Consider the following 111,333-nt stretch of genomic DNA (forward strand, 5'->3'; position numbering starts at 1 on the left):
AAATAATGATTCAATGGATGTACTCAAAATCTTTAAGGTAACTAATTGCAAACAATTTATATGTGCTGAATTTAAACAAACAAGTTAAGTTGAACATTACTCAATTTTTTGTTTATATTCAGCCCATATAAAATAGTTTGCAACCACTTACCCTAAAAACAAATGTAGTAAATCCAATGGATCATTTTTTTTCAGTGTTACAGAAATAACATTTAACACCAACATTCATTTAAGCTACACTTTTTGCTCTGCGTTTGCCATCACAGCTTGTTCTATTTTATAAATTGCTTTCCGAGTACGTCAGGCAAAAATGCCCACCGCTGACAATAAGCTCAGCCTGTCGCTCAATAAGCTTTAAAGGCAATGTGGTCATATCAATTACTTTTGATGATCAAAGATGAGTGCATTAGCGCAAAGCAAGGAAGCACTTCATTTCCAGATCAAATATGTTCCTCATTTCAGGCAGGGTCACATCTCCTTTTCAAGAGAAGCTGGACGCCACTTTCATCATCTCAAGCTTGAAAGAGAGATCCTCCTCGGCGGCTGCTCACTCCGGGTTAAACGTGGACGTCTTTTCACAAGATCAAAGAGCAGGAGAAGGAGAAGTGCATCTCCTTGATTAAGCCACATCTTCTCTCTTCTCTCTCAAAGTACAACAAAAAAAAAACAACAACTTGCCATTAATGCATCCATGAGAACGAAGACGAAGATTCCCCTCCTCTCATCATGAAAAATCTGCCTCGTGCGCATGAATATTGCATTACCTGCCATTTCTCGTCTCTTCTCATCCTACCCCACTTTTCTGTGCCACAAAATTGGGCCACGCTTTCATGTTTTGACACCTTCTGCACATTTCAGCCCTTTTGTTGTGTAATCAAAGCCAAAATGAGAAGTGATGAGCCCAAATCAAGCGCTGTATAATAAATCAACCCAAGAGCATTCTCGGTTCCAGCAAGGGCCCGAAAATTCCTTTCCCACCAGCAAACCATCGAGCGGTGTATTCTGAATAATCCAGGAGCGAAATGAGGAAGCGGGTCCTATTTTAAGACAATCTGAAACAAAGCGTTCCCTGATTGTGCGCGTGTGAGAGGTCAGTCTTGGGTTCAGCGGCGCTGCTTCTGCTTTCATCCTCTGTGACCCGTCCTGAGAAAGTCACGCTCACACACAACTCATCCACAGCTTTTGCAGATTCATCGCAACCGTCACATGATGGAATTATTAGAGCTGTTTGATAGGACAAGTAAGTGTTACATATAATAAATGTGACGTTATATACAGCACTTCTGAAAGCTACAAACTTAAAAAAACATTATCCAACCCCATTGGATAGCAGGAAAGAGCCAAGATATATTTTAAAACTATGCAAACTGTGTTCGTCTGACAGAAGTCATATTTTCACAGAGGATACATCACTATTTGTACTATTACTATTTGCGCAGACTCAATACGTGCCTCAGGCAAAAATTCTGCGAAACGTAAAACACATTGCTCCGGGTATGTTTGGTCACAAGCTTCAGAAAACAAATACACTAGAGGGCGCTGTCTACATTTTTGTGAAACTGAAATACGTAGTGTAAGTTTTGGGCGAGGCAGTGGCGCAGTAGGTAGTGCTGTCGCCTTAGAGCAAGAAGGTCGCTGGTTCGAACCTCGGCTCAGTTGATGTTTCTGTGTGGAGTTTGCATGTTCTCCCTGCCTCTGCGTGGGTTTCCTCCGGGTGCTCCGGTTTCCCCCACAGTCCAAAGACATGTGGTACAGGTGAATTGGGTAGGATAAATTGTCCGTAGTGTATGAGTATATGTGTGTGTGGATGTTTCCCAGAGATGGGTTGAGGCTGGAAGGGCATCTGCTGCGTAAAAAACTTGCTGGATAAGTCGGCGGTTCATTCCACTGTGGCGACCCCGGATAAATAAAGGGACTAAGCTGACAAGAAAATGAATGAATAGTGTACGTTTCTTATACGTTTCAGATGAGGAATCCACTAAATTGTGCAGTCTACATTTTTGCGAAACTGAAATGCGTTTAGTGTTTGTTTCTTATATGTTCCACTTGATGAATCCACTAGATGGCACAGTCCACATTTTTCCGAAACTGAAGCAAGTTACTTATTGTACTTTCGTTATGTGTTTTAGATGACAAATCCACCAGAGGGCGCTGTCTATTTTTTTGCAAAACTGAAATTCGTTACTTAGTGTGTGTTTCTTATACGTTTTAGATGACGAATCCACTAGATGGCGATGTCTACATTTTTGTTAAACTGAAATACGTTACTTAGTGTATGTTTCTTATGTATTTTAGATGCCAAATCCAATGGAGGGTACAGTTTACATTTTTGCAAACTGAAATTCGTTACTTAGTGTGTGTTTCTTATACGTTTCAGATGACGAATCCACTAGACAGCGATGTCCACATTTTTGCTAAACTGAATTTCGTTATTTAGTGTAAGTTTCTTATGTTTCAAATGATGAATTCACTAGATGCACACTGTCTACTTTTTTGCGAAACTGAAATATGTTACTTAGTGTACGTTTCTTATACGTTTCAGATGACGATTCCACTAAATTGTGCAGTCTACATTTTTGCGAAACTGAAATGCAATTATTGTTTGTTTGTTATATGTTCCACATCATGAATGCACTAGATGGCACAGTCCACATTTTTCCAAAAACTGAGACAAGTTACTTATTGTACCTTCGTTATGTGTTTTAGATGACAAATCCACCAGAGGGCGCTGTCTATTTTTTTGCAAAACTAAAATACGTTACTTAGTGTGTGTTTCTTATGTATTTTAGATGCCAAATCCAATGGAGGGTGCAGTTTATATTTTTGCAAACTGAAATACATTATTTAGTGTACGTTTCTTATACATTTCAGATGGCGAATCCACTAGACGGCGATGTCTACATTTTTGCTGAACTGAATTTTGTTATTTAGTGTACGTTTCTTATATGTTTCAAATGATGAATTCACTAGATGCCACTGTCTACTTTTTTGCGAAACTGTAATATGTTACTTAGTGTACGTTTCTTATACGTTTCAAATGACGATTCCACTAAATTGTGCAGTCTACATTTTTGCGAAACTGAAATGCGTTTAGTGTTTGTTTCTCATGTTCCACGTGATGAATCCACTAGATGGCACAGTATACATTTTTCCAAAAACTGAAGCAAGTTACTTATTGTACCTTCGTTATGTGTTTTAGATGACAAATTCACAAGAGGGCGCTGTCTACTTTGTTGCGAAACTGAAATACATTATGTATGTTTCTTATACGCTTCAGATGACGAATCTACTAGACGGCAATGTCTACATTTTTCCTAAACTGAAATACGTAACTTAGTGTACGTTTCTTATTCGTTTCAGATGATGAATCCACTAGATGGCACTGTCTACATTTTTGCAAAACTAAAATACATAACTTAGTGTACGCTTCTTATGTTTCAGATGACAAATCCACTAAATTGTGCACTGCAACTACATAGTTTTACCTTTATTTTACATTACTTTCACCTCTTTTGTGAAACCATGAAAGCGTTATGTTGTTTTCCCGTTGATAATGTGTATCATTATTGTGAAAAGGAACAAAAGTGGTTGCCGTCATACTGCCCCCTAGTGTTCATTCCACCCAGAAACTGCAGTCCACCTGTGCTTAAGTATGTTTTTAGCTTCACAAAATTGTAAGCTGAAGCAGGTACTTCCAATGAGTCAAGTGATGGATTTCTGATGTGGAAATGAGAGATTCAGCAGTTCAGCCCGTAACGCCGTGTACCCATTAAACAGCCATCAGTGGCTGCAGTGTGATGAGTTTGTCCCGCCTCAGACGTGTCTCGTCCCGCGCTGCTGTAAGAGAAGAAATACGAAAGCGTTTGCACACGTGTTGAACCTCCCTTTTGCCATAATTAGCTGCGCTCTCTCTAAGCAGGCCTCCAGACCCGCGCCAATGTATAATTAACACAATAAAACTTTCAGCAGCACGTGGGAACAGGCACATTTTTATACCAGCCATAAATAATGGAGCGCAGTTTCACCTGGACAGGATGTAAAAGTCGAAGCTGTTAAAACACACAAAAACCATGAGGATGCAAAAGGGAATTATATTCATACCATCTGTTTGCAATATTTTATGCTTTGTAGAGAAGATGTGGGCGATCATCGAGTATTTAGGCATTTAACCCTTTTTTTAGACGGTCTTAGATAGCTACAAAAAGGCTAAATGGAATGAGATATAATATTACGAATAGTGAACGTGTGTATTTTAGCTATCTGCCAAAGACATACTTATTGTTAATAAGTGAAATTGAAATAATAATCCAAATGTTAGAACTATAAAAAATAAATAAAAGTGACAAAAACGCAACAAAAAGACTTGAATTAATTTAAAATGAAATGTTTAAATACTTTTTAAATTAAAAAAATTATAATAAGACTAGCAAATTGATCATTAAGCAGGAATAATGATAAAACAATAAGCAAATGAACTGCAAAAACCCAAAACAACCACTCTGGACACATAACAACACTCTAGAAGAAGAGGAAGACGAGGAGGAAAAGACAAGGGTGAAGAAGAATAGGAGAAACAGATGGAATAGATGAAAAATAGAGGGAGAGCAGAGTAATGAAAAGGAAGAGGAAGAATAGAAATAGGAAGTAAAGGAGGACAGTGAAGAGAAAATGAAGAGGAACATGAATAGGAAAAAGACGGAGAAGTGGAAGACAAAGAAGAAGAGGAAGAACCAAATGAATAAGAAGAGGAAGAAAAAGATGATGATGATGAAGAGAAAGAAGAAAAGGATGAAGTGGGAAAAGCATAGGAAGAGGAAGAAAAAGAAGACAAAAAGAGAAGGAATTTGAGGAAGACGAAAAGGAAGATGAAGAGGAGGAAGAAGAAGAAGACGAGATGAGGAGATGAGAAAGGGAGATGATTAACAAGTGGAAGAAAAAAGGAAGAAGAGGAAGAACAAGAGGGAGAAGATTAGGAAGAAGAAGAAAATGAAGACCAAGAAAAAGGAAAGAAGAGGAAAAGGAAGAAGAGGAGGAAGAACTAGAGGAAGAAGAAACAGTAGAAGAGCAAAAGAAAGATGAAGAGGAGGAGGAAGAGGATTATGGATGAAGAGAAATGAAGAAATGGAAGAAGAATAGGACGAACCAGAGGAAGAAAAAGAAGAGGAAGAAGAAGAGGCGGAAGTAGAGGAAGAACCAGAAGAAGAAGAAAAGGAAGAAGAGGAGAAAGAGCTAGACGTAGAAGAAACAGTAGAAGAGAAAAAAGAAGATGAAGAGGAGGAGGAAGAAGAAGATGGATGAAGAGAAAGAAGAAAAGGAAGAAATGGAATAAGAATAGGATGAACCAGAGGAAAAAGAAAAGGAAGAAGAGGAAAATGAACACAGAAAAAAGAAGAGGCGGAAGCAGAGGAAGAAGAAAAAGAAGAAAGGGAAAAGATCAAGAGGAGGAAGAAGAAGAACAAGGGGAAGAGGATTAGGAAGACGAGGAAGAAGAAGAAAATGAAGAAGAGGAAGAAGAGGAGGAAGAACTATAGGAAGAAGAAACAAGAGGAAAAGTCAAGGATGTTTGACTGTAGAGTTTCTCAGACTCCACTGGAGAAAGCTGAGAGTGAAGCTGTGTTTGACTGATGGATTAAAGCTGATTCTGCTCTGCTTCAGTTCTCATGTGTTCTGCTCACGACTCGACTGGATTAAACTGTTGAAGGAATGCTGAGCCCGATTAAAACAATTAGCCATCATATTAGACTGCTCAACACTTCAGTGCTGTAGATAATCTCCTGTACCACGCAGTGCCTCTTTCACTGTCTGTGGGTGATTTTGAACCACCAATTACTCCAGCATATGTTTTACACAGCGGATGCCTGTCCAGCCGCAACCCAGTACAGGGAAACACCCACACACACTCATTCACACACACACTCTCATACACTACAGCCAATTTAGTTCATCAATTCCCCTATAGCGCATGTGTTTGGACTGTGGGGGAAACTGGAGCACTCGGAAGAAACCCACGTCAACACGGGGAGAACATGCAAACTCCACACAGAAATGCCAACTGACTCAGCCGGGACTCGAACCAGTAAGCTGTGAGGCCACAGGGGGAACCACTGAGCCACCGTGCCCCCCTTTAATTTTGAAGTCAAGTTAAATTGATTTTACTTTTAAAAAACGAGGTGATCTTCACGGTGAAGGGACTGCTTGAGTTTACTCACATTACTTGAGGCATCATGTGAACTTCAGTTTCAGCAGATGAGGTGTTTTACAGTGCGCTCGGCCAAAGTCTTGCAGGTTAAATTCCTCAAACTGTTCGTCATCTGGTAAACTGCACTGTAATGGCTTTGGTTCACCTTAATCTGCTTGTCTGAAGTGGGTAAAGTCCAAAGCGATTGCTCCAAGTAGATTATAACCTGTCCTTTTAGAGGAACTAGCTTAGGATAGGCTGGTTCCTTTATTTTTCCACATGATTTAATGTAAACTAAAAGTTCTACAATAAACTGTAATGATACTTGCTTGTAAAATAATCACATGTAGTCATAAATATAGCATGTCTAACCTAATATGTGTGCATTTACAGTCATTTTTACAATTACAATTTATATATTCATTCATTAATTTTACTTCAGCTTTCCTTCAGCTTCCTTTTCTCTTAGTCTCTTATTCATCAGGATTCGCCACAGTGGAATGAACCACCAACTTATCCAGCATATGTTTTACACAACGGATGCCCTTCCAGCCACAACCTAGTATTGGGAAACACCCATAAACATTTACACACACACACACACACACACACACACACACACACACACACACACACACACACACACACACACACACACACACACACACACACTCACACTACAGCCAATTTAGTTAATCAAGTCCAATATAGCGCATGTGTTTGGACTGTGGGGCAAACTGGAACACCCGGCGGAAACTCACACCAACACGGGGAGAACATGCAAACTCCATACAGAAATGCCAACTGACCCAGCCGGGACTCGAACCGGCAACCTTCTTGCTGTGAGGTGACAGTGCTAACCACTGAGTCACGGTGTCGCCTAATTTATTTATTAATTGTATTCAAAATTTGTTAACATACAAATCCAATAAATAATGATTTCAGCCAATTATATTACATCATATAAACTACTTGCGTAAATAGAAAATAAACATCATTTATATGATTTTCAGTTAATTACAATTAAATGTTCACATTTTAAAAATATTTTAAATTAATATAAAATATATTCGTTTTTTAACAAATGATTCAACTTAAAAAAATAATTATAATACCAAATATTAATAAAATATATAATAATTAATACTTATTACTATTATTATTATGAATAATTGTGCTATTTGTTAATATTTAACATTTAAAATATATAGATATAGCAGTATTTAACATTTTATATATATTATAATATAATAAAGGCAGCTTACAGACGCCTCTCATATGTTGGATTAAGTCACATGCATTGCTCAGGTGTGATTTTCTCACAGACTTCAACAGAGTGTCATAATCTTGATGTTTCTGTGTGTCTCGTCTATCAAATCTGAGCTTTATTATGTATTCTCTATTGGATTCGAGTCAGGTGATTGGCTGGGCCATTCTACAGCTTGATTTTTTTCTCTGAGAGCCTCTAAGAGTCTCCTTGGTTGTGTTTTGGATCATTGTCTTGCTGAAATGTCCATCCTGGTTTCATCTTCATCCTCCTGCTAATGTAGATGTTGGACTGAAGCAGCTGATGTTCATTTACACTGAGGAAGGGCTGAGAGTTGCTGAAGAACTACTGAAAGATTTCAGCTGCTGTCTGGGCTTTCACTGCCGAACTACACCTTCCTTTCTGCATGTGTTTAATGCTTTCTTCCTGTGTCATTTCATTTTATTACACAGAACTTCATTTGTGAAATATTTTTTAGTTTTCTTTGCATATATGGATTTCTTTGGTTGCTATCAACATCCGAGGAAAAAATTTGAGTCAACGTCACCTTTAGAAACATGTTTAGTGTGAAAAAGGGTGACGTGTACTTATTTTTCCCAGTGTTTGTGTGTGTGTATATATATATATATAAACAGAGCAAGGACATTTTCACAGTATGTCTGATAATGTTTTTTCTTCTGGAGAAAGTCTTATTTGTTTTATTTTGTTATAAATAAATAAATAAATAAATAAATAAATAAATAAATAAATAAATAAATAAATAAATAAATATATGAATGGTGAGGCAGTGGCGCAGTAGGTAGTGCTGTTGCCTCACAGCAAGAAGGTCGTTGGGTCGCTGGTTCGAACCTCGGCTCAGTTGGTGTTTCTGTGTGGAGTTTGCATGTTCTCCCTGCCTTCATGTGGGTTTCCTCCGGGTGCTCCGGTTTCCCCCACAGTCCAAAGACATACAGTACAGGTGAATTGGGTAGGCTAAATTGTCCGTAGTGTATGAGTGGGTGTGTGTGGATGTTTCCCAGAGATGGGTTGCGGCTGGAAGGGCATCCGCTGCGTAAAAACTTGCTAGATAAGTTGGCGGTTCATTCCGCTGTGGCGACCCTGGATTAATAAAGGCACTAAGCCGACAAGAAAATTAATGAACATATATGAATTATTTTGTTATATACATCACTTGATAATTTGTTGAATTTGAGCATTTTTACAATTTTTCTAAAAATGAAATTAATATTTTAAACTGCATACAGTTGTATGTGTGTTTAATTAAATTTGAATGTTAATTGTATATGTATGTATTTTAAAAAAAACATTGTATTAAAAACAATTTAACATATAATAAAACATTACATTGAGTTTACACATACAGTACATCCCCTCTTCCTTCAGTCTGCTTGTTGTTTTGTGATTGGCTGCTGTTTTTCCTCCCACACATTGTGCAGTAATGATACGGCAGTGATTCAGGAACACCTCAGCTTTAGTTCACACACTGGGCTCTCACTGACACACGGTTGTGTTTTGCAGCAGAAGAGCAGCTGCTGGAAACTCGAAGCCACACTCACTTTATCAGCTCTGGCATCTGCAGGGCTTCCTCTCGTATGCAGGCGAAGAATTCAGCCTTTGTCCTCGGTGATGTATGTGGGCCTCAATCAGGTCCTGTGCATCCTCATCACAGGCCTGAGACGGGCTGGAGTTTGCTCATCTGAGGTGTCCGATACGCAGATGTGTTTGCCTGAATAATCCAGAGTAAATCACAGCTTCACACATTATTGTTCACTACTGCATGACTTACAGTGGGTCGAAATGAAACGCCCTCCTGTCAATTGTTTTTTTCTTTTTTAATTATTTCCCAAATGATGTTTAACAGATTCAGGGATTTTTCACAGTATTTCCTTTAATATTTCTTCTTCTTGAGAAAGTTTTGTTTGTTTTATATTGGCTTGAAATGTATTAAAACCATGTGAAGGTCAATACATCTACATTTACATTTAGTCATTTAGCAGACGCTTTTATCCAAAGCGACTAACAAATGAGGACAAGGAAGCAATTTACACAACTATAAGAGCAACAATGAATAAGTGCTGTAGGCAAGTTTCAGGTCTGTAAAGTCTAAGAAGGAAAGTATTAGTAATTTTTTTTTTTTGGGTACAGTTAGTGTGATATCCAGAGAGGGAATTGCAGATTAGGAAGTGAAGTGGAGACTAAATAGTTGAGTTTTTAGTCGTTTCTTGAAGACAGCGAGTGACTCTGCCGTTCTGATGCAGTTAGGGAGTTCATTCCACCAACTGGGCAGATTGAACGCGAGAGTTCAGGAAAGTGATTTCTTCCCTCTTTGGGATGGAACCACGAGGCGACGTTCATTCACAGAACGCAAGTTTCTGAAGGACACATAGATCTGCAGAAGTGAGAGCAGATAAGAAGGAGCAAAGCCAGAAGTCGCTTTGTAGGCAAACATCAGAGCTTTGAATTTGATGCGAGCAGCAACTGGCAGCCAGTGCAAACGGATGAGCAGCGGAGTGACATGTGCTCTTTTAGGTTCATTGAAGACCACTCGTGCTGCTGCGTTCTGAAGCAGCTGAAGAGGCTTGACAGAGTTAGCTGGAAGCCCGGCTAGTAGAGAGTTGCAGTAATCCAGTTTGGAGAGAACAAGAGCTTGAACAAGTAGTTGAGCTGCATGTTCAGATAAGAAGGGTCTAATATTATTAGCACTATTGAGCAATAATTTTTCCGCTTGTCTACAGAACAAACAACGACATGTTATTTTATGTATTTCATATTTACATTTATATTTGTGTGTTAACTCACACTTTCTCGTTTGGTAAATTGAACTAGTGTGTGGTTTTATGGTGTTTGTGTATGGGCATACACTCACCGGCCATTTTATTAGGTACACCTGTCCAACTGCTCGTTAACACAAATTATACCACTGCCAACATTCGGATCATAAAATCTGGGAGATCTTCACCGTGGATGAAAGGGGAACTGAAGAGCGGGGAGCGGGTATAAAGATGGTTGCGCATAGAGACTGAACCAAAAAGCTAGCCGGGCTGTATCAAAAGTCTGAGGGCCGGGGGGGGGGGGGGATTCCAGGAAACAGAACAATACGGGAGATGGGTGGGAGATGGGTCTGAAATACGGGAGTATTGGCAGGTATAAAATCTGCCAATCAAATGGCAGCAGCTTAATGCATTTAGGCATGTAGACATGGTCAAGATGATCTGCTGCAGTTCAATCCGAGCATCAAAATGGGGAAGAAAGGGGATTTAAGTGACTTTGAAAGTGGCATGGTTGATGGCGCCAGTCAGGCTAGTCTGACTATTTCAGAAACTGCTGATCTACTGGGATTTTCACGCACAACCATCTCTAGGGTTTACAGAGAATGGTCTGAAAAATAGAAAATATCCAATCAGCGGCAGTTCTTTGGGCGCAAATGCCTTGTCGATGCCAGAGGTCAGAGGAGAATGGCCAGACTGGTTCCAGCTGATAGAAAGGCAACAGTAACTCATATAAGCACTCGTTACAACCGAGCTCTGCAGAAGAGCATCTCTGAACACACAACATGTCCAACCTTGAGGCGGATGGGCTACAGCAGCAGAAGAGCACACTGGATGCCGCTCCTGTCAGCTAAGAACAGGTAATTGAGGCTACAATTCACACAGGCTCACCAAAACTGGACAATAGAAGATTGGAGAAACGTTGCCTGCTCAGATGAGTCTCCATTTCTGCTGCTCGATTTCGATTTCTGGTCAGAATTGGGCTTCAACAACATGAAAGCATGAATACATCCTGCTTGTATCAATGGTTCAGGGATTCAAGGAATAAGGCAGTTCTGAAGGCAAAAGGGGGACCAACCTGGTACTAGTAAGGTGTACCTAATAAAGTGGCCAGAGAGTGTATCTATATTATTTATATTTTATTTACAGAGTTATTATTTTCTGTCAACAAACAAAACAAACAATTAAATAAAAACTGACTGCTATACATGAAAAAATTGCCTGTATTTTTCTCTTTTCTTCAAACATTTGTAATTTCAGCTTGGATTGATTAAAGGTTAAAGGCTTTATAAATGTGTATTTTGTTTTTAAAAGTTATTAAAGAGCTAAGAATAAAATACCATAACAATCCACTTTAACCATCAGGTCTGTGGGTGTGGAGGAGACATGGACATTATTTCAGTGTTCTGCACTGACTCTAGTAAAACTCTAATGAGGCGAGGAGAAACACTCAACATGACTTCAGACTTGGGTTTTATTTTTAGCTGTTAAACATCAGGGGCATTGAGCAGATTAAAACACTACATACATCTGACAAATGAATAATAAAGTTTGTCAAGATTGGGTTGAGAAAGCATTACCTTCCTAGTGCAACAGAGATATATGCAGATATGGAGATATGAATGGATGGATGGAGATATGAATGGATGGAAATATGGATAGATGGATGGAGATATGAATGGATGGATAGAAATATGGATAGATGGATGGAGATATGAATGGGTTTATAGATAAAGATATGGATGGATGGGTATATGGATGGATGGATGGATGGAGAGATGGATGGATAAGATATGGATGGATGGAGATATGGAAGTATGGATGGATGGATTTATAGGTGAATATATGGATGGATGGATGGAGATATGAATGGATTTATAGATGAAGATATGGATGAAAGGAGATATGGATGGATGGATAGGTATATGGATGGATGGATGGATGGATGGATGAAGATATGGATGAATGGATGAAAATATGGGTGGGTGGATGGATGGAGATATGAATGGATGGATGGATGGGATTTAAATGAATGGATGGAGATATGGATGGATGGATGGAGATATTAATGGATTTATAGATGAAGATATGGATGAAAGGAGATATGGATGGATGGATAGGTATATGGATGGATGGATGGATGAAGATATGGATGAATGGATGAAAATATGGGTGGGTGGATGGATGGATGGAAATATGGATAGATGGATGAATGAGATATGAATGAATGGATGGAGATATGGATGGGTGGATGGAGATATGGATGGATTTATAGATGGATATATGGATGGGTAGATATATGGATGGAGATGTGGAAGGATCGATAAATTGTTGTAAAAATGGATGGATGGCGATATGGATGGATTTATAGAAGAAGATTGAATGGATGGAGATATGTTATGATGGATAAATGGATGAATATATGGATGGATGGATGGATGGATAGAGATATGGATGGATTTATAGATGGAGATATGGATGGATGGAGATATAAATGGATGGATAGATGGATGGATGGGTATGTAGATGGATGGATGGAGATATGGAAGGATTTATAGATGGAGATATAGATGGATGTAGATATGGATGGAGATGTGGAAGGATGGATAAATGGTTGGAGATATTCATGGATGGATGGAGATTCGAATGGATTTATAGATTGAGATATGGATGGATGGAAATGTGGAAGGATGGATAAATGGGTGGATAAATGGATGGATGGATATATGGATGTATTTATAGATGTAGATATGGACGGATGGAGATTTGGATGGAGATGTGGAAGGATGGATGAATGGTTGGAGATATGGATGGATGGATGGATGGATGGATGGAGATTTGGATGGATTTATGGATGGAGATATGGATGAATGGAGATGGATGGAAGATGGATGGAAGAAGTTATAGATGGATAGATGAATCGTTATTTGGATGGGTGGATGGAGATAGGGATGAATGAAGATATGGATGGATGAATGGAGATATAGATGGATGGATGGAGATATAGATGGATGGATGGATCGTTATTTGGATGAGTGGATGGAGATATGGATGGATGGATGGATGGATGGAGATATAGATGGATGGATGGAGAAATAGATGGATGGATGGATTGTTATTTACATGGGTGGATGGAGATATGGATGAATGGAGATATGGATGGATGGATAGAGATATAGATGGATGGATGGATCGTTATTTGGATAGGTGGATGGAGATATGGATGGATGGATGGAGATATAGATGGATGGATGGATCGTTATTTGGATGGGTGGATGGAGATATGGATGAATGGAGATATGGATGGATGGATGGATGGATGGATGGATGTAGAGAGATAATAGGAGGTTGCATAGGTAATGTGGGTGGTTAGGCAGTTGCTACATGGTTGCTGATTGTTGCTATGTGTTAAGTCTGATTTCTATGAGGTTGGAATCAAACTGGTGGAGTAATTCCACTGTAAACATTTTATATTGTGAAAAGAACTGATTCATAGGAGTCATTTGTTCAGGAATCAGACTACACTAATTGTGCTCTATGTAGTTTTGATTCTGAATCTTCAACGTTTTGATTCAGTAAAAAGAACTGATTCATAAGAGTCATTTGTTCAGGAATCAGACTACACTAATTGTGCTTTGTGCAGTTTTGATTCTGAATCTTCAGAGTTTTGATTCAGTAAAAAAAACTGATTCATAGGAGTCGTTTGTTCAGGAATCAGACTACACTAATTGTGCTTTGTGCAGTTTTGATTCTGAATCTTCAGAATTTTGATTCAGTAAAAAGAACTGATTCATAGGAGTCGTTTGTTCAGGAATCAGACTACACTAATTGTGCTTTGTGCAGTTTTGATTCTGAATCTTCAGAGTTTTGATTCAGTAAAAAGAACTGAGTCATAGGAGTCATTATTCATGAATCTATCTACACTGGTTGTGCTGTATGTGTTTAGATCAGGAAAAAGAAACAGTTTGTTCAGGAATCAAACTAATTGTGCTGCATATATTTCAGAAGAAGACTCATGAGTTTCATAAGAGCAACCTCTGAGCAATAAAACACCACAGTGGAATGTTTATGCCTATACAGCCATGCATAATGTATGAAGACAACAATGTGTGATTTATTATCTTAAGTACTCAAGAATTTGCAACATATTCCTTGATATAAATTGTCCTGCAGCTCCTAACTGTTCATCAGATTACAACATATGACATTTTGCAATGCCTAGAGCTCATTAATGCATGCGCTACAGTCCTCCAGATCTGATTGGTTAACAAAGCATGTGCCCTACTGGGAAAAAGATGTTCTCCAGAAAGAGACGCTTCTCTAGACAGATTGGCACCACGCAACCGACACTTGACATTCAAGTAATGCTCTTCAGGCATATTCACGCTGCCACAACATTACATAAATATTGCAAAAGCGCCGCATGTGGAGTCCTTATGTGTGACAATTACACAGCATTGATCTTAATAAAGCTGCTAACAGATCATTCAGCGAAGTGCATCAATCAGGCCCTTGAGTAAAAGTACAGATGCTCTAATAAAATATATTACTCCAGTAGAGGAATAAAGTCATCTGCTTCTATATTATTTTTCGTTTACTTGAGTAATTAAAGTACTTACAATTGGGTGTTTATTTAAAAAAAAGTGAATAACCAAAACATTTTATAGTCTGATAACCACATTGATAATTCAAGTAAAAATCTACAGATTTATTGAAGATTCACTCTGAACGGACCATTTAAATCAATGAGTTGATTACAAAAGACTCACTCTGAATGAATAATTTGAATCAGAGAGTTGTTAAATGGAGACTCACTATGAACTAATAATTTAATGAGTTGCTTACTGGAGACTCACTTTGAACGAATCATTTGAATCAGTAAGTTGTTTACTGGACACACACACAAAATTGATTATTTGAATAAGTGAATAATTTACTGAAGACTCACTCTGAATGGATCATTGTAATTAGTGAGTTGTTAAATGTAGACTCACTCTGAACGACGGATCATTTGAATCAGTAATTTGTTTACTGGAAACACAAAATGATTTATTTGAATCAGTGAATCATTTACTGGAGACTCACTCTGAATGGATAATTTGAATCAGTAAGTTGTTTACTGGACACACAAAATGAATTATTTGAATTAGTGAATCATTTACTGAAGACTCACTCTAAACAAATCATTTGAATCAGTAAGTTGTTTACTGGACACACAAAATGAATTATTTGAAACAGTGAATCATTTACCGAAGACTCACTCTGAACAAATCATTTGAATCAGTAAGTTGTTTACTGGACACACAAAATGAATTATTTGAATTAGTGAATCATTTACTGGAGACTCACTCTGAATGGATCATTTGAATCAGTGAATCATTTACAAGAGACTCACTCTGAACGGATCATTTGAATCAGTAAGTTGTTTACTGGATACACAAAATTAGTTATTTGAATCAGTGAATCGTTTACTGGAGACTCACTCTGAATAGATCATTTGAATCAGTGAGTTGTTAAATGGAGACTCACTTTGAACGAATCATTTTAATCAGTGAGTCATTTACTGGAGACTCACTCTGAACGGATCATTTGAATCAGTAAGTTATTTACTGGACACACATTCCAGTAGAGGAATAAAGTCATCTGCTTCAATACTGTTATTCATTTACTTAAGTAATTAAAGTACTTACTGTTGGGTGGTTATTTTATAAAAAGGTAAATAACCAAAACATTTCATACTCTGATTACCACATTGATAATTCAAGTAAAAACTACATTCACACACCGAGCCCCATTCAGATCAGTTTGTGAAACAAGTGAATCATTTAGTGGACACTTACTCTGCATGGATTGTTTGAGTCAGTGCAAGGTTTATTGGAGAATTACTCTGAACAGACCATTTAAATCAATGAGTTGTTTACAAGAGACTCTGTCCGAATGAATCTTTTGAATCAGTGAGTTGTTTACAGGATACTCACTCTGAATTGATCTTTTGAATCAGTGAGGTGGTAAACGGAGACTCACTCTAAATGAATAATTTGAATCAGTGAGTTGTTAATGGTGACTCACTATGAATTAATCATTTGAATCAGTGAGTTATTTACTGGACACTTACTCTGAACGCACCATTTGAATCAGTAAGTTGTTAAATGGAGAGTCACTATGAACTAATAATTTGAATCAGTATCGGTGAGTTGTTAAATAGAGACTCACTCTAAATGGATCATTTGAATCAGTGAGTTGTAAAATGGAGACTCCCTCTGAATGGATCATTTGAATTAGTTGTTTACTGGACACTCACTCTAAATGGATCATTTGAATCAGTGAGTCATTTGCTGGACACTTACTCTGAATGAATCATTTGAATCTGTGAAGCATTTACTGGAGACTCACTCTAAATGGATCATTTGAATCAGTAAGTTGTTTACTGGACACAAAATTGATTATTTCAATCAGTGAATCATTTACTAGAGACTCACTCTGAACAGATTATTTGAATTAGTGATTTGTTAAATTGAGACTCACTCTGAATGGATAATTTGAATCATTGAATCATTTGCTGGAGTCTCACTCTGGACGGATCATTTGAATCGGTAAGTTGTTTACTAGACACACAAAATTGATTATTTGAATCAGTGAATCATTTACTGGAGACTCACTCTGAATGGATCATTTGAATCAGTGAGTTGTTAAATGGAGACTCACTCTGAATGGATTATTTGAATCACTGAATCATTTGCTGGAGCCTCACTCTGAACGGATCATTTGAATCAGTAAGTTGTTTACTGGGCACACAAAATTGATTATTTGAATCAGCGAATCATTTACTGGAGACTCACTCTGAATGGATCATTTAAATCAGTGAGTTGTTAAATGGAGACTCACTCTGAATGGATCACTTGAATCACTGAATCATTTGCTGGAGACTCACTATGAATGGATCATCTGAATCAGTGAGTTGTTAAATGGAGACTCACTCTAAACAAATCATTTGAATCAGTGAATCATTTACTAGAGATTCAATCTGAACAGATCATTTGAATCAGTGAGTTGTTAAAAAGAGACTCAGTCTGAATGGATCATTTGAATCAGTGAATCATTTACTAGAGATTAACTCTGAACAGATCATTTTAATAAGTGAGTTGTAAAAAAAGACTCAGTCTGAATGGATTATTTGAATCAGTGAGTTATTTACTGGAGAGTAACTTTAAACAGGGTTTTGAATCAATTGGTTGTTTACCTAAGACTCACTCTGAATGAATTATTTGAATGAGTGATTTGTTTGCTGGACACTCATTCTGAACAGATCATTTGAATCAGTAAGTTGTTAAATGGAGACTCACTCTGAGTGGATCATTTGAATCTGTGAATCATTTATTGGAGACTCATTCTGAATGGATCATTTGAATCAGTGAGTTGTTTGCTGGACACTCACTATGAATGACTCGTTTGAATCAGTGAATTATTTACTGGACACTCACTCTGAACTAATAATTTGAATCAGTGAGTTGTTAAATGGAGACTCACACTGAACAGATTTAAATTGATGAGGAGTCTCACTCTAAACAGATCATTTGAACTGGTGAATCATTAACTGAGACTTGCTCTGAATGGATCATTTGAATCAGTGAATCATTTACTGGAGACTCACTCTGAATGGATCATTTGAATCAGTGAATCATTTACTGGATACTCGCTCTCAATGGATAATTTGAATCATTGAATCATTTACTGGAGACTCGCTCTGAATGGATCAGTGCAGTTTGTGAACTGATTTAACAGGTTAACTAAAAAAATTCAGCTTGTTCTCAAATTTAAGCCACTATCTCGTCAATTTCTCCAGTTAACATATGCAATAAATAAAAGTGCAATGTTTTGTTTTGGAATGTAGTGAAGTATAAGTGAAAGGTTGTGCTAATAAACAAATAAAGTACAAATACTTAAAATATTTACTTAAGTACATTAGTGAAGCAAAAAATACTTAGTTACTGTCCACCAGTGGATCAGAGAATCATTTACTACACCAGATCAAGTGTGTTTGCGGACACAGACACGCTTTTCCTGTTCAGCAGACAACAGTGCTGATAGCAGTTCATATCTGATAGCTTATCACACACTGAGACGAGTAACACTGAATCAAAAGTATGGATCTGGGTTTTGAGGAGCCATTAAAGAATGTGAACGGTCTGCTTCGTGTTATTGTGGATATTTTAGTTGGTGCACGGCGAATGCAGCTGCAGCTCGGCTCTTTAACACAAACCCACAGCTGCTCAGAAACACTGTGAGAAGGGAATGTTAATCCTGCTGGGGATTTCTTTTTTTCTGCACACGATCTATCTGCACCCAACCAGAAGATGGAACATGTGGCCGTTAATTCGTACAGCATCATATAATGTTGGTTTTCTAGCTTAGGTCAGGAGATTTTCATATTTCAGCTTGTTTTGCATCGTCTCTGAGACAGGAATAACATGTGTGATAGTAGTGATACGCTTTGTGTAAATAGCCTGGTTTTCAGCCTAACTTGAAGTGAATCATTTCCAAAGTTGGGGAGTAACTAGTTACATGTAACGGCGTTACGTTATTTATTTACAAAATTCATTACAGGTTCTGAGAAAAATGTGTAATTAAATTACAGTTACTTATAAAATGTTAAAGACTACAAGTGGGGTTACATTTAAATATGTTGAATGATATTAATCTGTTTTTGATATGCACGATGCCTTCTGCTAAGGTTTTCCGGTTTGAATTTGGGGTGCATTTCCTCTTCGCCGATGAAAGCATTAGGCTATTAAGACCAGTCTGAGAGCTGCCACGATGGCGAGTGATAAAAATGCATTTCATTGCTGGAAATAAAAATCACTTTACCCTGAAATCTGAGAAGAGCACAAACACAAATATGTCACATGTTTACTCCTTCATTGTGTTTCCAGATCAGGAAGATCAAGACTAAAGGCCATATATACTTACAGCAAACCTTTTTTTGAGAAAATCTTGAGAGAAATTTTCTTTTTGAGAATTTTTTATTAATATCTAGACCAAAGGTGTCAAACTCAGTTCCAAAAGGGCCGCAGCTCTGCACAGTTTAGTTCCAACCCTAATTAAACACACCTGATCAAACTAATTGAGTCCTTCAGGCTTGTTTGAAACCTACAGGTAAGTGTGTTGGAGCAGGGTTGGAACTAAACTGTGCAGGGCTTCGGCCCTCCAGGAATTGAGTTTGACACCCCTGATGTCAAACACACATTTTCTGATCTGGAGAAGTTTACACACATTTCCTTGGTATTTTTTAGCTTTGCTTTTAAACTGTATAACTTTGGTCAAATGTTTTGGGTCTCCTTCCACAAGCTTCTCACAATAGTTTGAAGGTCTGAAGGTTTGAAGTTTTGTCCCATTCCTCCTGACAGAATTGGTGTAACTGAGTCAGATTTGTAGGCTGTCTTGCTCACACAAGTTTTTTCAATTCTGTCCACATATTTTCTATAGGATTGAGATCAGGGCTTTGTGATGGCCACTCCAAAACATTCACTCTGTTGTCCTTAAAGCACATTTGAACTCATTTGGCAGTATGCTCAGGGTCATGGTGTGTTTGGAAGACCCTGTTGTGGCCAAGTTTTAATTTCCTGGCTGATGTCTTGAGATGTTGCTTCAGTATTTCTCCATAATGTTCTTTCCTCATGATGGCATCTATGCTGTGAAGTGGACCAGTCCCTCCTGCAGCAAAACTGCCCCACAACATGATGCTGCCGCCCACATACTTCACAGTTGGGATGGTGTTCCCAGGCTTGTAAGCTTTCCCCTTTGTCCTCCACTGGTCATTATGGCCAAACAGTTCAATCTTAGCTCCATCAGAGCACAGGACATGTCTCCTAAAATGAGTCTTTTTCCCAGTGTAATTCAGCAAATTGTAATCAGGCTTTTGTGTTGATTCTGGCTTGTTGATTCTCCATGTTGTCACACAAGGAAGCAGTGTGTTTGAGGTTTTTCTAAATACTATTCTACAGTTGTGCCTCCAATTAACTCAGATGTTGTCAATTAGCCAATCAGAAACTTCTAAAACCTCGACATCATCATCTGAGCTTTTAAATCTGAGGCAGAATAATCGTATTGTATGTAAACTTGGCTTTCAAGAAAAGTTATAACAATTTCTCAAAAAATATCATATTAAGCAGAACAGAAACTAATATGATAATCCTAACTTACCTAAAAGAGAAAAAAATTTAGTCACATTAACATCTGACTTTTTTTTTAATGGTTATGTGCGTTTTAATAAAGTGTATGTAAACTTCTGGTTACAACTGTATATGCATAGTAGACTTGTGAAGGGTCGCAATAGGCACATTTGATTTCTGTCTGCATGATAGAAACCCTTACCACTGCTTTTCTTTACAGCAGTTTTAATGACCGGTCTGCGTAGGCTGATCTTAAAATAAGAGCATTCCGGTTTTATTAGTCAATGAACACACTCATTAGTCAAGATCAGCTGCGTACAGCCTGCATAAAATGGCTAATTTTAGTTTAATAGTCATGTATATTAAATCTATTGAAAACTGGACTAACTGTTCAAGTTAATTGTAGCCATGTCATGTCAACAAACAATCCTGTCTTTGCTCTACACCCTTGCTTAATCAGATTTAGAGATTGCCCCTTCCATAATACCCCCTTTTCGATGATCACATAAACACAAGAAGTCTTACTTTAGTTTTAAGGAAGCTCACTCTTTTGTTTTTTTGTCCAAGTAGGCTCTTCCTTCTGCTTTTAGTCATCTACGAGTGAAACCACAACGATTTTAATAGCTTCAAAATGCTCCATCAATCTCTGTCTTGAGCAGTTGGCTTGGAGTCTAGGTTAATGTCACTGCGTGTTTCGGTATGTGGTTATCCTCCCTGTTTGGATGCGCTTTTCTTGACAGCGAGCGAATTACTCAATGTAACATTCCAGATGTGAGCTTTGTCAAAATTTCCATACGCCTGTACGCTCTCAGTGTCTAAAACTCACTCGAATTTGACATTTCGTCTCTCAAGATGTACGACCGCCGAGAAATTAGCACAACAGACGCCGCTGAAAACAATTAATCACCACTGCCAAACTCCACGATGCCTGTAAGACAAGTGAACGGCGTAAATGTGCAAAGATTTAGCATTGATTTTAGGTTTTTGAGTCGTCACTGTGGAGAGGGGTTTGGTGTTGTACATTTTATCTGACGTGTAAATGTTTACTGCTGCTCTTTAAGTGCAGAACGTTATGGTGAAATATGCAAATGAGTTAAAAGGGAAATAAAGCACTCAGTCAGGTTTCCCTTATTTTGTGCATTGGATTCCACTTTAATGAAAATTTATGAAACTAATTCGATTAATGTAAGCATTTAGCAGAAAACGGCATGTTTTACTATAGATTTTAGACCTAGGGCGCAGCCATCTTGGAATGTCGCTGTGTCTGACGTCACAGGGTTGGTTGAGGTCCCTTCGCTGAACAGAAACAATGGAAGTAAAGGAGACTGTAAAGCCTATTTAAACCCAATGCGTGAAGTTGTGGACGTGGAGCCGCTGCAAATACAAGCATCAGATGTGTGTCTAATATAAAGGTATAGATATTTATTCTATTTTTATTTTTTCCCCTTTTAAAGGGCCATGACACCCCCCACTTTCGGTTAAAGTCTACTTCAGAATTTTTTCAAAAGATGCATGATTAATGGGCGTGGAGCCCCGCGAGCATAGGGCAGGAGTGGGCGTGGCCAGCAGGGGAGAAGGGGAGCGAATATCTGTTGTTGTCAGTTAGCTCACAAATTGAGACAAACCGTGAGGAGACGCATGAGTTTATAGTTTACAAAGTCAGAATGCAAAGAAATAAACAGTAATTTAATGCCCTGCTACATTTATTATTCGTAATTTCATATACAGACAACCACAATTTATATCATTATAAAGATAATCGTGTTCATATAAACACTATAAATGAGGATTCTCCCTCAATACCCGGGTCTGAATGATAGATCTAATGCAGACTCAGTGCAGCAGGTCTCCTGACCTGTCTATTTTAACCATTAGTCCTGCTGGTAATCTGGAGGATTTAGGCAAACACAGCAGCACGGCGATGTGTCTGAATGCGAATGAACTCCTGATACAAGACAACATCCGCCATTCTCCAATTCTCGTGCTGCTCTCCCGACAAAAATGCTTACATGGCACACACAGCTTTGCTGTATGATCGGCCCTGACAGGATCGCGGGGAAAAACATGCAACAAACCCCGTGGATCATGGAAACATACACATACGAGCCTTCATGAACGGCTACTGCGTGCCCGTGGGTCCGTGTCTCACAGCTTGAGCTTGGCACTGGTCTGGCAGGTCCACGTGCAAAAAGCACGTGCTGTCATGCTCTCATGAATAATTAAGCAGCCGGCTCTTCTCATAGGATAAGGAAACTCCGCTTTGAATAATAATGAGAAACCGACGCGTCATCATTGCACTTGCAGTACTGCGCTACGTCGCCGATTTTAATCCCGCCCCAAAAATCATTTTAAACCCGGAAGCTGAAATTAGGCAAGGCAAGGCAAGGCAAGTTTATTTATATAGCACATTTCATACACAGTGGCAATTCAAAGTGCTTTACATAAACAGGAATAAAAAAGACAAGTTTAGGAAAATAAAATGCAGACAATAAAAATTAATAAAAACAGATAAAAACAAATTAAAATGAGTTAAAATAGGTTAAATTAGCTGACAAAAGCTCAAAATTATCCAGTTTTCCCCACAATTAAAGCTGAGAGGTGCTAACATTGTCTTAACTGATGCTAAACACACACAAATTTGTTAATATATAAAAAAAAAAAGTTCTCCAGGGTGTCCTGAACCTTATATTACAGATCATTTGATGCGCTTTGATTCAGTCTCTGTATTACGCTGCCTGACTGCCTGTCTGGGTTTCACCCATGATTGTAACGGACTGAACACAGAGACTGGACAGCCTAATTTATGATGATCCTCATAAATAAACCTTCAACAGATTACTTTTATCTTTGCCATGATGACAGCACATAATATTTGACTATATATTTTCAAAGATACTAGTATTCAGCTTAAAGTGACATTTAAAAGCTTAACTAGGTTAATTAGGTTAAAGTTAGGGTAATTAGGCAAGTCATTGTATAACAGTGGTTTGTTCTGTAGACAATCCAAAACAAATATTGCTTAAGGAGGCTGATAATAATCACCTTAAAATGGGTATTTAAAAAATTTTTTTATTCAAGCCGGAATAAACAAATAAGACTTTCTCAAGAAGAAAAATATTATAGGTCATACACTACCTGACAAAAGTCTTGTCGTTGATCCCAGTTGTAAGAGCAACACATAATAACCTGACTTCTAGTTGATCATTTGGAGAAATGGCAGAAGGTGGATTTTTCTGATGAATCATCTGTTGATCTGCATCCCGATCATTACAAATACTGCAGAAGAACTACAGGTACCCGCATGGAGCCAAGATTCTCACTGTAATCAGTCAAGTTTGGTAAGGGAGAAATCGTGGTTTGGGGTTATATTCAGTATGGGGGCGTGCAAGAGATCTGCAACAGCCTGAGGTATCAAGACATTTGTGCTGCCCATTACATTACAAACCACAGGAGAGGGCAGATTCTCCAGCAGGATAGCGCTCCTTCTCATACTGCAGCCTCCACATCAAAGCTCCTGAAAGCAAAGAAGGTCAAGCTGCTCCAGGATTGGCCAGCCCAGACACCAGACATGAATATTATTGAGCATGTTTGGAGTAAGATGAAGGAAGAGGCCTTGAAGATGAACTCAAAGAGTCTTGATGAACTCTGGGAGTCCTGCAGGAACACTTTCTTTGCCGTTCCAGATGACTTTATTAATCAGTGATTTGAGTCATGTCAGAGATGTATGGATGCAGTCCTCCAAGCTCATGATGGAGTCAGACACAATATTCATTCTGTCTCCACTGCAGCAGGACTTTATATTCTAGACTGGACATTATTTCTGTTCAGTGATGAGACTTCTGTCTAAGCAGAGTCAGACCGCACTGTCCTAATGAAATCATTCAAAGTCAAGGCATGATCATATATTATTGTGGTCAAATAAGTGTAATCTAGAGGCATTTGCCTTTCATATTAGCCACTTCTGATACCAAATGATCAACTAGAAGTCACGTTATTATTTGTTGTTCATAAAACTTGGATAGGCGACAAGACTTTTGTTAGGTAGTGCACTGTGAAAAATGTCTTGCTCTGTTAAACATCATTTGGGAAATATTACCAATATATACTGTCATAAAGCACAGCCCTACTGTGTGATGATGATGATGATGATGATGATACAAACAAGAACACACACACACAGATAAACACATCTTCAAGCAGGAATTAGACCCATTTCTAACTTTCTAATCTGATATTAGTGAAACTTTGGCCCTGCTTGTCTTCATTTCCCCCAATGTGACCTCTCACCCCTGCTCTATGCGTGTAACTCCAAGAGGCTATTAACCTTTAACCCCACACCGTGGTGAAAGCTCTCCGTCCCAGCGTGCAACGGCTGTTGAGTGCCCATTGTATATAAATACAAACCCTCTGTTTCCCCGTTCATCCCAGCGGAGGTCATATTCATATCCCTTCCTCTCCATTTGCTGACCTTTACGTTCCAGCGGGCTAAACTCATGCCACTCGCGGAGCGATGACTCAAACTAACCACACTGCTGTGTTTCGCTTACAATCATATATTTTGATTAAAAAGTGTAAACAAGTGAAACATGCAAATGCAAGTTTAGTATCTGCCACAAACACATGCAAACTGATCATCTGCTGCAGCTGATGTGAAGGAAGTTCATCGCCAGGCATTTCTGAACACTGTTAGAAATATCTGTTCATGAAGTTTTGTTATTTTGTGATTCATTTGATGTTTATTTACGGTTGTGAATTGCATTATGGGATGTTAAAAAACAAATTTTCAATTTAACAAAGTGGCTTCTTTGTTTTCTTTTTGCAGTTATTTTTTCAGGGTTTTCATTTTTATAGGAAAGTAGAGAGATTTGACAGAAAAGCATGGGGAGCAGAAGGATCGGCATAGGACCGCAAGGCGGAATCGAACTCGGGTCGTCGTGAGTATTGAGTTACATGTGTTGACGCACTTACCACTACACCACTGGTGCCAACACAAAGTGACTTTTATTGACATTTTAGTCGTTTGAAATAATAAAGCAATGTATACAGGGCTCAACAATAAGGACTGCCCGATGGTCCAGGCTCAGAGTGCGAGATGCTCGGTACAGTATTCCCAAATCTGTTGTTCCAACGAACATGCATCGCAAACTTGTGCTTGCAACTATACCTCTGGAGCTGTAGTTAGAAACATAGTTCCCGGCTGTGTTCTATTCCCAGTTATCCCCCACCTGTTACAAACCCCTGATGTTAATCTAGGGGATAGTGGGGTTTGACATTTATTTAATTAAAATATATTTACATAAACAGTGAATGAGTGGAAAGACAACCAAAGTAATGCCAAAAAAATGTGTGCTTTTATTTACAATCCCAAAGTGAACAACAGCAAATTAATCAAAAATAAAGAAAAAGTAAGTAAGGGAAAAATATACTATTTACAATATGTACAACACTGAGACAAATAAAGACGGGAAAAAACAAGAGAGCTGGCAGAAGGGACGCGGGCGGCGCTAAAGAAATGAAAAGAACAAAACCCAACCTAAATCTAACGCCCCAGAAGCATCTAGCTAACTAACTATGTGAAAAACAGTATAATTAACACGCGAAGATCTTCCGAGTCCTAACTATCTACTCTATCTATCCAAAAAGTACAAGGAGTGGCGCTCGGCCCTAACCTAGTGTACTAGACAGCAGAGTAGTCCTATGTGTTGCAATATGTATGTCACGTGACCTTCTTACCTGTCCGCTTCGTAAACAACGATAAACCAAGAACGATGTACGAATAACAGATGGATAACGTGAACACAGAAACGGGCAACAACAAAACACAGTTAGACGGGTTATTTCTAAACGCACGCGATAAATACAAACAAACGACAAAGCAGCGAAAAGAAAAAAATGCAAGGAAGGGAAGGCGAGTGGTCTGGCGGGCGCTTTTAACACGGGGGGTCTTTGCTTATTGGATGTGATACAAGAGTGACGTAACCGGGGAGGATTGACTGACAGCTGAATGGACCAATGAACGGAACCTGAGAATACATGAAAGCAGATACGGGAGAACAGAGCGAGATCGAGAGCGAGAGAGAGAGAGAGAGAGAGAGAGAGAGAAAAAAACACAGAGAAACAGAACAGAAAACACACAAATACATAACACCCCCCTTGCCCTATTAATTTAGAACATTCTAACATTTAATCTTGGAAAAGGGTATATGCGGAAGAATGCGGAAGGACTATTATTTTGCCAGTAACCTGGGTTAAGCGTTTCCGGTGAACTGTACACCATTACAAAATCAGCACGTTTAAGGTCTGTTTTCTTTTAAAATAAGCGATCTCCACTGGCTGAGTGATATCTGATATATAGTGGGTCTAAGATTTTACAAGAAGCACTGCATTAAATTACATTTTACCTGACATTTAAAACATGACCATTTATTTTACCCCAGTATATTCAGTGAAGATTCTGCTCTAGCCTGACGATTCTGACGAGCGCATGCAAGTAAACGGATTATTGTCTCGGTTTACGCTTGGGCAACTAAATGAATGGCAAAGTCTATTTAACTGATTGTATTTTAATTACATTACAACATCAATGCTGTAAAATGAACCATATAAAATGGAAAAAAGTCACATTAACCGTTCACCAGAAGTTTATCAGTATGGGAAGAAACACTAAGGGCTCTATTTTAATGATCCAAGTGCAAAGTCCAAAGCACAGGGCGCAAAAGCATTAAGGACGTGTCAGAATCCTCTTTTGCTATTTTAAGGACAGAAAAATCCGCTCTGCGCTGTGGCGCATGGTCTAACAGGGTTGAGCTTATTCTTTTCATGAGTTATGGGTGTGTTTTGAGAATAAACCAATCAGAGTGTCATCTCCTCTTCCTTTTAAGAGTCAGTTGTGTAGCGCCAAGGTGCATTTGCTATTTACATGGTGGACTTTGTAATTGGAAAAACTGAACACTTCACAAGCGAGAAAACAGTTAAACAGAGCATCTGCAGCGCTACAATGAGAGAATGAGCCTCCACATTCTTTACTTTCACTCTCTTCCTTGGATGAGGAAACGTGTTGTACGCACAGACATCAATTAGCCTCTACATAATTAATTTTGTTTGTTTACCGCAAATATTTGTTCTAAATTCAGTTCAAATCTCCAGCAAACGAACAGATGAACAATAATAATGAAGTGTGGTCAAACAACAGAGTTATATCCAAATACACATGCTGTGCCCTAAAATCTGGTCTAAAACCTGAAAGGTGGACAAATCTAAGCTTGTTTTTAATAAATCCTTAGCGTTGAGGTCTGGTATAAGAAATAGTATATAGAGGAATAAGTCTCTAAAATAACAGAAAATGTACAAGTAGTTTATTACGTTTCTGTAGCATAATATACAACACCAACCCAGACAATATAACACTGCAGACTATTATAATTACAAATTATAATATAATTAATATGAATTTGAATTTATAAAACTGACTTTTTTTAACTTTTCAAGGTTAAAAGTCAATGAAAAAAAGATCAAGATCCCATAACGCAACTCAAAAGCAAAAATAAATGAGGGAAAATAAAAATGTGAATCACAAAATATTCGTTCATTAGTCCCTTTATTAATCAAGGGTCACCACAGCGGAATGAATTGCTATCTTATCCAGCAAATGTTTTATACATAAGATTCCCTTCCAGCTGTAAACCAGAATTGTGAAACACCCATACACACTCATTAACACTCACAAACATACTATACTACTACTATTACATACTACTTTAGCGCATGTGTTTACTACCAACACGGTTAGAAGAGGTGTTCCTGAGCGCGGTTCAATTGGGCTTTGGCCCAAAGCCAGAAACTGAAAGCAAGACGTGACTTTTAAGAGACTGTTTCATATGGATTAATTAATCATTCTTACTAATCAGTGAACACAAAATTCATTCATTCATTTTCTTGTTGGCTTAGTCCCTTTATTAATTAGGGGTCTCCACAGCGGAATGAACCACCAACTTATCCAGCAAGCTTTTACGCAGCGGATGCCCTTCCAGCATGCACACATTCACACACACTCATACACTATGGACAATTTAGCCAACCCAATTCACCTGTACTGCATGTGTTTGGACTGTGGGGGAAACCGGAGCACCCGGAGGAAACCCACGCGAAGGCAGGGAGAACATGCAAACTTCACACAGAAACGCCAACTGAGCCGAGGTTCGAACCAGCAACCCAGCAACCTGCTTGCTGTGAGGCGACAGCACTACCTACTGCGCCACTGCCTCGCCATGAACACAAAATATCGTAGATTATTAAAGACACAAACTCCACACTGCACGACAGCTGCGCACATTCAGCAAATCTCCTGCGTGTAACCACATCTCAAAGAACTTAACCAATAAAACTAAAGAAATCTCCTCTGTGCTGAGCGAGAGCGCTCACTGAACAGCCAACACAATCTCACGGCAATTCGTAACTTTTTCATTCAGTGGCTAATTCGTACGATCTAATTCATACAATTTAGTACGATTTGCTTATCCCCCAATGACGGTTGGGGTTAGGGGTGGGGTTAGGTGCCACGCCTCCTTTTTAAAATCGTACCATTTCGTATGACTGAATTCGTACGAATTAGCCACTAAACTGGCAAAACGTAAAATACTAACGTTTTCTCGTGAGATCAGGCTGGAACAGCGCAGCGTCGATGATGTAAGCGTGCCCAGGCCCGAATGTAATGTGAGTGCAGGCCGTCGGGGGAGACAGGAGGGGGGACAAGTGTGCTTTGGCCCGGTTAAGGGCAACTGTACATAGTATGAGTACGGCCTTAGTAAATGCATAGGAAAGCACTGAGACCACTCAACCTTAGCAACACAAGAGAAATACTTGCAATTAATCACTAGAGCAGCCTTCCTAGACACACAAGCAGACAAACTTTGTCAGTTTAAATGGGTTTTAATAAGTGATAGTAAATATATACGGTATCCGTCTAGAAAAATATTAACAGCCTGTTCCCTGGTCAATATTTATGAGCATGTTAGCGTAAAAGTCAGTGTCTCTGCAATGATCAGCCACCCCTAGCAGACAGGAAGTAGACTGGATTTATATGGGCTGGAGCAGTTGTTTTGTTTATGTCGCTGTGTGCACATTTGAACTCTTTCATTGTGTTTCCGGATCAGGAAGAGCAACACTAAAGGCCAAATATACTTACAGCTTTTTTTTGTTCTTCATATTGTAAAATAATATCAGTGAATGAACAGTTTTCCATATTTTTTTTTAAAATTTTCAATATTTTGATTTGAATTTTTTTTAGATAATATACAAACTTATTAATGTACAGTTGAAACCAGAAGTTTAAATACATGTCTGATGGTAAATCATGCTAAACGTTTGCTTTTTTAGGTCTGTTAGGATTACCTAAATGATTTACATTTGCTAAATGCCAATATAATGAGAACTTTTTTTTTTTGAGAGAATTTTTTATTCATTTCTAAACAGTCAAAAGTTTACACACATTTCCTTGGTATTTTTTAGCTTTGCTTTTAAACTGTAACTTTGGTCAAATGTTTTGGGTCTCCCTCCACAAGCTTCTCACATTAGTTTGCAGAAATTTTGTCCCATTCCTCTTGACAGAATTGGTGTAACTGCATCAGATTTGTTGGCTGTCTTGCTCGCACAAGCTTTTTCAACTCTGCCCACAAATTTTCTATAGGATTGAGATCAGGGCTTTGTGATTGCCACTCCAAGCATTCACTGTGTTGTCCTTAAAACACATTTGAACTAACTTGGTAGTATGCTGCCGTCCACATACTTCACAGTTGGGATGGTGTTCCTAGGCTTGTAAGCTTTCCCCCTTGTCCTCCATTGGTCATTATGGCTAAACAGTTCAATCTTAGCTCCATCAGACCACAGGACATGTCTCCAAAAATGAGTCTTTTCCCCAGTGTAATTTAGCAGATTGTAATCAGGCTATTGTGTTGATTCTGGCTTGTTGATTCTCCATGTTGTCACACAAGGAAGCAGTGTGTTTGAGGTTTTCCTTAAATACTATTCTACAGTTGTGCCTCCAGTAAACTCAGATGTTGTCAATTAGCCAATCAGAAACTTCCAAAACCTCAACATCATCATCTGAGCTTTTTCAGAGGCAAAATAATCTGATTGTGTGTAAACTGGGCTTTCAAGAAAAGTTATAACAATTTCTTTTTAAAAAAATCTCATTATTCTGCTATTAGGCAGAACAGAAACATGTGATAATCCTAACTTACCTAAAAGAGAAAAAGTTTAGTCACATTAACATCTGACTTCTGGTTTCAACTGTATATGAAAAATAGAAGTCCTATCAGCAAAGAGATGACATGAAATATATAAGAACAAAAACAAGGAAACTGCAGAACTCTTCAATCAAACTTACACTTTTCTGCCGCCTTCTAAGCACCATCCCTCCCATCTCCTACCCCTCCCTATTTCCTGAGGCCTTTAATAAGTACACAAAGATGAATCAAGACATAGATAAACAAATAATTAACCAAAATAAATAAATAAATAAAAAGATATTTAACATATGGGTAAATATCAAAGAAGAAAATGTAAAGTAAACACTAGAAGTCTCTCTTTCTCCCTTTTACAATTCTAGTGAGCAGGTCCTGAAATGTTAAGGTTCTCAAGACAGACAGTATGGAACTCCGAGTTTTGTTAAAAGAGTTCAGTGATCCTTTAAAACAGGGATCACCAAAGTCCTGCAGATTTTAGCTCCAACCCTAATCAAATACACCTGAACAAGCTAATCAAGGTCTTACTAGGTATACTTAAAACACCCAGGCAGGTGTGTTGAGGTAAGTTGGGGCTAAACCCTGAAGGGACACCGGCCCTCCAGGACCAAGATTGGTGACCCCTGCTTTAAAACAATGTCTCAGTTTCTCAAGACAGATGCAATGTAGAACTTCTTTAATCCAGTGTTCTGTTGATGGAGCGGACACATGTTTCCATTTGAGGAGAACTGCGTGCCTAGCGAGCAAGGTGGTAAAGACAGTGATGCGGCGTGCTGATGTTTGTGAAGTTGGGCTTGGAACATATCCAAAAAGGGCAGTCAGATGGTCAGGAGTGATGATTATATTAAGAGCTTGAGAAAGAATTTAAAAAATAAATGACCAATAGTTTGTTAATTTTGAACATGACCAAAATATGTGAAAGTAATCAGCCGGTGACTGCTTACAGTCATCTATTTTTCATTTATTTATGGTTTTAATTTGCATTATGGAACCTTAATCTTTCTTTTTGATGTTGAAAAGTTTCAATAAGTGGCTTTTATTAACATTTTTAATAGTTTGAAGTGATATATTGTCTGGGTTGGTGTTGTAAATTACAGTACAAAAGCCTGATAGTAAACTGCCAGTACTTTTTCTGTTGTTTTACACACTTATTTCTCTATATATTATTTATTGCACAATATATTGTTTTAAACTACTAAAATGTTAATATGAAGTGCTTAAGATTAGCCATAATTATTGCAAACTCACACTGCAAAAATAGGTTTTCCTAAACTTAGAGCTTTCCCTTTTCTAGTCCAAATATTGACAAATTCAATATAAAAACATCAAGAAGCATTTTCTATAAAATAAATCTAATTCACATCTTTGAATGGAACCACAGCTACTATGAGTATTTCAGTGTCTACAAACTCAAGAAATATGAAATGATTTCTCCTGAAGTGCATCATCCAGTCACAATGCTGCTCATTCATCCTAAATTATGCCAATTAGACTACAAATCCAATCATGACGAAGACGGAGCAAAGAGAAAAGAAAACCCACAGTAAATCCCCATCACCTCATCTCCATTCCATCTGTCAGCGGAATATGATTTCGGTTTTATAACCTTGGATAAAAATATCACAGTTTTGTGATTTCTGCTCTAAAATAAGTTCTTTTCACATGTCTGGGTAAGAAAACAACGACTTTTTCCCATTGAACACAATATGTTGTGTTTTAAAAAATATTTTGGAAGAGTAAACATGTCAGGCTAAGTTGCGATATAGGTTCATTCTGAAAACGTAGCTCTATATACATTTCTGGAGATTGTGATTTATGTAGTCAGAAGTACGTCCGGCTACATTTAGTCTTTAAAACTAATGCTACAGGGCGGTATGTCGATGTCCCTTTTCGCGCTGTAACCAGTTTGCCCAGTGGCTCACCATGTATGTCGGTGGACTTACGACGTGGAGCTTGACCACGATGACAGAGTCCGAGTCCCACGAAGAACCGTTCCAGAAAGCAGGTACGACTAAAACAAAAGTAAAAAAATTAAATAAACACAACCCAAGCTCATTCTGAAAACGTAGCTCCGTCGATGTTTACGGAGACCGCGATTTACATGGCCGGTGGTACGTATGGCTGCATTACATTTTTTTTAGTTGAACGCTACAGGGCAGTGTGACGCCGCTCCTCTTCGCGCTCGCCGGCTGACAGCTCACCTCCGTGTGGAGGGCTTTCCAGCCGCAACCAGTTTGTCCGGTTAGCTCGTCGTGCACGTCAACGGAGCGGAGAGTCTGGAGGGGAGCCGACCGCGACGATGCCAACGAGTCCGGGGAAGAGCAGTTCCAGAAATCAGGTAAGACAAAAACAGAATCCAAAAAATAAAGTGAACGAGTTCATAACGGGGCGAGAATGTGGTGAAATTCGAAAACGCGGTCAAAATTAGATGAGGACTTTTCTTTTTCTGGACGGATTTTGTAAATTGTTGCTTGGGTTTAGGGAGGGAAGCGAGCGGTCGGGTCAATCGGTAAAAACGGTTGGGTTTAGGGAAGGAGGAGGAGGGTGGGTCGGCCAATTGGCCCGTCGCCAAGTCAATCATTCAGTCATTGGGACAGACGGTCACTCAACATCAGCCTCCGGCGGCTTTACGCAAGAACATTGCGGGCACGAACGGCAAGTAAATAACAAGTAAACAAGTAAATAACAGGGTGAGAATGTGGTAAAATCTGAAAATGTAATAAAAATCTGGTTGTTGCGAGGGCTTTCTTTTTCTGGATTACTTATGAAAACACTATTGCTTGGGTCTAGGGCAGAAGGAGTGCGCTGGTCAATCAGTGCTTTTGAAAACACTGTCGGTTGGGTTTAGGGAAGGAGGTAGGTGGTAGAGATCTGCGCGGGACTAAATTTTTTATCTAACTGCCGCACCAATTACTGCTAACGGGAGCAATATTGGTAGACCCCCCCACTCCCATTCAAATTACACCAGGTACTGACCACTCCTGTGCTTTATTTGAAAATTTATTCCTGCGCCGCAAGAAATCTGGTCGGGTCCTGCAGCTCCCACGGTATAGCTGCTTGTAGATGGGTCAGTCGATCAGTCAGTTGACAGCGGCCTCTGGTGGATTTACGCGAGAAAAGCACGCACGAAAGGGACTCTCGAGAGAAATCTGAAAAAGTGTACACAGCGGCCTCTGATAGATTTGCAAAAACAAACACTGCAAAAAAATGTCGCTCCTGGGATGTATTTGGCGCTCTCCAAAAAAGTATATAGGAATATGTTTTCGGAATGGGTTGCTTAAATAATGTCTTCATTAGTTTCAAAAACACCGATTTCTTTACAACTTGAAAAGGCATCGATGGAGAGCTTTCTTTTTTTGGATATAAAGAAAAGCCACTGCCCTGTTCAGCTCTATAGGATGTGGGTTTATAAGCCACTTGTTTTTCAGACATTTGCTAAATCGTGAGATGACTTGTAGCTCTAGATGTGGATGCTCCTTTGCTGCTGGAGATAATGCTGTCCCCAAAAAATATATATATAAATAATAAGTAATATACCTTAGGAACGGTATAACAGAAAATGCTAGCGGTTGTGAAACCTTGACTATTCCAATAATCCAGGGTACATCTTGAAACTGGTTATCGTCCCATGCCTAGTCAGCGAAGGCTGGGTTAATGTGATGAAACAAGCACCTTCTCTCTGCCATTATAACTCCAGCGGCCGACTATTTATCAGTCCGAAAGGAAATCCCTCTTTTGTTCCTCAAGGAAACCGAGAGAAGGGCAGAAGCGGAAGGACGTGTCGCAGTGCTTGGAACAGCTGGAAAACGGCGTGTGTTAAACCTGTCTAACGCCTTATAACACTTTTAGAACACTTGCCGTGTCAGATCTTCTGAGTACAGACTCAGATCAAGAGAAACAAATGCTCTCCAGATAGACTGAACACATGCAGATACACACTGCAAAAAGCGAATAGTTGACGTTATTTTAAAATGAGCAGAATTATTGCAATTAAGTCAACCATTTTTTATTTTAATTTTTTTTCCTTATTTTTGTGGAGTCTACAAAAAAATACCACAATATCAATAATTTACACTTTTTTTAAACAATAACTAAGGGTAAACAAGAACATTTAAAAACCCTCAGTTCCCCATCCCACACCAAGGAGGAGAATTAAATAAACACAAACAACAACATTAGCACCTACAAGACTTGTCAAAGCAACTAAATAAGCACACATAAAATATAAATAGCACATGCACACAATAATAAAAAGAGCAGATCTTTCTTGAAAAAAAAAATTCTCATAAATCAGCGAAGAGATGTGAACAGTACGCCAACTTAACACACTTTAATAAATGCTGGGTTCCACACAATCCATTCGTGTTGGGACAACATGAAGGAATTAAATTAACTTAGTTTTTACAATTTTAAGTAGATTGAACACAAAACTATAAAGTTGTCCGCTAATAAAACTCAATAATTCGGTTGTTTCAGCTCATTTTAAATAAGTAGTTCGAACAATCAGCAAACATACTATTTTGAGTGCATTTCCAAGTTACAATGAGTTTGCTTACTCTATTTTTTAAAGTCAATTTTTAAGACAATGGGCTTACTCACCTTAAGTAACTAATCACCTTTTTCAACCCCGGGCTTGTTCTGGAAACGTACACCTAAATTCATTTCTGAAGAGCGTCAAATACGTCCCAGGAACTACGTTTTTTCCACAAGAGGCGGCTGTGTATGCTTTTTCAGATCTCAAATTTCTCTCGTGACTGCCATTCGCACCTGCTGTTCTCACATAAATCCAGCAGAGGCTGCTGTCCAACCCCGTCGTCACTGTCAACTTCTCTCTGCATCTCAAGTCTGCCGACGTACGTGGTGAGCTACTGGGCAAACTGGTAACAGATCATAAGCCGTCCATGTGGAGGTAAGCAGCCAGCTGGTAAAGCGAAAAGGAACGGTGTCATACAACATAGGCTCATTTTGAAAATGTAGCCCTGTATACATTTTTGGAGATCGTGAATTATGTAGCCAGAAGTACGTGTGGCTGCATTTCGTTTTTAAAATGAACACTACGGGCCGGTATGACGCTGTTTGCGTTTTCCAGCTGACTGCTTACCTCAGTGTGGACGTTTTTTTTTTACTGTTACCAGTTTTTCAAGTGGCTCGCTGCGTATATAGGCAGACTTGAGATGCAGAGAGGAGTTGACCATGATGATGGGGTTCGGATGGAGTAAAGAACGATTCTAGAAAGTGGGTAAGACAAAAACAGAAGCCAAACAATAAAAAAAGTAAATAACAAGGTGAGAATGTAGTAAAATATAGGGCTTTTCTTTTTCTGCATTACTTTTTAAAACAGTCAGTTGGGTTTAAGGACGGTGGTGGGCGGGTCAATCAGTGCTTTTGAAAACACTATTGGTTGGGCTTAAGGAAAGAGGAGGGTGGGTCAGTCGATCGGTCAGTCAGTCCACAGCAACCTCTGGTAGATTTAAGCAAGAACAGCAGACACAAATAGCACTCGCGAGAGAAATCTGACATCTTAAACAGCGTCCACAGCGGCCTCTGGTGGATTTAAGCAAGAACAGCAGGCAAGAATAGCACTCGCGAGAGAAATCTGAGATCTAAAAAAGCGTCCACATCGGCCTCTGGTGGATTTAAGCAAGAACAGCAGACACAAATAGCACTCGCGAGAGAAATCTGACATCCTAAAAAGCGTCCACAGCAGCCTCTGGTGGAATTAAGCAAGAACAGCAGACACAAAAAGCACTCGCGAGAGAAATCTGACATCTTAAAAAGCGTCCACAGCGCTCTCTGGTGGATTTAAGCAAGAACAGCAGGCACGAATAGCCCTCGCGAGAGAAATCTGACATCCTAAAAAGCATCCACAGCGGCCTCTGGTGGATTTAAGCAAGAACAGCAGACACAAATAGCACTCGTGAGAGAAATCTGACATCTGAAAAAGCGTCCACAGCGGCCTCTGGTGGATTTAAGCAAGAACAGCAGGCACGAATAGCACTCACAGAAGAAATCTGACATCTTAAAAAGCGTCCACGGTGCACTCTGGTGGATTTGCGAAAACAAAAACAGCAATTAAACATACCTCCTGGGACGTGTATTTGGCGCTCTCCAGAAATGTTTAAAGGGGTATGTTTTCAGAATAAGCCTGAGTTGGTGTCAAACCACCCCGTAGCGTTCATTTTAAAGACGCGATGCAGCCATTGTGATCTCCAGAAATACATATAGGGCTACGTTAATAAGAATGAGCCTATTTTGTTTACTTCATAGTGCACTCCAAAAAATTTCTTGCTGCTTGTTCAAACTATTTCTTTAAAATGAGTTAAAGCGACACAATTCGGGGTTTTAGTGATTCTAACCAATTCTTTTTTTGGGGGACACCTTAATTATTTTATGTTCAATCCACTTAAATTTATGAAACACGATTAAGCCCACTTAATCGATGTGTGTTGGGACAATATGGAGGAATTGTGTGGAAGCCATTCATTTATTTTCCTTCAGCTTAGTCCCTTATTTATCAGAGGTTGCCACAGCTGAATGAACTGTCAACTTATCCAGCATGTTTTACACAGCAGATGCCTTTCCAGCTGCAACCCAGTGCTGGGAAACATCCATACACTCTCATTCAAACACACACTAAGACCAATTTTGTTTACGCAATTCCCCTATAGCGCATGTGTTTGGACTGTGGGGGAAACCGGAGCACCCGGAGGAAACCCATGACTGCACACAGAAACACCAACTGCTATGAGTAAATTAATCTTTCTAGTATTGTCTTGAACAATTATAGTATTTTTGTACAAAACAAACATTTTGTTAAGCACTTATGACCTATATGTGTCATCGTGAGGTTAAACGTAAGATATTAGTTTGGTTTACTTGTTGACTGAATGGCCTTACGGTTGTGTATTGCTGGACATGTGGACAGCAGAGGTGTTAAAGACCTTCAGCACTCTGTCAGTTTGTTTCAGTTTTGCTCAGTCTGGTGTGGAGAGGAAATGAGGTGTTATTAGGACACAAACACTGACCATAAAACAGCAGACTCTCCTCAACACAGTAAACACAGCATCAACCACAGTGAAGACTGAAGTAAACCACAGGCAGAGCAAACAATGACGTTCAGGACACCACACAGCCTGTGAAATGAGCCCATTCAGGTGAAATTTACACACACACACACACACACACACACGCGCTCAAAAATATAAATATAGTTCAACAGTACAGATGTATATATTCATATAGTGTTACATACATATATTACAAATTGGGTAGGCTTAATTATCTGTAGTGTATGAGTGTGAATGAGCGTGTGGATGTTTTCCAGAGATGGGTTGCAGCTGGAAGGGCATCCGCTGCGTAAAACATATGCTGGATAAGTTGGCGGTTCATTCCGCTGTGGCGACCCCAGATTAATTAAGGGACTAAGCCGAAAAGAAAATGAATGAACATATATTACATATACACATTAATAACATCAAAGGAAAAAGTTTGTGTTTTACATAATATACATGTGTACTGTGTGTATTTGTGTTATATACACATACTAAACACATACAAAAGAAATGTGATCAATCTTGCTTAATCCTTTGACAGCATTAATATTATTAATGACATTTTTATGTATTGTTTTATGGTTGTTAATAATATACTTATAATAATTCTAGTTATATATTGTATAATGATTAATACTATTATTTAAAATGAGATGTATTTGTTTGTATTTGATGAGCTACATATTTATTCTCATCATGAATCACAAGTTAAGAAAGTTCAGAATTGTTCCTTTATTTATTGTTTGTCATTTGAACTAACTGAGATTAACATATGGCCGCTTTACAAGTGAAATAATGTGACCTTTTTACATTACAATAATGAGAAGTGGCAGTAAATGCACTTAATTATCATCACAATAATCTCACATTGTGTTAAAATAATGTCGACATCTTAACAGCCCTACAGGTTTTCTTTATTATTATTTTTTATTTTATAGACTACATTTTAGAAATTATATAATATGTTTAATATAGGTATGTAATTAATTTGATCATTAAAATATTTGAACATTTTTTTTGAGATGCTGTAAATACTTTAAACTCACATATTGGAATCAACATACTTTAAAGATGAAATAATGTTACCTTTTATACATTACAATGATAAGAAGTGGCAGTAAATGTACATTAATCATGAAAATAATGACGTATTATTTTAAAATTCATCAAATCAAAATATATATACTATTGAAGTCAGAATTATTCGCCCCTTTGTTTATTTTTACCCCAATTTCTGTTTAACTGAGAGAAGATTTCTTCAACACATTTCTGATCATAATAGTTTTAATAACTCATCTCTAATAACTGATTTATTTTATCTTTGCCATGATGACAGCACATATTATTTGACTAGATCTTTTTCAAGAGACTTCTATACAGCTTAAAGTGACATTTCAAAGCTTAACTATGTTAATTAGTTTAATTAGGCAGGTTAGGGTAATTAGGCAAGTTATTGTATAATGATGGTTTGTTCTATAGACTATCAAGAAAAAAATAAGGGGCTAATAATATTGACCGAAAAATGGTGTTTAAAAATTTTAAAACTGCTTTTATTCTAGCCGAAATAAAACAAGTAAGACTTTCTCCAGAAGAACAAATATTATCAGACATACTGTGAACATTTCCTTGCTCTATTAAACGTAACATGGGAAATATAAAAAAATAAAAATAAATTCAAAGGGGGGCTAATAAATCTGACTTCAACTATATATATATATATATATATATATATATATATATATATATATATATATATATATATATATATATATATATATATATATATATATATATATATATATATATTAAATTAGATTATATTAGCCAGTAATGAAGCCGAATATGGAGCTTATCTAACAACATAACTTACCATATCGGTTCAAAAACTAGTATACCCAAATTTGTGTTATAGAAAAATATTAACTGCAAAAGAGAAAAAATCAAGAGAAATAAAAAAAAATTTGAAATGTAATTGAAATTTTGTAGTTTGTCATTTTTATTGCAATAATTTGCTTGAATTGAATCGTATTACTTTTTAATTTCAAAATATGTTTGGTGACTAAACTATTATTTCAATAAATATATCTGTTTAATAAATCTGTTTTGTTCAAATGCACCAAAATACATTGCCAATATTCACTGAGAAATTGATAAAAATATTCATTTTAAAATGGTGTGAACTCAATTATCCAAATACTAGGATAAATAACTATTTATAGTTATTACTTAATATTAATTAATACATTTAAACTGATGCAACACTGTTCAATTATTTTGATCACAAACATGGAATCAATGTGCTTAATTGTATTGAAAATAGACAAAAAAAAAACAGGATTCGGTATCTTTATGCTATATTACGTAGGATTTAACAAGCACATTGCATTGCATTTTGCATTTTACAGTGCTGTTAAAAACAGCCCAATTTAAAAACAAAACAAATAAAATATAAAGATAATGTGGTTATAATCTGCTAGTCCTTAAAACAGTGAAAATTGAATAGTCCTAAAAATAGATTCCAATCTATGTAATGTAATTTAATATAGAATATGACGTAACATTCATTTTACATCTATGCCTTCTTAAATATATGGTACATTAGTAACCAAACTAAAATTAAAATCAACACACTGTAAAACCCAACAGTCAACTTTATCAAATTAAATGAGTGTAGTTAACTCAAACTTTACTAAAAGTTAAATGTACTCATTTAAAAAAAGAGCACTGAACTCATTGTTGAAGGTAATGAGTTAAGATAATACCTCATTACTTTAACTTAAATGGAGCAAGTTTACAGTACTCATATAGATTAGTGTTTAAACTTAAATGGTTTGTAGCAATCAGTATCCTCAAACGATTTGAGTTGCCTTAACTTATTGGGTTTTACAGTACTCAGTTGGTTTGAGTTCTCTTCATTTTTTGGGGGGTTTTTACTGTGCTCAGATTGCTTCATTTACTCAAGTAGATCAAGTTCACAGTACTCAATAGGATTAGTTTTTGGACTTAAATTGTTTGTTGCAATCGGTTTCCTCAAATGGTTTGAGTTACCTTAACTTTTCAGGTTTTACAGTGCATAAATTGAAGACAGTACCACAAATATATAAATACTACACATTGTAAATAATGTAGCATAACTTTTCCACATGACTTCGCATGCAGACAATTTTCTAACCCCTGTGGGAGACAAAGTTTATTGAATTGAATACGTATATCCCATAATCACATACAATAAATATATAACTATATGGTCCAGCCGAATGCATATGCAGATGTATTTGTAGAGGAAGCGGAGCCACAGATGATGTATGATACGCCGCATTATCAATAACTCAGAAAGCTGAAACGTCTCAGTGTTTTCTTCCGAATGCCGGACATTTTTCTCAGATGAGCAGAGCAGCTGTGCTTCATTCATTTTCAGAAACACACCAACGATACAGCGCCACAACCTACACAACACGATTCCTATTCAAGTCAATATTAGCATCATACTTTTCACAGTACCAGTTCCAAACCGCATCGGTCTTAATAGCTATTAATTGTTTATATGTTCATTAAAAGGATAATTCACCCCAAAATGAAAATACACCAACAAATACATTAAAGCACTTAGGGTTTTCAGGGTAACCAGTTGATTTGAGCTCTCTTCATTTATTGTACTCACTGTTTACTCTCCTTCAAGTGCTTCCAAACTTTTACGATTTTCTTTCTTCTGCAATATGTGACATGGGTTTAGCACAAAAGTAATCTTAATGTAATCCAAAAAATAGTCCGATTACATTAACATAAAGGTTAATCTAAGAGATTATATTATTGACACCAAATCTTGTAATGTAGTTCACAATCAGTAATTAACTACAATTCAAAAGCAATCTACTGGTCAGTAACCTTAAAATACTCAAGATTATGTTAAAATAAATGTGTAATTTAGGAGACTTTATTACAAATTGTATCATGCAATTGTGTGATTAGTTTTGGGTTACAACTCATATGTAATCTAAAAGTAGTCAGATTAAATTAAAACAAATGTGTAATGTAAGAGATTTTATTACAGACTACAAATTGTTTCATGCAATTTGGAATCAGTGTTGGATTACAGTTCATAAGTAATCTACCCATGTAATCTAAAAGTAGTCAGAGTACATTTAAATAAATGTGTGAATTAAGATTATAACCCACTACAAACTGTACCATGTAATTTGTAATCGGTATCGGATTACAGTTCATAAGTAATCTACACAAAAAAGTAATCTAAAAGTAGTCAGATTACAATAAAGTAAATGTGCAATTTAAGAGACTTTATTGTGGACTACAAATTGTACCATGCAATTTGTAATCTGTATCGGATTACAGTTCATAAGTAATCTAACTATAAGTAATCTAAAAGTTGTCAGATTACATTAAAAGAAGTGTGTAAATTTAGATAACCCACTACAATTTGTATCATGCAATTTGTAATCAGTATCGGATTGCAGTTCATAATTAATCTACAAAAAAAGTAATCTAAAAGTAGTCAGATTACATTAAAATAAATGTGTAATGTAATAGACTTTATTACCGACTACAAATAGTTTCATACAATTTGTAATCAGTATTGTATTACAGTTCAAAGTAATCTAGACAAAAAAGTAATCTAAATGTTGTCAGATTACCTTTAAATAAATGTGTAAATTAAGATTATTACCCCCTGCAAATTGTACCATGCAATTTATAATCAGTAACTAAATAAAATTCAAGAGTAATCTACCCATAAGTAATATAAAAGTAGTCAGATTACATTAAAATAAATGTATCTATTATCAACCATAAAATATATCATGCAATTTATAATCAGTATCGGATTACAGTTCATCAGTAATCTACCTATAAGTAATCAAAAAGTAGTCAGATTACATTCAAAGTAATGTGTAAATTAAGACTATTACCCACTACAAATTGTATTATGAAACTTGTAATCGGTATCAGATTACAGTTATAAGTAATCTTTCTATAAGTAATCTAAAAGTAGTCAGATTACATAAAGATAAATGTGTAAATTAAAAGACTATTATCGACTACAAATTGTGTCATGCTATTTGTAATCAGTATCGAATTACAGACCATAAGTAATCTATCGATAAGTAACCTATAACTAGTCAGATTACAATAAAATTTATGTGTAATTTAAGAGACTTTATTACAGACTACAAATTGTATCATGCCATTTTTAATCAGTATCGGATTACAGTTCATAAGTAATCTACCCTTAGGTAATCTAAAAGTAGTCAGATTGCATTAAAATAAATGTGTATCTTAAGAGACTTTTACCGATTACAAAATGTATCATGCAATGTGTAATCAGTTCACAGTAATAATTAATCTACCCATAAGTAATCTAAAAGTAGTCAGATTACATTCAAATAACTGTGTAAATTAAGACTATTAACCTCTACAAATTGTATCATGTAATTTGTAATTAGTATCGGATCACAGTTTTTAAGTAATCTACCCATATGTAATCTAAAAATAGTCAGATTACATAAAAATAAATGTGTAATTTAAGACTATTAACCACTACAATTGTACCATGTAATTTGTAATCAGTATCGGATCACAGTTTTAATTAATTTACCCATAAGTAGCCCAAAAATAGTCCGATTACATTCAAATAAATGTGTAAATTAAGACTATAACCCACTACAAATTGTATCACGTAATTTGTAATTAGTATTGGATCACAGTTTTTAAGTAATCTACCCATTTGTAATCTAAAAATAGTTAGATTACATTCAAATAAATGTGTAAATTAAGACTATAACCCACTACAAATTGTATCACGTAATTTGTAATCAGTATCGAATTACAGTTCATAAGTAATCTACCCAAGAATCTACATAAATGAATGAATGAATGTGCGCATTGCTCATTGAGGGCTGTCAGCGAGGGGTCTGGATCCCGGCTGGGCGTCCGGCTGAAGGCAAGGTGTGAGAGAGAATGTTAATGGGCTTTAATGAAGACCAGCTCTGATAAGGAGGTGTGTGGAGGCCCCGGGGCCCCGGAGAGATCATCGATTGCCCTGCCGGGGGGGACGACTCACCAATCTGCCATTCATTTACTAACATGATGATGTGTATCAAATCACATGCTAATGGGCCTGTGGAGGGGACGGTTATTTATTCTAAACGTTTGAGTGGGAAACAGGCCCAAACAATCACACATGGGGCTTAAAACAGCCCCTGGGGACAATCTGCATTTACTGCGAGATTACGTCAGACTTGACTCAGAAGTAGAACTAAGAAAATAAAATCAACATAGTCAAAGGAAAAAGTTTTAAACAGTTAAATTATGCTGGCTTCTTGGTTGTGTGAAAATTAGGGGGACTAAATGTCCCCAAAGAGATACACTGACAAAAACTGTTCATTTGATTCACTTTTTGTAAGGTCAGTGGTTGCAAATAATTTATATATGCTGAATGTAAACAAAATAAAATTATTTAGTAATGTTCAACTTCATTTGTTTGTTTAAAGTCAGCTCATATAAATTGTTTACAATCACTTACCTTACTTATTAAGATAATGCAGTAAATCTATTAAATCTTTATTTTCAGTGTATGGTTAAGTCATATAAATTAGGCTGGTTCATTGGTTGTATGCAATAAAGTCCCATGGATTAATGGAAATGAAGATGAAGTTGAAATGTAGTTGAAGATAAAATATGAAATATTTCCAGTGTTTTTTTTCAACAAAGAGAAGATTTTTTTTGAATAATAACTTCTAATTTGAAGTATTCTGCTTAAAGTGACATTTAAAAAGCGTAACTCTGTTAATTAGGTGAATTAGGCAAGTTTCCTAAACACAAAGGTTTGTTTAGTAGCCAATCAAAAGAATAAATGGCTAAAAATATTAACCTATAGAGATTTGTTTTATTTTTTTATTCCAGCAAAACCTAAAAGAAAAATGCCTACATTAAGCAGAGTTTTTGTTGTTGTTGTATTATAAAAAAACAACAATGGTTGTATTAAAATAAAACTAAACATCTTAAAAAGATTGAGTGAGTCTAACATATACAAAATTTAAAAAAAATTTAAAACAAAGCTTTTTTTCTTGCTTGTTTCCCATGAAATCCAGCAGAATATAAAAATATTTAGCTTGAAATAATGTTCATATAATGCTAAAAATTCTAACTAAAAGTCCCTGTAAAATTCTTCTGACTCAATTCAACAAGCAAAAATATCATATTATCAACAAGCATCTCGACAAGTGAAAGTGTTTCTCTGTGTTTCATCGAAGTTGTTCACAATATCCATGCCTCCAGTTTGTAATGTAGTTGAATGTTTACAAATACAAGCGCAGCCATTTAGAGCTCATTTCTGGTTAATGATGTCATAATTTACCGGCATTTTGAAATGGATGTGTGAATGCTCTTTTCCGGAAAAATTCTGTAACGTCCTCGCCTGTGTGATCAGCGCTCTTTTTAATCCACCAGTAAAGTCGTTCCGTAAATTTTCCGGATATTTACCGGTATCCCTGTGTGAAAGGGGCTAGTGTCCAACAAACAATCCAGCTTTAAATATTATTGATATAAGGTTAACTAAAATAAAGTAACTGTAAAAACATTTTATACATTTTTTTTTCTATGTAAAAAGGAAACTTTTTTTTTATTTTTCTGACTCAATTCAACAAGTAAAAAATGTCAAAGTTAATAGAAAAACCTTAAAAAAAAACATCATTCTCTTGTTTCTTGGTTGTCTGCTAAATGATCTAATAGAAAATGCAAACTATACGTCTCAGTCAGATCCAGGCTGACATCATGTAACACTAGAAGTGGAAAAAAAAGTAACAAAGCCATAAAAGTTTCAATTAAGCTTCTTTCTCAGTTGTGTGCGATACGATCCACCAGTTGACTGCTAATGTTGACGCACAGTCTTAAAGCCGTCTGGAGGAAATGGAGCGCAAAGCTGTGTTTGCACAGCAGATCATACAACTACTAATTTAGAAAAATCAAGAAATAAAGGGTTATAAGGGCAAAACAGGTCTCGACAGGGGTGCAGGAATGGAGAAATCCATCACAACTCAAACACAAAATGATAGTACTCTCCTCATGCTAATGCACGCCTCCCACCAGTGACGATATACAGCTGCTACGAGTTCGATATTGCATTTATACATCAGTTCATAATCAGCATAATCATGCATAAAAAAGATCAAACACAGAGGGCCCTATCATACACCCGGCGCAGTGTGGCGCAAGACGCGGCGCAATAGTCTTTTGGTAGTTTCAGCTTGGCGCAAGAGTGGTTTTGGCGCTGTTTAAATAGCAAATGCATTTGCGGTCAGATGTGCGCCCATAGGTGTTCTGGTCTAAAAAGGAAGGCGTTCTGAGGCGGACCGCTGGCGCGTTGCTATTTTGAGAAACTATAATAGATTTTTCAATAGACCAAAACAAACCCGGTCTAAACTCCGGCGCAGAGTTGCACCTCGCTTACACACTGCTTATTGCTTAATACGCACAAGATGTAGAGCAATACACAAATATCTTTACATATGAAAAAAATTTAATATTAAGGATATATATAGGATATAATAAGGATATATATAGGATATAAATATAAAGGATTCAAATATTACAAAACATATTATTTTCTAGCCCACATAAATATGAAAAATCACTGCTTTCATGTCTTCTTCATCTCTGGAGGCATTTTCAGTTCATTCATAACAATTTGCTTTTGTATAATGTCATTATTATTAGCAGTGTTATTTATTATATCCATATTTATATTTGTTTTATTAAAAACAAGCTTAGATTTGCCCACCTGTCAGGTTTTAGACCATATGGGGCACAGCATGTGTTTTAGGATATAACTCAGTATTTTGAGCACATTTTGTTATTATTATTCATTTATTCGTTTGCTGGAAATTAGAACTGAATTTAGAAATAGTTTTGAAACAAATCTTTGCACTTAACAAACAAAATTAATTATTTATAGGCTAATTGATGTCTTTGCATAAAGGTTTCCCTATCCACAAGAGCGAAAGTGAAAGTAGATCATTTATCTGTCATTCTCGTGCTGTAGATGCTCTGTTTAACAGTTTTCTTGCTTGTGAAATGCTCAGTTTTTCCACTCACACTTACTTTACGTCAGGTAAATAGCAAATGTGCTTATGGCATGACGCAGCTGGCTCTTAAAGGGAATGGGAGATGAGACTCTGATTGGTTTATTCTCAAAACACACCTATAACTCATTAAGAAAATAAACTCAACCCTTTTAGATCAAAGTGGATTTTTCCATCCTTAGTGTAAAATGCATTCTGTGTTAGTAAAAAATGCATTAGTAAAAATGCATTCTGACACGCCCTGAAAGTGTTTGCGCCCTGCGTTTTGCGCATGGACTGTCAAAATAGAGCCCTTAGAGTTTTACATTTTCCACCGTCTCCACCGTGCTGCCATGATCATAGTTTTCTTTCTTTATTACTTAAAATATATTTGCACAAATACATAAAAAATGTAATAAATAATAAAAAATTCTTAAATAATTGTTAATTAAATCATTTTTGAATTTCATATTTTTATCAAGGCGACATAGTGGCGCAGTAGGTAGTGCTGTCGCCTCACAGCAAGAAGGTCGCTGGTTCAATCCTCGGCTCAGTTGGCGTTTGGAGTTTACATGTTCTCCCTGTATTCCCGTGGGTTTCCTCCGGGTGCTCCGGTTTCCCCCACAGTCCAAAGACATGCAGTACAGGTGAATTGGGTAGGCTAAATTGTCCTTAGTGAAAGAGTGTGTGTATGGATGTTTCCCAGAGATGGGTTGCGGCTGGAAGGGCATCCGATGCATAAATGTGCTGGATAAGGTGGCGGTTCATTCTGCTGTGGTGACCCCAGATTAATAAAGGGACTAAGCCGACAAGAAAATGAATGAATTTTTCAAATTTATTTCACACACACACACACACACACACACACACACACACACACACACACACACACACACACATTTATTTTTGACGTGAAATAAATGCAAAGTATATTACTACATTTTTGTAACAGTGTTTTTTTAAATCATATTTTATAAAAGAAGAGCTTTATAAATGATACACATGATATGAATTAAATTGTAAATTAAACTAATACACCATTATGTTCTTATCTGAAACGAATGAAAAATAAAAGATAAAAATATGAAATTCAAAAATTGAAAAAAGATATAAAATTATTTGTGGAATTTTACACTTAAACACTTTTCTAAAGTATTTTTGGAGCAAATTGTTTTTCAAGTCATTAAGAAAGAAAACTCTGATCATGATGTTGTGCACTGTGATGTACGTTTACATTTAACACAAACATTTATTTCTTTTAGTTTTGAAGAGAAGTAAGATCTACATCGGGTTTTCTAAAGATTCCCGAGACTCATACATTTTGTAAATATAAACATTTACGCTTATGTTGGTGCATTATCAAACATGATCGTGCTTCATATCCATTTCCAGGTTTGTGAAATCCACATTTTGCGTTGCTGCATTCAAATCTGACAAACATGATGCAGATGAAATATGTGAGCCTGTTGAGCTCAAAACTGAAAGAGAGAGAGAGAAAGAGAGAGAGAGAGAGAGAGAGAGAGAGAGAGAGAGAGAGAGAGAGAGTGAAACCCGATTACAGTTCTCAAGGACAGGCAATTAATTTTGATTAGGAGCGATCAGCCTCCAGGGGGAAATCTCAGAGACCTGGGAGGCTCAGGGCTTAGTAATGCTGAGTGTGTGTGTGTGTGTGTGTGTGTGTGTGTGTGTGTATGTGTGTGTATGTGTGGGTATCTGCGTGTGTGTATCTGCATTTGCGTGAACTGTATGTGTGTGTGTGTGTGTGTGTGTGTGTGTGTGTGTGTTTGTTTGTTTGTGCGTGTCTGCATGTGCATCTTTGTATATGTGTGTGTGTATCTGTTTGTGTGTTTGTGTGTGTGTATATCTGCATGTCCGTGTATGTGTGTGTTTGTGTGTGCATGTGTTTGTATATGTTTGTGTGTGTGTGTGTGTGTGTGTGTGTGTCTCTGTGTGTGTATCTGTTTGTGTGTTTATATCCACATGTGTATCTGTGAATGTGTGTATCTGTGTGTGTGTGTGTGTGTGTGTGTGTGTACCTATATATGTATCCATGTGTGTGTATCTGTGTGCGTTTGCGTGTCTGCGTGTGTATCTTCATGTAACTGTGTGTGAGTGTGTGTGTGCATCTGTTTGTTTGTCTATGTGTGTGTATATCTGTTTGTGTGTGTATCTGCATGTGTTTATGTGTGTGTGTGTGTGTGTGTGTGTGTGTGTGTGTGTGTGTGTGTGTGTGTGTGTGTGTGAGCATCTGTTTGTTTGTCTATGTGTGTGTATATCTGTTTGTGTGTGTATCTGCATGTGTATCTGCATGTGTATCTGTGTGTGTGTGTGTGTGTATCTCTGTGTGTGTATCTGCTTGTGTGTTTATATATACATGTGTATCTGTGAATGTGTGTATCTGTGTGTGTGTGTGTACCTATATATGTATCCATGTGTGTGTATCTGTGTGGGTGTGCATGTCTATCTTCATGTAACTGTGTGTGAGTGTGTGTGTGCATCTGTTTGTTTGTCTATGTATGTTTATATCTGTTTGTGTGTGTATCTGCATGTGTATCTGCATGTGTATCTGTGTCTGTGTGTGTGTATCTCTGTGTGTGTATCTGCTTGTGTGTTTATATATACATGTGTATCTGTGAATGTGTGTATCTGTGTGTGTGTGTGTACCTATATATGTATCCATGTGTGTGTATCTGTGTGCGTGTCTATCTTCATGTAACTGTGTGTGAGTGTGTGTGTGCATCTGTTTGTTTGTCTATGTATGTGTATATCTGTTTGTGTGTGTATCTGCATGTGTGTGTGTGTGTGTGTGTATCTGCATGTGTATCTGTGTGTGTGTGTGTGTAGAAAGAGAGACGGGGGTTTGCTCGTAAACTCAAACCTTGACATCAGCCTAGCCGTGACACAGGAGCCGCGGCCCTCCCAGCCCCACGGCCGGACCCTCGGGGCCCTGCTCCCATTACCATCTCACACTCGATTGTCTGCTGTGTGTGTGTGTGTGTGTGTGAGTGTGTGTGTGTGAGTGAGGCCTCTGGGGGCACATGCACTCTCTATCATACCTGTCAACAGACGCGCTTAGCAGAGACCTGGTGCACATACAGACACACACACACACACACACAGATACACAGATACAAATACACATGCACATACACACATAAACACACACACACTGTGCAGTTTTCGTTATGGGGACCAAAAAATGTCCCTACAAGGTCAAAAAGTTCTGGTATTGCTATACTTGAGGGGACATTTAGTCTTTGGAATGTGATAAATAGCAGGATCACACACACACACACACAAACTTACTTGTTTTTATGAATTATGGGGACATTCCATAGATTTCTATTGTTTTTATACTGTATAAACTGTATTTTCCACCAAAACTATCCCTAAACACAGCCCTCACAAGAAACTGTGTGCACTTGCACTCTCTGTAAAAATTATCTGTGTGATTTATAAGCCTTTTGAAAAACGTGGACATGGCCAATGTCCTCATAAGTCACCTTTTAATACCGGTGTCATATCTGTGACATTATATAAGTTTGTGCTCTGATATGTCACAAAACACAAACACACACACACACATGCTCACACTTATATATACACACACACACACACACAAACCCACACACACATATAGGCACACACACACACACACATATGCACTCACAGGGCCGGAGCTGCAACTCGACACCGACGGTGAAACTGGGTCATCTTATCCACAGACAAAGACTCAGGAGCTGACGGCAGGAGTCGAAATCTGCCCAAAAGTGCCATATCATGACACTAACGATACTCATGACCACTCTGGAGAAAACACACACACACACACACACACACACACAAAAACATGTTATTTAAATCACTTTAAAGCACCATTCACTTCAAGAAGGACAGTGTTCACCCACCAAATAATTCACTCAATTACATTTCTGTTGAACGCAAAAGAAGATATTTTGAGGAATGTTGGAAACTGGCAACCACTGACTTTTACAATACTATGCAGGTTTCTAACATTCTTTAAACTATCTTCTTTTGCGTTCAACAAAAATAAGGATAGTTATATAAGTTTGAAACAAGTGGAGGAATAAAAAATGATGACAAAACTTTCATTTTTTAAGTGATCTGTCCCTTTAAGAGTCAAACAACACATGAACTGACGATAAAATGAGATGTTATAAAGCAAAATACTGTCAGTTTATTATATTTAATCCACATCCTTTGTGAACGTTCATGTGAACTTTCTGGAAGAAAATATAATAATGATCACTCAGGTGAAAAACAACAATAAAATCACGTTTTATTTAAAGCACTTTTCGCTCCAAAAATGTTTTCAGCCGAAAAAAAAAGCTAATTCACTCATTAACATGCAATTCAGTTTCTGTTTTCTGTTGAACACAAAAGAAGATATTTTGAGGAATGCTACAAACTGGTAGCCATTTACTTCTACAGAGATTACTATGGAGGTTTCCAACATTCTTCAAAGTATCTTCTTTTGTGTTCAACAGAAAAAAGAAAGTCAAACAGGTTTGGAATAAGTGGAGGAATAAAAAACGAAGACAGAATTTTCATTTGTGGGTGAACTGAATCAAAAAACACACACGAACTGAAGATAAACTGGCTTATAATACAGCACAAGACTGACTATTTATTATAATATTTAATCCACAGTCTTTGTGAACGTTTGTGTGAACTTTCCGGAAGACAAATATAATAATGATACCCATGACCACTGCTGAAAAACAAAGAAACAGGTTATTTAAATCCCTTTAAAGCAGTATCCACTCCAAGAATGAGTGTTCACCCCCCAAAATGAAAATTCACTCAATTACATTTCTGTTGAATACAAAGGAAGATATTTTGAGGAATGTTGGAGACTGTTAGCTATTGACTTTTACAGAAAATACTATGGAGGTTGCCAACATTCTTCAAAATATCTTCTTCTGTGTTCAACAGAATAAAGAAAGTCAAACAGGTTTGGAACAAGTGGAGGAATAAAAATAATGACAGAATTTACATTAAGAGTCAAAAAACACACATAAACTGATGATAAACTGAGCAAAAGCAAAATACTGTCTATTTATTATAATATTTAATCCCCAGCTTTTGTTAATCACTTTAAAGCACGATTCACTCCAAGAATGTGAAAATGTTCACCCAAAAATATGAAAATTCACTCATTTACATTTCCGTTGAACACACAAGATATTTTGAGGAATGCTGGAAACTGGTAGCCATTGACTTCTACAGAGAATACTATGCAGGTTTACAACATTCTTCAAAATATCTTCTTTTGAGTTCAAACAGAAATAAAGTCAAACAGGTTTGGAACAAGTGGAGGAATAAAAACTGATGTGATCTGCCCCTTTAAAAGTCAAAAACACACACAAACTGATGATAAACTGAGTGATAATGAAGCAAAATACTGTCTACTTATTGTAATATATTATCCACAGCCTTTGTGAACGTTCATGTAAACTTTCCAGAAGTTACACACTCTCTTCATAGGATGTCAATGTATCTTCAGGAGCCACAGGTATTATTTAGTTTTGCCTGTTTGTTATTTGAACTCTCAAAGTAAAAGTAGACACTGGCTTGCTTTTTATGAATTTCGTGGGCCACAGTTTCAGCTAAAAGTCTCGCATACATCTTTTAAGGCCTGAGGGGGAGTAAATTAACAGCACATTTTAATTTTTGGGGCTGAGAAATGTGAATCTGCTATTGAAACTCATAACGATCAGCCTGGTTCCCCTTTCATATCTCAGCACCGCCAATCATCTGTTTTGAGCTGAAAATCTGCGATTAATCAATTCAAAGATGATCTTGGCTCAATCCGCACGATGTGGTCGCACAAGATTGTGCATTTAATTGCACGCACATGATTTTCTCTGGCAGATTTTTAATGTGGTTGAAATTTGGAGTTATACACTGATTTGAAAACCTTTGAGGAGACTGAAGCGCTGAGTTAATTTGTTTCAAATGTAGTGTGAAATAATAGATTTGGGGGGCCACATGGGCAAAACACATGCAGACTTCCCTCAGAATTCCTTTCACTGTGTGATGGCAGAAGATTTTTCATTTTTCATAAAAGCCTTTTCTCTACAAGTTGACATGTTGCTCCAGTTTTCGGGCATAATACAAATTAAGTCAATAGAAATACAAAGGAGTCAAAATCGTGAAAAGTGCGCCATCGTGCGGTCAAACAAATAACTGCGTGTTTTATTTTAGAGCCAATTGGAAAAGATGCATGCAAACAAAAAGTCTAAATAAGTATCATAATTTGCATTTGTAAATGCATGTCACAAACAAAAATGGCACAATAAGTATGGTAACAGTGCAATCTGCAAAAGTATTTTCAGCGGCAATCTGTGTGTGAATTGTTTGGAAAAGCTGTAATTGTTTTTGAATTTCACATACACATATAAAACTTTTAGGATAGAGTGTGGAGCATTATTTAAAAGCAATAATACACCACAACATAGCATAACATACTTCACTGACACCTTTACCGGTGGTATTTCAGATCGCAATTTCTCTTGCTCTTCAATCTATGAACTCTGAAGAAAAGGATTTGCATTATAGCTTTGTTCAGTCTATTCTTTAAGTAATTACAGTAATGTGATTGTACAAGTCCAACTAGTTCCACGTGTGACCTCGTGAACCGCCCTTAGATTGATCAATAGATATATGCTAAGTAAGGTGCGACTCATGAACAAATAGTTCGTTTGAACTGATTCAATCCAACCGATTGTTAACATGATGGACAATGCTAACATTAATATAATTAACACTAATTCTTAAATTGAATTATTTGACGCTACATATCATATCCAATGAAAAAGTAAACATAAATAACGCGTAAACAAAACAAAAATATCCGTGAATCATTTGATCGGTTCTCTTCAAAAGAGTCGATTCTGTAAAATGATTCCCAATGCTAACACGTTGACCATTTTAACAATTTTAACAGTGTTCTCGCTGTAATGCATTTCTACCACACACAAAATTCAATATTTGTCCCTGTTTAAATCATTTAAATAGTTATGGCTTGCTGGGAAGCTCTTTCTCTTCCTCCTTTCAATTCCCAAAAACTCGCCGAACCAGATTTCAAGAGACAGGTGCGTTTTTAACACGACAAAGGACGCTCAAACGAAAGAGGAAGACTGGTTATGATTATATCTCCATTAAAAATATCCACAACTTCATTCATTTCATGATCCACAATGGCGGTAAACCTGAGTAAAAACGGACCCGCGCTTACAGAAGCATATGATGAGGTGGTGAGCGGGAAAAAAGACTGGTAAGAAAACTCCATCACACATCAACACCTCGAAAATAAATCGACGAATGACATGTTTTTTTTTAAAGAATAAGTAATCATTATATTTACTTTACGTAATTAACTTTGCCATTTCAAGAGAATCTGGCATCCAACATTAAAAATACTATAGTAATTAGAGTAAATAGTGTTTTTGAAGCATATAGCAAAGCGTATTATTGTATACACTGTACACTCGATTTGCGTTGGGACAACATGAAAGAGTTAACTTATTAGTTTTTACAAATTTAAGTAGATTTAATGAAAAAATTAAGTTGTCCCAATTAAAAAAAAACTCAAAAATTGTGTTGTTTCAGCTCATTTTAAATAAGTCGTTTAAACAAATAGCAAACGTAATTTTTTTGAGTGTATAGTGTTTACAACACTTTTGTTAGTGAATGATAAAGCATAATGTAGTATTATTAACTATAGTGAACTATAATAAATACAGCAGTGCACTTTAGTTTTTACTACAGTAAACTGTGGTGTAGTATAATAACAATGTAGTATAATAACAATGTAGTTGCAGTAAAGTTGGGTTGTTTATATTAGTACTAATATAGTTGATGTACTACTGCAACAATAGAATTCAAAATACTCTAGTGTTTACTTTAGTATTTTTTCATTTATTTTCAAAACAATATTCAAATTTGTTTTATGAGCTATTACATATAACCTGTGCAAAAAAAAAACAGAATGGCTGGTTACTTCTTGGCGAGTATTTTACATTTATAATAGCCTATTCTGTTAATAATCTTGCATGAAATGTAATTTTTTTTTTAAACAGGGTGTTGTTCACCTATGAAGGAAACAGTAATGACATTCGGGTTGCAGGGAAGGGAGGTGAGTGTTTTCTTCAGATGAGATGAGAGTGCCAATAGACTGACGTCATGCTTTTTTTTTTTTTTTGTCTTATTGATGAGTCAGCAGTCCACAGTTTCATATGCTGGTTTGTGTTTCTCTCATTTTTTTTAGATGGTGGGCTTGAAGAAATGGTGGACGAACTGAACAGTGGTAAAGTCATGTATGCCTTCTGTAGAGTGCTGGACCCCAGCTCTGGAGTGCCCAAATTTGTGCTCATCAACTGGGTATGAACAGAAAAATATTCAGAGCTGGATGTACAAATAAAAAATGCTTCATGAATGAATAGTTCACTCAAATATTACATTTACATTTAGTCATTTAGCAGACGCTTTTATCCAAAGCGACTTACAAATGAGGACAAGGAAGCAATTTACACAACTAAGAGCAACAATGAATAAGTGCTGTAGGCAAGTTTCAGGTCTGTAAAGTCTAAATGTCAGACATTAATGTCTAAATGTCAGACATTAAGTCATAATGTCAGACATTAACAAGAATTATTCATAATATTTATTAAATTACCCAGTCAATTGTATTTTATTAATGTCTACCTCAACCCCAACCCTTACAGTAATGTAAAAACAGTAATTATCCAGAGAATTATTCATATTATTTATTAAAATGCGGATGGGCCCACGCGGATTGCAATATGCACTGGTCATTCATTCATTCAGTTTCTTGTCGGCTTAGTCCCTTTATTAATCCGGGGTCGCCACAGCGGAATGAACCGCCAACTTATCCAGCAAGTTTTTACGCAGCGGATGCCCTTCCAGCCGCAACCCATCTCTGGGAAAACATCCACACACAAACACTCATACACTACGGACAATTTAGCCTACCCAATTCGCCTGTACCACATGTCTTTGGTCTGTGGGGGAAACCGGAGCACCCGGAGGAAACCCACGCGAAGGCAGGGAGAACATGCAAACTCCACACAGAAACGCCAACTGAGCTGAGGTTCGAACCAACGAACTTCTTGCTGTGAGGCGACAGCACTACCTACTGCGCCACTGCCTCGCCAGCACTGGTCACTACTAACTAAACGGAGTAGGACCACACAGTTATGTTTTGTTAACATGTTGAGGTTATATGTTGCATGTAAAATGTACGTTTCAAAACTGCACAAATTTTGTCAATCCGCCTATGCACACAATCAAATTCAAAATCACCCGATCTGGCAACACTGACAACAAAGAAGACTTTCTCCAGAAGATAAAATATTATAGGAAATACTGTGAAAAATGTCTTGCTCTGTTAAACATCATTTGGGAAATACTTGAAAACAAAATTCACAGGAGGGCGAATACTTTTTACTTTAAAAAAATGCAGCAACACCGAAAGCTTTAAAATGTATTCACAGCTTCATTGATATGAATCCTCTTTTGGTTTTAGACCGGCGAGGGAGTCAAGGACCTCAGAAAGGGTGTTTGCGCTAGACATGTTCACTCAATGGCCAATTTTCTGAGAGTGAGTTTAAAATACAAGTCATTCTCTTATTTGTCGCATTATGTCATGCAAATAAACACCATCATAACTTTAATCTGTTATGTGTTGAATTAAAGGGTGCACACGTGACCATTAACGCTCGATCAGATGATGACGTGGAACCTGCGGCCATCATGGAGAAAGTGGCCAAAGGCTCCGGCGTAAACTACAACATCCACAGAGAATCAAGCCAGAACAATCATTCTGAGCCTCCTGGACGTGTGGTGAGGGATTTCAATCATAATCATAACTCATATTAAAGATTATGGAAGTCTAGTCCTACTATGGAAATTGTGAAAAAAATTAAAAGGTAATAGGTGGTTCATTCCGCTGTGGTGACCCCTGATAAATTAGGGACTAAGCTGAAGAAAAATGAATGAATGAGTTCTGAACTTCTATCTCACAATTTTGTCTTTATATCTCACAATTATGATTTGTTTTTCTCACCGTAATTCAAAATTGCAAGATATAATCTTGGAATTCAAAGCAAAAAATAAGTATAAACTTACTATTTTCACTTTTCTCTTGGAATCTTATGTTTTATGTTGTAATCCAGCAGTTTTAGAGTTTAGACTTTTCTTAAAATTATGACTTTTGAGAAAAATTCTGAGGAAAAAAAATGAATTATGAGATATTAACTGGCAATTTGAAGACATGAACTCAATTTTAAGTTGAATTGTTAGAATTATGAGATACACATGTGCTATATTGAGTTTGAACTTTATTTATTTTACTATTTTACTTCTGAGAATTTTAAGGTTATTTCTCACAATTATAATTTTTGATCATAATTCAAAATTGTAAGATATAATCTAGGACTTCAAAGCAAAAATCAGAGCTGCAAGGCACAAAATATATTTATAATTATTGTTAAAATATTTACAAATTACATCTTGAAATTTTGTCTTTTCACAAAATTCTTGGAATCCGATTTTTGCTTTGCAAAATTTAAGGTTATATCTGCAAAATGTAAATAAATATGCAATTTTTTCAAAATTATGACCTTATTTCTTTCATTTCTGACTTTTTTTCTAAACAAAATTCTGAGAATGTAAGTTTAAACTTCAAAATGATGATTTTCTCCTCATTTTAAGATGTCGGAAATGTTAGATACTCACTGGCCACTTTATTAGGTACACCTATCCAACAGCTTGTTTGACGCAAATTTCTAATCACATGGCAGCAACTCAATGCATTTAGGCTTGTAGACATGGTCAAAACAAGCGTCAGAAAAAAAGGTGATTTAAGTGACTTTGAATGTGGCATGGTCTGAGTATTTCAGAAATTGCTGATCTACTGGGATTTTCACGCACAACCAACTCTAGAGTTTACAGAGAATGATGTGAAAAAGAGGAAATATCCAGTGAGCGGCAGTTCTGTGGCCGTGAATGCCTTGTTGATGCCAGATGTCAGAGGAGAATGGCCAGACTGGTTCCAGCTGATAGAAAGGCAACAGTAACTCAAGTAAGCACTCGTTACAATCAAGGTCTGCAGAAGAGCATCTCTGAACACACAACACGTCCAACCTTTAGGCAGATGGGCTACAGCAGCAGAAGACCACACCGGGTGCCGCTCCTGTCAGCTAAGAACAGGAAACTGAGGCTACAATTCACACAGGCTCACCAAAATTCTCAGTTCAACAGAGCACCTTTGGGATGTGGTGGAACAGGAGATCATGAAAGTGCAACTGACTGCAGCAACTGTGTGATGCTATCATGTCAATATGGAGCAAAATCTCTGAGGAATATTTCCAGTACCTAGTTGAATCTTTGCCACAAGGGATTAAGGCAGTTCTGAAAGCAAAAGGGGGTCCAACCTGGTACTGGTAAGGTGTACCTAATAAAGGGGCCGGTGAGTGTATAAACGTGAAATTACAAGAAAAAATTTTGTGGAATAAAAAACAAATCAACATTTTTTTATTCCATGGCAAAAAAAACAAGCTTCACTATATGGAGGGTCTTTAAATATCTGCATGTTGTCCTTTTCAATTCCTTTATTATCGTTGCTCCCACAGGGCTCTGTTTATAAAAAGGTCAGTGCTTTAGATGAGATCCAAGGTACGAGCAGAGATAACTTCTGGGCTCAGGCTGAGGTAAGGAGATGGCAGCGTTAAAAAAAAGAGAGCTTTAATCTTCTCATCTGCTCTTTGTTGCTCTGACACGTTCTCTTGCTTCTGCTTTATCAGCGAGATGAAAAGAACCGCCGGCAGGAGGAGCGCAGGAAGGCAGATGAGGAGAGGCAGCGTTTGGAGAAAGAACGGAGAGATCAAGAGAGCAGAGAAGCAGAAGAACGAGAGCGAAGGAGGAAGGAGAGAGAGAAGGAGATTGACCAACAGAGGCCAGAGATTTTGAGTTTTACACTATTAATATTATTATCATTAACTCTTTTTCTGCCACCGTTTGTTTTTTGACCATTTTCACCTAAGTTTAGGAATACTTTCTGTTAAAATAAATAAGCAAACTTAAAAAAACTACAACATTTCTGTCATGAACACTCTCGGGATTCACTATGCTACTGAATATGTATATGGCAATGTTGATGCATTTGGTCTTGGTGGTATAGATCTGCTACTCTGCTGCACCTGCTTTGATTATTATGGCAGAGCAAGTACCGAGACCTGCTACTGCCAGTATATACACAGACATGCCATCTGAGAGCTGCACGGTGGCGCAGTGGGTAGCACGGTCACCTCACAGCAAGAAGGTCGCTGGTTCGAGCCCCGGCTGGGTCAGTTGGCATTTATATGTGGAGTTTGCATGTTCTCCCCGTGTTGGCGTGGATTTCCTCCGGGTGCTCTGGTTTCCCCCACGAGTCCAAAAACATGTGGTATAGGTGAATTAGGTAGGCTAAAATGTCCATAGTGTGTATGAATGAGTGTGTGTGGATGTTTCCCAGTGATGGGTTGCAGCTAAAAGGCTATCTGCTGCTTAAAATACATGCTGGATAAGTTGGCGGTTCATTCCGCTGTGGCGACCCCAGATTAATAAAGGAACTAAGCCAAAAAGAAAATGAATGATTGACATCTGAGAATATATTACGCTGCTGCTGCAAACATGATACATATATGTAACCCCCGTAGTAGATCTAAACACAGGTGGAGCTGGGGTGGGAGAGGGTCTCTGAAAATGTGCAGCAGCTTAACAGCGTAAAATGACACAGCATTTAAACCATAGGTCTTAAATTCCTGGAGGGCAGCAGCTCTGCAGTTTTGCTCCAACTCTGTTTAAACACAGCTGATCCAGCTAATGAAGTTGTTTATGACTCTTTTGAACACCTCGGTTATTTGGATCAGCTGTGTTTGATATGGTTGGAGCAAAACTGTGCAGAGCTGCGGCCCTCTAGGAATTGAATTTGAGACCTATGGTTTAAACTGATGAGGAGCAAGCTCATTGGCTGCCAAGGTGAGAGCAACCAATCACCCCCCCCCCCCCCCCCCCCCCCAACCCAATGCATTTTTAATAGTACAAGTAGTTGCATTTAGAAAGTTGCAAGATATTATATTGGAATTCAATTTAAAAGGAAGTACAAACTCACAATTTTGACTTTTCTCTTTTTGCCAATTTCTTTCGATTCAGATTTTTCTTAAAATAATGAATTTATTTTAAATTCAGAGTAAGAAGTTGGAATTGTAAGATATGAATGTGCAATTTTGAGTTTATATTTTGAAACTTTGACAAAGACAACTTATTTTTTATAACTCAAAATTGCAAAAAAATTAAATAAATAAATAAAATTAGAAGTTCATCAATAGTAGTTCATCAGTAGTTGTGTGCACTAATTCGGGCACTGATGAGCTCGGTTCACTACTGCGTACCCATTTCATGGTGCATTGTGGGATCTTCAGCACGCAAACGTTCTTTGCACTGGAAGAATTTTGCATTTGAGACAGCACTTAAAATGGCTCGTGACTTGTTAAGTGCACTGACTAGTAAACAAAGCCGCTGATTGAAACACACCCAAAGACATTATTCCTAAAATTCAGAGTTTACTTCTGTGAGTTTTAAGGTTATATTTTGCAATTCTGACTTGTCTTAAAATTGTGACTTTACATCTCACATTTAAGTTTTTTTTTCTCGTCGTAATTTAAAATTGCAAGATATAATCTTGAAATTTAAAACAAAAATCAGAGCTGCAGGCCAAAAACGTTCAATTTGATCACTTTTCTCTTAAATTCAAAAATCTTTTTTCTTGAATGATGATTTGGTGCAGCCACCTGGTGATTTCAGTCATTAGTTATCCACGATGTGACTTGACCAGCACAAAACCATTCATTTCCCTTGCCTTAGTCCCTAAGAGCCTACTCACACTATGCAATCCGAACCACTTCACGGTTCACTTGGGCTTTGGCGCGGTACGCTTGTGTGTGAGTGCAAAACGCACCTTAGTCCGAAACAGAAAGCAAGACGTGACTTTTAAGAGACCATTTGATATGGATATGGAAACCCAGTACTGGGAAACACCCATACATTCTCACACACACTACATAACGTGTTTAGAGTGTGGGGGAAACCTGAGCACCCGGAAGAAACCAACACCAACACGGGGAGAACATGCAAACTCCACACAGAAATGACAACTGACCCAGCCGGGACTTGAACCAGCAACCTTCTTGCTGTGAGGCAACAGTGCTAACCAATGAGCCACCTTGCCACCTATCAAAAACAATTTCCCAAAATTGTGACATACATTTGTCTCACACCCCTAATATATAGTTTTATATATATATATATATATATATATATATATATATATATATATATATATATATATATATATATATATATATATATATATATCTAACATTATCTTTTTGGTGTATCACAGGATTTTTGAAAAGAAACTAGAGGCGGAGAATAAAGAAGAGGAACAAAGAAAATTGGTAAGAATTAAAAACAAAATATTCGTAATCTTTCCCGCCTCAATATATTTAACTATTATAAAGTTACACTTTGTATGTTACTCACTCATTGCTTCTCTTGTTAAGGAGAAAGAGCAACAGCAGACTCCTGTTAAAGCAGGAATATTGAGATCTGCGTCTGTGCAGAAGGCCAATGTGAGTTTTTTTAGTAAAATATTACTAAAAATACTGCCTGCCTTAAAGGGATAGTTCACGTCACAATTCATTCACCCTTTAGCTCTTTCAACCCTGTTTGAGTTTCTTTCTTCTGTTGATCGCAAAAGAAGACATTTTGAAAAATATTGGAAACCGGTAACCATCGACATCCATTGTATTTGTTTTTTGCTACTACGGAAGTCAATGGTTACCGGTTTTCAACTTACTCCAAAATATTTTATTTTGCATTTAACAGAAGAAACTCATAAAGGTTTGGCACCACTTGAGGAAGAACAAATAGTGGGTAAATTTAGATGTTTGGGTGAACTACCCCTTTAAATTAAAGTGTTATCATTATTCCTTACATATTCTACCTTTTCTGTCCCCCAGGAGGCGGCATCGATTATCTCCCAGCGATCCACCAATCCCAGAGAGCTGTTTATGAAGAAAGAGAGAAGCTTGGTCAATGATGCAACATCTTCTCCATCAAGCAGCCGACAGGGTACAACTAAAACTTCTCCAGCATTTCATAACCCAGAACCTCATTTTTAAAACATGTGCACAATCCTTTCATCCCGGAGTTCAGATGACTCTCATCTTTTCCCCTTAGGTCAGCTAAGAAGCCCATTTTTATCCCAGCAAGCAGTAAGCACTCCCAGTGAGAGCAGATCTCAGCCTTTATCTCCTCTTCAGCCTGTGGCTTCAGTTTCACATGTTCCAGCTAAAGTCTCTCCTGTGCGCGAAACTCAGACTTTCCCAGTTAAAACCGCAGGTGAGGATGAGATTGCAGGCACATTTCAGAGATTGCCTGTTCATTGTTCTTAAAGGGGACCTATAATGCTGAAATAATTTTTATAAGGGGGTTAAACACAGTTGTGTGGCAGCAGTGTGTGAATATAAGCAGCTTCTAATAGTAAAATGTATTCATTTTATGTTTTATAATCAGACTGGATAGAAACAGTCTGCAGAAACACTTTGATTGACATTCTCCCTTTGTAGGTGTCATCAGAGGTGGAAAAGCCCCGCCCACTAGTGCCCATCTCTTCCTCATTAGCATAGGACATTAGTCTTGTTTTTGAATCTGCCACTATGCTGACACATAGGCATCTGTAGCTCCGCCCTCTGCTCAAAAGAGCACAATCTCATTTCAATTTAAAGCAACAGTCACCAAAACGCAACAATTAGAATCAAAGCCTAAAAGGGCCAGTTTCACAGAGATAGAAAACATTATCTGTGTGCTATTTTAAGCTTAAACTTCACATATTCTAGAACAGGGGTTCCCAACCTTTTTTTTTTTTTTTTTGCCTGCGACCCCCTTTTATCTCGGAAAATATTCTAAGGCCTCCCCTCAACATTTAATGATTTTATTGCTCATATAAGTTTACAGTAAGGATGACAAAAAATGTTGTTTTCACGCAAACGGTATGTTTATTACTATATGTTCATGTTTAACAGCCTAATGTAAAATATAAAATCAAAACATCAGTAACCATTTGTAACTGAAAAACTTAAAGCCTTTGGCCTTTAAATTGGTCCTATATTAGTTGCCAATTTTATAAAAGTTTCTTGTCAGTAGCTGTGACGTCCCTCATCTCATTTTGGGTGCGTGTCAATTCTTTCGCCTTGCCCTTAAAAAATGCTCTGGGATTGTCGCGGTATTGGGGATGAGTCATTTCCAAATGTCTTATTAATTTAGTCTCATGCATTTGTTAGCAAGAACTTTGGCACAGACAATGCACCGTGGCTGGGTGAAGCCGTGGCTATGCTTCAAGAAAACAGAATAAAACCATAGATTTAGTAACTATCTCAATATTTCCTGCATTTCGTGTTTTCAGTATTGCTAGCGCTGCGCCCTGAAATGTTTGGAGCTTCCTCACCTGGGTCCAGTTTGCTTGGGTTATAAGTATTAGCTGTTGAAAGCTAGACTTTTTTTGTGGAGGACGAATTACCAATTTGTCTTTTTTTTTTTTTGGTCAGGGAGGGGATTAAAAAAAACTAAAGCAACATGATCGTTATAAATATGACACATCTTCCAACAGAGCTCGCTGAGGCCCCCTTGTGGGTCGGCACCCCCTTTGTTGAGAACCGCTGCTCTAGAGCAGGGGTTCCCAAACTTTTCAGCCCGCGACCCCCAAAATAACATTGCCAGTGACTCGCGACCCCCAATATCCTCTGAGGGGGTTATAAATACAGAAACCTTGCATGCAATGACGCAGACACACCAATTAAATTTGTGTCAGTGCTTTAAATGTGCCAGAAAGTATAACCTGATATTATAAAATCAAAATGCATCTGACGCTATTGCTGCCTTTAATATAATGTAATTACCCCAGGGGTCGCAATCCAATAGAACTAGTAACTATAAGCTACTATAGTAACTATATAGTATATAGTAACTATAAATGACTATTTTTATTTTCAGTATAGTTATGGATAAAATATGTTAATTCTAATGGTTTAATAAAAATAAATAGATTTTTGGAAATCACCAGGCGACCCCCCTTCATTGCCCCGCGACCCCTCGGGGGGTCCTGACCCCCACTTTGAGAACCACTGCTCTAGAGGCATAAGAGACTTATTTTACATCTTGTAAAAAGGGGCATAATAGGAGCCCTTTCAACTGGAATGATGTTGACTTTATTCTTCATGTAAGAGCGGGCACAGCCATTGTAATCTTTTTGGTGCGATTCTTCCACTGTCATTCACTTCCATTCATTTTCAGCCCGTTATGCTGCTTGATACTGCAAACTGATGTTTTTTAATATATTACTCTACTTTATATGTATAGGCATGAACACACTTGTTTGTATTATTATTCCTGTTTATTATTCCTAGTCATCCGCTAAATCGCACGTCTGCACAACAGAAGTAGTTTAGGATTATATCTTACAGGTTGTTTATTTTTATCTTTCAGATCCCTTCTCTGATGATCCGTTTGTGTCTGAACAAGCTGAGGACTATGATGATGAATGGGATGGTGTGTGCTCTCTCTGTTTCCCATACATTGATTTATATGTGGCCGCCCTCCATAATATCAACAAGAGGCTTTCATTTTGTTGATTAAACATAAGCACTGCACGTTTCAGAATCAAAATGTGGTATTGGGTGTTTTAATATAAATGTATCTTTAATAGTGTAGTCGAAAGATTAATCAAGGTTTATCACATCCAAAAAAACAAAAAAAAAATTATATATATATATATATATATATATATATATATATATATATATATATATATATATATATATATATATATATATATTTCTATGTGATGGTGTGTGTGTGCACTTTTAAAATAATATTAAGCAAATAAATATATATTTTTAGTCTAAAAAGATCTGGCTTTAACATTTCATTACAAGCTTTTTACACATTGGCAATAAAAACGTGATTTATACATTAAAATTCATGATTTTTATACGCATTTTGATGCATATTTACATATTTTTTGGTGCATTTGGTCCAGATATGTGCATATAAACAGATAAATGAAAGCATGATGTGTGTGCCTAAAATCTGACTTACTTTTTTTCATCCTGATGCAGATTCAGATGCAGAGGTGTCGAGTCCTGCTGCAACACACAAGCAAAATGCAGATGGAAACAGCACCTACATGAACATCCCATCAAATCAAAGTCTGTATGAGAACGTTCACCAGGTTAGCAACTTCTCATAGCATCCAAACCTACATTCCCTGTAGCCGAATAACCCTTTAATTGCAGTTTTAGACAACCCGAGTCCTACAATCCATTTAATAGCCAGAAGGTGGAGACATAATGTGGATGGACACTTGTGTGTGCGGTTGCCTTTTACTTTCAAATTTGCATCAGATAAATGATTGCTTCTGACATAATATATCTCAATAATCTTATTACGATTAATAAATAATTAAAAAGCACAACAAAGCCCTCATATAGAAATCTGATACATGCTAATATATGCAAATCACATATTTAACATACCAGATATTGTTTTTATTTGACAGGCATACAGTCAACATATATTTCAAAATATTGCAAAAATGTTGTTTATATATTCATTTTCAATCATTAGAATTACAAACATGCACAAATGAGTTTAAATACAGTATATGAACTATCCTTTTTATAGGCAGTATATGTTCATATTTAGCCACATACAGTGTTAGAATTTTATATAGGCCATAAAACACACAATTAATTGCTTAATTTTTAGACAATTAATACAGTTTTATAATCAGCCCTACTTGCTTGACATGGTAGCCATTATTTGTTGTAATCTTTCAACTGCATGTCAAATATTGTGCACCGAAAAGATTCTTGTCATGTAAGTGTCATTGTATATTTGAAGGATTTCCAATCTCCGGCGGATGAAGAGGAGAATGGCGACAACCAGAACATCTGCGCAAGAGCACTATATGACTATCAGGCTTGTGAGTGCCTTTTACTGCATCATATAAAGTCATTAATTTCCCTTCGGCTTAGTCTGTTTTTCAGTGGTCACCACAGCAGAATGAACCGCCAACTAATCCGGCATATGTTTTACGCTTAAGATGGTGCTAAGTGTCAGTGGCGCCTGCAGCTGTACGCACTGTGCGTAGCTATCATGAGAGGGCTGGAATTAATGCCGGTTTTTTATTTATTTATTTGTGACATCATTTAAATTGATGATTAAACAGTATACACTACAGCTGCCTGCTTTCCCTCTATTGTGCCAAATCGCTGCAGCACTGCATTTGGTAGCACAAAAACTCGTTTTTGAGAACTTGATCAACAGCTACATGCGCTGCTGAAAGACTTTTTTTCTGCTGCGCATCGAATAAAGACACACTTAACATCATCGATGTCCACAATACATCCTATATCCATGAATCAGGAACATGCAGACTCTGAACAACGAGCAAATAACTGCACTTCAGTCAAGCCAGATGGCTTGTTTTGTAATTTAATCCCTGAAGGACGGTTACAGCGTGTTGTGATGTCGGCCGTCACCGGAGAAAGTCAAATCTTTCTTTCCTTTTGTTGACTTTAGTTTGAACGCTTTAGTGGCACTGTAGATGTCCAAGGTACTGTTGTACGAGTTCAATTATAGCCTATATATGCACCAATAAACAAGTTAAATTAATGAATAAATAAAACAAACATGGTTTCTTAAATGTCTGTATTGTTTTTACTCAAAAATAAATAATAATAATAACAAAATGTTTTATAAAAATAAAATGAGCAATTTTCACATTTTTAAAATGATTTATTAAATATAAGTTGGACATTTATGGGGCCATGTAACATGTTTCTGTGTTTGTTTGTTTTTCTCGGTGATCTTTAATATATACTGGGTAGCTACGCAAAATGTTTTCTTAAATGTCAAGCAGGAATTTGTCTATAGCTTTAATTATGAAGACAAAAAAATATTAAAAATAACAAAAATAAAATGATAAAAATACAAAGATAAAAAGAGCAGAATTTTGCTAAATTCTAAAACACTATTCGATTTTATTTCACTTGATGCATTCGTTATTTAATGTATGAATACTAAAATAACAGCCATCGGAAGGGGGCGGGGCGGTGCTGGATTTGTGCGTACCTTGGAATAAAATCCTGCAAGCGCCCCTGCTAAGTGTAACGCAGCGGCGCAGTGGTTAGTGCTGTCGCTTCACAGCAAGAAGGTCACTGGTTCGAGCCTCGACTGTGTCAGTTGGCGTTTCTGTGTGGAGTTTGCATGTTCTAGGCTAAATTGTCCGTAGTGTATGAGTGTGAATGAGTGTGTATGGATGTTTTTTAGAGATGGGTTGCAGCTGAAAGGGCATATGCTGCCTAAAAAACATGCTGGATAAGTTGGCGGTTCATTCCGCTGTGGCGCCCCTGGATTAATAAAGGGACTAAGCTGAAAAGAAAATGAATGAATGAATGAATGAAATAAAAATGCGTTGTTATCATGGTAATGCAAGCATAATGTAAACAGAAGTAATCAATTCTCTCAAAGTGCTCAGTTATTAAGATGTGTTGACATTATTATTATCTACATAATTAGTTGAGACTAAGCCGAGATGTAAAATAGAAAAAGGGGAAATTTAAGCTTATTATCTTAAACTATTTATTTGAAGATACATTTTTCAAAATGCCCTAATTTTATTTAATTAATATGAGAACATGCAAATCTACAGTCGTATGTGTGAAGCCTGCTGCATTGTCAGGTGTTTGTTACCCAATAAATATGTTTAGTGTTCTTTGAACTGTTCTATAGGCATTTTTTTTTCTAAGCATAGCACAAACCGTACCAAAACTGTGACCCTAAAACCGTGATACATACTGAACCGTGAGTAAATTAAACCGTTGCACCCCTATTAAAAACACATGCAAATGATTAACCTTCACTCCATTATGATTAAACTCTTTAACCATGTGGCTCCTGGTCAACTATAATCCCAACATATAAACTCAACATTGCACTTCCTGCCATGTGACTCTAGTGGATGTGCACATTGCGATATCGATGCTGAAATGATATATCCTGTAATCCTAGTTTGTGATACTAAATAGTTTAGATTTATGCATATTTTCTTCTCTCTTTCTCATTTAGCGGATGACACAGAGATCAGCTTTGACCCGGATGATGTTATCTCAGGGATCGACATGATAGATGAGGGCTGGTGGAGGGGTTACGGTCCGGACGGCCACTATGGGATGTTTCCTGCTAATTATGTCGAGCTTATGTAGATTTTGAGTAACCAATCAGGTGCGGTTTTAATATGTGTTTGCCTTGTGTGCTTTAATTGTGTTTGTGGGCATTTGGAGAAACTGGTTTCTTGTATTATACATATAATGTACAATAAAAGTTTGGAATAAAAGTCTCATTTGTTGTTTCAAATAAGCCAATCAAATCTCTGATATTAAAAAAGGGCATTTTTAATACAAAGTATTCCCCAGTGGTCCCTTAACTAAAACTGCTACAACACAACATGCTTACCTACAACATATGAATTACATAAAAATATTTACAATTTCCAAAAAGTTAATAAAGCATTATGGTACACATACAAAGCAGACAATATTAAAGGTGCGGTGTGTAAGTTTGACACCCAGTGGTTTGGCACTAGGTATTGCATGCCTGGTTCAAAATACACACAAGTGCAGTTTGCCAGATTGACGACATCAACAGGAGCGAGCCTTAAGGATGAATTAAGGCTGATTTAAAAAAAGCAACGGCACCCTACAGAAGGAATATTTTCCATATACTGTAAAAATAATTTTTTGTCCAAACCAGCTCCTGAAATTTATATTTTTGGCTTCTATTTTTAAATTGAAATTTTTAAACTGTATTTTGAATATACAAATTGGATTTGTGTATTTTTTTTATCGTGTTTTGAATTTACAAATTGAATTTGCATATATTTTAATTGGTTTTTTTTGAATTTACGAACTGGATTTGTATACTTTTTAATTGCTTTTTAAATTTACCTATTGGATTAGTGTATTTTTTAATCTTGTTTTGAATTTACAAATTGTATTGGCATTTTTCTTAATTGTTTTTTTTTTTAATTTACGAATTAGATTTGTGTATTTTTTTATTGTTTTTTAATTTGTGAATTGGATTTGTGTATTTTTGAATCGAGTTTTGAATTTACAAATTTAATTTGCATATTTTTTATATTTTTTTGAATTTACAAACTGGATTTGCATATTTTTAAATAGTTTTTAAAATTTACGAATTGGATTTGGGGTTTTTTTTTAATTGTGTTTTGAATTTACGAATTGGATTTGCTAATTTTTAAACCGTATTTTGAATTTACTAATTGAATTTGTGTATTTTTTTTATCGTGTTTTAAATTTACAAATTGAATTAGCATATATTATAATTGTTTTTTGAATTTACAAATTGGATTTGCAAATTTTTAAACCGTATTTTAAATTTACGAATTGGATTTGTGTATTTTTTTGATCGTGTTTTGAATTTACTAATTGTATTTTTGTATTTTTAAATTGTCTTTAGAATTTACGAATTGGATTGATATAATTTTAAATTGTTTTTTGTATTTTTAGAATTGGATTTGCAAATTTTTAAACCCTATTTTGAATTTACGAATTGGATTTGTGTATTTTTTTAATCGTGTTTTGAATTTACAAATTCAATTTGCATATATTTTAATTGTTTTTTGAATTTACGAATTGGATTTTCTTATTTTTAAATAGTTTTATTTTTTATTTACGAATTGGATTTGTGTGTTTTTTTTAATCGTGTCTTGAATTTATGACTTGTATTGGCATATTTCTTAATTGTTTTTTTTATTTACGAATTAGATATGCATGTTTTTATTGTTTTTTAAATTTGTAAATTGGATTCGCATATTTTTGAATCGTGTTTAAAACTTACGATGTGGATTTGCATATTTTTGAATCGGGTTTTAAACTTAGAAATTGGATTTTGTAAATGAATTGTGTTGTGGATGTATGAATTTTATTTTGTAAATGTATTATTTTTTAGACTAAACCGGCTCCATACAAAACGGCCAAAAAACAATGTATACACTGTAAATATATAAATACATACAAGAAATATACATAAAATAAAGCCAAAATTTAAAAATAAGATGCAAAGTGTGCAATCAATTGAACTTCAAGGACTGATGTTTCAGTGGAATTTTAAATAAGGCACGACAAGATAATGTTTTACTAACCTTAATGTTTCCTGAGCCAGAGTGTTTCAAAATATCTCCCAGCATAGGGAAGGCTATGGAATGCATACGGTCGTGACGTCGATCTCACGCGACGCGATGCTTATATAAGCGCCTCTTCGACGTCATCAGCCCGATTCTGCCAGTTTTGGGGAAGAGAAAGACATGGCTGCAAGGTTACTGCTGAGAGGCGCCGTACGGGCCGCGACGACCTGCAAATCCCGCCCGGTGCTCGCCGTGAGCCGGGGAATGGCTGCCGGAGGTCAGTGTTTCATCGGCGTCTGTTTTTAGTGACCGGACACCCCGCAGCATCACTCCAGAGTCGGTTTGAACGCTTGCCAAGGACGCGCTGGAGGTCGATGCGCTAACCGAAACCGCTGTTTATGCACGAAAACACGCGTTAAATTATGATTTCTTGAGGGATGTTGTTAGAAATGTTGATTTAGGCTTTTAATATTTGGTATTGTTTAGTTTTATTGTTGTACTTGATTTATAAGATAGCATAAATGTCTAGTGTTGACTATTAGCATGACGTGTGTTGCTAGAAGGGATACAGCTGCGGCCAGAGGTTAACGAGAGCTTTTTATATTATTTATTAGTTACTCAATTGTGTTTTATTAACATCTAAACTATATCATCCTTATAATGTTAAAATATGAATTATTGTTTGTACGCTGTCACAAAAAATGCTATATTGATGTATCCGCAGCTGTATGCCATCTAGACTTTGCCTCAAGCACACAGAACTAAACGGAAATGGAGTATTTTTAAAGCATTAAGTTATCAAAGTCTTAATTGTAAACTTAATATTTTTACACAGGAATTCCCACTGATGAGGAGCAGGCTACTGGACTCGAGAAGAAGATTATGACTGCTCTGAAGACAGGCTCTGTATGCATTATCTTATTAACTGTCAAAACTGACAGGCCAAGGGTTTTTTTTTTTTTTGCATGCATAACATATCAAGGATTAATTCTCACCAAATTGGCGTTCAGCCATTATTTGTTCATCTTCATATTGATTGCATACACAAGTATTAGTTACAAATATTCGTTTTCCCCCTAGTACTTTATACATTAATATTAAACCGCAAAGAATCCTTTGTGGTTTTAAAATATAAAGTGCATCTCATAGCCACATTTTGGGTTTAATGTCATTATGACTTTATATACAGTTTTTTTTAAGGAATCTACATTTTTTTATATTCTCCAAAAAGCTCAAAGTTGGTAAACTGGCTTACGAATATGGCCTCATTGTGTACGATTGAAAAAAAAAAAGTATTTTAGATATTTTTCTCAGTTTAAATGATCTTTACTCCCCCTGATGTTGCTCCAAAAAGTAACCAGTAAGCTGTGAAAAGGGATTTTTGAGTAGCTGGATTAATTATATCAGATTTATTATCTCAACCATTATAAAAATCATTAAATTCATTTATTAATGCTTACTTTGAGCAGTTAGTTCCAAAGTAACTTTTTTCACTCGTCGTCCCTTTTTTCCATTATAGCAATTTTTTTTGTCCCTGTTTTTTTTTTTTGTAGCTTTATTTTAGTACATAAAGATAAACTAAATGGTAATGTACAGATTTTCTTACCAGTTTGCTGGAATGGATGTTTTGTATTGCATTTCAAATAACAAAATGTTTTTGTAATTTTAATTTGTTAAAGGTCACTAATGGAGCTGCGCGATTCTGGCTAAAATGAGAATCGAAATTTTTTTTGCCTAAAAATAAAGATCACGATTTTCTCACGATTCTGTAGATGTAAAATAAAGGTTAATATTAGTGTTTTTCTCAAACATATGGTAAAACAGCAATATTAATATTAAGTGTAGGTCTACTGGTTTCTATAAATAATTATATTCTACTTATAACAATTCTGATGTTGAATTATGTTTGCGATATAGGCCTATGCTTGCAATCTGTCATTGAGAACATTATTAGACCATTTAATTCACTGGTAAAACCAACAATATATAGGCTAGAGTAGTTATACTGACACTGTAAACATTTATTTTCATGCACAACTGTGTGTTCACTATGAAAACAAAAACGTATCAAATGCTTGTCACAATCATAACTGTAAAATGCAGTGTGATCTTTTAAATGACGTGCTCGCTTTCGGTCTCATTTTCACTGCTAAGTGCTGTTCATACTTCGCGCGCGGCTCTCAAACGATCACTCTGTGCCACAAACTGAATATTATTTACAACTTTATTAACCGTTACTCACAACATATGCAGGTTCTGTTCACTAAAGTAGACACTCACATGTCTATCATTAAGTAGAGCGTGCGCCTTCCCACTGTGATAACAGCTCACGGTCAGCAGCTCAAGTCACGTGTGATTTCCCGGCTGCAAATACAGCATTATATGAAGACAAAAATGACATTTTCAGGTGAATTACACCTTATAAATACAGAATGTGACTCTTAACATCATTTGGAGGTGTCAATGTCGCTGAGCAACGTGTGTGAAACAATGAAAAGACTCATACAGCCGCCTTTGCTTCTCTCCTGAACTTGAAAATATGATTGGCAGAATCGTAGAAACACTGGATTACGATCGTCTAGGGGGTCAAATCGAGATCGCGACCTTTTTTTCGATTAATCGTGCTCTAGTCACTAAAGTTTTTCTAATTTTGTGCCGAACCATTCTAAGGCCCTGTCCACACGGACAGCAGGGGCGCAACTACACATTTACTGAGGGGTATGCGGGTTCAAATTTTGTGTGATCCCTCTTATTTTATATTAATTAATTAATAATAAATGAAGACAAATTTTCTGATTAATCTTATAACTTTTGACATTATGTATGATTTGACAGTTTATTTAGAAAAAAATAAAAACAAATCTAAACAGTTACATCTACATGAACACTTTCGGCTGTGGGACTGCATGTTATTGTGTTTAAGGATTTTGAATTAAACAATAACAATATTATATTCGTTTAAAATTCAAAATCATGCTTTTTAACAAAACATATTTATTTATATTTATTATTTGAAACTTTTAATAAGGATAATTTTAAAAATAGTTTTGGCACAACGGCGCCCCCCCCATGTGTGGTGCCCCTATGTGCTGCATATACTGCATACCCCCTTGTTGACGGACACTGGCATTTTCAAAACCGCGTGCTGTTTGTCCTTACAAAAATGAAGTATCAGGTGACAAACAGAAACTTCAAGAAAACTCCAGCCAGGGTGAAGATCTTCTAAAGTTGTGTACGATGTGGTCAAAACAAGCACCCCCACAACCAAACAAGATTCAGCCCTTTTATGATCTCTTTAGTTACAATACACACTGAAGTGATTGGGCATTTGATTTGGTAATGGTAACTGGACCTTGTGTTAGTTGAGCTTCACAATCTCATCTGACTGATATATTTTTCAATCTTCCAGGACCCTTACAGCATGCTGAAGCCCAAGAGTTACGCAGGCTCAAAGTCGGACCCTCATATTGTCCCTTCCATCACCAACAAAAGAATTGTCGGCTGCGTCTGTAAGTCCAAACTCTTCATCCTTGATTGTTCATTTGTAATTTTCTCCAGTGGATGGCTGTATTATTAACCTCATGTGTGTCTGTAGGTGAGGAGGACAACACTGCTGTGGTTTGGTTTTGGCTTCATGAGGGTGAAGCTCAGCGATGCCCTTCCTGCGGCTCTCATTACAAGCTGGTGCCTCATGAGCTTCCTCACTGAGCCTTAAATCCCATAATTCCACAGGCCCCGCCACCTCTGTCATGTTCGTCTTTTTTTGCAGGGAAGTTCAGGAGATGTAACCTTTCCTGATGTGGGACGCAATCTTTTAACAATTCCAAAAAAAAGCAGTTTACGTAAATTATTGGAGTGTCGTTTGTTGCGTTTGGTCTGGTTACACTTAATAAACATGATTACTCTGACTGGGCCTCTTGTGTTTTAATTCTGCTCTGTTCAGTTTGGAGTGCGCCAACACACAGAATCTGAATGTTTTTCATTGCATTAACCTAGGAAAGGAACCTATTATGCCCCTTTGTACAAGATGTAAAGTAAGTCTCTAGTGTTTATGTGAAGTTTCAGCTCAAAATATCAATAAATAATGTTTTAAAGGTTTCTGAAACTGACCCTTTTAGACTTTGATCCTAATTTTGGTGACTGTCGCTTTAAATTTAAATGTTTGTCCTCTTTTAAAAAGAGGGCTGAGCTACAAATGCCTGTTGATGCGTCCCAATTCACATACTATCCGTCCTAAATAGTATTTGAAAATAGAATTAGTGCGTCTCAAATCATAGTATGTTGAAAAGAGTATCCCAAAGGTTCCTGGATGGTTTACCATGTCTGGTAAAAATTTTAAGTGTAGAACCATCCATACTCTAACCCAGGGGTGTCAAACTCAATTCCTGGAGGGCCGAAGCCCTGCACAGTTTAGTTCCAACCCTGCTCCAACACACTTACCTGTAGGTTTCAAACAAGCCTGAAGGACTCAATTAGTTTGATCAGGTGTGTTTGATTAGGGTTGGAACTAAACTGTGCAGAGCTGCGGCCCTTTTGGAACTGAGTTTGACACCTGTGCTGTAACTGCTGATATTGCCCACATTGCTCATTGTATGTGAAGTTGATTAAAACTGCAAACATGGTGAACTGAACTTGTATAAAGACGTGTTTCGACTTTTAACATCTGAATGCAAATTACTCAAAGACCTGAGGATAATTCTCTGCATGAAAGACTCGTGAATGGCAGATAAACCTGCTGCTGCTTCTCCAAAAAGGTATGAAATTATGTCAGAAGTGTAAAGGATTGACAGGGCTCATAACTAAGCAACACAATGATCTGTTAATGAGGAACTAGTGTCCCAAAGCTTGCTCTTATGTTACATACCCGTAGGTATATATTTTTCCTTCACTAAAAAAGTACATACTTGTAGGGTGTTGTATAAGTATGTGCATTGGGATGTAGCACAAGTGTCAGTATTCAAAAACAAGACTAACTTCCTATGCTAATTAGTGATGATTGCCAACAGGCGGGGCTTTCCCCCCTTTAATGACACATACAAAGGGAGAATGCCAATCAAAGTGTTTCTGCAGACTGATTTTATCCAGTCTGATTATAAAACATAGAATTAATAAATATTTACCATTGGAAGCTGCTTATATTCACACACTGCTGCCACTGTGTTTAAACCCCTTATCAAGGTGATTTTTGCTTAAAAGCTCTCCTTTAAAGGCCTATTGATTAAACAGCTTGCGCTTAAAGCCTTGTTTGTTCTGTAGACTGGACTAAATCTTGCATTTCTTCATGAATCTAGTGTTATTAGTAAATATTGGCTAATTAATATTACCCATGACATTCTAATTTTCCAACATTTTAAACTTTACTACTTAATACTTTATTGGTTTAATAATATGAAAAAAACACTGAGCTGTTTTTAGTTTTAGCTTGTCTTTAATATTAATATTCAATTGTCATTTATGAAATAAGCATCAACTTTTAAAAAAAGATATATATAAAACTAACCTTTTAAAAGCTGTTTGCCCAGAAAATATTTATTTTTTAATAGGTTAAACTTGAAACTAAACAGGAGTAAACATTTAAACTAATTCAAATGAGAAAAGCACGACAAAATGACCAAAACCATCAAACTTAAATAGACATTATGTTAATAATCTGTGTTAATTCATATATTTATTCCTTGATTAATTTTTGTTATTTGAAATGTCAGCTTTTTTATTTATAACTTTTTTTATCTACAACCAAAATGTCATTTCATTTAATGGACTTAATTTAATGGCTTTTGTTTTAGACCATTACAATGTGGTCATGTCTTTGGCCCATGAACATTTCCTGCTTGATATCATATATTATAGCTGTAAACAAGAGGCAATTACTTAATGTTAAAACACCTTTCATAACATTATTTATCAATATGATTCTCTGTTTGGATTAGCAGAAGCTATAGAAATTATAAATGTAAAACAGGAAATATGTTGGGATCAATTTTATTGTTTACATTCCTCAAAATGGTCTATAACAGGGGTCACCAAACTTGTTCCTGGAGGGCAGGTGTCCTGCAGATTTTAGCTCCAACCCTAATCAAACACACCTGAACAAGTTAATCAAGGTTTTACTAGGTATACTTAAAACACCCAGGCAGGTGTGTTGAGGTAAGTTGGAGCTAAAACCTGAAGGGACCGAGATTGGTGACCCCTGGTCTATAATATTTGATCTTGGCTTTCTTTTGATGCTGCTTTTCTAAAGACTATATTGTTGCTTCATTATTTAGCAGGTCATCACTCGTAACGCAACAACTTCTAGCTTTAATTTCCTCTGTTTTAATTAAACTGTCAGAGTCCTGTTATGTACAGTCTGTCCTTCTGTGGTCTGAACTCCCAATCGTTTGCGCTTTCTTTCAGTGTCCACAAGGGGTCATTTGTAGGAATAAAATCTGAAGGGCCTCTGGGAAGAATGTAGAGAGATAGATGCCATTTGTAACACAAAAAACAAATGATTTTTATTCAAATACATATAATATCATGTTAAAAGTGGCATAAACTCCCAATTCTAATGCTCGGTTTGACTTTTTCGATTTCTCTTTACTGCATGCTTTTGTTAATTGAAGTCTTTCGCAGTTGAAGTCAGAATTATTAGCCCCCTGTTGTGTACAGTCTGTCCTTCTGTGGTCTGAACTCCCAATTGTTTGTGTTTGCACTTTCTTTCAGTGTCCACAAGGGGTCATTTGTTTGTAAGAATAAAAACTGAAGGGCCTCTGGCAAGAATGCAAAGACAAAGATACTATTTCTAACATGGAAACACAGTATTTATATTAAAATATAAATAATACCATGTTAAAAGTGGCTTAAATCACCTTAATCCCCTAACTCTGATGCTCGGTTTGACTTTTACATTTCTCAAGCCTACATGCTTTTATTAATTGAAGTCTTTCGCAGTTCAAGTCAGAATGATTAGCCCCCTGTTGTGTACAGTCTGTCCTTCTGTGGTCTGAACTCCCAATTGTTTGTGTTTGCACTTTCTTTCAGTGTCCACAAGGGGTCATTTGTCTGTAAGAATAAAAACTGAAGGGCCTTTGGCAAGAATGCAAAGACAAAGATGCCATTCCTAACACGAAAAACACACTATTTTTATTCAAATACTTATAACAGGGGTCTCAAACTCGCGGCCCGCGGGCCATTTGCGGCCCTCAGTGCAATATTTTGTGGCCCGCGCCGACCGCTGTACACTGACAGAATCAGCGGAGCTCTCTCCCCGCTCCGCTGATTCTATCTGTACACAGCAGTCACTGGCATTCCCCGCCCGCCGTTTAAACAAAGGGGCGGGGATGCCGGTGGCGTCACCACGTACCCCGCCCCTTTGTTAGACGCTGTGACGGGAACTCGCGCCGGCCAGAACCAAGGTAAGCTGTTCCCGCCCCTGCCTGCCACTTAGCTACCTAGCTACAGCCTGCATTCAGGGCTCGAAATTGCGACCATTTTGGTCGCATATGCGCCCGAAAATTAATCTATGCGACCTCATAATATATTTGGGCGCATTAGTGCGACTGCTGATAATGGTTGTAGTGCGACCTGTTTTGATTATTTGTAAAAACGTGCTGAATCGCTCTTCCCTGCCGCTATATTGGTTCATATTAGCTGTCAATCACTCAAGCTATTCCGCTGTCAGATGACGGGGAAGGAGCTTTTATGACCACGGGAAATGCAAACGGCTGAAGAGTAAAAACTTAAAGCACACAGGTTTGCAAACCCCACCTAAAATTGAGGTGCAGATGAGAGCGATCATGACACGTCATGTGGTGAATAATGATCCGCCAGCTGAGATCAATCGAGTACGCGCTTCTTGGAGAAGGCGCCCGAATCTCCATGCGTCGCATTCACTGCGTGTTCAGCGCAAATGTCCGCTAAAAGTCAAATCTACTACTGTACATATCATTGCCAAAGAAGCTCGCCTTTACTAAGTTTACACTGAAACTGCGGCTCATAACAAACAGCGGTATTGCGCCGGTGGTATTCGCAAGAATCTTGCGCTGCCTGCTCATAAATTGGGTCGGCTGATTCGCCAGCTTTTCCACAAACATGAGAAGACAAAAGACTGAACCTTTAAATTGACACAAACTGAAACCAAAACTTTTAAAGAGTGATAGAAGTGAGACTTTACTTTCTTTCTTTTGTCTATTCTTTTTTGAGGTGTATATTATTATTATTTTTATATACTGATGACTGCTTTGCAGCTTTCATCATTGAATTGAATGATTTATTATAATCTTTTGTTTGTTTTGTAGCAGAAATATTATTTATTAAATTGACATGCATATAAAAACAGCAGTACAAAATAAATATTTCTTACTGCAATGCTTCATTTTTGTTTGATGCAAACTAAACAATTATTTTTCATAAAGTAACAGACTTTTTATAGCAGATAACCTACATTCATGCACATTCAAGGCAGTATCATAATGAGAAATGGAATTCATTGTTATTATTATTGTCATTTTCATCATCATTATTTTCTATGGCCTAATTATTAGACATTCATTTTGGAATTATTGCACACAAATATCAATGTCTTCGCAGCATTAGTTAGATAGTTGTTTCTGTTTTTTGTCAGTCCTATTGATGTTGTTTTAAAATACAATAAATCCTTTAAAAAGCAATTTGCAGCGGTGCTCATTCAGTTTTGGCGGGTGCTCCTAAATTTTTTCTGGTGCTCCTAAATTTATTTTGGTGCTCCTAAATATTTGAAGTTGGGAGCACCGGTGCTACCAAGTAAAAAAGTTAATTTCTAGCCCTTTCTTATATATATTATAGGTAGATACAGACTGGTACAGACTGATGTGACTGGAGTGGGGTGGGGGTGTTTTATTTATACATATATACGCCTTTTTTTAGGTGAGGGAATGGAAGTTTTGTGTGAGTTCCCTCACTTTTTTCCCTAGGACTTGGCCTTTTTGGGAGCACATATTTGTGTGAGAAGTTATTCTCCACCTTGAACTTCAATAAGTCAAAGTACAGGTCTAGACTTAATGATGATCATCTTCAAGCCATACTGAGGGTCTCAACTGCTTCCGCTCTGAAGCCAAATGTGGTTCAGATTTTTGAGAAGAAGCGCTGTCAAGTCTCTGGCAGTAAGAAGTAGGCAAAAGATGCCATGTTCAGAAGAACTGTTCATAATCTTCACTCAATGTTCTATTAATGTTCAGGACACTTCATGTTCAGAAGAAATAATTAAAACTGTTAATAATGACATTTGAGGAATTTTTTTTTTTTGTGAAATCCCTAATGCGGCCCAGCCTCACCCAGACTTTGCCTCCTGCGGCCCCCAGGTAAATTGAGTTTGAGACCCCTGACTTATAATATCATGTTAAAAGTGGCTATAAACTCCCAATTCTGATGCTCGGTTTGACTTTTCGATTTCTCTTTACTGCATGCTATCATTAATTGAAGTCTTATACAGTTCAAGTCAGAATTATTAGCCCCCTGTTGTGTACAGTCTGTCCTGTGGTCTGAACTCCCAATTGTTTGTGTTTGCGCATTTTTTCAGTGTCCACAAGGGGTCATTTGTCTGTAAGAATAAAAACTTGAGGCCTTTGGCAAGAATGCAGACACAGATGCCACATCTAACATGAAAAACACACTATTTATATTGAAGTAGATATAGGAGGATCCGGCCGATTGTTGACCCTAGGATTCAGGAGAAACAATGAGGTTTTCGTCCAGACTGTGGTACACTGGACCAGCTCTATACCCTCACCAGGGTGCTCGAGGGTTCATAGGAGTATGCCCGACCAGTCCACATGCGTTTTATGGACTTGGAGAAGGCATTTGACCGTGTCCCTCATGGCATTTTGCTCTGGGAGTATGGGGTCAGAGGCACTCTGTTAAGGGCTGTCTCGTCCCGGTATGAACAGAGTAGGAGTTTGGTTCTCATTGCTGGCAATAAGTCAGACTTTTTTCTATGTTGGGCTCTGGCAGGGCTGCCCTTTGTCACCAATTCTGTTCGTAATTTTTATGGACAGAATTTCAGGTCTGAGGGCTGGAGGGGGTATAGTTCGCCGACCACAGGATTTCATCTCTGTTATTTGCATACAATTTTTTCTGGTGGCTTTGTCAAACATGGACCTTCAGCATGCACTGGGGCAGGTTGCTGCCGAGTGTGACGCAGCTGGATTGAGAATCAGCACCTCCAAGTCCAAGGCCATGGAGCTCCACTGGAAAAAGGTGGTTTGCAATCTCCATGTTGGAGGAGAGTCCTTAACCCAGGAGGAGGAGTTCAAGTATCTTGGGGTTTTGTTGACGAGTAAGGGAAGGATGGAGTGTGAGATTGACAGGCGGATTGGTGCAGCGGCAGCAGTCAATGTACCAGTCTATTGTGGTGAAGAAGAAGCTTAGAAGAAAGGCAAAGCTCTCGGTTTACCGGTCAATCTACGTTCCTACTCTCACCTATGGTCATGAGCTTTTGGTCAGATAGACAGGGTGAGGAGCTCGGTCACCCAGGAGGAGCTCGAAGCCGCTGCTCCTCCACATCGAGAGAAGTCAGCTGAGGTGGCTCGAACATCTGTTTCGGATGCCTCCTGGACGTCTACCTAGGGAAGTGTTCCAGGCATGTCCTATTAGGAGGAGAGCTTGGGGGAGACCCAGCTTGCGCCTATGGTTTATATATGGTGTCCTACACGAGAGAGATCTCTGGTCTGGTGGGAGCAAATTGTGGCAAATGACTACTTTTCTCGTCCGTGTTTCCTCTGTTGTTGTTGTGTACCGTGTCTGCGTCTCCACACACGCTCCTCCTTCTACGTCATTAAACCACGGAGAAGCACCACATTGTCTCAAGTTTAATGATGTACAAAACGGAATGCCTCAATACATCCGATCTGCCGAGAGGGAAGTCTGGCGTTCTCTACTATGACTGCTGCCCCTGTTAACTGGCCTCGGAAAAGCGGATGAAAATGAAATAAGATATATAGGCCCAATCTCAATTCTACCCCTTAGCCATTTCCCTTACCCCTCATTTTGGGCATTCACGCCAAGGGGTAGGGATGTTCTAATTTTCTTTTGCTTGAAGGCGTAGGGCTAAGGAGAAGGGGTGAATGGCCCTTCGAACAAAGATATTTCAGGACCATACTCGAAACCAAGGGGTAAGAAAATTTTCCAGAATACACCAGCCACAACGGCAGTATTGCTGTACCCGGAAGTTAGGAGGTCCACAAATTAACATTTTTTGTCATTATTACAAATATTTACGACAAATACATTTTAATATATTCATAACCACGTTCGTAATTTACAGTCATGCGATCTATAATCCATAATAATAACTCCAATACAGCAGTCCCACAACATTCTGACACTCGGATGTCTGATATGTTAGTGTGGTTTTCGTGTGTTTTCATAGATAAATATGGCCACTTCTAAATATTCAAATGTTGTGGTCCAGTGGTTAGCACGTTATATTGCAACGCTGCCGACCCGGGTTTGATCCTCGTCTGAATATGTTATTATTTTTTTCATTTTTATTGTTAAGACATATAATACTGTAAGGGTTGTTGAACACTTAAAGTTCTAAAGCAGCTGTTTTCTCAAAAAAAGACGTGATAGTGTAATTAGAGACTGAATTGGAAATGACCTTATTTTAATATAGTCAGTCGTGAACTGAGGTGGGCCGGTCTGAGGCTTGAAACTCCAGGGCTGAAAAAGAGTCCCACTCCGGCCCTGACAGTTAGGATCTTAGTGCCACATTAGATTGTTATGATATCATAATATATGCCTTCAGTGATCTCCAACTCGAATAGCTACAGCAGTCGCGATCTGTGATCTCATATGACGCATGAGATCGCGATGACATATGATGACGTGTGCAGGTGCTGTAGTGCTGTCCCAGTTCTTAGGGGTAAATTTCGAAGCCCTTCCCCTTAACCCTTGGTTGTATGGCCTAAGGGGTAGGGGTACAAAAATAGAATTGGGATTGGGCCATAATATTATGTTCAAATTGACTTAAATAACCTTAATTCCCAATTCTGATGCTCAGTTTAAATTTTAGGTTTCTAATATCTAAATGCTTGTATTAATTAAAGTATTATAGATTCTTAGTTTTTTCTTTGGGTTTTCTCCGGGTGCTCCGATTTCCCCCACAAGTCCAAAGACATGCGCTACAGGGGAATTGGACAAGCTAAATTGTCTGTGGTGTATGTTTCCTCCAGATTGGGAATTAAGCATTGGGCTAATTGGGTCCACCTCGTAAAAAATAGATGTTACGAAACATCAACTTGGATATAAACGGCCCTGGGAGTAAGTAAGAGTCTTTGAAAACCATAATGCATTTAATATTATTCCAATATTAGTGTTAATTGTTCAGGCAGTTAAATTGCACATTATTGATTTGCGATACTCAAGTCAAGGCTAATATGCTATCTTTTGAAACTGCCTGCGCAAATTGGCTTTTAAGGCTGCTCTTCGTATAAGAATAAAAACACACACACAACATTTTAGCCTTGATTGCTTATTAGCATAATGGGATTCATCAACATGAGTTTCCAAGCTGTCATCTCAGCCTCTCTCTCCTGTTTGCTGTATGTTAATGGTTTAATAAGCATTGCAGGCACACAGTTTAGCGCTTTCGTAGTCATATAATCAATGCATCACCAGATTTATTTGAACGAATGTGAAAATGCCGGGTCACTTATACTTCCAGCGTTCTTTTCTCATTTCACTGGCAAGCAAACCTGAAAGCGAGATGTTATGTTCAATTTGCACATAATTGGCAACGTTTGCTGAGCAGGCTGTGAAAGCGAGAAAAATGCCACACTGAGACATCTGAAGAGGATCTTATTTCCTGCGCATCGCTCTACTGATTTGTTAGCCATAGTGGCGTTAAAAGAAATAAAATTCACAGCGCATATTTTGTTTGGTTTTCCCCTTCTAAAATGTCCCTGATCATTTATATATTTTTGCAGTACAGATGAATTTGAAGCGTTTCATACATTCGCAAAGAACGGTAAATGTAAAAGTGGATTGTTGGGAAAAGTTCAAAGTCAAGGCAACATGATGCACTCAGATTTTTCCCTTCACTCCACAACTGTCTTGATCAATTATTCATGCTGCAATGCATGCTGGGCGCCCAAACCGTCATCAAACCAGTGACAGGTCTGTTTGTTCAGACCTCTTCGACAACAAATAGACTTGCAACAACAATTGGGGAGCTACTGTTTGTGTTTTTAATTAGTGTTTATTTGGCTTTGTTGGGATGAGAAATGATAGCCTGCTCTGTATACTAGAGCTGCCAGATTGTAGAAAAATAAATCATAATTGTTTTGGTTAATATTGTAATTACGATTGCGTGGCACGGTGGCTCAGTGATTAGCACTATGGCATCACAGCAAGAAAGTCGCTGGTTCGAGTAACAGCTGGACCAGTTGGCATTTCTGTGTGGATTTTTTTCTTTCCGTGTTGGCGTGGGGTTCCTCTGGGTGCTCTGATTCCCCCCACAGTCCAAACGCATGCGTTGTCCGCTTGTTAAGTGTGATGTCACGCGAATCGGCTTCCGGGTCCAAGCACTCTATTAAACTGAATGGGAAGACTCGTGAAATGGTAATATAAACGTTTACAAAACGATTTAATACTTTCGAAAATCCCGATCAAAATATATATGTTCATGCCAAATATCCAATGGCCAGAAAGTGATAAATTTCTTTATAAATTGTTCAAATTTTGGTATTTGTGATGCAGCAAGCCCAGAGATTGTAGTGTACATTATGGCTTTATATAAAATTCACTTTAATGTGTGATATGAATGAAAAGTGATCATAAACTAATAATTTCTCAACTCAAATGAGTGGCGGCTTGGACCCGGAAACAGTACTACATACATCACCAACACGTCACTTATGAAGCGGATTGGTGAATTGAATAAACTAAACTGGCCTTAATGTATGAGTGTGCATGTAAATGTAAGTATGTATGGGTGTTTCCCAGTACTGGGTAGTGGCTTGAAGGGTATTCACTGCGTAAAATATATGCTGGAATAGATGGCTATTCATTCCGCTGTGGCGACCTCTGATATAGAGACTAAGCCAAAGAAAAATGAATGAATGAATGACTTTGTGTACTGTATCTCAATACTGGTAGGCACACCCAGAAAACGATAAAGCACTGTTAATTCTATTAGCATCTTTGCTCTACTGGATTTATCAATGCTTGTTATTGGTTTATAATAGTTTATGCAAATGCTGAACAAAAACATGGCAATTAATCCAAAAGTTCCTCCCCAAATAGAGCCATTTAAGTCATCTGGTGAAATGATACTCAATATTGCAATGTGAATTGCAGAAAAGTTAAATATTGCGATGTCAATATTACATTTTTCAATATCGTGCAGCCCTAGCTGCTGTGTGATGCATGACTTTTTAGACTGTAATACTGTAAGACAGGATGTTGTAGCCATTTTTTGAAAGTGTATTTTATTTAGTTTAAACGTTGATTTTTTTTTAATTGTTTTGTTTTGTTTTTCAATTTGAATGTGAATGTCATAAAGGCAAAATGGAACGGCGGTGAGCCAGACGAATGGAAGTGGGGTCGGTATGTTTTTTTGACCACTTCATGTATTGTTTGGTGATCAATTGTTTTATATCGAATTTCATTTGATATCATTTTCTTTTCGGCTCAGTCCTTTTTATTAATCTGGGGTCGCCACAGCGGAATGAACCACTAACTTATCCAGCATATGTTTAACGCAGCTGATACCCCTCCAGCTTGAACCCATCACTGGGAAACACTCATTCACATACACAAAACTCAAACACAAAGGAAAATTTAGCCTACCCAATTCACCTATAGCGCATGTGTTTGTTCTGTGGGGAACACCGAAGCACCCAGAGAAAACCCAAGCGAACACGGGGAGAACATGCAAACTCCACACAGAAACACCAACTGACCCAGCTGAGGCTCGAACCAGCAACCTTCCTGCTGTGAGGCATTATCGATACAAACTGCGCCTCCGTGCTGCCCATTTGATATTATTTTTATCTATATTACCTGTTTAATAAACAAGAGAATCAAAGGAAAGCAAATGGAGGGAAAGTGGGTTCGAAAACAAAACATGCTTCTGCGGCCTGAACTAATTGGCCAGAACATAGGGGTTTACTTTTAAATAGCATTAAAGAAGCCCTATTTTGCATTATAAAAGGTCATATTTTGGTTTGGGGGAGGGGGTCTCACTTTTATTGTCTTATCATTCATTCATTCACTCAGAAAAACCGTTAGCAAAACTAAAGCCATTAGATTTCTTTACCCATCTCCCACCATGCAAGTACATACACACTTTAAAACACACAAACGCACACCTTTATTTGTTGTCAATCTTTCTTGCTTCGTCAATATATTGTGGTGTATACTGTTTAATAGTCAATTTAAATTATCTAATAAATACATTACAAAATTAAAAAGCAGCATTGATTCGCGCCCTCTCATGGTAGGTGCGCTGCAGGCGCCACTGCTGGATGGAAGGTCCATAATAGGGGCTATTAAATAAGTAACCTATAATGTGTTATACTCTGGGCCCGGTTTTTCAAAAGGTTTAATAAAATTGATCCAGATTTAGTAATCCTGTTTTTGCGATCCGTGATCACGTAATCCAGCTTACTTTTTGAGCCAGTTTTACAAAGCAACATCGGATTGGATCAATCTGATCCGGATAGGAACTTTTCAGGATCACTAAATCTGGATTACCAGTGTTTAAACAGGATAGGACATCACAATGTAGAACTATAGATATGTAAAGAGCGACAAGTAGAATAGCCAGCGTAGGGTCAATATAACTTTATTTTTATTTGATATGAAAACTAAGAAAAAATTTTTATTATTAAAATAATAATAATAAATAATAAAAACAAGAAAAAGCCCACCCCATCCTCTTCCAGCAGTCCGCTCATCTGAGACCTACAACACTGTACATTGAGGATATTTATAATAAGTTTCCAATATAGATGTAAATCAAAAAAAAGACTTAATGTCAAAAACTCTTAATTATTTCAGATTCCTCATCTGATGTGGAGGGAGCAGCTTGTCTGAGCGCAGCCTTTAGGAGGCAAATCTCAAGTCTGGCCTTGGTTTGCTGCAGTTTGGTCAGAGTGAGTTGTTCCTCTTCCTGATGAAGCTGTGCTTCTGCCCTTTCAGTCTCTTTTTGCAATTGTTGAAAGAGATTTCAAAAATCAGTGATTGCCATTCTTTGCATTTTTTTTGTTATTCTGTAATCATTGCATGCATCACTAATAAATATTCTAAAAAGAATATATTATTAAAATATTTTCCATTGTGATGAATATATATATCAATTAGTGACATAATAAAATGTATTGTTTTTGGTCAGTTTTGACAGCTGTTTGGGGGATTATTTTATGAGGCCAAACTCCTACTTTGCTGCAGGCCTATACTGAAAGGCTGAATACGTTAAAGCCTATACTCACTATAGCCTGACGAATGAACAAATAAAATCAAAACCTTATGAATAAATAGTATATCTCGTAAGATACTGCATGATCCAAAAATAGTATTATTTAATAATTTTTAAAAGTTTTTATTACATTTTGGACATGAAATCCACACTAAATCCACCCTTCTGATGGGATCAGTTTAATCCAGGTTTTTTGGATCAAAGTGATCCAGATCCTACAAAAAAGGTGTGAAAAACCCAAACTTAAGGTTTGATCCGGATCAAAACCAAGATTGGATTACGTGATCTAATCCGATTAGGTAATCCGTTTTTTCTTTTGAAAAACCCATTTTCAAGATTTGATCCAATCCCTTATCCAAAATCCTAGTGGATTACTTTTGAAAAACCGGGCCCTGGAACTAACTTGCAGAACACTGGTAAAATGTACTAACGGTTTTAAACTTAAAATTTTTCCTTTACAATGCAATGGAAGGTTTGAAAAGATGTTGTTTCTCAGTGTAGTCAGAAGTGAACTCTTCTTCGCTTTATCCTTTTAGTGGCGTAATCTGCATAATGTGACCGTCCTTGCATCTGCATAATGGAGACCCGCGACACGTAATGAAAGATGTAATGAGATAGATGAGGACGGTTTGCTCCCTATGTAGTGTGCTGCCCGTCACATCTGGCCTTAATGATTGAATAATGCCGCTCGGTATTCCGCAGAGCCCCGCACATATTCCCACAAAATGACTGGGGGAAGAAAAAACAACACAGCTCCAGGCAGTCCGAGTGTGCTGTAAGATTACAGACAGCCCAAGGAGAAATGATGTGAATGTCGAGTAGATGTATGTTTAATGTTTTCCCCCCTTCTCTTTGAAATTATTTTTAACATCCCGCTTGACTTGTTAGCGTACGAGAGCTCGCCTTTAATTACTCCCCGAATGACATTAGAGGAAAGTGTTCAGCGATATTGACATTCTAACACAGTGGAAAAGCATCTCTTTCACCGGCGAGGAAGCATTAGTCATGTCGAGCCTTTCACAACTGCGTAAACAAGGTTTTTCTTTGTGATTCGAGCAGCGGCATTTAATATGATGACGATAACGTTATATAATAGAGCTTTCTGGAGCCATCCTCACAACAGGTGAACAATCTGACAGAGGGTATACTGTGATTCCTGAGGAAATACTGTGACTGTGTGTTAAGAAATGCAGAGATCTAATTTTTTTCCTAGACTTCTTTGATGAAAACTGATGTAAGAGTTGAAAAGTCTAACAGAGGAAGAAGTTGATGAATCATTTTTGATGGATAATGCAGTTCCAGCTTTATAGTTTTGCATTGATACATTATTTAATATATATTTGCTGTGCCTTGTACTCAGTACGATTATAATTGTCATGTTTGAATAGATTACCATTATTGAAAAAAAAAGAGGAGCGTTTTATTTTTATTTATAATTATTTTATTTATTTATTTTTTGTTGTTTGTTTGCTCGTTTGTTTGTTGTTTGCTTTTAGTTTGTATTATAAATATATATATCCTTATATTTTGTATAATTTGTAAATGCAACAAGGTTATTATTGTTGTAAAATGTTTGTAAAATGTTGTATTTCAATGTGTAAAAACTGAAAATGAAAAATAAAAATATTATGAAAAAAAAAAAAACAGAGTTGAAAAGTCTGAAAACATTTTGCCAAAGTTTGCCCATGTTAAACTTTGATTTGGCCCGCCACCCTATCTCAGAAAAGAGGGAGAATGATTGGGAAGGTTGGGGAAAATGCCTTCAACAGAGATTGTCAATACTATTTTAACATAATCTTTTGTTTATTTATTTGTTGAGCTACAAAAAAATGTCTAACTGAAATAAAATGTCTGAACGAATCAGTTTTTTTGTCAAAATGTAAATACTGTTACAGGATGGATAGAGGACACTCCACAAAAAATACATATAAATATTAATATGACTATTTAATTTGGAAAAATATTAATAAATTAGGAATTTACCGTGGTAACTTAAATGTAATTGTGTAGATTTACCTTTGGTCCACCACCCTCAATGAAGTTTGGTTTTTGGTCCATATCAAAGTTTGGGCACCCCTGGTGAAAAGCATTATAACAGTCCATACTCATTTTGAGTGAAAACGGTCCATACTCATATCAACATACTATGACTTGGGACACAGTAAGTGAAGTTTATTTATAAACAAATTTCGAGAGGATCACGTGCTTATGATTGTTCACAGCTGTTCCAACTTTAGCTAATGACTGATTATCCTATCAGACGATCCTTAACTCACTATAATTAACCAGACTTTTCTCATCTCAATATCTTCATCTTGAAGAAACCCCCCCCCACCCAACCCTATTTCCCTCCTTTCAAACGGGCGTCACGGTGGCAATCACAGCAAGAATGCCCCTGGTTTAATTCCTTTCCAAACCAGATGGCATTTCTGTGCGGAGTTTGCTCGTTCTCCCCGTGGTCGCGTGGGTTTTCCCCGGGTCCTCCGGTTTCCTCCCACAGTTCAAAAACAAGCACCCTAAACAACTAATCCAAACACTTTAGCTAAACTCTGAGTACACCTTTCAGCATCTATATCTGACACTTAGCTACAACAAGCAAGAGGGGGAGTCATCGAGATCTACCTGAGCTCAAACTCCCCTCTCGTCTTGCAACGGGAGGGAGCCCAGGGCTTGAGGATCTTATAAGCTCAGGGCTCTGTCCCGGGACAGCACGCCAAACAAGCTTTACTAACAATCTTTAGCTAAGTTTGAACTCTTGAAAGCTGCATCCGAAATCGCATCCTTCCATACTAGTTTAATTTGAAGTTTAAGTGAAGTTAAATTTTAAGTGAAGTTTTTAAACTAATTTCGAGAGGAGCACGTGATATAATTGACTGCAGCTGGCCACCTATCTACACTCATTAGTTAGCCAATCAGATCTATCCTAACCCACTATAAGTAGCCTAGCTAGACATTACTCCCTTATCTTCGTTTTCCGAAGAAGCCCCCCATCCACCCCCTTTCTCCTCCTTTTCTCCTTTACAAAAAGGGGAGCTCTCGAGAACCACCTGATCTCGTACTCCCCTCACATGCTCTATGGACCTGGCGGGAGCCCTGGGCTCAACTATCTCCGAGCTCAGGGTTCTCTCCCGGGACAGCATGCCAAACCTGCTTACAGCTGTCAAGCAATATCTAAGTGTGAACTCTTGAAACTAATTTCGAGAGGAGCATGTGCTCATGAGTGACCCAGCTGGTCCACATTGGCTAAACAGGATTCTCCATTCAAAGGATCCCAAGTCACAATATACATCCTCATTTCCTTACACCTATCTTCATCTGGAAGAAACCCCCCTCCTCCCCTTCTTCCTCCTTTATCCAAAATGGGCGGCATGGTGGCCCAGTGACTAGCACTGTTGCCTCACAGCAAGAATACCTATGGTGTTGGGTCCTCGCTGAGCCATCTGGTTATTCTGTGCGGAGTTTGCATGTTCTCCCTGTGTCCGCGTGGGTTTCCCCCGGGTTCCCCAGTTTTCTCCCACCATCCAAATGACTCTCGAAATGAATGTAAACCTGAAGTGGCCCACTTGTACAATGCCAAAAGGGGGCCAAAGACTCCAATTCATATATGGGCCATTTAAGGCAAAGATTTGGCACTTATGGCAAAATGTAATCTAAATGTGAGCCTATTGTGGCATAGTCATTTAATCTGGGTCTAAATCTAAATCACACGTGTAAGTGCAAATGTGGCCCAGTTATCTTAAATGGCTAACATGGATTTAATGAAGAAAATGGGCTTCATGAAGGCTGAAAAACAGTGCTGACATGTTTAGGGCACGTACTGTATCTGATTCCACTAGATCCAGCTCTGTGAGCTCATCAACTCCTCCAGAAACTTAAACTGGATGATAGAGGCTTTCAGCGGTGCTTTTGACTGAGCCGCACCCAGTTGAACTGGTGTCGGGGTCGGCTGGATTTCCCTTGGGACACCAACAACAGATGCTACATCACAATCAGGCCCCCACAAGAGCAAGCTCCTGATTGGTTAACACAGCGCGAATGTCCACTTAAGTTCAGATTTTTGAGCTCGAGAGATTCGGGCGAAATGCGCGTTAAGCGAGTCAAACGTGCAAAATGCTCAATTCGTGCCGCGCCATTTGCGCGTATCGCACCATTCTCACCGCTTTATCGCACCATTTTCACCGCGCAATTCACATCATTCGCGCTGCGCAATTCACGCATATCGCATCGCAGGAAGTCTATTTTTGCGCGTTTGCATTGACTTTATATGCATTAAAGCATGCATTTATAATCTATTTAAAAGCAGAAAAAAGGAAACTCCCACCATCAAGGTGATACCGGTATTACCGGTGTTGTCACATGTCGATTAACCGGTGGGGAAATTTCCTCATCATCATAACGCTAATCTGTAAATACACGTCTATCTGATGGCCGTTAAATATGCAGCTGTATATGGGAGATGGCTGACAGTAAAAGTGAACAGCTCCACCAGAGCGTCTAAAACTCACATGCAGGTCTATTTTACATTCTATGGCAGAAACACTATTGAGCCTCGGTTACAGACTTACGTGTAGTTGCAGACGCGATCATGAGGTGCCGAGTTTAAAGTAATCAATCAGAGAACAATAGAAAAACTGCATTACTTTGATCAATTGAGTATAGCATATTATAATGAAATCCAAAAATTATAGTATAATATTGAGAGTTAATTTTAAGCTCCCGGCCCACCTGAGGGATCGCTGAGGCCCACGGCCCACCGGTTATCATGGTAAAGATAAAAGAAATCAGTTATTAGAAATTAGTTATTAAAACTGTTATGCTTAGAAATGTGTTAAAGAAATCTTCTCTTCGTTAAACAAACATTGGGGAAAAAAATAAACGGGGGCTAATAATTCTGACTTCAACTGTATTCACTTTATTCTCCGCCGACGAGTGGGCGCTGCCATTTAAATCTTTTTGGCTTGAGACTTCCGGTCTCATTCACTTCCATTCATTTTTTAACGTTAAAAACTGCACTTTACGCTGCTTGATGTTGCAATTTGATATTTCCTTGTTATATTATTCTACTTGGTCTGTATAGTCATGCAAACATTTGTTTGTAGAGCAAGTAGTTTGACCGTTTTCTGCCGTTTATTATTCCTAGTCATTCCTCCCATAGGCGACTGAATCAGAAGTTCTAAGACAGGGTTTTTCAAAGTCTAAGACAGTGGGCCTCCCTTTTGACACAACTTATCCATTGGCACCCCCCTCCTCCCAAACACGCACGCACGCACGCACGCACGCACACACACACACACACACACACACACACACACACATATATATATATATATATATATATATATATATATATATACAGTATATATAAAGACACAGACAGATGTCAGACTGTTAACTCACTTTTATCATCATTTGCATGAAAGTGCAATTATTTACAGAGTAATAACAAGTATTTTGATATAACGTTTTTAAAACTAGGATGATGGTTCAATATGAATAGAACAGTTCCAAGAACTGTCCATCCCAGTCAAAACAGTGGAAGTTTAGCGGGTCTCATGCTGTCATTAGCCAAAATATTTTGACAAACCACACATAAAGGTCGTGGTTGATCAGCTGGTCCTGTCCACGTAAATCATAAACTCAAATACTGATCATCATATCGTCGTCTTTTGGGTTTAAGCCCTGAACTTGAAGGCTTTTGTGGCGAGGGGGCGTGGCCGAGCGCAGTGGGAACGGAGTGAGGCCACCGCGTAAGTGGATACACCTGCGGTGCGCACCTGCCTCAGATCCCACGGAAGGAGCTCGGGATCATAAAAGGAGGAACAAGGGCAGAGGAAGCCGAGAGAGGACCGGACCCGGACATATTTTACTTTTGCTTTCAGTTTGACAGCAGTCTCCGTGAGGATCTGCCGTCCGTTTGTTTTGGTTTAGACGGAGCTGCCGTCACTGTCATTAATAAGTCACTTTAAAACTGCTTCGGTTCTCCGCCTCCTTCCCGGTGGCCAAAGGGCCGTGAACTTCATTACAGCTTTGAATCGGGGTGGGTCTCAGAAACTGACCCATTGTATTAGCAGGCATATAATAAACGTTTAAATATAATAAAAATTACATATAATAATTAAACTTCATAATTATATTTTTATTATATTATATTTTTCCCGCGCCTCCCCTGACATGCTCTGGCGCCCCCCAGGGGAGGCGCGCCTCACACTTTGAAAACCCCTGTTCTAAGACAATCGTGAAAACAGGCGCACTTCCGCATTTTAGAATAAGGCCAATATAGTGCATTTATTGTGTATGGCCATACATCTAAAGCACTTTACAATTATGAAGCAGGTCTCTCCACACCACACACCAGTGGCACCAGAAAGGCTACAATTAAGTTATTAATCATTTAATAGCTGTATTGCTTTCAGGCCAAAAATGGGCCTTCGAAAGAAGTAATCTCTGCTATTCAGTTCTTGCTCTGCATTTCTCAGTGGGGCCATGAGAAAAAAAAAAAACAACTGTGGTAGGGATGAATTTTAAGAAGGGATGGATTTAAATGTACCTGAGGAGGACATTTAGCATTCGGGGTCTGTCACATAGGGGCACGAGAGACGCATCTCAGGACAATAGTCTATGATTAGCAGTGTGCTTATCTGCGCAACGCCGCCTGCCATTAGTGTGCTGCAGGAGCGCTGTCTCCATAGCAACCAATCTGCCTGAAGTCCAGACCCCAGTTGTGCTTGTCAAAGATCCACTCAAAACCCTCTATTCACTGCTTTCTGCCTTGAACGCCCATTTAAGGCTATTATGGCCTTTGTAATAGCTGGAGGGATCACGTAGATCTCGACGCTGCTGTGAAACCTCACCTTGACTCGATCCATGCGCACAAGATTAATTAACCTGCGTGACCCCTTCGCAAACACTCTGACGTGGACCTCGCTCATAGTCCAACACCTGCCACTTGATATTTCCAGACCCAGAGAGAATGAACAGGAGTGGGATTTGTGAGCGTGTTTCGCCACTGATGAAATAAAAATGGCAAAAGGTTTATTAGTGGCACCACTTGATTGCTTATAAACAGAGTTAATGCATAAAATACAGACCCCTGAATGCCCTGATGTTCATCAACGAATGTGGAGCAAAGGTTTTACAGCTGAATTTGAAACAGAGTTTTGTAATGGAAAAGATTTGATTTGACACTGCAGGCAAAGAGTATATTTAAAGAGCCCATATTATACATGAAATAGGGTCATATCTTGGTTGTAAGGGTCTCCAACAACAGTATAATATGCATGCAAGGTCAAAAAACACTTAATCTGCATTTATTTTTACCTAATTATCCCAGCGACTCCCGTATGTATCGTCCAGTGATTCATTTGTTCCCAAACCCCTCCTTAGCGCGAAGCTAATCTGCGCTGATTGGACCAATGACAGCCTGTTGCGATTGGTCGACTGCCTTCAGTCAGAGAGTAAAATGTACAACAGCTAATCAGCAATATAAAAGTAATCACAGTTCATACACGCTCGATAGTGTAGGCGTGGATTTTAGCTGCCAGTGGGTCAATGTAAAAACTCAGACGATTAACTATTTCATTGAGCAAAAACTCCAAAAACTGTCGAGGAGATCTCCAAGCTTGTCTCACTCTGCTCTTTTCACAGACACAACCACACACACACACACACACATTGCCATCGTCCGCGCACACAAACACAAAAACACACACAGACCTCCGAGCGACAACGCGCGCGCACACACACACAAACACACACACATACCTCCGGACGACAGCGCACGCACACACACACTACCCTCGTCCACGGAGCTCCATAAACAAAGCAGCACGCGATAAGAGAATATAGCCAGTTAACCTGATGCAGTACACGCGGTTACAAGTAATAAATCACAACTAAATACATTTGCAAGCTAGAGTCAACGAGGCAACAACTTTAATCGCACGTACTTACACTTGAGAAATGGAGGAAGAAACCCATCCTGACGTCCATCAGTAAGTTACTCTTTACTGATCCTTCCTTTAACAAACGCAGATGAAGTATTCTTTGTAGCATGTAGTTTCCAGAAGTTTCCAACTGCTTGGTTATAATGCTGATGTTTCATCTTTGGGTAGAGGCTCGATAATATCCATCTGCAGTGTGGCTTCAATTGACCGGCATGTGTGTGTGACCTTGTGTTTGTGGGTGTGTGTGTGTGTCTGCGTTACTGCGTCAGAGGGCGGGGCCTCAGGTTTGAAATCTTCCGGGTTTGCGCGTGCACGTGAATAACTTGGTTTCGTTCGTACGTCATGGCGAAACACCTAATGACTCGGTATCAAGGCGAGTCATTTGAAGCACTATGAGTCGACTCTTTTATAGATGAATCAACCGTTTTAAACACTGTACACTTACAGATTTAAGCCTTAGCTGGATACTTCACTTCAATTAGAGCTGTGTTACACACTACATGGAGGGGAATTTTCAAAAAACCATAATATGGGCTCTTTAAGTATGAGTAAGCTCTTTTTCAGTCACACTTAACAATGAGGTTTTATTAGTTATTGTTAGTTAGTGTATTTACTAATGTCAGCTAATTAATTAGGGATGTAGCGATTCACCTGACTCACAATTCGATTCATGATACTAATCTCACAATTCATGATTTAGTCACGATTTTTTAACAAAAGTATGGTGACGAGTGCTTTCATTTTTTTCTTAAATGCTGCACATTTTTGCAAAATATTTGTTCTTTTTTACTTGCTGTTCAAAAAATAAAAAATAAATTAAATAACATTGAAAATTAAAGAGGCGAGGCAGTGGCGCAGTAGGTAGTGCTGTCGCCTCACAGCAAGAAGGTCGCTGGTTCGAACCTCGGCTCAGTTGGTGTTTCTGTGTGGAGTTTGCATGTTCTCCCTGCCTTCGTGTGGGTTTCCTCCGGGTGCTCCGGTTTTCCCCACAGTCCAAAGACATGCGGTACAGGTGAATTGGGTAGGCTTAATTGTTCGTAGTGTGTGTGTGTGAATGTGAGTGTGGATGTTTCCCCGAGATGGGTTGCGGCTGGAAGGGCATTCGCTGCGTAAAAACTTGCTGGATAAGTTGGCGGTTCATTCCGCTGTGGTGACCCCGGACTAATAAAGGAACTAAGCCGACAAGAAAATGAACGTATGAATGAATGAATGAAAATTAAAGAAGACTCATTATCATTCATAATTTTCTCTTCGGCTTAGTCTCTTTATTAATCTGAGGTCGACACAGCGGAATGAACCTCCAACTCGCCCAGCAAATATTTTACACAGCAGATGCCCTTCCAGCTGCAACCCATCACTGGGAAACATCCATACACACTCATTCACACTTATACACTACGGACACGTTAGCTTACCCCATTCACTATACCACGTCTTTGGACTTGTGGGGGAAGCCGGAGCACCCGGAGAAAACCCATGCCAACACGGGGAGAACATGCAAACTGACCCAGCCGAGGCTCAAACCAGCAACCTTCTTGCTTTGAGGCGAACGTGCCACCCACTGTGCAGCCCAAGAAGACTCATTAATATTAACAAACCAAAACCAAAGACTATATACTACACAAGACGTGTCACTCGTAGTTTTGAATGGGGAAAAGTGTAACGGTCAATATGGCGAATGAAGCCCCGCCTATAAGTACAAGAGCCAATCAGCAATGACTAGAGACTGATGTTTTTCCCGGGGAGAAGCTCGTACCAGACCAGGTTTTGTAGTCAACAAATGCACTGGAATCTCAGCGAATACTTGCTTCACAGACTTTAGAAATATATCCACATAAAGCTTGAAATGTGTAATTTGAAATGAACCAAATGCACTTTAAAACCTGTAAATCTGTATGAAACGAACACAAGGTAAAGTCCATCCTGTGAAATGCTGATTACATGACAGTAACTACTCAAACGCCCCACAAACTTGTAAACAAAGAGTCGCTGTTATTTCTGGAAGAGACTCACTATCAAGACCAAGTTGTGGATTACTTCAGAAGAGCAGCGCAATCTGACGAAGCATTATCCTCAGGATGATAATGTGTAACACTGCCATAAAAGAGGTTGATGTATTGATGTGTTGCTATGTGCTGGGATATTGTTTTTAAAATAATATTTATATGTTTTTAAAAGAAATATCAGCATAACTCTGTTTTCTGGCATTAGCTGAGGTCTTTGCAATGTCCCCGGCTGATGATAGAACTCATTTCACTGGGGACTGAGATGGCTGGTGTGGCCTTTCCTAAACCAGAGAGCAGTGTGTACAGAGGAGGTCAATAAGCCCCTGCTCCAGGAGACTGACCACTGGCATAAAAAAACGGATTTTAAAATGACTAATTATATAGTAGGATAGACACAGAAGTTAAACATGATTATGAAGGTGAATAGATAATATGTTCTTGTATAATGAATTAATATACTACTATTAGTGTAATTAATTAGTATACTATATATTCATTCATTTTCTTGTCGGCTTATTCCCTTTATTAATCCGGGGTCGCCACAGCAGAATGAAGCGATAACTTATCCAGCACATTTTTATGCAGATGTCCTTCCAGCCGCAACCCATCTCTGGGAAACATCCACACATACACATACACACACTCTAGGGACAACCTAGCCAACCCAATTCACCTGTACCGCATGTCTTTGGACTGTGGGGGAAACCGAAGCACTTGGAGGAAACCCAGGCGAACGCAGGGAGAACATGCAAACTCCACACAGAAACACCAACTGAGCCGGGGCTCGAACCAGCAACCCACCGACCTTCTTGCTGTGAGGCAACAGCACTACCTACTGCACCACTGCTTCGCCCTATAAAGGTGCATATTTATACCTAAAAAGTACAACTGTGTTCTGTAAAGTACTTTAAACGTACAAAAGTATACCTGTCAGGTACAAAAATGTTCATTTAAGGTACCAATGTGCACCTGTAAGTTACAAAAATGTACTTTTTGTAAAGGTACAGCCCCACTGACAGCTTTTGTACCTTTACTTCTCAGTGTGTACAGTTAAAGTGACAATTATTAGCCTCCCTTTGAATTTATCTTTCTTTTATTAAATATTTCCCAAATGATGTTTAACAGAGCAAGGGAATTTTCACAGTATGTCTGATAATATTTTTTTCTTCTGGAGAAAGTCTTATTTGTTTTATTTCAGCTAGAAGGTCAAAATTAAGGTCAAATGTCAAAATTATTAGCCCCTTTAAGCAATATTATTTTTTGATTAGTCTACCAAACAAATCATTGCTATAGACCTTTTTCATGGCTGCTGCATGGAGGGCGCCATAGCAACCAGCGTCTTCCGGTAGAATGCGAAAAACTTCCGTTTACAGCGTGTACAACTGGTAATTTGCGCTCCGAAAATGGGTTTCAATAACGTTTTTAATGGATAACAGAGTGTTTTTGTGACACACAACTTAGAAATGGTTCTGTTAAAGCCGTTATAATCTGTCACATGTGGTTCAAGCGCGTCAGAAATACGAGAAAAACGTTTGCCGTCAGAAATAGTGTGTGTGCGCGTTCCCGGCCTGTCAGCTGTTAGCTCAGAGCAGAGAGAGAGAGAAAGAGAGAGAGAAAACCAGAGTACTGGCATGAAACTTAACAGGTATGAAAGTCGTGCAATTTACAAAAATGAGCAATAAAAGTCTGTTATTGATCCTCTGCTGGCTGATTTGCTGTTCATTCTAATCGCGAGCCGTTTGTGTTTTATTTCGTGTGTTGTTTTTACCACGGTTTGTGTTTTTCTGTCATTTTGAAATGACACAAGCCTATATTTTCGTGTGTGTGTCAAACATTTTGGTGAACTACATTTGTTTGGGCTGGTTATATATTTGAAATAAAGAGAAAATGTTGACTTTAGCGATGACGAGGCTTCATTTAAACTGCAGAAGATGCCGTCTGACAACGAGGGGAAATCGCCTCACAGCAGCTGTTTCCCATCCTATTAGATCGCATTTCTTTAAATGATCAGTCCAGGAGATGCTGCTGATGGACAACAGTATTAGTTCAAAGAGGATAAAAGCAGGTAAAATAGATTAAAACTATTGTTTCAAAGCTGTCCAAATGTGACTGTTTACACGCATCAGCTGCCGACCGGAAGTTCTTCCTGCATACACGCAAAGCATAATGGGTAATTTTGCGTTCCAAGAAAAAGGTCTATACAATACCTTGCATAATTACCCTAACCTGCCTAGTTACCTAACTGAAGTAAACCGGTTAACATCTCATGCCTACTACAAACTAGTAGCGTATTGAAATAAATGACGTGACAACTGTAATTATATAATCGAACCAACAAAATTTATATTTGTTGCATTCCTACACGCTGTGCATTGGTTTTTTTTCATCTTCTTTGTATTCACGTCCAGGTCTTGACAGCCCAGCAAGTGCACTGACTGGTGCTTGACTTGCACCCTGGTTGAATCATCTCGAATTAAAGCACCTTCTAGTGGGATGCTCCAAAAATGAGGATTATCAAATGCAGACTCACAGCCTGCCTCCTGCTCGGAGGGCATCTGGGCTTAGGGAGAGCCTATTCAGACACATCTGCCCTGCTGAGGACTTCTGATAAAGACCTGAGCGATTTTCAAAGAACGATAAAACCCCTGAGAATTGCAGAGCGCTGAAAGACTCTGCAGTCCTCTGTACCCGCAGGGCGAGTTTAGCCCGGGCACCCGCTGTCAAGCCATTATGACAGGAGATTCTCTATAATTGCCCATTCCAGAAACGCCAGATAAGATGTGTGTGATATAAACTGATCGGACAACTTGAAATTTGAATGGAAATCCTGCTGGAAAAGAAGTTTGGTGGCGTTTATTTTTAATGGAAGCCATTTCGGGGCCAATCATCACATCAAATGATGTGAATCCAGGCCAGTGAGGCTTCAGGGTGTGTAAACAAAATAATGGCTAATATATATTTGAATTAAAGGATGCCCATCTGTAATTCTAATTGTTTAAAATAGTATGTGTAAACAGGCATTTTTGCTATATTTTGAAATACACACTCACCGGCCACTTTATTAGGTACACCTGTCAAACTGCTCGTTAGCGCAAATTTCTAATCAGCCAATCACACGCCAGCAACTCAATGCATTTAGGCATGTAGACATGGTCAAGACGAATGCACAACACGTCCAACCTTGAGGCAGATGGGCTACAGCAGCAATAGACCACACTGGGTGTCACTCCTGTCAGCTAAGAACAGGAAACTGAGGTTTTAATTCGCACAGGCTGACCAAAATTAGACAATAGAAGACTGGAAAAACGTTGCCTGGTGTCATGTTCACCAGCGAACAAACCACCAGATGTCGCTGGTAAACACTCACACACAAACACACACTTAGGACTACAAATCTGCTGATAAATGGACTACATATTCAGTCATGCCACACACACACACCTGCTCAAAGTCTCCACTGATTAGACTCCCACAGCTGATCCTGCTTCAAGACTGATTACACACAGTATTTAAGCAGCACACACACTCATTCACATTGCCGAGTCTTGTTTACTGTTAGTGACATTTCAACGCGTTTTCTTTGTCTGCCTTTGCCGTGTTTTGATCCTTGCATTGTTTATTTATTTGATTCTGTTTGCTGCCTGCCTGTGACCATCTGCCTGTTAATTTGACTTCGACTCTGGATTGCCTTCATACATCTGTTTGCCCCTGTTTTGACCACTGCTTGCCTGACTACAATTAAACCTGCATTTGGATCCTACCTTCTGTTGTGTGTGTCACTCCCCGTCGTTACACCTGGTCTGATGAGTCTCCATTTCTGCTGCCATATTCGGATGGTAGAGTCAGAATTTGGAGTCAACAACATGAAAGCATGGATCCATCCTGCCCATTAGTACCAATTGAGCATCGTGTCAACACCACAGCCTACCTGAGTATTATTGCTGACCATGTCCATCCCTTTATGACCACAGTGTCTCCATCTTCTGATGGCTACTTCCAGCAGGATAACACACCATGTCATAAAGAGCTAGTCATCTCAGACTGGTTTCTTGAACATGACAATGAGTTCACTGTACTCAAATGGCCTCCACAGTCACCAGAGCTCAATCCAATAGAGCACATTGGGCATGTGGTGGAACAGGAGATTGGCATCATGGATATGCAGCCGATGTGATGCTATCATGTCAATATGGAGCAAGGAATAAATCTACAGGCTCTAAGGAATATTTCCAGTACCTTGTTGAATCTACGCCATGAAGGATTAAAGCAGTTTATTTAAAAAATAATTTAACTAATATTTCAGAAAATCATTCATTCATTCATTTTTGGCTTAGTCCCTTTATTAATCTGTGGTCGCCACAGCGAAATGAACCGGAAACTTATCCAGCATATGTTTACACAGCGGATGCCCTGCCAGCTGCAACCCATCACTGGGAAACATCCATACACACCCATTCACACACAAACACTACAGAAAATTTAGCCTACTCAATTAACTTATACCACATGTCTTTGGCCTGTTGGAGAGGAAACCCACGTAAACATGGGGAGAACATGCAAACTCCACACAGAAACACCAACTGACCCAGCCGAGGCTCGAACCAGCGACCGTCTTGCTGTGAGGGAAACATGCTACCCACTGCGCTGATATGACTGATTATTTTTAAAATACATTTCTTCTTCAATCTATTTCGTTTTTTCACATGTTCCCTGTTAAATACAAATTTAAAAAAATACAAGGAATGTAAACAAATAGGCCTATATTTTATCTTACTTGTATATAATTCTATGAAATTACTGACATTAAGTTATTTTATCTACTTTTAGTATGGAGAGCTCTTCTGTGACATGAAAATTTCCCTTTGAGATTAATGCGGTCAAACAAATAGTCAAAACAGCCAGAAATAGATGAACAACACAATCAAAAGCTGTCAAAGTGAGCAACCATCCATCCAATTGAAGCTTGCTCCTGCTTTAAAACAGCCTCTGATTGATCTATAATCATCATTCCCACCCACTTTTCCATAGACACAGTTTCTATTGGCTCGTGAAACATTCAAATGTCAGTTTAGTTGAATTACTCACAAATGCATTTAAGAAACAGACATTAAAATGCTTTAAAAATTGTACTTGTTGACCAAATGTGCCATTTCTAACCCCCAAAAGGACACAAACCTTTAAAGCACTTCTAAAAAAGTTAGTATTGAAACATTCAAGATAAAAAAAAAATTAAAAAATAACCATGAGCTCAGTGAGCTGAGAGAAACGTCAGCCTAATAATTTCAGCTTTACTGTCAGATAAGGTCAACAGATAGACAATTTCCCTGCCGCTAATTTGAATACTAAATGTTCCATCGGAGTAAACTTGAGCTCTCTGCTGACCTTTTCTTTGAGGAGGTTAAAATAATTCTACATGAATGATCACATTATAAGGGAATTAAGATGGAAATTAACTTATAAAAGAGGGAGTTCATCATAAAGATAACAAATCTGTTAACATTCACTCACCCTTATGCCAAATCTGCTTTCGTCTGTGGAACATAAAAGAGCCTTTAGTGTTTGTCTCTCTGAAACAAAAATCCATGAGAAGAATACTATCAGACAATTTATGATTCCATACACGTAATATACTTCCACATCTGGGGAAACTAGTGCTTTTATTTTTAAATATACTGCAATGAATGAGTCAGAGTTGCATAAAGTTTCAATAAAACAGTTTTTATGTAAAAATGCAGACCAGTTCGAAATTCAGTTCACCATCAAATTTGACAATACAACGGACAGTAACCTACTGGTCATTTTGAATTGAATTTACAAGCACACTGTAAACTAATAATTACAAATTACTGTATAATTTACAGTAACTTACTGGTTTTGGTTGCCAGTAAGACTGTAAATTTACAAGCACACTGTAAATGATAATTATAAATTACTGTAAATTTTACAGTAACTTACTGGTAATTTTGGTTGCCAATAGGATTGTAAATTTACAAGAACATTGTAAATTAATAATTACAAATTACTGTAAAATATACAGTAACTTATACTAGTAACTGTTGGTTGCCAGTACACTGTAACTTTACAAACACACAGTTAACTAATAATTATAAATTACTGTAAAATTTACAGTAACTTATACTAGTAATTTTGGTTGCCAGTAGGACTGTAAATTTACAAGCACACTGTAAACTAATAATTACAAATTACTGTAAAATTTACAGTAACTTACTGGTAATTTTGGTTGCCAGGACTGTAAATTTACAAGTACACTGTAAATTAATAATTACAAATTACCGTAAAATTAACAGTAACTTATACTAGTAATTTTGGTTGCCAGTAGACTGTAAATTTACAAGCACACTGTAAATTTATAAATTATAATATACTGTAAAATTTACAGTAACTTATACTGGTAATTTTGGTTACCAGTAGACAGTAAACTTACAAGCACACTGTAAATTAATAATTACAAATTACTGTATAATTTACAGTAACTTGCTGGTAATTTTGGTTGCCAGGACTGTAAACTTACAAGCACACTGTAAACTAATAATTACAAATTACTGTATAATTTACAGTAACTTATTGGTTTTGGTTGCCAGTAAGACTGTAAATTTACAAGCACACTGTAAACTGATAATTATAAATTACTGTAAAATATACAGTAACTTATACTAGTAATTGTTGGTTGCCAGTAGACTGAAACTTTACAAACACACAGTAAACTAATAATTATAAATCACTGTAAAATTTACAGCAACTTATACTAGTAATTTTCGTTGCCAGTAGGACTGTACATTTTTAAGCACACTGTAAACTAATAATTACAAATTACTGTATAATTTACAGTAACTTACTGGTTTTGGTTGCCAGAAAGACTGTAAATTTACAAGCACACTGTAAATTAATGACTATAAATTACTGTATAATTGACAGTAACTTACTGATAATTTTGGTTGACAGTAAGACTTTAAATTTGCAAGCACACTGTAAATAATGACAAACTGTAAACTATTTGTAAATTAACATATTTTGTGATTCATGTTTTATTTTATGTTTTTTATTTGCATTACGAGATCTAAATCATTCTTCCAACTAGTTTTAACCTTGAAACGCACAAAAAGAGGCACTTCTATTGACATGTTTAATAGTTTGCAGTGATATATCGTATGAGTTGGTGTTGCATATTATGCTACAAAAACCTTGCAATAAACCACCAGTACATTTTCTACATTTTAGACACTTATTTTTTACTTTTTTACATACTATTTCTCAAACATATTATTTCAAACGACTAAAATGTCAATAAAAGTCACTTTCTTAAACTGTAGAGTTGAATTTTCAACATCAAAACTCAGAGCAGAGATCAACATCCCATAATGCAATTCGCAACCGTAAATAAACGCTTGTGAATCACAAAATACAGATATTTTTTCAGTGTACATGATGATATAATTGTTATTTCTCTTTAAGCGTCCATATATGAAGTGTGTGGCTATAAAGCAGGCAGTTGAATAGAGATGTGACATCATCAGCGTTGGTTGCTGATGTCGTCTTTGTGTCGGTGTGACACGCGGGGCGAGTGCCAGGGCTGGATCTCCTCCCACTCCACTGGCAACAAACCCTCCATCATCTCCTGCCATCTGGCCTTTGATTAGATCACCAGCATTATTCCTTTTATTACACTCTTTCCTTTCGCTCTGAGCCGGAATGCAACTCTATCTTTTTTTTATTTGCCTTTCAGATGATACTGTGTCCAGCACCACAGGACTGCCAATCTACAGGCTGGCGGAAAAATGGGCTTGCGTGTACAAAGCCCCCGCAGAAATAAAGTGTGACAAGTGTGACTTTGAAGGCTTTTGAGTAGAAATTTACACAGGCTGACTCGTATATGAATAAAATGATGACATTTATGCGAGGGTAAACACTTGTAAACTGTGCATCTGAAGAGGCGTGGCAGGGGCAAAAAGATCTCTGATTAATTATGCAGCTTGTATCAAGCATGTAGCAGAAATGAAAACGCACACAGTCTGTCAGAATAAATAAGTGTCTGTTATAGTGTGTCCTAATGTTTATTCATTTATTTATTTATAATGCAACAAATGCCGTGCCTTTCCAACTTCTTAAATCTATACACACTCGCCGGCCACTTTATTAGGTACACCTGTCCAACTGCCCGTTAACGCAAATTTCTAATCAGCCAATCACATGACAGCAACTCAGTGCATTTAGGCATATAGACATGGTCAAGATGATCTGCTGCAGTTTAAACTGAGCATCAGAATGGGGAAGAAAGGGGATTTAGGTGACTTTGAATGTGGCATGGTTGTTGGAAACTGCTGACCTATTGAGATTATCACGCACAACCAACTGTAGGGTTTACAGAGAATGGTCTGAAAAAGAGGAAATATCCAGTTAGCAGCAGTTCTGTGGGCGCAAATGCCTTGTTCATGCCGGAGGTCAGAGGAGAATGGCCAGACTGGTTCCAGCTGATAGAAAGGCAACAGCAACTCACATAAGCACTCGTTACAACCGAGATCTGCAGAAGAGCATCTCTGAACACACAACACGTCCAACCTTGAGGCGGATGGGCTACAGCAGCAGAAGACCACACCGGGTGCCGCTCCTGTCAGCTAAGAACAGGAAACTGAGGCTACAATTCACACAGACTAACCAAAACTGGACAATAGAAGATTGGAGAAACGTTGCCTGCTCTGATGAGTCTCCATTTCTGCTGACACATTCAGATGGTCGGGTCAGAATTTCGCGTCAACAACATGAAAGTATGGATGCATCCCGGCGCCTTGTATCAGCGGTTCAGGCTGGTGGTGGTGTAATGGTGTGTGGGATATTTGTATATTTGATACAAATCATCTCAGACTGGTTTCTTGAACATGACAATCAGTTCACTGTACTCAAATGGCCTCCACAGTCACATGAGCTCAATCCAATAGAGCACCGTTGGGATGTGGTGGAACTGGAGATTCACATCATGGATGTGCAGCCGACAAATCTGCAGCAACTGTGATGCTATTATGTCAATATGGAGCAAAATCTCTGAGGAATATTTCCAGTACCTTGATGAATCTACGTCATGAAGGATTAAGGCAGTTCTGAAGGCAAAAGGGAGTCCAAACCTGTACTAGTAAGGTGTACGTAATAAAGTAGCTGATGACTGTTTTTTTTTTATACATTTTAGTCATGCATTTGGTCCTTATTCTATTTTTATGTATATTTTTACATTTTAGATTTAAAAAAATATATTATTACAAAGGTATTTATTACACAATTTCCTATTTAACTTTGCTATTAATTTAAAAACAATAATGAAACTATCCTCTTTCGTTGAAGTTTTTAAAGTACTTAGATTAATATGAAATAGAACTCTTTTGGAACATAAATGCATTTAGTGTCACTTTTAATCAAATTTAATGCATCCTAGCTGCAAAATAGCTGTATTTCTTTAAATAAATAAAATCTTACTGACTTCAAACTGTTGTTAACAGTAATATAAACTCAGTTTAAGTGTCTTAAACGTACATGCATGTTTAGATTCTAATTAAATCAATACTGTATATTATTAAATAATAATAAATATTATAAATAATAAAAGACTTAAACATACCATCATGTTTTTTATGTTTTAAAGTAATTACATTTATTATAGATGTGTAAAAATGGGGTGTATATGCACAGTGTTTTTTAGCCAATGATAAAATTCCAGTGAAAGCTTAGTGACTATTTTTAATTTCATACGATTCCTTTTACATCATCGGCATCGTATTGTACTTAAAATACAATCAGTTAAATAAATGTAAGCATTCATTTAGTTGTTCAAGAGTAAGACGAAAATAAATACTTTGAAACCGCTCAGATCAGCAGGCGAAAGCAGAAACTCCATTGAAAATACTAGGGTAAAATAAACCGTCATATTTTAAAGACCTGGCAGGGCGAAATGTAAATGCCGTGCTTTGTCCAATATTTTATAGTGGAAAGACAGTTCACTGGAAGCGCTGAGGCAGGCTGGCTGAAATTAAAAGTCTGTGTGCATATACCCCAAAATTCTCTATAATGGTGTCAAGTCCACAATGAAATTATGTTTTGTAATTCAGGGGAAAGTGAAATAAATTCTGTTTAATACGATGCTAAAGCTGGGCTTTATGCACAGCTAGTGTTTTTCACCCAATGATGAACTTAAAGTGACTATTTTCAATTTCACATAGTTCCTTATACAGCATCGATGTTGTAATGTAGTTAAAATACAATTAGTTAAATAGACTTAAGCATCTATTTGTTAGTTAAAGCGTAAAAAGAGACGAAAGATCGTTTAAACGCAGGCGCCGCCATTAAGCTGCAGGCCAGCGCAGAAATTCCATTGAAAATAATGGAGTAACGTTATATTTAATTTTAATATTTTAAAGACATGGCACGACAAAATATAATTTAATAAAGTGCTTCTTGTTGGGTCTGATACCCACTTCAGGCAGTGAAGATCGCTGTTTTTTTTTTTTTTTTTTTTAAAGAAATCAGATATTAAACTTAGATTTTACGTAGAACATGTCTTGTCACATCAAACAAAGCTATGAATTTACGTAGGCCTACTATATTTACACAGCGATATTTGAGTGGGAAAAAGTCGAGTAGTTTGCCTCACTGAATATTACTGCCAGTCATTAAACATTTATACTTATCATAAAACAATATAAACAATATAAATACAGTTTAATTGACTTTAATAAACGTTCAACAAACTTACCTCGCTGCCCGTTAACCGCTAACTGAAGTTAGCACTGGAACTTTCTGTCTCCGTGAACAGTAAACTCCGCCTACTTCAATTTTATTGGACATCTGGAAGACTTGCTTATATAAATTTTTTTGGTTATTTTTATTTAAAAGATTATATTTATTTAATTTTCTCAAGCCTTTCAGTAACATTAAAAAGTCATTCGTTTTTAAAAAGTTTTTACTAAACAACAAAAAATTACATTACAAGCATTAAAGGGACAGTACACCCAAAAATAAAATGTACTCACTATGTGCTCATCCTAATGTGGTCCCATATTCACGTGTCTCTTTATTTTGTTGAACACAAAAGAAGATATTTTAAAGAAAGCACATGTAACCCCTGACTTGAAAAACAAATAAAGCCAGTGTTTAGAGGTTTTTCAACCTTTTTTTTCTCTTTCTTTGTTTGTGTCCAACCTGAAGAAAGCACACTAGACAGAGTAAATGATGAGGTAGGCCTAATTAAAAATTTTGATTAGCTTTAATTTAAAACTCAGCAGTCATATATTAATGTACTCCCACACAGCACAATACAAAACATACCAGTGTCCTCCAGTGTTATCGGTCTGCGTTCATGATTTCCTCACACAAACACTCTCTACAGATCAAATGTAGTGCAAGTGCTGAGGTGAATGTTGAGCAAGAGTGAGAGCGCCATGAGAGGATTGTTATGCAAATGTGGGAGACACTCCAAATCTATCATCAGGTCACAATACAATACTACCTGACATAAAGGGAGACTCCAGAGAAATGTCAGTGCAGATCATGACTACAAATACCTAAAGAGATACTTAAGGTACCACATGGAGATGCTGTGGCCATGTTTATGCTAAAAAAACATGCTAATTCACACTAGTACCATGTTAACAACATGCTAATTCACATTGGAATCATGCTAACAACATGTTAATTCATGTTACAAACATGCAAGCAAAATGTTAATTGACGCTAGAAACAGGCTAACAACATTCAAATCCATGTTGGAATCATGCTAACAACAGGATAATTCATGGTATAAGCATGCTAAAAACATGTTAATTCATGCTAGACACATGCTAATGACATGCTAATTCATGTTAGAAACATGCTAGCAAAATGTTAATTGATGCTAAAAACAAGCTAACAACATGCTAATTCATGTAGGAATCATGCTAACAACATAATAATTCATGGTATAAACATGTTAATTCATGCTAAAAACATGATTGAACTGATTCACGTTGGGATCATGCTAACTACATGCTAATTCATGTTGGGATCATGGTAACATGTTAATCTATGTAAAACATGCTAACAACATGCTAATTCACATTGGAATCATGCTACCAACATGCTAATTCATGCTAGAAACATGCTATCAACATGTTAATTCATGCTATAACCATACTAGCAACATGCTAATTCATGCTGGAAACATAACATGCAAATATTGGAATCATCCTAGCAACATGCTAAATTATGCTAGAAACATGCTAATTTATGCTAGACACATGTTAATAACATACTATGATACTTTTTCAACCTAAATAAACATGCTAATTGATGTTGAGATCATGGAACCAACATGCTAATGCATGCTGGAAGCATGCTAGCAACATGCTAATTTATGTGGGAAATCATGCTAATACATGCTAGAAACATGCTAGCAACATGCTAATTTGTGTTGAAAATCATGCTAACAGCATGCTAATCAATGTTAGAAACATGCCAAAATGCTAGAATCATGCTAGTTAAATGTGATTCATACTAGACTCATGATAACAACATGCTAAAAACATCTTAAATCAAGTTGGAGGTATGCTAACAACATATTAATTCATGCTAGAAACATGCTAATTTATGCTAGAAACATGTTAATAACATGCTATTATACTTTTTCAACCTAAACAAACTTCCAACAGGCTTTCTCGAGTCACCGTAAAGTTTGTCCTCAAAACTTTAATATCTAGTTTTCTGTTATGGCTCTTAGAGATTCTTTGCACTATGGAGAAGTTTCCATATTTTTGTAAACACAACAACGTGGTTCCTCCCCAACAGTATTGACAAAAACATCATAAACACACCAAAAGTGGAATTAAATAAGAAAATGCAGGCAGAGAGGACAAAACCTGCTTACACATATGCTAAAAAATGATGGGTTATTGTAAACCATGGCTGGGTCAAATATGGACAAACCCAACCATTGGGTTTAAATGTGTCATTTAAATTGGAAAATGAGTTAAAACAACAAACATACCATATATTGTAGTCAGAAACCCCTCACCACTCCAATCACTTTTACGACAATAAAAGTGATTGGAGTGGTGACTGGGTTTCTGACTACTACATATGGTATGTTGTGTTGTTTAAACTCAATGTTGGGTCAAAGTTGTGTACATTTTCCAATGTATAATGTTCTACCTGTGTACATACACTACCTGTGAATAATTAAACTACCTGTGTATATACACTAGTTGTGTACATTTCTCTGTATAATACACTACCTGACAAAAGTCTTGTCGTCGATGCCAGTTGTAGGAGCAACAAATAATAACTTGACTTCTAGTTGATCATTTGGAGAAGTGGTCGATTTTTCCGATGAGTCATCTGTTGAGCTGCATCCTGATCATCACCAATACTGCAGAAGACCTACTGGAACGCGCATGGAGCCAAGATTGATATCAGTCAAGTTTGGTGAAGGAATTATCATGGTTTGGGGTTACATTCAGTATGGAGGCGTGCGAGAGATCTGCAACATCAACAGCCTGAGGTATCAAGACATTTGTGCTGCCCATTACATCACAAACCACAGGAGAGGGACAATTCTCCAGCAGGATAGCGCTCCTTCTCATACTTCAGCCTCCCCATCAAAGCTCCTGAAAGCAAAGAAGGTCAAGGTGCTCCAGGATTGGCCAGCCCAGTAACCAGACATGAACATTATTGAGCATGTCTGGGGTAAGTTGAAGGAGGCGGCATTGAAGATGAACTCAAAGAGTCTTGATGAACTCTGGGAGTCCTGCAAGCACGCTTTCTTTGCCGTTCCAGATGACTTTATTAATAAGTGACCAGCAGTAAATCATGCATTCTGTACTTGCTAACAGAGCTCATTTTGTTTTAGAGTTTTAGTACAATATTCTGAGCATGGTCAAGGCACTCGTAAAAAGCACACAGATCGGTTCACTCACCAAAATGTGTTTTCAGCAGAAGAAGACTCTTGAGAGAGCCGCAAATGTCACATTTATGCATTTTTCAAGAGGCTTTTCTTACATCTTTGCTTTTCTCTTGCGTTTTACACATGCAGCATAAGAAAATATAGCCAACGTTTAAACCCATCTGGGTTTATTCCACACTCTTTACTGCATATGTTTCTTTTGGCTGGGGTTGTGAATGCAGAAGTGGTTTTATCCTTTAGTGAAAATGATGAAATGAACGCTGGATGACATCAGAGGTTCAGCCAGCTCATTTCTGCACAGATTTTCCAGGGATTTCCCTAAGTCTGTTGACCTCTTTTTAAGCTTTTTACCACTTAAGACTCCAAATTGGGATGCTTTCAGTTTTTTAAGTGTCAGATAAACGCGCTGAGCTTGAAGAAAATACGGAAGCATGGCACTCACTTCACTTTATCACAACTTGAAACTTATTTTACGTTCGTTATTCCTTCTGTTAGTGTTAATTGTACATGAACAGAGCTGATCACAGGTTTCCTTTCCAGTCAAAATCCAGATACACAATTATTTCAGTGATTTTCTTGATGAAAACAGTGCATCCCTCAACATTCTACACACAATATCCCATAAGGACAATGTGAAAAAAGAGTTGTTTAAATTGTTGCAAATTCATTAAAAATAAAAAAAAACTGAAAAATCACATGGACATCAGTATTCACAGGCTTTGCTCAATACTTTGTTGATGCACCTTGGGCAGCGATTACAGCCTCAAGTCTTCTTGAATATGATGCCTCAAGCTTGGCACACCTGTCTTTGGGAATTTTTTTCCATTCCTCTTTGCAGTTCCTCTCAAGCTCTATCAGGTTAGATGGGAAGCGACGGTGTACAGCCATTTTCAGATCTCTCCAGAGATGTTCAA

At 37.6% G+C, this 111,333-nt stretch overlaps 2 protein-coding genes and 4 long non-coding RNA genes across 7 annotated transcripts in view; 2 read left to right on the plus strand and 4 right to left on the minus strand.

Annotated features, from left to right (window-relative positions):
- The window catches only part of LOC147835175 (uncharacterized), a 4,702-nt gene extending 3,720 nt beyond the window's left edge, over window positions 1-982 (minus strand). Inside the window, exon 1 of the long non-coding RNA XR_015501651.1 lies at window positions 1-982. This exon is cut by the window's left edge and continues 862 nt beyond it. This is a non-coding gene — a long non-coding RNA (uncharacterized LOC147835175).
- A 2,490-nt stretch (window positions 983-3,472) lies between these two features.
- LOC141376473 (uncharacterized) lies at window positions 3,473-65,101 on the minus strand. Of its 2 annotated transcripts, XR_015501568.1 has the most exons (6): window positions 64,990-65,083; window positions 61,838-61,898; window positions 50,417-50,553; window positions 36,665-37,602; window positions 36,160-36,499; window positions 34,657-36,084 (listed from the first exon to the last, which is right to left on the minus strand). It is a non-coding gene; the product is annotated as an uncharacterized LOC141376473 (long non-coding RNA). The 2 variants fall into 2 exon arrangements; XR_015501567.1 differs by lacking the exons at window positions 34,657-36,084; window positions 36,160-36,499; window positions 36,665-37,602 and adding exons at window positions 3,473-3,837; window positions 9,002-9,171 and having other exon boundaries at window positions 64,990-65,101.
- Window positions 14,807-18,136, minus strand: LOC147835176 (uncharacterized). The gene is made up of 5 exons (XR_015501665.1): window positions 17,329-18,136; window positions 17,099-17,237; window positions 16,515-16,919; window positions 16,192-16,473; window positions 14,807-16,054 (listed from the first exon to the last, which is right to left on the minus strand). It is a non-coding gene; the product is annotated as an uncharacterized LOC147835176 (long non-coding RNA).
- dbnla (drebrin-like a) lies at window positions 53,910-68,290 on the plus strand. Its single transcript, NM_001002201.1, has 15 exons — window positions 53,910-54,046; window positions 54,852-54,907; window positions 55,040-55,152; window positions 56,318-56,392; window positions 56,488-56,634; window positions 58,425-58,502; window positions 58,596-58,747; window positions 61,235-61,289; window positions 61,395-61,463; window positions 61,854-61,965; window positions 62,074-62,235; window positions 64,378-64,440; window positions 65,010-65,122; window positions 65,794-65,875; window positions 68,023-68,290. Exons 1-15 carry the CDS (start codon window positions 53,970-53,972, stop codon window positions 68,157-68,159), a joined length of 1,491 nt encoding a protein of 496 aa, NP_001002201.1. The 5' UTR covers window positions 53,910-53,969; the 3' UTR covers window positions 68,160-68,290.
- Window positions 68,291-70,249: 1,959 nt separating this feature from the next.
- cox5ba (cytochrome c oxidase subunit 5Ba) lies at window positions 70,250-74,004 on the plus strand. Its single transcript, NM_001002163.1, is given in 4 exon segments — window positions 70,250-70,376; window positions 70,935-71,005; window positions 73,509-73,608; window positions 73,695-74,004. Coding segments are annotated over 4 exon segments (381 nt in total). The 5' UTR covers window positions 70,250-70,279; the 3' UTR covers window positions 73,808-74,004.
- Window positions 74,005-95,265: 21,261 nt separating this feature from the next.
- LOC141376474 (uncharacterized) lies at window positions 95,266-107,291 on the minus strand. The gene is made up of 5 exons (XR_015501621.1): window positions 107,240-107,291; window positions 98,686-102,050; window positions 97,544-97,778; window positions 95,964-97,127; window positions 95,266-95,451 (listed from the first exon to the last, which is right to left on the minus strand). It is a non-coding gene; the product is annotated as an uncharacterized LOC141376474 (long non-coding RNA).
- Between the last annotated feature and the right edge of the window lie 4,042 nt (window positions 107,292-111,333).

Source organism: Danio rerio, chromosome 10 (genome assembly GCF_052040795.2).
Source record: "Danio rerio strain M-AB ecotype USA chromosome 10, GRCz13ab, whole genome shotgun sequence".
NCBI classification, from domain to species: domain Eukaryota; kingdom Metazoa; phylum Chordata; class Actinopteri; order Cypriniformes; family Danionidae; genus Danio; species Danio rerio.

What these genes read in the sequence shown, in the direction of transcription:
- dbnla (NM_001002201.1), top strand. Translation starts at nt 53,970, where the DNA reads ATGGCGGTAAACCTGAGTAAAAACGGACCCGCGCTTACAGAAGCATAT. An exon ending in GTGAGCGGGAAAAAAGACTG is followed by an intron (nt 54,047 to 54,851) that starts GTAAGAAAACTC and finishes TTTTTTAAACAG; the next exon opens with GGTGTTGTTCACCTATGAAG. An exon ending in TCCATCAAGCAGCCGACAGG is followed by an intron (nt 61,966 to 62,073) that starts GTACAACTAAAA and finishes TTTTCCCCTTAG; the next exon opens with GTCAGCTAAGAAGCCCATTT.